This window comes from Malaclemys terrapin, chromosome 7 (genome assembly GCF_027887155.1).
Source record: "Malaclemys terrapin pileata isolate rMalTer1 chromosome 7, rMalTer1.hap1, whole genome shotgun sequence".
NCBI lineage: Eukaryota > Metazoa > Chordata > Testudines > Emydidae > Malaclemys > Malaclemys terrapin.
This window is the reverse complement of record NC_071511.1, coordinates 125,768,337-125,883,817: the sequence shown is the minus strand read 5'-3', so window position 1 is coordinate 125,883,817 and position 115,481 is coordinate 125,768,337. Positions and strand designations below refer to the sequence as shown.

The 115,481-nt window shown below is 48.8% G+C and overlaps 1 protein-coding gene across 1 annotated transcript; it reads left to right on the top strand.

The window, feature by feature from the left end:
* The first annotated feature begins 15,173 nt into the window (after window positions 1–15,173).
* Window positions 15,174–111,969, top strand: FBXW4 (F-box and WD repeat domain containing 4). The gene is made up of 9 exons (XM_054035170.1): window positions 15,174–15,503; window positions 37,496–37,591; window positions 39,155–39,340; window positions 39,879–40,011; window positions 42,555–42,649; window positions 91,143–91,208; window positions 110,675–110,815; window positions 110,998–111,139; window positions 111,759–111,969. Exons 1-9 carry the CDS (start codon window positions 15,256–15,258, stop codon window positions 111,873–111,875), a joined length of 1,224 nt encoding a protein of 407 aa, XP_053891145.1. The 5' UTR covers window positions 15,174–15,255; the 3' UTR covers window positions 111,876–111,969.
* The last annotated feature ends 3,512 nt before the right edge of the window (window positions 111,970–115,481 follow it).

Genomic DNA, 115,481 nt, shown 5'->3' with positions numbered 1-115,481 from the left:
ACATGAATAAGGACTACTTGTGCAAAGCAGGGTTGTAGGATTGGGCAATTGGGTGTTTAACTGTTTACTTAGGGCCTGATTCAAAGACCAATGAAGTCAACTGAGAGGTGCCCAGTGACTCGAATGGCTTTGGCTCAGGCCTATACAGAGCCTACTCATTTAAGAATTTGCATAACAAAATGGGCAGCTAGGAATTAAGGACGTGAAACTCAGGCCATGGTCTGTGCAAAGCAGCAGACGGGTAATTTCCAAACGAACTTTTGAAGGGAAGGTTAAATTTCTCCAAGATAAGGAGAGCTAGAGTGAACTGGAATGCACCCCCCCACACACACCTCCCAAGCTCGTCCCCATGATAACAGCTGTTGTGTTGGAAACCTAATGCTGATGAAAGAGTTAAAGGCTGGCTGATGGGCGATATCGGTGACATACCTCTGAATTGAGCATGCTCCTGGAGTGAGACCGCAGACTGGTGTTACTCAATGAATAGAGGCCACTCCAAGGGAGTTTTTCCTTGAATAGAATGGGGTCAGGGAGCCGCTTTGGGGAACAATGGTTGCCACCGGCTAGCTGAATTTCTTACAATCACACACCATACCCCCTGATCAAATAGCTCCTTTGTCAGCCTGATATAAAAACATGTCATACAATGATGATCTGGAAGAATGACATGAGCTTGCCTTTCAAAGAGATCAGAAGGGCTTCTTGTGCACAAAAAGAGCCCCCATCAGAGTCAAGAAAGGGGAAAATGGAGAATCCAGGGGGTGAATGGAAACAAACAGCAATAACAACAACAACAGAAAAGGCGGCGAGTTGGAAACCCGGGTCTGGTTTGTTTCACAGCAGCACAGCACGATCTCATTGAATCTCTTTCGGTATTAACGGGGATGTCAGATTGTGCTGCCATTGGGCTTCCATTGTCAATCTGCACTGGGACAGAAGAAATTGCTGGATGGGAAAAGGTCACTTGGCCCAACGAACCTACCCCCCTCCCCAAAGTGTCTCAACGCCATCTCCCAGCTTTCCCACTGTATCCCTCTCTCCTCTGTCTTCCTAACAATGTCTAGCTGCTGCCTTTATGTTATGTACATAGTTCTGTGTGCCGGTGTGGCCATTCTTGCCCATCTGCTTGTTATGACTTTGAGAACGAATCCTTCCCGCCTAAATCCCTTTTTATCTTTCATGTTTTATTTCTTAGATTGTGTCTCCTGGTTTCAACCTTCTGTCACCAGCATCTGCGGGCATGATCTAGATGTTTTGCAGGAGAAAGGTCTTCTCCCCTGACAATCTCCCAAGACATACAGGAAAGGAGCTCCTCACAGACCTCGTAAGGCAGAGCATTCCCGTGGTGTTTAGCACAACGGTCCCACACTATGGCATTTACATGCATTATGGACAATATTTTGCAAGCTAGCAGAGCTTTGAAGGCCTGAAGAGAGGGGCTGGAATTTCCAGTTGGGCTCAGCACCCTCAGTCAGGGTCAGACTTTCAGACCAGCTCAGTGCAGTTATGATAGCATGTCAGCTGGGAAAATCTGGCTCCAATTGTAAGTGCTGCACACTTGAAAAATTGGCCCCGGGTCAGTTTAAAACTTGGTCCCGGCTCTCTTTTTATGGTTTTTTCTATTTTCTTTAAAAACAACCTAGGAAATTCCACACAAATGCTGTGTTAAAAGATCATTAAGTATGCTCAGGTAAGCCCTGCAATCAGGAAATGCACTCTGCTCTCTTGTGTGTATGCATTAGGATAGATTTCTATGATCACATGCTATTTCTCCTTCTATACAATATATTCTCATACCGTTTTTCTACAGCCCTGGATAACATCTTGCAGTATTCTGCACTACTCTGTATACACACAGTACAGCCTCATCAACTCATGTATAAGAAAAGTACACAGCAAACTGTTGACAGAATACACTGTATATTAAATACAAACAACAGGAAAAAATAATTGCTGGCATATATAAGCCATCTAAAATTGCTGCTAAATTATCTTCGTAGTTAAAGCCCTTAGCCTTTTCCTTCCACCTGGAAGTCTGCACTGCTGTGCTGTCACAGGACAATTGTCCCATTAAGGGGAGTCAGAACCTCGCCTGCCCATGACAGCTCTCTGAAGACCCACCTGGCAGTAACTGGTTGCCCCAGGTGCTTGTTCTGTAGAAGACAACTGCACCCTATAAAACGGCTGCCTGGGCTCGGTACTGCCAGGAGGAAGGTGCCTCTGAGGAGAAGATGCTTGGAGGGGGACGGCAACCCCAGAAGGAGAGTGTTCCACAGGAAGGAACTGGGAGGGCTCCAGAGAGAGAGAGACTGTTCCCGTGGTGGAGAGAGCAGAAGTTTCCTGAACAGAAGGAACTAGAAGCTGTTTTCCAAGGGAAGGGAGCAGGAGTAGCCTAGAAGCCCTGGCTTCAGATGAGGGTCTTGGGCTGAGTGTCCCGTGGCTAAAGGACCAAGCAGTTAGTTGGACTGACCCTGAGAGACTGCATTTCCCAAGAGGGGCCTGAACAACTGGTTTTGCTTGAGCGTATGTTACTCTTTGTTGTTAATAAATGAGCCCTTCTGAGGGGGATGCTTGTTAATGCCCAGAAGGTCTGTTTTGGACGTGTCTAGCCCGGGGTGAGGGCATGCCTAAGGCAGGGCTTGCCCGCAGCGCCATGCCTGAGTGCTAGAAGGGCCACAGCCGGAGGTGGAGCAGCCAGATGTGCAAAACTAGCTTCATAATTAACCACCTTCACTCCTGAAATGTCTCAGCAAGGCTGTGCTGCTGGTTGGGAACAAACACATAATGTCCAGGACACTGGCAGACTTATTCAAACATGCAAGAGAACTTAGTTAAAATGTGTGAATGGTTAAAGTTTTGACAAGAAAACTGCTGTCCGTAAGAAAGAGTGTGTTTGAAGTGGTATAAAAAACTGGGTTCTGTCTTATTTGTGAAATCCAATGGGACCGTGTAGCCAAAGATTCTATCACAGGGAATAAGCACAAGTGGCCGAGTTACAGTTGCATGTGCAACCTTAAGAGCCTAAAGTTTGAACTGCAATCCAGGCCCAGTTTCCAGAGGTGCTGCGTACTCACTAGCACTCCCCATCTTCAGCTGGGTGTGCCGCGATTTAAAAAATCAGACCATCTCTTTGAATAGAAATGATATTTCAACATTAGACAATGTGCTGTACTTAACATCCACCTGGACACCAAAGCTGGTGCAGCGGGTGGCTAGCCCCTTGTTAAGCAGTGTAGCCCTCTGTGACCACATGACACTAGTTCGTGATTTGCACTTGCGTCTTTTTCAGCTCTAGGTGGGTTTTATGGTGGTGGTTTTTGGCCTAGCAAGCTCTAAAAGGCTTGGGACCTGCTTCCCTGGGAGACACCTCTCTCCCTGAGACGGACTGCCACAGCTGTGGTCGGTGGAGGAGCTCGAGCTCAAGCTACCTGGATTTACAAAAGAGGAAGCTGCTGGCATGACATCATCTGTGAGGGCTCCGTTGCAACTCTGCCCCCACCTTGGTTGGAGCAGCTGCTGCCTTTCATCTTGGGACCAGGGCTTTTTTTTGCGGGGGGGGGGGGGGGGATGAGGGAGATCGGAACTAACTGGAGACGGTGCAACATTTTAAACTTTCAAGCTGTAAGTGTTTTGTGGGTTTAGCTGGTCAATTGATTAGGGGGTTGGAAGGAGTCCCATATGAGGAGAGATTAAAGAGGCTAGGACTTTTCAGCTTGGAAAAGAGGAGACTAAGGGGGGATATGATAGAGGTACATAAAATCAGGAGTGGTGTGGAGAAAGTGAATAAGGAAAAGTTATTTACCTGTTCCCATAATATAAGAACTAGGGGCCACCAAATGAAATTAATAGGCAGCAGGTTTAAAACAAATAAAAGGAAGTTCTTCTTCACACAGCGCACAGTCAACCTGTGGAACTCCTTGCCTGAGGAGGTTGTGAAAGCTAGGACTATAAAAGGGTTTAAAAGAGAACTAGATAAATTCATGGAGGTTAAGTCCATTAATGGCTATTAGCCAGGATGGGTAACGAATGGTGTCTCTAGCCTCTGTCTGTCAGAGGGTGGAGACGGATGGCAGGAGAGAGATCACTTGATCATTACCTGTTAGGTTCACTCCCTCTGGGGCCCCTGGCATTGGCCACTGTTGGCAGACAGGATACTGGGCTGGATGGACCTTTGGTCTGACCGAGTACGGCCATTCTTATGTTCTTCTGTTCATTTTATGTTCTATGGTAAGGCGTGGCTGCTGGATGTATCTTCTTAAAGAAGTGGTAGAGATACTCAAGGCTGGGGATAAACACTTTTAATATTTTTTTCTAAATTAAAAGAAATAATTATATATATAAACCCCCCACTCTCTTCTTGTCATTAGGGCTAGAATAGTAGTTCAGTGCTGCGGGCGTGCGCACACATCTCATCTCTGGCTCAGATCCTCAGCAGGTGTCAAGGGCTTGGGTCTGTCGACTCCATTGGAATTGTGCCAATTTACACCCGCTGAGGATGTCTGTCCGTAAATCTACATTCCATTGGAAAAGAACAAAGAAAATCTACGCTAAGAAAACACAAAGTTTGCCCAGTTGAGCACCCAAAAGAATCAGGAGACAACAAAGTTAAGGTTGCACATGCAACCTTGATGCTGTTCCATTGTGAGGATGCAATAGGATATAACCCTTAATTCTATGATCCCATATAATTATTTCCACAGGACCAGGCCTCATTTAGTGCACCAGGTGGACTGTGCTTAACCATGCTTGTTCAAACGTCCAAAAACCTTATTTTATTCTCTTCTTGTTTCTATATTGCATTCATAACTGTGGTATGGGATCAAGACTGAAAAAATTCATATTGAAAACTTTAGAAAGTTAGAAGGAATTGCAAAAAGGATCTTAGAATGGAAACCCTTGGACTTCAACAATAATAAGCGTATTTCTCAGGATATATAGCTACACAGATCAGACACAGATGTTTGTGTGTACTTCTGTTCAATCTGGTCTCAGTAACAGTAATATAATGGATGGCTGATACAATGTTTTAATATTAGTACAAAAGCACATATTTCTCCGGGTGATGTGACCATTAGAAATATCTAAAATGAATACACAAGAATTGATCAAAGATTCTGCAGATTGTTACCCCTGCTCAATGGGCATTTCAAAGTGAGGAGGAACCTGAATCCCATGAAAAGGACACTGTTTTTACAAAAAACAGAAACTACTGGTCACTTGATTGCTATGGGGCTGTAACTAAACTGGGCTTTCTTAAGGCAGAGGGCACAATCTAAGAGAAACAAAAAAAGACACGAGGGAGGGAGAGCGCGAGAGAGCTGAATTGATTTCAGTCTGTTCAGGTCTAGCTGGAAAACACAATGCAACGAAATGGCCCCTTAGTCAGCAAGCTGCTTTTCCTAGGTTTTTCCCAGGGTTTGAAGTGGAGCGGGAGGGATAATGTTAGAAAAAGCAAGAGAGACAAGGCAGTAGGAATGGCGGGGAGATGAGAAACATAGCTTGGAAGGGTGCAAAATAGCCGGTTTCTTCTGGTGAGGGGCAAACTTTGATGTCAGTGTCTCTGATTTTAAAGGGGGAGTGTCAGGTTAAGGCCCAAAGGCCCTGCTGTTTGAACCCTGGCTCTGCTTGTGCTCATGCAAGTCCGCCTGTGCACACACCTGCATGTACACTTGACATGCGCGAACACCTGTGGGCAAATCCATTAGACCAATGGGTCTCGCACATTAGGGTTCTATGACTTGCATGCCCAGGTATTTGAATAAACATGCGTAGGTGTCAGTACTGGCAAGTCCTGGTTGCAATCACATGTGCACCAGCAGAGGCTGGGTTTTGGCCCTATTGAAAAGTTGGGTTATTTTTGCCTTTTAAAAGAACTTTCATCCCAATGGTACTAAAACAACCTCAAGACTCTCAACCACTCTGTGAAGTGGTAGATCTTGTTATATTCTGTAGATGGGGAAAGTGAGACAGTGAAAGGCAATGTGACTTGCCCATATCATGCAATACTCACACCAATGTCAGGGTTCAGAACAGAATCTGGGAGACTAGACTCCCGTTCTCCTGCAGTAACCATTAGGCAACGTGTGCTCTGGATTATGAGGCATTCTGCACTGGATGTTTGTTCTGAATTTCTAACTGCATTTTTATGTAATTCAAATAATTCAGAGAAACTATCAACAGTGAGTCCATTGCAATCACAGAGCAAAGCTAAAAGCACAGGGCCAAATTTATCGCTGATGTTACCTGACTGATTTCATTAGAGTTGTTCCAGGGGGGAAATTGGCCTAAAGTTTTTTCCTCTCATTCTGCATTCCAAAGAACAGAAAGGCTTTTGCACTCAAGGTGGAGCTCTGAGAGCTCTAGGTCTGCTGGGTGGCACAGCTGATCTCGCTGGAGTTCTCATCCAAATATTGCATCAAGCACTCTAACATGCGGGCAAAAGAGAAAACATATCTAAGGGTTAGGTGGGGCTTAAGATCAACTTAGTAACAGATACAAATGTTACTTGAAAGATTCCTGAGCCATATAACCTTATGTTTTGGCTGAACCACAAGCATACTCACACAGGGTAGTCCACACATCCTGGAGAAAGATAGACAGTGAATCAGTTTGCTTGCAGCTGACAGAACTTATCAGATGGAGAAGTTTTGACTTGAGACTTTGGGATGTTGGCGTTTTCCTTCCCAATTCTTGTTTCTATTTAAATAGATCAATTCAAAGTGAAAGGCCTTTTTTCGTGGCAGGTGGGCTGGAAAAGGGGGTTTAATAGCTCTTTATTCCTGGATTTATAATCCGACACGCTGTACACACATGTTTGTCACAGAACTGTGTGACCTGCCTGCCTCTCATCCATACATTGTCCAGCAGATGTTAAAGCTATCAAGGATGTTTGCAGTGCCAAAGGAAAACATTCTTTATTTTGGGATGTGGGATTTTTTTTACTGATCTAAACAAATAAACCAAAAGTAGTCTTTCCAAAGGAGAGGTGGGACTTGCATGATCCTAAGAATCCCATGTAAGTGAGGCTCTGAGTCCCCTCCTCTGGCCCATAAACTATGTTTGCAATTATTTGTGCCTACAGCTTATTGTTATTACAAATCTGGAGGCTAAGTTAGCGCATTGGCTTTAGATTTTTATCTACATATAGTTATTATAACGATTGAGCACTAGTTAGTATTTATGTGCATTACAGTAACACCGAAGGGCCCTGAACAGAATAGGGGTCCCATTGTACTAGACACTGCAGAGACACATTGAAAGACATTGTCCCTGCTCCAAGACTCTTACAATCTTGCAACTGGATCTGCTAGCATGGACCAAGGCATGCAGGACTGGGGCCTAACAAAACAATTGTCAGGGGGAGGGATACAATTCATTCTGTACTATTTTTATATATGCATTAGAGACATTTTTGTTTACTTAGAAATACAAGACAACACAGTTCTCCCTAGCTGCCTCTCAAATGATCCTTTCAAATGGTTTTCATGGAAGAGGTTGGTCTTTAGGAGAGTTTTGGAGGAGAGGATAGTGTCCTTAGAGATCAGCATGGGATAAATTGAGAATTGCACCAAAATGTTGGTTTCCAGCACTGAATAAGCGCCGATTGCTTTATATAGGTATCGGTGTCACATTCACCCTACAAACCGAATCACTGCTGATTCTAGGTCCGCATAATAAGAAACACCAGAACTAGCCAAAGTAAGTAGCAGCAAAAGACCTGCAGCCTTCTGGTGAAAAAAGTCCAGTCTACAAGACGGGAATGTCTCTGAAGTGCTCCTTTGACTCTGACCATCTTCTACAATGAGGAGTAGCGAGCCTAGAAACTCGAGCAACCCTGGGTCTGTGAATTTCTAATTGCTGAAGACTAAAGCTGTGGAGTGTACCTATGAAATACGTGCAGAGTGGGGTGACGACCCCTCGAAACAACATCTCACTGAACGGGGTCCTGAGCATGCTCCCAAAGAAGCCAATGGGAGTTTTATCATTGGCTCCAACAGGCTCCAAGTGAGAAAGAAAAAACCCTAAAATATGTTTGTAGGTAGCCCCGAGAAGACACAAGACTCAAAAACATTCCTTTTGGAGATCAAGGGTGACCAGCCTTTGAAGCCTGGAGGGTTGGGGAGTTTCTCAATCTGTGTGCGGCAATCATACTGCACCAGTAGAAATCTAGCATTTGGAATTGAAAAGCGTTTTCAATTGAATCATTCAGAATCCCACAGCTGTCTGGTGAGTGACAACCTTATGCGGCTGAGGGGGGTCAGGTGGGGGGAGTGAGTTACTGTTGCGAAAACAGTTAATTTAAACTTTTTTCTAAATAGATTCTTCAGATAATTCTTCGAAAAACAAGGTTAATAAATAAATAAAATCAGTTGATGGACTTCAAGAAAGTAGCAAATTAACAAAACAAACCAATAACAAAATCAGAATCCAAAGTAAAGGAACGCCTGCAGTTTTGGCACTTAATGAATAATAATCATTCAAATAAATTAGTAATAAATGAACTGTCAAGGCCAAATCTGAAAAAAAGGAGATGATGCAGTTTTACTGACTGTAGCTGAAGATATACTTTTATTACACTGCAGCTTTGCCGAGACAGAGCTTTCAGAAGCTTTGCTGTTAGGTTTCATTGACCAAAATATTTGGGTTTTTAAATTTAAAAAAAAACCTATTCAACCAGCTCTGCTGCTGAGGCCAATGTATAAGTATTGTCCAGGTATGGCAAGTGGAAAACGAAATTGACCATCAGCCTAACATCACTATGAGCTGAGTATAGCGCAAAAAGCAACCAAACAACATCCAGGATGACAGAAAAGTTAGATTTGTAAAATTCTTTCTCTTTTGATAATATATTAGTAATAAAGGGCCCCATCCTGGAAATGTGTAATAGCTTGTGAGATGTGATAATTCCCCTCAGCTCCCACTGAGGGCTCTCAGCTTCTTGCAGAAGATGTTGAGTACCTCACAGGATAGGGACCAAAAGATATACACCTCTACCCCAATATAACGCTGTCCTCGGGAGCCAAAAAATCTTACTGCGTTATAGTGAAACCGCGTTATATCGTACTTGCTTTGATCCGCCGGAATGCGCAGCCCCGCCTCCCCGGAGCGCTGCTTTACCGTGTTATATCCGAATTCATGTTATATCGGGGGAGAGATGTATATAGTTTTATATGAGATTTTTGTCCCTTTAATGGCACTTTGTACAAAGCAGCTTGTAATTCTGATTTGTTCTGCCTTATTTTTATGGAGACTAAACCAAATCCATGAAGCATGATTTGGAAAAAAACAGCAGAAGATTTTACCTCATATTCAACATAACCTTCTTTTTATCCTCTTTAATCCCTCAATAATTTTTTGTGCTTCTCCTGCAGAAAAGCAATTTTGCTAATCACCTTTGTGCCAATCCCTGCATTCCTGACAATAGTGTGAACAGCTTCCATCGAAGTCTTTGATGTGGGAAAGACACACACACACATGTAATCTGAAAACAATTCAGTTCCTTGCTGCTCAATGGAGAGCACTCTGCTTTAATAGACTGCAAGTTCGGTGGAGGTTTCTAATCCTTTCTGCCAAAGAAGAGAAGAGACTCAGTCAGGTAGCACACCTTATTCAGAAGTTAAAATAACATGTTACCGCTCTCAAAGAAAATCAAAACAACTCAAGATCAAAAACAGATTCCGCCATCCCTAACGGAGTAGACTCTCTACTCAGATAACGCTTGATCTAAGTGTGTAACAAGTAACCTGCTTTAATCCCTCAAAGCGATGGTGTTACAGATAAGTACTGTAGTAGTATATGCGGTGGCTTAAGTTTCAGAAATATACAAAAGCGTTGGGTGAAAAGAAAAACAAAACCAAACCCTGTCCACTTGACTGTGTCTTTAGCTGGAAAGGTATATTGGAGGGCAGTACAGAGATGAATAAAAGCCCGTGGAAAGGAGATAGCAAGCAAATGATGGGCAGGTATTGACATGGTATTTCTTACATGCTGCAGTTGACTGACTTTTACCATTACCTTAGAAGCTTTCAGATTATAACTGCTCATTTAGGCCCTGCTCCGGTTGTGCCAGCCCAGAGCCCTGCTAACTTCAATGAGGCTCTGTGCAGTCATTGCCCATGACAGGATTGGGGCCTTAGCTTGTTAGCTTTCTGAGGCAGGAAATGTAGTTTGCTATATGTTTATTCAGTGCCTAGCACAATGGGGCCTCAGGTGAGTGCAATATAAACAATAAAACGAAAGTGATAATGATAGATGTATGTTTATTAGTAACAGGCAAGATCCCCAAGTGCTTCCTTATGTCCTGATCCTCCAAACATTTTTACATGCTTGCTTTTTCACACGAGTAGAGTAGTTCCAGTGGGTTCTTAGGGTCTGATGCTGCGAACACTCACTTACCTGTAGTCCCTACTACTGTGAGCAGTCTGTAGGTAATAAGCATTTCGATACTTTGTGGTTGTATGTCATGTGGGTAGATAACATAGACAGTCCCACTGAAGTCACAGTAGTATGAACTATGCCTGGGAATACATGCTTGCAGCACTGGAACCATTCAGTTTGTTTGTTTGTTTCTTTCTTTCTTTCTAAAATAATAGAATGGTGCTATCATCTTTCTGAAAAGATTTAGGCAATGCCTATACTATGGCTTATGTCAGCATAATTTATGTCACTCAGGGGAGTGAATAAATCACCCCCCTGAGCAATGTAAGTTACACTGACATAAGCACTGGCGTGGACAGTGCTATGTTCCGTCGACAGAGCTACCACCTCTCACGGAGGTGGTTTTCTTATGTCAATGGGAGAGCTCTCTCTCATCGGCATAGAGCGTCTTCACCAGACGCTGAAGCACTGTATGTGTAGACAAGCCCTTAGTCTTTGCGATTATGTTGAAGGGTAAAAATCTATACTAGTACACAAAGCTTATTTTTACAGCTGTTGATTAAGTGCAGTTAACACATGCGATTAACTCAGAAAAATGAATCATGATTAAAAAAATTAACCATGATTAATCACAGTTTTAATCGCACTGTTAAACAATAGAATACCAATTGAAATGTATTAAATATTTTGTATGTTTTTCTACATTTTCATATATATTGTATTCTATGTTGTAATTGAAATTAAAGTGTGTATTATTTTTTATTACAAATATTTGCACTGTAAAAATGATAAACAAAAGAAATAGTATTTTTCAATTCACCTCATATAAGTACTGTAGTGCAATCTCTTTGTCCTGAAAGTGCAATTTACAAATGTAGATTTTTTTTGTTACATAACTGCACTCAAAAACAAAACAATGTAAAACTTCAGAGCCTAAAAGTCCACTCAGTCCTACTTCTTGTTCAGTCAATTGCTGAGTTTGTTTACATTTCCAGACGATAATGCTGCCCCCTTCTTATTTACAATGTCACCAGAAAGTGAGAACAGGCATTTGCATGGCACTTTTGAAGCCAGCATTGCAAGGTATTTACATGCCAGATATGCTAAAATTTCGTATGCCCCTTCATGCTTCGGCTACCAATCCAGAGGACATACTTCCATGCTGATGACGCTCATTTTTTAAAAAACAAACAAACCTAAATTTGTGACTGAACTCCTTGGGGGAGAATTGTATGTCCCCTTCTCTGTTTTACCCGCATTCTGCCATATAGTTCATGTTATAGCAGGCTCGGATGATGACCCAGCACATGTTGTTCGTTTTAAGAACACTTTCACTGCAGATTTGACAAAACGCAAATAAGTTACCAATGTGAGATTTCTAAAGATAGCTACAGCACTCGACCCAAGGTTTAAGAATCTGAAGTGCCATCCAAAATCTCAGAGAGACAAGGTGTGGAGCATGCTTTCAGAAGTCTTAAAAGAGCAACATTCCGATGTGGAAATTACAGAACCTGAACCACCAAAAAAGAAAATCAACCTTCTGCTGGTGGCATCTGACTCAGTTCATGAAAATGAACATGCGTCGGTCTGCACTGCTTTGGACTGTTATGGAGCAGAACCTGTCATCAGCATGGACACATGTCCCCTGGAATGGTGGTTTAAAATGAAGGAACATATGAATCTTTAGCACATCTGGCATGTAAATATCTTGCAATGCCAGCTACAACAGTGCCGTGAGAAAACCTGTTCTCACTTTCAGGAGACGTTGTAAACAAGAAGCGGGCAGCATAATCTCCTGAAAATGTAAACAAACTTGTTTGTCTGAGTGATTGGCTGACCAAGAAGTAGGACTGAATGGACTTGCGGGCTCTAAAATTTTACATTGTTTTATTTTTGAATGCAGTTTTTTTTGTACATAATTCTACGTTTGTAAGTTCAACTTTCATGAAAGAGATTGCACTACAGTACTTGTATTAGGTGAATTGAAAAATACTATTTCTTTTGTCTTTTTACAGTGCAATGTGTTGTAATTGAAATCAGTACATTTGAAAATGTAGCAAACATCGAAAATATTTAAATAACGGTTTTCTATTATTGTTTAACAGTGCAATTAATTGTGATTAATTTTTTTAATCACATGATTAGTCGTGATTAATTTTTTTAATCGCTTGATAGCCCTACTTATTTTTAAGGTGCATAACCCCACAATGTTTTATTCATAGTACTGTGCTTGTCCTATATCCGATCCTTTGCATAATTACTGCTTGCAAATAGACCTTTTAGCTGATCCAAATACTTCTTAGTTCTGTACCTCTTTATTGGACTTACATACATGTTTAACTTCATAGATTCCAAAGCCAGAAGGGACCATTGTGATCATCTAGTCTGACCTCCTGCATGCATGGGCCATAGACCTTTCTTGAATTAATTCCTGCTTCATGTCCAATAGCTAGAGCATATCTTTTAGAAAAACATCCAATTTTGATTTAAAACAGTGATGGTGAATCTAGTGCAGCCCTTGGTAAATTGTTCCAATGGCTAATTACTATCATTGTTAAAACATTGTGCCTTATATCTGAATTTGTCTAACTTCAACTTCCAGCCACTTGACCGTGTTAAACCTTTGTCTGCTAAACAGAAGAGCTCTCCGTTAGCAAATTTCTGTTTCCTATGTAGATATTGATAGACTATTTAACCTTCTCTTTGATAAGCTAAATAAATATAGCTCCGTGAGTCTGTCACTATAAGGCAGGTTTTCCAATCCTTTAATCATTCTCAAGGCTCTTCTCTGAATCCTCTCCAATTTATCAACATCCCTCTTGAAGTGTGGATACCAGAACTGGACAAGTGTTCCAGCAGCAGTCACACCAGTGCCTAATACAGAGGTCATATAATCTCTTTACTTCTATTCAATATCCCCCTGTTTATGCATCCAAGGATCGCATTAACCCTTTTAGCTACAGCATTGCACTGTGAGCTCATGTTCAGCTGATTTTCAACTAGGACCCCATAGTCTTTTTCAGAGTTACTGCTTCCCAGGATAGACTCCCATGCTGTAAATATGGCCTCGATTCTTTGTTCCTAGATATATGTCTTTACATTTGGCTGTATTGAAACATATATTGTTTGCTTGTGCCCAGCTTACAGAGAGATCCAGATCGCTCTGTATCAATGACCTGTCCTCTTCGTTACTTACCACTCTACCAATTTTTGTGTCATCTGCAAACTTTATCAGTAATGATTTTATGTTTTGTTGCAGGTCATTGATAAGAATCTTAAACACCACAGGGTCAAGGATCAACCCTTCCGAGCTCCTACTAGAAATACACCTGCTCTATGATGAGTCCTCATTTACACGTATATTTTGAAACATATCAGTTAGCTAGTTTTTAATCCATTTAATATGGCATGTTGATTTTGCATCATTCTAATTTCTTAATCAAAATGTCATGGAGTACCAAGTCAAATTCCTTATGGAAGTCTACGAATATTACATCAGCCTTATTACTTTTATCAATCAAACTTGTCACCTCATTAAAAAATCAAGTTAGTTTGATAAGCTCTATTTTCCATAAATGCATGTTGCTGGGCATTAATTATATTACTTTATTTTAATTCTTTATTAAGTGAGTCTTGTATCAGTCACTCTATTATTTTGCTTGGGATCAAAGGTAGGCTGACAGGCCTATATTAATGGGGCTATCCTGTCTACCCTTTTAAAATTTTGGCACAATATTTGCTTTCTTCCATTCCTCTGGAACTTTCTCAGTGTTTCAAGACCTATTAAGAAGCAACATTCATGCTCCAAAGAGCTCCTCGGCCAGCTCTTTTAAAACTATTGGATGCAAGTTATCCGGACCAGCTAATTTAGTCAAGAAAACTACTTGAGTGCTTAAGGTTAAGCACATACTTCAGTGTTTTTCTGGATCAAGACCTAAGTATTGAATAAAGGCCTTCTCTTATGGTCATTCTATTATATTCTGAGGTGATCATATGACATCAATTAATAATTATTTGCCTTTTTAACTGTGGGGCAGGTTTGGAGTTCTATGATTGGTAAGCAATCCCTGTATACAGCACTCTGAGCAGGTGGAAGGTGCTATGGGCTTGTATGATATTGTTAGCTTATTTGTTTACCCCAGTGGGGAGAGTGGGGCTGCATGTCTGTTTTGGGTTAGGAGCCTTCCCTGTACAAAACGCTCCAGACTGGGTGGAAGCTGCTATGAAAACGTATCATATTAGTAAATTGTTAATAATAAATAATATAATATGTGCCTGCTCCAGTGCGTGCGGGGCTGTGTTTCCGCATTCGTTCAGGAGCGATCCTTGTCCCCATCAGTCCAGGCTCCTGCAGGATGGCACTAATGACTTAGTTATTAATTATGATTCATGATTCTTTTCCTGCCCCAGTGTGCGCGTGCATGCGTTTGTCATGCTGGCGTTGGGGGCCCGGAGGATATTGTTAAATTATTGTTAACGCACACGAGGGGTTCCTTCCCTGCCCCGGCATGTGGGGCCGCGTTTCCTCGGTGGGCGAGAAGCGACCCCTCGCTCCCGGTGCCCTGGCGGCGTTGGCCAGGGAGGCTCGTTATTCCGTTATTAACAAAGATCGGGCTGCCCGGGTCACCGTGCGGTGCGAGGCTGCCCTGCCCGGGGGGTGGGTGCGGTGCCCTCCCCGGGGCACCCAGGATGTTATGAGCCCTGGGCCCAATTACTGAGTTAATTAGCGAGCTGGCCAGGCCCTGTCTGCCTGGGGAGTGACAGGCAGCTGCTCCTGCCCCATGTGACTGGGGAGAGGCTGCCCCCGTCCATGGCTTGGCCTCCCCCAGGCAGCAGCAGCTCCGGCTCCCGGGGAGGAGGGGCAGGGGCTGCTGCTCCATGGGGAGGAAGGGCAGCCCGCGGCCCCCCCAGGCCGAGGAGGGGTGCGGGCCCGCCCGCCCCTCCCTCCTGTGGGCCCTGCCCGAGGAGCTGCTGCTGCTCATCTGCTCCTACCTGGACGCGCAGGCCCTGGGCCGGCTGGGCCAGGTCTGCCGGCGGCTGCGCGCCTTCTCCGGCCGGGACCTGCTCTGGAGGCGCATAGCCCGCGGCTGCCTCAACTCCGGCTTCACGCAGCTCGGCGCCGACCTGTAAGCGCTCCCCGTCCCCGCCTCGCGGGCTCCCCGGGCCGGCCGCGGCGGGTGGGAAAGGCCGGGGAGGCCGCGGCCTAGCTGGTTGCCAGGGGCCGGCGCGGGGGCCGGCGTGGTCGCTAAGGCGCAGCGGGGGCTCCGCGGCCGTAAGGGGGCTATTCCCGAAGCGCGGCTGCGCCGGCCCGAGCCGCAGGGCCCGATCTGGAGGCCAGGGCGAGGGGGCTCCAGGCCCCTCGTCCCCTGCCCTGTGGGAGGGGATGGAGCCACTTACCCCCCCCCCGTGTGCAGCCTGAGCGTGGCCCTATGGGTGTCTGGGCCCCCCCATGGCTAACAGAGGTTAAAAAGCCATGGGGGGGGGGGAAGGAGTCATGTCAGTGCAGCCCCACCCTGTGCTAGGCGCTGTACAGACCAGTATGAAGACCCCATCCCTGCTATGAAATACATGTGTGTGTGTATCTATATACACCCATCCACACAGCCCTCAATTCCCCGTCCTCTCCCCCGAAACATGGTGGGCATGAAAAACAGACCCTTCCTTTGCTGCTCCAGAAGGGGGGGGGAGCCGCACGTAGCCCAGGTAAGTAGGTTATCACGACTGACACACACACTTGCATCCAAAATAGTCACGCTGGTGTCGGCCAGCTATCAGCCTTGCTCCCTGCGTGACGTCTGGTGATGTCCCACGCCGGCAGCGTTCATGGTTTTATAGTCGCCTTTACCTAAAAACAAAGAGGGTTCATTCGACAGTGAAATTGACCATGCAGAATGCTGTCAAGTTAAACTTGCTCCAAACTGTTGTGGAAACAAGCTTTGTCCAAATCAAAGACCGCATTAAAATAATAATGCAGATAGCTCTTGAGTGCAGTTTGTAAGCTCTTTGAGGTATGGCCTGTTTCCCCCTCCCCCCCCATGTCTTTGTACAGTGCCTTGCACAGTGGGGCTTGTGTCTTGGTTGGCGCCCCTAGCGCTACTGTAATACAAATAAATAATAATAAAAACATATTCTAAAGAAATGTTTGAAACCCCAGCATTACAGCACGTCATTATATGTGAACAAAAATTACACTGGCTACATATGAAGCAGAAAATAATTTTTTTGTCCGAACTGAAAGAAAGGTCAGGCTTGACAAAGCCCTGGCTGGGATGATTTAGTTGGGGATTGGTCCTGCTTTGAGCAGGGGGTTGGACTAGATGACCTCCTGAGGTCCCTTGCAACCCTGATATTCTATGATTCTATGAAATGTAGAAAGTAACCAAAGTGCATTAATAGTAAATTGGACTTTTTTGAATTCCCTTGCTTTTAATAACCTAGATATAATTAGTAGCCAGTAAAGGCACTTTTGTTTACAACATACAAATCTTCGTGTCTCGCATGCTGCTCACTTCATCTCCTCTCCTATTGTCTGCCTACAAATTGTCTGTAAGGGCTCAATCTAGCTAACCTTTTACTTGTGCAAATGTTCCTTTGTAGTAAATAGGATTACTCATGTGCGTGAAGTTACTCGGGTTTATTTTTGGCTGGATAAGGCCTGTAAGGATAGGGAAGACAGGATCTACTGAGAAACCCACAAGAGAGATCTGAGTTTTTATTTTTATTATTAACTAGTCACTTGTGGCCATCACAGAAGAAATGGCTCTTTGGGACTCGTGTATTGTAGGACCCATTGGGGTTTATGGGTTATAAACTCTTCAGGGCAGGAACCTCATTTTCTTACTTGGATGTAAAGCTTGTAGCACATTTTAGGATTTGTCAACCGTTTCTGTGTGGAGCCCTATTCAGTGTGGCTTTGCATGGACACAAGTATCTGCCTACATGAAACAGCTTGCAGGATTGGCGCTTGGGTTGCTGAGGATCCAAACGTTGTTTGCTTCTCTTTAAAATCTATTAAGCTCCTTCTACAATGTATGAAACGCTGTCTTAAGCAGCCACATGACATTTACTTTTCTTGTATGCAGTGTTGTTGTAGCCATGTTGGTCCCAGGATATTACAGAAACAAGGTGGAGGAGGCAATATCTTTTATTGACCAACTTCTGTTGGCGAGAGAGAGACAAGCTTTCGAGCTGACACAGACCGGAAGAAGAGCTCTGTATAAGCTCGAAAGCTTGTCTCTCTCTCTCCAACAGAAGTTGGTCAATAAAAGATATTACCTCACTCACCTTGTCCCTCTAATTTACTTTCCTTATTACTTTTGGGACTCCAACAGATAGATAATAAACTTCTTTAAAAAACGTTTCCTACTGATCTGTATAAAAATGTTCCTGAATGAAAATATATCCAAACACCAACGGCTCAAACAAGAGCTTAGATTGTGGGAGGGGGCTAATGGGAGCTGTGGGAAGTTCCCACATATAGATTTTAAGATCAGAAGATAGGGTTGGGTCATCTAGCCTGACCTCCTGTATAACACAGACCATAGAATTAACGTCTCAGCCACGCTGAGTGTGATACAAACCTGTGTAGGAAAACCCAATTGGTGTTCAAGTCTAACACCTAACCCACTCAGCCATCACAGCCCAGGACTGCACTCTTTGCTCAGGCAATGCTCCCTTTGAAGTCAGCGGGAGTAAGAGCTGTGGGGCAGCTGTGCATTGTGGCTTCTGGAGTCTGTCTGCTCCGATATATTATTTTGTCTTCTGAGGAAATGAAGTTCTGTATTTTTTCATTAAGAATAAGGTGGTGCTGTGCCGCTCCGGCTGCAGGGGGGATCAGGTATACAGCAGAGCAGGTGCAACACAGTGGAATGTAGGCCAATAAACAGCTACAAAAAGCTTCAGTAAGTTTGCGGGGGATATGAGTGGAGGATGTTTGTAAGTGGGGGCAAGGGTGCTTGAACCTACATAAACTTCCAGGGTTTTGGTGTTCTCTTAGATGCACTTTGGACAATTTCTTTGATAATACTGGGGCATCCTTTTAAAATGTCTCTTTAAATACCTCTGCATGATTAGTACTATTTCAATGCTGACAGTATGGTCAGTGCTGTATAAATGGACGCACAGTCCTGGTCCCAGGGAATTTACAGTCAGACATGGACAATACACCAGATCAGTGGTTTTCAGCCTGTGGTCCCCGGACTCATGGGGTCTGCAGACTATGTCTAAGATTTCCAAAAGGTCTTCCCCTCCATTTGACATTTTTTAGGGGTCTACAAATGAAAAAAGGTTGGAACCACTGCACCAGATGACACTACAAGCCGCTTATGCAGCAACCTCAAGGAGTATCAGGTGGCTAACCAGCAGGCTTGAAAAACATGGAACCTCAAGGACGGAGACACGGGATGGATCATTTGATGATTCCCTGGTCTGTACGCTCCCTCTGGGGCACTTGGCATTGGGCACTGTCAGAGGACAGGATACTGGGCTAGATGGACCTTTGGTCTGACCTAGTCTGGACGCTCATCTGATCTTTACTCTTTGTTGAGGTAGATAAACTGAGTATCATGGCATGTGCTGTATGCGGATCTGCTGGCTCTGCATGGAGATTAAAGATCTCATAGGACTTCTTGGGTGAGGATTATCCCAGTGTTCTTTGCCAAAAGCTCCACACCTCTGTACCCCAGCTGGTTGCCTCCCTTCTCCCCAGTGATGGTGTGTCAGTGTAGAGCTATCTCGTGAAGAGCTGTGGAGCGAAAGGGGTGATATAAATGTTCCATATAGCACTGCTGCACACAGGTGCCAAACTCGCACCTAGACTTTACTGATATTGGATTAACAGACCTTCCATGGCAGCTTTTTCCTCCCTGTCTATCCTCTGGTCTTTGTGTTTGTCTGGAAGCCGGAGACTTGGGGTGTAGGGATAAGTGTCTATACATAAGGAATGATGGTGGTTTGGTATAGGTGGCTCACTGGTCACAAACTTAACTATTATAGAGTAGGTGCTTAAACTAAACCATTACAGGGTGAATGGAGTGGTGATGGAGACCAAAGATAGTTGGGCTGCCTTGTCTACCCCTCCCACTCTGGCTAATGCAAGATTATTCTCTGGAGATTTGCCAGTTTAGTTTTAAATTATATAAGTAATAGGGCTTTCGTCACTTTCTTTAGAGAAGCAATGGAAACATTGCCTAAAATTAAGGTTTTTGTTTTCAAGAAGTTTGCACAACTATGTTCACTAGGGAAAGAGAGCAAAGAATGCTGGTGCCCTACCAATAAATTTGTTGAACTGCACAGTTCTAGCAGAGATCTCAAACTATTGCCCCCTGAAAGGTTAGCACAAGAAAAATGCTAGTGTGGAAGGTGTAAATTCTGTGCAAATTTTCTTTTTATGGTACAGAAGTCCCATTTGCTGTAGCTTTATGATTTATTACTTCTGCTGTTAAATAACTTGTTATAAGACATCTGATAACACTGTGTGTGGGATAGAGGTAAATTTGGGTCTGAAATATGGGATGTTCTCGGTAATTGATTGGGTTCCCCCCCCCCCCTTCGTTTTCTTAAAGGTACACCAACTTGAAAATGACACGTCTCTCAAAATTTTGTACCTTTATAACTGAAGATTTCTGTAATCTCAGAGAAACAAAGCTATTTTTGTTTTAGTTTGTATGTTTGATTGTGTTGTCAGTTTCACTATTGTCTGAACCTTTCATGGTTCAGCGCAATGGGAAAGAGAGACGCTTCCACCCTCCACCCCCTTTAAAAAAAAAAAAAAAAAAGTGATTGTAAAACCATAACCATTGGCAGCAGGGTGAGGCAGTAACTGAAACTCCTTTGAATTCATTCTTTGAAACTGCCTAGATTTCAGGTTGACTGTGCCCATCATATTTGTATCTGGGCACATATTCAGACTACCCCCCCCTCCAAAAAAAAAAAAAAAACCTGCTAAAGTGGTTCAGGCACATAGATTGGGTCCATTTCTTTTAATCTCAGACTTTAACTGTTTCACACAATCAGCTATTGGTGCTGAGTGGTGGTGTTAAAATGTAAGCAACATTAACAACCCCTCACTCACAACGCCTCAGGTAAACACAGCTAATTAGGAGATGTGTGTTTAAGTGATGTTTCATATTCACTGTGTTGATTCAAGCACACATGTGAGGGAAGAGGAATGGATTTCCCTTGAACAATGTTCTTAATAAAATTATCCCTGGAAAAAATAGGAAAGAACGTCACTAATTCACATCCATTGTGTATTAAGGACTCTGGGGCCTGATTCAGGAAAGCACTTAGGAATGTGCATGAGTGCTTTGTTGGATCAGGCCCTTGGCGAATCAGCCGGCAAACAAACATTTAAAATTTTTTGCATTGCAGTGTACTTTGTTTTTTGACATTCCTGGTCTGGAATGTGACCCTGCCAACTCCGTAGGCGGAATTCCCATTGACCCACTGGGCAGGTTCTTTGTGGAGTGGCTGCAGGATGAGACCCAAAATTTATGATTGTATTTATATTTTATTTATATTACAGAAGTGCCTAGAGACCTCAGGCTCAAGTGGAAATAGTGGCCCCATTGTGGTGGCTGCTGTGCAAACCCAGTAAAAATACAGTCTAAAGAGCTTGCAGCCTAAGTGTCCAGGCTCCATGCACATACCGGGGTCTGCCCTGGCACAGTGCATTGCAGGATCGTGGCCTAGGTTAATGACCAGATGCACTAGCTGGATGCAGGACACTTCCTGGTTAAAAGTGTACGGTAGTGTATCATGTAAAAGTCCTGTCTTGATAACTCTCTTTGCAGCTGAACCTTAACTGAGAAGTGGTATGAAACCATTGTTTTGGGTGAGAATAATTATGATGTATTATGGTAGTGCCTAGAGATCCCAACCTCAGTTGTGTCTGGTGCTGCACTGCACACAGTAAGAGACAGACCCTGCCCTAAAGCGCTTACAGTCTAAATAGATACAGCTTGTTTGCATCTTCTGTTTAGCCTATAAGCTCTTCAGAGTGGTAGGGGCGATGGAGGCTGAGGGAGTTGAAGCAACTTGCCCTCAGGACCACAGCTGGTCAATGTCAGAGCCTGGACTAGAACCTGGGTCTCCACACCCCCATCGCGTGCCTAGCTACTTGACCTTATTTTCTCTCCAACTTATTAGCAAAGAACCAATTCTGAGGACCTTCTCTTATATTTAAAGAAAGGAAGAGAAAAGCAAAGTAACAAGTGGCATAAACTTATTTCCTCCTGGTTATGAAGGCATTTTAAAAGGCAAGTTCAAGATGTGGCCTACACAACTTGGCAGTGTGTGTTTTGTGATGTATAATAACGTTCTGCTGCGTATTTACCTCGTCCCCACTCCTCATTCCTGCCTTACCCATTAGGAGACTTCCCTTGTTCTCCAGTTTAGCATAATACAGGGGTTCTCAAACTGGGGGTCGGGACCCCTCAGGGGGTTGTAAGGTTATTACATGGGGGGGTCGCGAGCTGCCAGCCTCCACCCCAAACCCTGCTTCACCTGCAGCATTTATAATGGTATTAAATATATAAACAAGTGTTTTCAATTTATAAAGGGGGTCGCAATCAGCTAGGGTGACCAGATGTCCCGATTTTATAGGGACAGTCCCGATTTTTGGGTCTTTTTCTTATATAGGCTCCTATAACCCTCCACTCCCGTCCCAATTTTTCACATTTGCTGTCTGGTCACCCTACAATCAGAGGCTTGCTCTGTGAAAGGAGTCACCAGTACAAAAGTTTGAGAACCACTGGCATAATAGATTTTTTTCACGGACATATTTATTGTCTTCAGCCATTTGCAAATATCGTGTTTAATAGTTTCTGTGAGTTAATAAAAAGTAGAGTTCACTTACATGTTTTCAAACAAACACACACCTGCAAGAGCAGGAAATGGCTGATCTGCGCAAGTGTAGAAATGCAAACTGCATTAATGACAGGAGGCATCTTCCTGAGGCATGCAGGAGTGGAGGTGCAAAGCTTCTTTATCTCTCTTCAGACCCTGTAAAGCAGAAGTTTTAGAGTTCTTCTGGCTTTTAAGTCCAGTAAGGAAGCAGGCAGTAAAGTGAGACAGAATCTACAGAAAGGTTTACTGTCCACGGAGAGTACAGCAGATCTCTGCCACTCCTGTGAAGCCCAGAAGCATGGCATGCAGTTAATTGGCCACTGTGTGCTTGAAAACTCACGGTGGGCAGACAATGCTTCTTGTCATCTTCTCCCCCCTCCCTCTCAACACCTTTTAAACTTAGTAATGAACGATACACGGATCTGTCAGGATAGCTTTCAGGTCTGTAAATTAGTCCCACTAGTCTGGGGCACGTACTGAGATTGTTTCTGGTAAGATCTTGAGGCTGAAGTGGAAGAGGAACTTTTGTGTAGATCAGAGCTTAAAAAATGTATCCAGCATCTACTAGCCCAGGGCTAAGCCTACTGATCAGAGTGAAAACACTTGTCTTGCTACACCCCTGCAGCTTAAAGACACTGTTTGTTCACTGTATCCAAGCGTAACCTATTGCAACTCAACTTTTTAAAATACATTTTTAAAAGAATGTACTTTAGTACTAGGGCTGGTTGACTAGCGGAAAATACCTTCACACGTTCACAGTAATTCTGTTAAGGCAGCTTCTCAAGAGGCTTTAAGCTCCTGTCAAAGGCAAAATCCTGCTGCAGCTTTAACTGTGAAGCCACGCTTTATGCCTCCATAATAGGGAACAGTTCTGCACGTGAAGAGAGATGGATCAAAGGACTGGACATGTTTCTCCTTATCCAGATTCAGTGATGCTTATTAAATAGCTGGCAGCTTTGAGCAAGGGTCTGTGTCTAGCACAAGGCCCTGATCCTGATCAAGGCCTCTGGACATGACCCTATTACGCATGTGATAATAAATGATAATAAATGATGGACATGGACATAGACACAGGAACTAGGGCGCTGGGGGGCTGCTGCACCCCCTGGGCGTGAAGTGGTTTCCATTATGTACAGGGTTTAGAGTTTGGTTCAGCACCCCTTCTATAAAAATTGTTCCAGCCCCCCTGGACATGGAGCGTAGCAGTAATAATATGTGGTGTCATCTTGTCAGCATATGCCCTCTGTTCTGTTGCTCTTTGCTTGCCTTTTCTGCCGTGTTTACGTTGTCTCTAGGGCTCTCTTCCGTTTCAGAATTGTCACCTTTCTTAGCTATTTGAACCACGTCAAATAGAAAAAAAGAAAACATCGTCCCAACCATAAGCTAAATGTGGGTCATGCGCTAAAGGGGGCTAGGTGGAATTCCTCTACTGCAGCAGTTCTCAAACTGGGGGTCGGGACCCCAGAGTGGGTCACGACCACATTTTAATGGGGTCGCCAGGACTGGCTTAGACTTGCCAGGGCCTGGGGCCGAAGCCCGAGCCCCACCATCCAGGGCCGGAGCCGAGGCGCGAGGGCTTCAGCCCTAGGCAGCAGGGTGCAGGTTACAGGCCCCCTGCTTGGGGCTGAAGCCCTTGAGCTTTGGCTTTGGCCCCCCACCTGGGGCAGTGGAGCTCGGGTGGGCTCAGGCTTTGGTCCCCTTCCTCCCCACCCCCCCCAGGGTCGTGTAGTAATTTTTGTTCTCAGAAAGGGATCGCAGAGCAATGAAGTTTGAGAATCTCTGCTCTACTGGCAGAGCTGTTTATATAGCAAGTAGATTTGTTGAGGACCAGCAATGGGGCAGCTAGTATGAATAGTTCTCCTCTCTTGGCTGTTTGTTTGTGGTCTGTGAGTTGGTGGGTCTCAGTCCAGTTCCTAGTGGACACGTGTTCAGATCTCACAAACAACAGACACCGTTGGCCCCCTTGTTAGCAGTCTCAGCTGAGAGGCCAAGGACTGAATGAGTCATAAAAAGTGAGCCTCCCTCTCCTTCCTATATGTGGTTCCTCCAAATTAGGTTTGAGGCTGATTGGTGATGGCCAGTGTAGGGAAACCTTCTGTTTATCTTCAGAATAGATACAGCATAGACAGGATTTCCGTCAGTTGTGGCGCCTTTTGTCAACTCTAAAAGAAAGAGAAATGTAGCCAGCCTGCTTCTGCATCTTTGCCTACTGCACAAATGCAGATTGAAGTTGGTGACGAAAAACGGCCAGCACTTTTGGGAGTGTGCATAGTTATTGGGAGGGATAGTCCATGCTACTGGAAAAATAAAGCAAGAGGCCATCACATCTTCTGTAAGACAGTATCTGTTCTTGCAGGCACCATTGTTTCAGCTCATGCTGAAATTACACAAAGCAAGTAGGAATCTCCCAATAAAAGGCTGGAAGATCTTGCAGTTGCAGAAGTATCTTTCATGACTGCAGGAGACTGTGGTTATCGGGGATCACCAAACACTGCTAGAGGGGAAGCATTCGGAGGAAACTTATTCACTCTTGGCTGAGCAATATATATATATATTTTTGAGGGGGCCCAGGGCAGTCACTGCAGAGGGGTGGCCTGGGATCACCTGGGGCAGTGGTACTGAAGGGACTGACCCACTCGCTCACTTCAGCAGCTGGGAAGTATGGCCCATAAGGAATATTGTATTTCTTCTGGTAACTCTGCCAAGAAAGAGAGGAAATCCATAACTTGAGCAGAATATTTAAACTTTTTGTGGGGTGGGGGTGAGGTTGGAAGGGGGAAATGAAAATCTTTTATAGTGGGTTTGTCGAGATTGTTTTATCCTGGAAATGTAGTGGACGATAAGAAATGTTCGTTTTCTTTTTCTTGCAACCCAGCAACAAGCTCTTCTCTTTACACGGGACGTTCAGTTCTGTGCACACCTGATGGAGGACAGATCCTGCTGCAGTGAAATACTGTAGAGCAAGCTTCAGAGTATTGGGAGTGGGTTCGTTAGTCTAGTTAGCTGCTGATAAAGACACCCAGGTGATGTGTGGTGTTTTATAAGTTGTAGTCAGTTCTCGTGGTTAGAAAGCATTGTAACCATCGTACCTTGGGCTGTAATTTCTTTAGAATTTACAAGTTAAAGTCTTGATTCTGCTTGTCTGATTTCACTGGCCCCGTCTTGTGTACCCTTTTTATGCGTGTAGTCCCATTGTGCAGCTGGAAGTACTTGTGCAAGCCGAAGGACATAGGATCGTGCACGTAATTAATCTGACAATACAGTGGAGGTACATGAGACCTGATGAAGGTCCAAAGTCGTCCTAGATCAAATCTTTCTGAAAACATTGCCCTTTGAAGGATTGGTTGATTATTCTTGAAGGGCTTCATAGCAGAAGGATGCTCTTAGAGAGGGTGCTAAATGAGGTGTCTTAATTTTTTTAAATTATGAAGAAATATCGTCCTTCAAACTTGTGTGTTTTTAAAAAGAATTGAGAGCTGTGTTTAGTGAATTGTCCGGGTGCTCGCCTTAAACTATCCTTTGTTTTATAGACTCGTGCCTGCCAGAATTTGAGAGCTATTGCTGTCTAATCTTTGTTTTACAGGTGTTTGCAAAGATGATAGGTACTTAAGAATGGTCAGACTGGGTCAGACCAATGGTCCTTGTAGCCCAGTATCCTGTCTTCCGACAGTGGCCAATGCCAGGTGCCCCAGAGGGAATGAACAGAGCAGAGAATCATTGAGTGATCCATCCCCTGTGGTTCACTTCCAGCTTCTGGCTGTCAAAGGCTTAAGGACACCCAGAGCATAGGGTTGCATCCCTGCCCATCTTGGCTAATAGCCATTACTGGACCTGTCCTCCATGAACTTATCTAGTTCTTTTTTTGAACCCAGTTATAGTCTTGGCCTTCACAACATCCCCTGGCAACAGGATGACTGTGCGTTGTGTGAAGAAATACTTCCTTTTGTTTGTTTTCAACCTGCTCATTTCATTGGGTGACCCCTAGTTCTGGTGCTATGGGAAGGAGTAAATAACCAGGAGTACCTTTGTATCTAAGCGATGGGCTCCACTTCTAATTCTACTCCTGCCTTCGGTCCCCTGTGCTGCCGCTGTGCTTTGTGTAAACAGAAATGTTTCAGAAGTCACATAGATGGTCACTTTCCAGCTCCATTGAAATGCACTGGATTCAGGAGAGCTGTCTGGAGGGACAGTGGGACTAAATGGCAGATATTTTACTATTTAAGAAACAAAGCACGCTGGCCCTTCTACCTAGGGGATGATGCTAGGAGCAGAGGATGGCTTGCTACCAGGAGTCGCTGAAGTAGCTAGCAAGTAGCGTGGGTTGAGTAGAGGCCAGCTGTGGCAGGCACTAATTGCACATGACCCTTTCCTGCACAACCCCCCTTCCCATCCCAAGGTGATCTGGACTGATGTCCCCTGGCTAAGTGGGTGACCAGCCACATAAAACGGAAGATCCTTTTTGAGCCGTAATTGACCTTTTTGGAACCTTGCAAGCTAAATTCGGGCTTACTGCGTGCCAGACAGGGGCACTCTGTGTGCGCGCTGTGTGGGAGGTGTCTGCTGGAGGCAGCACATGGGGGAAGTGTGGGTGTTAAATCATTGGCTGAGCGAGGGACTTGGAATCAGTACACGGGGGCGATTTTACCTGTGGGGAGGGAGGTGTTTCAGAATCGTGAATGAATTGAATGTGGGCACAGAGCCCAAAATCTGTCTGGGAGAGTCTTAAGTGACGATGCGGCTGCTGTGCCGGACCTGACTTCTCAGCCTCTTGGATCAGAATGCAGAGCACTCTCTGGCCCTGCAAACTCTTTTAAAAATGGAATTCCTCCTTGCACAGGCTGGTCTTGTTTTTTTGGCGTTGGGAAAATGAAAGGTGAACTGGGGAAGCTCTAAATTTCTTCTCTGGTCTGGCTTTACTGATCATAAACTTACATGCTGCAGAAGGTTTCCTGGGGTCGAAAAGCTGCGTGTGGGTGGGGGTGTTTAAAATGGGTCACATGCCCAGGAATGCAGTCATTTTAATGGTGGCTAAGTGCCGGAAAGCATAGACAAGGGGAGGAGGAGAGAGGAGAGAAAAATGAGCCCCAGGCTATGGAAAGAAGGCTGGGAAAAAGAGTATCTGGCCAGGCCCCGGGGCCAGGTTAGAGATTCCTACACGCATTAACAGCCACAGGAGATGTTTATTTACAGGGGGCTAATCTTTTCTGGGTGCTCTGTCATTTTAAAAACAATATCAGTTCTTGGGAACAGGACTGGAGGGCACCTTGGAGATAGGTGAGAGGGGTTACAGAAATCTGGGGGCACCTGCTCTTGTCTGTTAAGATTCCTTCCTTCCTCTTGCATCCAGTGTTGCCCGTAACTGTCCGCCACTGAGAAATGCAAATGCCATTTACTTAAAAGGAAAACTCCAGCGTATTCTGATCGCTACCTCAGACTGCAGAGAGACTTTAAAAGTTTGTCTTCATTCTTCCATTTTCTTAATGCTTCCCCCCCACCAGGAGCTCCAGGACACAGGGAAAGTGACTTAGCATTTAAACACAGGAGAGTGATGGGATTTTAAAGTTGGTGTGAAGTCAGATCTGTTGGTAGATCCAAATGTGGATCATGAAATCAAATGGTAGCAAAGTCTCACAAAAGTGACTAGTGTTTTTGTTTGTTTGTTTGTTTGTTTTTGGGATGCCCAATTTGAGACCCACTCAAAGGGGCCAGGTTTTCAGAAAGATCCTAGCACCCCGTCTCTGATAATCCGTCCCTTTTAAGGTGTCTCAGTTTGGGCATACGGGAACGCCGAGGCATCCAAAGTCCCTTGCCACTTGTGAAAATCCTACCATGTTGCTTTGCAGCTCCACTGGCTTTCTCATGCATTTAAATGCGGAGTGCTGTTGTTGTCAGGATGGCGGCTTCTTGGTAACTAGTCTTTAATATGTTTGGCACCTTTTTTCAGTTCTCTGCAAAAAAGAGGGATTGGAATCTTTTCTTTGTTTCTTAAGATTCTCCTAGCGTTTCCTTAGTGGTGTAATTACCAGCAAGATGGGATGCAAGGGGATAGTAAAGAACAAAAGAAGGCCAGAATCTTAAAAGAAGAGTGGCTGTCCCTTGGAATTCTGTAATACCCTGAGTCTAGGCCAGCAATGCGTACAAATGCATCATGGCTGTGCCATCAACCATGGCATTCAGGCTAATATTCCTGCAGTACCGTGTGTTCTGTTACGGTTCGTTATTGTCAGAGAAGTGACTATCTAAAAATGACACCTCTGCTCCCAGTGTCTTCTGAGTTCTCTCTGATGGCTTCCATGGCAAGAGAGGGAGAGGTTAGGTGTGCAAAGTGAGTCTGGCTAAGGTGTTCTTTTCTGCCTTGCACTTAGTCAGGAGGATTTTAGCTAAATTGCAATTGCTGAATCTTTCTCGTTGGTGACATCAGTGGCAGAGTTTGTTTTGAGTTTGTGCTGCTGGTAGAGAGAGGAATCATCTCATAGGCAGACCATTTAGATCTTCTAGACTCATGGAGAGAGAGGAAATTTGGTATTCCAGGAGGTGCTACTTATGCCTTTGCAGAATATTTCGTAACTTTAAAGATGTCAGTGCTTACTTAATAAATCCATCCTTGGGTTCTAACTTGACCTTTTTCCCTTTGGATGGAAACTTTGCGTGGGAGGTAGTTTTGCCTCTCCTTGAGGGACATGTGCCCAATTGCTGTTTGCTTAGTATTAATAACAGTACATTAGTTCTCACTTCAAAGGGGAAATGGACCAAAAGGGCTGTGATTGAGAGTGTTTTTTCCCTCCTATATCTTAGGGACCTTGTTTTTGTAAGGGAAACCTGGGAGTCTGTGAGCCCCTGAAATTGTCTCACCTCAATACTGTGAAGTCTGGAAAGTCCCACCTTAAGGATACTTAAGGTGATAGGGAACAGCCAGCATGGATTTGTGAAGAACAAATCATGTCAAACCAATCTGATAGCTTTCTTTGATAGGATAACGAGCCTTGTGGATAAGGGTGAAGCGGTGGATGTGGTATACCTAGACTTTAGTAAGGCATTTGATACGGTCTCGCATGATATTCTTATCGATAAACTAGGCAAACACAAATTAGATGGGGCTACTATAAGGTGGGTGCATAACTGGCTGGATAACCGTACTCAGAGAGTTGTTATTAATGGTTCCCAATCCTGCTGGAAAGGCGTAACGAGTGGGGTTCCGCAGGGGTCTGTTTTGGGACCGGCTCTGTTCAATATCTTCATCAACGACTTAGATATTGGCATAGAAAGTACGCTTATTAAGTTTGCGGATGATACCAAACTGGGAGGGATTGCAACTACTTTGGAGGACAGGGTCATAATTCAAAATGATCTGGACAAATTGGAGAAATGGGCTGAGGTAAACAGGATGAAGTTTAACAAAGACAAATGCAAAGTGCTCCACTTAAGAAGGAAAAATCAATTTCACACATACAGAATGGGAAAAGACTGTCTAGGAAGGAGTACGGCAGAAAGGGATCTAGGGGTTATAGTGGACCACAAGCTAAATATGAGTCAACAGTGTGATGCTGTTGCAAAAAAAGCAAACATGATTCTGGGATGCATTAACAGGTGTGTTGTGAGCAAGACACGAGAAGTCCTTCTTCCGCTCTACTCTGCTCTGGTTAGGCCTCAGCTGGAGTATTGTGTCCAGTTCTGGGCGCCGCATTTTAAAAAAGATGTGGAGAAATTGGAAAGGGTCCAAAGAAGAGCAACAAGAATGATTAAAGGTCTTGAGAACATGACCTATGAAGGAAGGCTGAAAGAACTGGGTTTGTTTAGTTTGGAAAAGAGAAGACTGAGAGGGGACATGATAGCAGTTTTCAGGTATCTAATAGGGTGTCATAAGGAGGAGGGAGAGAACTTGTTCACCTTAGCCTCTAAGGATAGAACCAGAAACAATGGGTTTAAACTGCAGCAAGGGAGGTCTAGGTTGGACATTAGGAAAAAGTTCCTAACTGTCAGGGTGGTTAAACACTGGAACAAATTGCCTAGGGAGGTTGTGGAATCTCCGTCTCTGGAGATATTTAAGAGTAGGTTAGATAAATGTCTATCAGGGATGGTCTAGACAGTATTTGGTCCTGCCATGCGGGCAGGGGACTGGACTCGATGACCTCTCGAGGTCCCTTCCAGTCCTATAATCTATGAATCTATGAATCCTTAAGTATCAGGGGGTAGCCGTGTTAGTCTGTATCCACAAAAACAACAAGGAGTCCGGTGGCACCTTAAAGACTAACAGATTTAATTGGGCATAAGCTTTCGTGGGTAAAAAACCCACTTCTTCAGATGTAACATCTTTGATAAAGGCGTCCTTGTTGTTTTTAAAATGCACTTCATAGACTCCTAGGTTCTAAGGTCAGAAGGGACTATTGTGATCATCTGGTCTGACCTCCTGTCTAGCACAGGCCAGAGACCTGCCCCACAATAATTCCTATAGCAGAGCTTGTAGAAAAAACATCCAATCTTGTTTTAAAAAAATGTCTGTGATGGAGAATCCACCACAACCCTTGGTAAGTTGTTCCAGTTGTTAATTACCCTCAGTGCTGAAAACATTTGCACCTTACTTCTAGCTTGAATTTATCTAGCTTCAACCTCCAGGCACTAGATCATGTTATATACTTTTCTCTGCTAGACTGAAGAGCCCTCTATCAAATTACTGTTCCCCATGTAGATACTTACAGACCGTGATCATGTCACCCCTCAACCTTCTCTTTGTTAAGCTAAATAGATCCTTGAGCCTCTCACTATAGGGCATGTTTTCCAATCCTTAATCTTACTTGTGGCTTTTCTCTGAGCACTCTCCAATTTTTCAAGATCCTCTTGAAGTGTGGACACAGTATTCCAGTAGCAATCTCCCCACTGCCAATTACAGCAGCAAAAGAACTCTCTTCTACTACTGAAGATTCCCCTGTTTATGTATCCAAGGGCATGTTAGCCCTTTCGACCACAGTGTTGCACTGGGAATTTGTGGGCAGCTGATTATCCATCATAGCCCCCAAGTCTTTTTTCAGAGTCACTGCTTCTCAGGATAGAGTCCTCCATGCTGGAAGTATGACCTGCATTCTTTGTTCCTAGATGTATGACTTTACATTTGGTTATATTAAAATGTGTATTGTTTGCTTGTGCCCAGTTTACCAAGCAATCTAGGTTTCTCTTTATCAGTCACCGGTCCTCTTCATTATTAACCACTCCTCCAATCTTTGTCATCTACAAACTTTACCAGTAATGATTTTGTTTTCTACCAGGTCACTGATAAAAATGTTAAACAGGGTAGGGCCAAGAACCGCTCCCTGCAAGACCCCACTAGAAACACAACTGCTTGATGATGATTTCCTGTTTGCAAAAAGGCAGATGAAATTGAATGTTGATAAATGCAAAGTAATGCACAGTGGAAAACATAATCCCAACTATACATATAAAATGATGGGGTCTAAATTAGCTGTTACCACTCAAGAAAGAGATCTTGGAGTCATTGTGGATAATTCTCTGAAAACATCCACTCAATGTGCAGCGACAGTCAAAAAAGCGACCAGAATGTGGGGAATCATTAAGAAAGGGATAAACAATAAGACTGAAAATATCTTATTGCGTCTATATAAATCCATGATACATGCACATCTTGAATACTGTGTGCAGATCTGGTCACCCCATCTCAAAAATGATATACTGTAATTGGAAAAGGTACAGAGAAGGGCAACAAAAATGATGAGGGGTATGGAACAGCTTCCATAGGAGGAGAGATTAATAAGACTGGGACTTTTCAGCTTGGAAAAGAGACAACTAAGGGGGGGATATGATTGAGGTGTTTAAAATCATGACTGGGTGTGGAGAAAGTAAATCAGAAAGTGTTATTTACTCCTTCTCCTAACACAAGAACTAGGGGCCACCAAATGAAATTAATAGGCAGCAGGTTTAAAACAAAGAAAAGGAAGTATTTTTTCACACAACGCACAGTCAACCTGTGGAACTCTTTGCCAGAGGATGTTGTCGAGGCCAAGTCTATAACAGGGTTCAAAAAAGAACTAGATACATTCATGAAGGATGGGTCCATTAATGGCTATTAGCCAGGATGGCCAGGCTCTGAAGTTTCCCTAGCTTCTGTTGGCCAGAAGCTGGGAATGGCTCACTTGATGATTCCCTGTTCTGATGATTTCCTGTTCTGTTCATTCCCTCTGGGGCACCTGGCATCCTCTTGGAAGACAGGATACTGGGCTAGATGGACCATTGGTCTGACCCAGTCTGGCCGTTCTTATGCAAGTACATTTTGAGACCTATTTGGAGACTTTGTAGCAAGGTTGCTATGGAGCAGGCTGGAGGTGCACCTGCGGAGCTGTTTGGGGAAGCCACAGAGTGCACTAGCAGGGGATATTCTGAATCAGGATAGAGGTGCACTGGCAGAGCTTGGGAATGGGGAGGGTGTTGTGACTTTGGGACTGGAACGACAGGTGGTGCAGCCGGTCACAATGGGGGTGCATCTGTGCCCATTCCGTAGTGTTTGCTGGCGTTGTCTCCGCTCCCCTGCTCACTTTCATGGGAACTAAAAACAAAACAAACAACCCCTCTGAATTCACCTAAATAAATAACTGCCATATACACAGTGCTGTAACCTCTCTCCTGTTTGGAGGGTCCTTGCACACGAATCCAGGACTGGAATGCACAGAGCAAGGGAGAGAGCATTCCTGCACCATTGTTTCTCATGGCCTTGCACATACCTGGTTAAACAGCTCCTTTTTTCTGGGGGACGAAAGCTAGAAGCAGCTATGCAAAGTTTAAGTGCTGCCTGCGCTGGTTTTCCCTGGAGAGGGTGAAGGGCAGGGCTAATTGGATCCCGCCTCTGCTTTCTCTCTAGGAGGCTGCAAAGTTTCTTCTTCTTCTCCTTATCGGTCCAGCAGACACTAAATTTAGATCCAAGGCACTCTGTTGATGATGGTAGTTAAAATAAATCCTCCTTGGTCTGGGCAAACCTCCTTTCCTCCTTTCAGATGGCTTGCAGGTCGCGCTCCATGGGCTGCCCGGGGAAGTGAAACTTCTTGCCATCTTAGCTCTCCTTGGTGGGACGACTGTAAAAGTTGAGAACTAGGCATGTGCTCGTGTCTGTGTGTGGATTAGCCTAGGGAAATCATGCCGGGAGCTGGGAATAAAGCCGTAACTGTGACCGTGTCATAGAAAGTAGAACTAGCAAAGACTGGTCAGGAGATAGTTCTCGAGAGTGTTTTCTAATGCTTTGTGAATGCGGAATCGGACCCTTTCTCTCATCTGTGCGTGCGCTTCTTGGAGTAGAGAGAAGCGGGATAGTTTCCCATCCAGTGTTTGGAGAAGACAGTAGAAATGGTTTCTGTGGCCGTTTGGCTGCTTGCGGATCTATTGCAGGGAGAGCAGTTGGGATGAGTGAGATGGGGACCGCTCAAATGAATCGTTGCAATTAAACTAAATATTAACGAACGTTGCCCTTCTTCAGGCTATGTCTACATGTAAAATGGGACAGTGGCACAGTTGCAGGGCTGCCGCGTTTGTGTCGACGCTCACTACAACGATAGGCGTGATTCTCCCATTGCTGTAGTTAATCCACCTCCCCGAAAGGTGGTGGCTAATTCTTCCGTCAACCTAGCGCTGTCTGCACCGGGGTTTAGGTGGGCATAGCTCGGGCTTTCAGGCAGGTGGATTTTTCACATCTGTGAGAGATGTAGCTATGCTGATGTAAGTTTCCAGTATAGACCAGCCCTCAGTGCCAAGGGGGCCGTTAGGAAGGACATGTAAGTAAGGGAAAGGAGAGCAGAGGTGTAGACAGGGCGTAGTTGTGCAGGATGTGGATGGTGTGGACAAAGAAATCCAACCTTGCTGTGAAACTTAAGGGGAAGTCAGAGAAAAGAGTCAAAAAGGGGAGTGACTGCGTTTGAGCAGAGGGCATGGAAGATGACTCTTTTAGCAGCAGCAGTTTTGGCTAGAGTGGAAGCAGCTGAGATGCCGGGAGGCTGGAGAAGCGTTGACCAAGTCATGGTCAAGGAGGAGATGTTGGCAATGTAAGAGTGGAAGGAGAGACCAGGCTAGAGAGAGTGAGCAGCTGTGACCGGGGGTCCAAAGGAGGTCATCCAGGAACAGCGTTCGAGGGAACCAGGGAATTTGCTAATTATGGAACAGGAACTCACTGGGTTTATCAGAATATTGCTGGGGATAAGCTATGTAGAGGGTTGCCAGTCATGGTCTGGGGCTCTGTTTAGTCACTAGTTGAAATGTTTAGATTACTGGGTTTAATATCCGATCCTATGGGGAGTGTTAGCTGTGTCAGTCTCACCAAATTCCATTTTGAGTAATTCTGTTCCGCCTCCTGTGAAATGCTCACTGTAGTTTCTGTGGAATGCTGAATGCTGCTTGTTCTGAACTGTTGCGTAGCCTTGCTGGGCACTGTTGAATAGCTACTTTATTCCACCCCAGATGCAGCTGCAGTTCAGCAGTGGATGCGGGTGTTTATGTATTCTGGTGGGTGTTATGGATCAGGTTGCGGAATAGTTTTTCTTTTATGAACTGTTTTTCACCTGCTTGTAACCGGATCCCTGTGCATGCTGAAGCCACGGAATCTGCTGCAGAATTTAGGTTGTTTGCCTCAGAATATGTGGGGTCATGATCATAACTTTGATTGCAGTCTGAAAAGTACACTTCTACCCTGATATAACGCTGTCTTCGGGAGCCAAAAAATCTTACCGTGTTATAGGTGAAACGGCGTTGTATCGAACGTGCTTTGATCTGCTGGAGTGCGCAGCCCCGCCCCCCGGAGCGCTGCTTTCCCGCGTTCTAGCCAAATTCGTGTTCTATCGGGGTAGAGGTGTATGTACATGAGAAGAAGAACAGGAGTACTTGTGGCACCTTAGAGACTAACAAATTATTAGTCTCTAAGGTGCCACAAGTACTCCTGTTCTTCTTTTTGCGGATACAGACTAACACGGCTGTTACTCTGAAACTTGTACATGAGAAGAGATATTATGATAGTAGTTGGCTCTTTTTAATCTAGTAGAAAAAGGCATAACGAGATCTAATGATTGTAAACTGAAGCTAGGCAAATGGAGGTGAGAAATAAGGTGCGATTTTTAATAATTAACCATTAGAAGAACTTTTTCCTAGGAATGCAGAGTATTCTCCATCACTGGCGGTCTTTCAATCAAACCTCTCTAAGAAATGCTGTAGCTCACACACAAGTTGTGGGCTTTCTTCAGAGATTGCTGGGTGGGGTTCTCTGGCCCATGCTTTGCAGGAAGTCAGACTAGAGCAGTGGTTCCCAAACTGGGGTTCGTGAAATGTTACAGGGGGTTCTCGGGAAAAAATTCCCTAATGGCGGACAGAGCTGTCCCTAGGGACTCCGGGCAGCCCGGGGCCAGCAGCACGGAACCCCTGAACTTCCAAGAGCTAAGCAGATCAAAGCAAGCATTTTTATCACACCGAGGAGATTTTAAATTTCAAGACTCCTTATAAGAAATGGAAAGGGAGGTGGATATCTTTTGCTGTTTTTAAAATTAAATAGGCAGCTAGTATTGTTGTTTTTTTTAAATTACTATGAAGAACAAGTTTAAGCTTTGTTGTAACGTGCATTGTTTGCCTGGACTATTCAAGACCTGAATGCTTGTGTAGAAGGAACTCTTTGAGTTGGCTTCTTAAATACCTTCATGCTGTTTCACATCTGATGCTCCTTGATGAAACATAGGAGCCTTGTCTTATAACAGGCTTATTCAAAGTGATACAAGCTATGAAAATGAGATCTTGGAAGAGTTTTGCCATTTTCATAATGTAATAAAAATACTGTAATGATAAATAATAATTAATAATAAATAGTGTGTAATAAGCATGTCATAAAAACAAATTTTATATTTCCAAGATCACTGCTTTTATAATTTATACTCAGGTAAAGGAGAAAATCCCTGGAAATATTCATTTTTAGGAGGGGGTTCGCGAGACTTGACATTTTAGTGAAAGGGGTTCACAGGTTGTTAAAGTTTGGGAACCACTGGACTAGGGGATCAGAATGGTCCCTTCTGGCCTTGTAATCCATGAACTTTTCAAAACACTCACTCTTTAGGCTGAACTCTTCCATGCTTGAGATCTGCCTGAAGAGCAAAATCTTCAGCAAGTGGGAGTGGAATCCCTTTGAGCCCCCTTCAGCTGAGGAGTGAGTGGGGGAGAAATAATCTCTTCCCACTGTTAAAATAAAATTCTTGACATTTTTTTAAAGATAAGGCTACAAACTGAAATGGCTTTTAATGGGGAACTGGGTATGAATTTAGCCTTCAGTGAGGAGTAGGACCTTTGCTTAAGTTGGGGTTAAAAACTGGCTTTGATTTACTGAGGACAGGAGCTGTTGTAACTTCCAAATGGTAGAAAATTCCCAGCCTGCAGGTGCGCATTGGACGGTTGCTGCATTGAAGATGCATGCACAGCTAGTGAAGGGCTAGGTCAGGGGTCTGCAATCTTTCAGAAGAGGTGTGCCGAGTCTTCATTTATTCACTCTAATTTAAGGTTTCGCGTGCCAGTAATACATTTTAACGTTTTTAGAAGGTCTCTTTCTATAAGTCTACAATATATAACTAAACTATTGTTGTATGTAAAGTAAATAAGGTTTTTAAAATGTTTAAGAAACTTCATTTAAAATTAAATTAAAATGCAGAGCCCCCGGACCGGTGGCCAGGACCCGGGCAGTGTGAGTGCCACTGAAAATCAGCTCGTGTGCCGCCTTCGGCACGCGTGCCATAGGTTGCCTACCCCTGGGCTAGGTTATGCATTCCACGGGATGAATGCCCCACGATGTGCGGGGAGGATGGCAGAAGCTCCTCCCTGTCTCACTCCATGTCCCCTGCCCAAGAGGAGTGCTGGTAGGGGCACAAGGACTCCTATGTGCGGTGCTGACCAGCCCCAAGGGGTGTTTCTGGGCAGTGGAGGTGTGAGCAGGGCTATGTTGCATCTGCCTTCCCTCCCCCCTGCATCGTGACAGTTGTGGCTGGGACACTGGCTACACCTGAAAAGTAAAGGCAGGCCTGCTCGCACTGCACTCTCCCCTGCGGTGCCTAGCATGGCTCCAGTCAGTACTACCGAGGCCGTGCTCCTCTCTTCCTTGCCCAGCGTGAGTCAGGCCCTGAGTTTCCAGCTAGCCTGGTGCGTGCTGGTTGGTCACTTATGGAGCTGGAGCAAGAACGTGACCCTGGCCGGATCATGTGAGGTCCACATGCTGCATCAGTGCTCGGGGCTCACTGTGTCTGTCTTCCTGTATCTGCAGAGCGGCTGGCATCCCAGTGAAGGAAAGGGTGAAGGTCTCTCAGAACTGGAGGCATGGGCGCTGCCGGAGGGAAACGCTCCTGAAATGGAAACGCAAGCAAGTGGCTCCTTTTTCTTTTACCCTGTTCTGTGGCAGCCAATAGGGGACACTGGGTTTGCCTCTGTACTTTGATTTCAGACTGTTCGAGCCCCCCCCCCCACACACCTTGATCTTTAGGGTCTTACAAGTGACACAGACAAGGCTGCTTTGTCGTTTGACTTACCTGAAGAAACTGCAGTGGGATAACTGGAGGTGCTGCCTAGCCTGCTAGACCCCAAACCCGAGAACCCAGTCTCACCCGTCAACGAGGAGCCTATGTGCTTCTCCCAACAATAGGGGTTGGGGCATATTCCAGCCCTGGTAAATGCATTCTGCTTCCCCAGGCAGTTCTAGTTGGGTACAGTGTTCTTCACTTTGGATCCTAAACTGTTGAGTGATTTGTCTTCAGAGCCTGTCTGCATCTTGTCTCATACCACTGCGCCGCTCCTAATCTGTGCTCTGACAATAGAACGGGCTTCGCTGCTCCCTTGCTGCACCTTAAGCCTGGAATAATCCCTTGAGCTAATACAGTCCATGAGCTTCTCTCCTTCACATCCCTCCTCAAGATTCACTTCTTTTGTTCATTGCCTTCCACTGTTGGGCCCCCACCTGGCCTTTGGTCTGGACGCAGTCCACAAATCTTAAAATATTAACTTAGTTCCTTCCCAGGATAACGAGATGTGTGCATAGCAGTAAGTAGAGGTGAATGTGATTATTAACTCGTGGGCACTGCGTCCAAAGCTGTGCTATGTGCTTTGCAAAACATCTAGGAAGACAAGGTCCCTTGCTTGAAAACCAGGCCTCCTGTAAAGGACAAGTGAGAAGGGCCATACCAAATTCACGGACCATTTTGGTTAATTTCATGGCCAATGGGTTTTAAAACTAGTCAATTTCACGATTTCAGATGTTTACATCTGAAATTTCAGGGTGTTGTAACCACGGGTGTCCCGACCCAAAATGGGATCATGGAGCGGGGGAGGGAAGTGTCACAGAGTTGTTTGGGTGGGGCGGTGTCACAGGATTTCCACCCTCATTTCTGTGCTGCCTTCAGAGCTGGGCTCTGACCGTTCATTAGCTAATTTAATAAAGCCACGATCCAAACTACTTTGTCTTCCCTTTTGTTCTCTTATCCTGAATTAAAACTGGTTGCTTTTTCTTATTGAAAACTTGTAGAAAAATGTAGAGAGTTAATTAAATTGCAGCGGGGAGAGACCCACTGAGATAGGCCAGAGGAGTCTGTGGGGAAGCTGGATGTTCACTTGACTGCATGGATGTGGAGGAAGGAAGAGGAACTCAAAGGCCATCTCAGAACAAAACCTACCCCTGCAAAGAGGCCATGGGAGTCCTAAGTATTTCATATCTAAGCCTCTAGATTCCTTAGCCAGCCCCTCTTCCAAAGACTCCATTCTTGGCCTCTTCCTCAGGTCTGGTCAGAAAGAAGCCACTGACATGCTCTGGCATGTATTGAGAAGTGTACTTGTTTCCTGGCTGTGACGCTATACTCAGACCTGTGCTCCTGGGAATATGTCCCGGGGTGGCCAGCAGCTGTCTGATCTGTTTCCCTTGTCATTGTCTCTGCAGCCTGATGCCCTGGATGCATTTAGATGGCGAGTATCTCTACCTGTCCCAGGCAGAAGACATCCGGGCCTACCGGTTTCGTCCAGACAGTACTGGCCTACAACGCCGTCCTCAAGCCATCTTCTCCGGCCACCAGGAAGATGTGTGTCGATTCGTTCTCGCCAGCTCCCACATAGTCAGTGGAGGAGGGTAAGCTCAGTGCCGTGGGGGGCCAGGGCTCTTCAGCTGCCCCAGTAGAGGAATTAATTTTCTAAGCACTCTGGATAAATCTGTTTCAGAGCAGAACAGTGTGTTTGCCATCCAGTGCTCCATGTTCCACCATATTTAACTTCCTTGCACGGCTCTTTTCCTGCCAGTTTGATTTGCTTCTTCCCGAAAGAGACCTCTCCAGGGGTAGAGCACAGTCTCATGCTAATGACCTGTTCAAGCCTTGATCTCTTTGCAGATGCTGCCGATAAGGGGGCTAAGCAGTGCCGATTTTGCCAGGGATTTTAATATATATTTCTTTCCTTTGCAATAATGGTGACTGTAAGGACAATGCGTCTCGACCGTCGAGGGGCATGATATTCGGAACTGGGCATTCACTAGCTATAGTTGTGCACACAAACAACTTGCATCTACCTGGTCTTTAGCAAATGAAAAGACCTAGTTTATAAGATGCTCATCTTTTGGTACCTGACCGTGGTAGTACTAATGATGACTTCCCGCTCGGGGTTTTATTTCACAGTGATGGAAATATCATCCTCTCTAAAGTCCATGGCTCCTTCAGCATAAAGTTCTCTGCGCACGAGCAGGAGGTGAACTGTGTGGATTGTCAAGGGGGCATCATCGTGAGCGGCTCCAGGGATAGAACAGCAAAGGTGAGCAAGCGTCGTGTCCGGCACTGCACGTGCTGTTGCAGAGAGGTGAGCTGTGAGCTCTGCGTGTGTTTAAAGGCGGGTTGAATGGGACCTTGAACCCTGCACTTGCCTCTCTGGGTTGGGAGCACAATAAACCTTGCTTAGGTTTCTGGAGAGCCGCTTGCAATGTCAGCCCACCAGGAAAGGGGTCCAGCAGGAGTTGGGGGAACTAGCCACTGGCTTGAAAGGTGAGATGGGGGTAGTAACAGAGGGTCAGACCAGATGGACTTACGAGGGAGTTTTGGCTTGGCCTTATAATGCTGTTGTAACATGTATTTCCCTTTCTGTTTGTCGCTCTCCAATTTCATCCCAAGCGTCCGGGACAGTCTCTCTTTTGTGGGCTCTTTATGGCGTTATTCCAAGCTATCAAAAGCTGTTTCCTAGGATATGTTTTTTGTAAAAAGACATGAAGTGTGCAGAGCCAGCCAGGACCCATTTTTTGTCTTTCAGTGACTTTCATATCAAATTGGAGCCATTTAGCTAGTGCGTGCTAGGCCTAGGCTCCTTGAGGCTGGGACTCGTTATTCTCCTAGCACTCTGCCCTGATCGTGCAGTGCTGTGTTGATGGATGGAGCTAGAGAAGAATTCCCCAGAGTGGTGGTCAGTTGAGTTTTAAATGTCCCAAGTGATGGTGCTCGCGGCCCTTCCCCTGGGAAGCTGTTCCACGGGTTGAAAAGCTCTCGCTCTCTAGATGTTTCTCCTGATATGCAGGTGATCATACGAGCAGGACGTGTAAAGATTATTCAATTCCTGTTTTTCATGATTGGGCCTTTGCCCCGCCACTATCTTGTGCATCTGGTCTGGATCTAAGGTACTTATGTGACCTCCATTCCCTTAGTATGGGAGCATCTCCTAACACCGCTGCAGGATAGGGCAGTGCTGTTACCCCATTTCATAGACGAGGAACTGAGGCCGTGAGGGACCAGGTGGCTTTTCCAAGGTCACACGGGAAGCCTGTGTTAGAACAGGAAATTGAACTTGGGTGTCTCGAGCCCCAGGCTAGCGCCCTGACCCTTGGACCATCCTGTCCCGCTTGGCTTGGCTTGGCTGGCCGCTCTGATGTTGCTAACCCATTGTCGCTCTACGTTCCATAGCTATGGTTTTGTCGAACACAATTTCTGGGCAGAGTTTGCCTCGGCTCGAATGAGTTTGAAGCTGGCCGGGCACCAAACTGTGCTCAAGTAGGACCGCGGGGCCTGTGTTTCGGGCAGCATGGTCACACAGCTCCCATGGGCAGGAGCAGCTCAGACCTCTTATGACCTTGAGAAGAAACTCCCGAAGGTCAAAGAGAATTTAACTTTTTGTATTTTGCCCGGTTCTGCAGCCGGAATGAGCTTGCCCGCCTGACCCTCCCATCTGGCCATAATGGACGGAGTCACTTTGATTTTTAGAGGGATTTTTCTCGTGTGCGTTGTAATTTCTGGCGGCTGGACGGGAATCCGCAGCAGTACTTTAAGGGAGCTCTAAGTGCAGTGGATGCTATTGAGGGCTCTCCGAGTGTTGATTAGAGCTAAGCTCCGAGTAGCTGCTAATGTACATTCCTCCCTGATAGGCACCAGATAGCACGCTCTGAGCAATATTTTTAACCTGTAGGAGATAGGGACGCCTGAAAAGAGTTAAGCTTTTCTGCTGCTTTTGCTGACACTAGGTGCTAAATTCCCTGCTGACGGGAATAGCCTGCAATCCTGGGCATTATCAACAAACAAACAAACACGGCACCCCCGCCTTTGAAGTCTCTAAGTAAAACATTGGGCATGGGGAGAAAAAGGGAGCTAAGGGCTAGAGTCCAGAGAGCCATCCAAGCTGAGGAGGGGGAGGGGGCTTGGGGATCAGGGGGCTCTGGCAGAACCCCACACTTTGCTCCAACTGTTCATCTCTAGGGAAGGCCAGGGGTGCGGTGGATGGCAAGGGTGAGTCAGTGTAAGGGGAGCATGTGTTGGGGGAGGGGAGGGGATTCTTCCGGGCTGCTGGGAGGTCAAGGGCCTTGCCCTCTCTGCATGTCTATTGTTTGAAGATACCTAGGGGGTGGGCTTAAAAAGCCGGGCCTACGGAGATGGGTCTATACGGGAGCGCAAATGAGACAAGCCTGCAATTAATTTCCAAGCGAGTACAAATGGAAATACTCAGTTATGACCCCCCCCCCCCCCCGGAGAACAAGGTGGTATTTGAACATACCCTGATCTAGTTGCTCTGGAAGCTGTGCACGGCACGCTCTGTAGTACCAGGTCCCTGCCCTGAGGAGCTTGCAGCGTAATTTTGGCTGTTCCACGGCGTGGAGCTGATGATCAGCTGGGCTGGGGCTGTGAGAGGATCAGAGTCTGGCAGTAAAGTCGCTTGGGGACACAGTTGAGGCCTGTGCTTTTCCTGCTGGTGCAATTGTATGACTGAGAGTTCATTCAGAAGATCAGGGAGGGGGTGGTTCTCTTCAAACACAGGCTTGGATGCCTGTACCCTTCCCTGCCTGCTTCTGGGTGACCTGATTTAGCACCTCTCTGTCTCTCCAGGTTTGGTCCCTGTCCTCTGGCAGAGTTGGGCATTGTTTACACACGGTGCAGACTGAGGACCGGGTCTGGTCCATCGCCATTAGTCCATTATTAAGGTAATCAAGACCTTTATTAGTCATTTTAACAGGTACTGCTTAACTTCCTCCCTGCCCCCCCCCCCCCCCCATCCCCTGGTACTCTGGATTTGCAAATATATCCAAGATAGTGGTGCAGTTGTCTAGGAACTTGATAGGGGTGGGGGCAGATGAGGAGGGAATAGGCCGACTTCGAATCACTGTAGCCCTCCATGGGGGCAGAAGTCTTAGGGGAGTATGCTCAGGTCACCTCCCACCAGAACCATGTGGTCCCAGCCTTGAACGTGACTCTGTAGAAATGGCCCCTTGGTGTTCCATCCCTGTCTGCTCCCTTGTTCACTCGCCGAGTGAGAGCCGCTCAGCTTTACACGCAGAGCTTGTGTTTTCCTCCTCTCAGCCCAGATGGCACTGTGGAGAAACAAGGCAGATCCTATCCTGTGTCCTGCGCTCTGACTCCAGCCTCTTGTCCGCTGACAAGCGAAGCAGAAAGGGGTCCTCTGGGCCTGTGGAGCCAGTGAGCTCAGTTGGCTTGGGAATGGAGCAAATTGGATAGGGAAGGTCGTTAATGGAAAGTAAATGGAATGCGAAGATGCTGTTTTCCAGCTGCTCTTCTGAACTTAACCCTGCTCCTGAGCGTGCAGTTGAGGCCTTAGGATTGTCACTGTTCAGTAGAGGATGTCAAGATGTTGCGTACAGCAGCGAGTGTAGAAGCTGCAGCCTCTTCCAATCTACTGATCAAAGAGTCTGAGCCTCCCATTTCAGAGAAGGTGGAATGATGATAAACTCAGAGAAACTGAACCTGTGTCCAGTAAATCGTCGAACTGGACTGGCAGTGAACTGCCATGTGTAGGTGCTGTTGAGTTGGCCTTGATGTCATCCCTCCTGCAGGAGACATGCCTCCTTTCCTGTCCCCGGGAGCGACCGGATAGAGCTGCTAATAATGCCCGGATGGTGTCTATAGACCTAAATGATCCCAAATTACTCTGCAGACTGTGGACCGTATTGTGCACTGAGCTCTATCCCATGTGTTCCCGTGTCCCCATCGCAACGGACACTGCACCCTGCGATGCTCTGTTGGGCTCTGCCATCCCTGAGTTTCAATGGGATGAATTTTAGGCCAGCCCAGTGCTAGGAATTTCCCGTGAGAACTTGTCCTCATTAGGTTTCCAAGCCAGTTTTGCAGCTCCCCATCCATTTTACGTGGGGTGGGTCTTGGGGGGGTGATGGAGCTGAACCTCCTGCCCAAGTGAGCTTCACCTGTGCCTAGTTCCATGACGCTTTGTGTGTGTGTGTGCAGGCCGCTCTCTGAGCCATCCACAGTCGTATCAGTGGTGACCAAGGCACCCGTGCTGGCCTCCAGTCTCTCGGCAGGGGCCTGGGTGGTTTTCCCTTCAGACGGCATCTGTTGGTCCTTCTGCCGTGGCTGGGCAGAGCTATGCAGCGGGCTGCTGTATTCTCCTAAGTGATGACCTGTGGAGCTGGCCTCTTGTCAGGACACTGTCTCCTCTCGCCGGCGCGCATACACTCGTGCACGCTCTCTGTCACAATATTTACCTAGCGTCTTTCTCCCCCCGCTGGGTGACAAATGGGCGGCTGCAGAGCAGCTACCCCACAAACGAGTGGGCTCGGATCACTCGCTCGTTTCATGAGACCGCGAATCCCGCCAGCCTCCCCTCTCGCTGCCCCTCCATATATTTTTTTTTTTTTTTAAGAATTAGAGCCGATTAGCCACGTCATTAATTCTTCAATTTGACGGCTGATATAGCAGGGCCCGAAACACACTGCTGACCCCGCATAATGGAAACCCCGCTCCTTAACACATTGACGATGGGAGAAGTTAATTAAAATTCCACAGAGTGAAGGTGTCGGCTAACCTATAAACCTGTCGCTTTTAAGAACAAATCGCTGCCATCCTAGAAGAGAGAGGGGATCAGAGCAGGGGCAGGCAGGAGGGTACGGGAGTGGGGGAGCAGAAGCAGGGGAGATGGATTTTCACTAATAAACGTATTGTTCGCTGTTTAATGAGCATGTATCTAAAATCGTCTCTGATCTCTAGCCAGGCCAGCTATTGGGGACTTGTCCCTGCCTGAGCCGTTGGGATCCTGTACTTCCCTGCTTTACATGCCCAGCACACCTGGTCTAAAGAGTCTGCATTGTTGAGCTGAAGAGGGCAGGGAGGACTCAGGATAGAACTTGGGTAGTGCCGTTCGTCAGCCATCCCAGATACTGCACGTTCTTTCCCCGATTCTCCCGTCTCCCACACTGAGTGAAATCAGGAGCTCCTCCATAGAAGTCAGCAGCTACCCCGGTGTGCAACCGATGCAAGATCAGAATCTGGCCCTCTGTGTCGGGCAGCCGGCACTGAAGTGCAACCAGGCCCTTCTATGGTGGAACACAGAAGCTTTTTAACCACGCGAAGCAGGAGTGCACAACAGCTAGGACAGGAAGCAAAGAATGCCACCAAATCAACTTGAAACTGCCAGGGAATTCAGACAGAATCCAATTTCTTAAACTGGAAGTTGGCCAGGCCACAGGAGTTAAAACCCCAACCATTGGGAAAAGCACCACGGATTCTTTAATAACCACCATCAGTCAGCACTTCAGTTTCCCATTTTGCTTTTCTGTAGCCTAGTTCTTTTGGTCTCCTGCCTCTGAAGCATCAGAGATGGTCACAGCTGGAGATGGGCTGCTGGACAGGGTGGCCCTGAGCATTCTTTTGTCCATGTGCTTTCCTGGCTGGTTGTTGCTCACATGGGCAGGGTCTAGCTGACCACCCTGTGTGGGATCAGGAAGGCATTCCCCCCCAACCCCCCCGGTCGGCTTGTCAGTGACCTCAGGGGTTTTTCACCTTCCTCAGCAGCGTGGGGTGCAGGTCAATTGCTGGGATTATCTGGACATATCTCACTTAGTCATTTCCCTGCCATTGCAATTCGTAAATGCACCCACTCTTTTTCTGTAGTTAAAAAATAAAAATCTGACCTTGGGACCCTGTCTGCTCAACAGTGCAGCCCACTCGAAATGAGGAAAGCTAGAGTGACCAGATGGGTGCCACAGTGTATCAATGTGTTTCTTTACGTCTAAGTTCTCCGCAGTCATGAGTTTTCTTTGCTCCCTAGGAGAACTGCACGTGATCTGATAAAGGGCATTCAGAGGTTCTACATCTTCTGCTGGAACTTCCTAGAATCATAACTTCTTTGGGAGTCAAAACAGAGATCCCTCCCTGTACGGTAGCTTCAGTGTGTGCCGTCGGGAGTGGTGCTGTACTGGGGAGGTGGGGTTAGCTGTGTGAGTGGCTACTGACGAGCTCTGTATGTAAAGTGGTGTCCTTAAGTGGAACTGGATCAGGCAGGAAGTTAGTCCCATCTGTGGGGAGCAAGGAAATGTTACAAGTGTCTCAATCCTGCTGGTGCTGCTCACATGAATTGTCCCGGGGAGCTGGAGTAGGCCCTCGATTTGGAATGCGCTAGCACCCTGGAGCTGGGGAAATGGCCTGAAAAGCACCATTCGTAGAGTAAATAGGAAGTGGCAAAGAAAAGCAGATTCTCCAGGCGATGGTGTGAATGGCCCCTGTGTCTCACTACTGCACTTTGCTCCTCATAACTTCTTCCCTGTATCATTGAGCGTGAGGTGAAAAGGCTCCCTTGTTATACTGAACTCCCTTCTAGGACAGCAATTCAAATCCATCCTCAGCAGGTGGCAATTCGAAGTTCTAGCCTTCTGGTGGCAAGCAGGTGGCCTGCCTGAAGAGCGTGTGGGGTGGGCTCCTAAGCAACTTACCAGCGAATGGAGGTCCACACCCCAAACCCCACTATCACAGCTGGCACCTCCTGGCCCTCTTGTTGGCAACTTCAGCAGAGAAGATTAAATGGGCTATGGATGTTTCCTTGCCTTCCTGGGCCTGAAGAGGGTCCTCCCAGAATTGGGGTGAGGCCCGCTCGCTGCACATTGTGGGGTACATTATGCTAGTGCTGCCTGGCCTAGATCTGTTCGGTGGATGAAGAGGACTTTGGTCTTCAGGGATATCAATTAAGCACCTTTTTAAAAAAAAAAAAAAAAAGATTTATTTAGGAAGTCTGAACAAGTTCCCAAATCCTTGCCATGTAAATACCAGAAACAAAACAATCATTGCAGCAATTAGTTTTTGTTTAAAGAGACATTATAGGGAATATAATCCTCCTGTCTTGATCAGGTTGTCCCCGTATTATAGAGTGAGCCTGTACAACACCTATAATATGTCATTTCTAGTGCTGTTTATTAAATCATGCACCTATTAACTGCATTCAGTTTACTGCAACTCCTCCCCACAAAAGTTTTGCACCTGTTCTGTCAGGGGTGGTCCCACACTCAGGCAACAAGTAAAGAATCCACATTTTTAATGCTGGTTTAGTCTTCTATGTGATTATTTTTACAACATCTGCAATTAAATACAGATTTTTCAGTTCTCTGTTTGTGACTGACTATTTGGGTAACCCTCTTTTTTTTTGATGCACATGGAACTATATGTTCAGCTGTGTGACTTCCTCGTTGTCATGCCATACTCGCATTCTAGTGGTAAGACCAGCTTCACAATTGTGGAGCTCCCTAACAAAGTTATATGGGGTAAAGGAATTGCACCCCATCACCTTCGGTCTCCTCTCCCTCACCTTCTCTGCACAATCTCTCCTCTTGCATTCAGTACAGCCAGCATCTCTGCTGGTCAGTGCCCTGAGAGCAGGAGAGAGCACAGTCATGTGGCACCTTTGGGACTTTGGGGGTGTCCCATAAGGTGGGAGCCCCACTGGACTGCAGCTTTGAGGGCTCCCAAAAGCTGGCTCTCCACTACGATAGCTAACACAGCAGTTAAGGTTGCAAAGGTGCTTCCACTCTAAACCCCTCTCCCCAGCCGCTCGTAACTTACTGCGAATTCATTTGCCTTTTGAACTCTGTAATGTGCGTGTTACGTTTTTCATTTAACGCTGCTTACTGTGGTGACTTATTTGTGTTTGGGGACCAGTCCAAGTCTGCATGAAATGGACCGATTCAAATTTGCAAAGTGAATCCAAGCCTCTAGGGTTTCCAGTGGAATAGCTGCACCTTCATGCTTCATGTCTCCCAGAGGTGAGGGAAGCCAGAAAAGAGAAGCGCTCACTGTGCACTGTTTGATTTGGGGCTAAGTTTATGGAGAAAACCGGTGTCAGTGCCTGGCGTTTATGGCTTCAGAAACACAGGGTTTGCAGTGTGTGTTGTGCTGTCTAAATGCACCTTTCTTGAGGAGAGCCTGACTGCAGCTCAGTCCTTTTTTTATGACGGAGAGACTTGTAAAGTGGAAAAAGAGGTAGTGGACTCCGAAAAGAATTCCACTTTTATTCGCAGTGATTCCGAAATCCTTTGGCACTTATTTTCTAAGAAGTACTAGGTTTCAAATCCCCTTTTATCCAAACCAATCCCTTCCTTTCCTTCAGTGTTTGCCTTCTAGATTTTAAACAGTTTGGGCCAGGGAGAACTGTCCTCTGTTGTCCTCTCCAAGCATGCTGGCACTTAACAAGCACACGGATGATTACACTGGTACAGCTGCATTTTCAAAAATGCCTCCAATGCGTCAGGTGCGGTTCTGTGCTTGCAGGCTAAGGCAGGTGCAAAACTGTGGGTGGAGCTGATCACCTTTGTTTAAAATTCTGGCTGCCTGATAGCACCTATCCTCATGCTGCGCGGGGGTAAATGTGCATCCCAAAGAGAAGTCAGGAACATGCGTAAGGCTTCAGCAGTGATTCTGGAGTGTGAAACATTTTCTTTCAGATTTTTTTATTTAAACTTCACATTGTTTGGAATAATTGTGACTGATTTGTAATGGGTGCCTGGCAGAATTTCTGAGGGGTAAAAGAGTCTGATCCTGAACAACCCACTGGAGGTAGGAATTTTGCCCACGTTTGGATATCACAATCAGGGCCATAATGTGTAGCTTATTAATCTTGGAAGGAAAAATCTGGCTGACGAGTTTTTTTTTTTTTTTTTTTATATTAAATGCCATCTCTTTCTCTCCACAAAATATATATGTATGGAATGACAGGAAAAGCATCCCTGAATATAAAGGGAAACTGAAAAGCTTTGCATAAAATTAAAAACCGTTCATATGATTTGTATGGCATCTGATTCTAATTAATCAGTGGGATCAGAGAGCTCTGGAACCATGGCAAGGCCTAGCAAGACATGAACGACTGACTAAATGTAAAGACAAAACAGCTGGATGTTCGTTCTTCTTTTAATTTACCTGCCAAGACCTATGTTCTGGATCCTGTGCCAGGGCTGATGGTCTAAAGCAGGACAGGAAACCAAAAGGAAAAGGGCAGAAGTTTGGGTTGAGCTGATTAAGTGGAGGAGTTGTGTAATGTACATGTATTGGAAGTTTGTAGCCGATGTGCGTGTGTGTGTTTCTTACTGAGGTGAGCTCTGACCTGAGGTAAGGGTAGATGCAGCAGAAGGCCCTTTGTGACTTGAATGATTTGACATCTCTGTCCGATACACTGTTAAGTTTGTGTCAGGGTTGGATGGATACGCACGTGCGCCCCAGAGCCAAACATGTGCAGTGACGCTCTCTCCTGACTTCCCAAAGGCCATTCAACTAGAACCAAGTTCTTCTAAAGTTTACTCCTTGTACTGGCGTATTTCTATGGTGCTTTTCACTGTTTGCATTTGGGCACCTGGCTAAAGGCTCCTTTATTCATTCGTCATTTAATTTTTGCGTGGCTCTATTAATCCTACTTGACTCCACCTCAGCTGGAAGCTTGTCTGAAATGATCTATTCTTTTGGTATCCCAAAGCTTCTCAATTAACCAGGTGTAAATCAATGGAGCTATTCTGACGATTCCCAACAGCTGAGGAACTGCTCTTACGGTGCATTCTCCTGTGACTAGTGACTCTGGCAAAATGGCACCACCTTTCTCAGCAGATTTCTCTCTCCGTGTATCAGAATCCGATCTGCTGACTTCGGTAATATTTTTTGGTCACTGTTTCCTACTGCTCCCTCAGCAGAGCAAAAACGGTGGTGGGAGAGGGAGCTGGAGTTTAGGCCGGCTCATGCACCATCATTAGAATTGCTAGCAGAGTCAGCAATGTAGGAAGCGGTGCTCTTGGTTGCACAGGTGTAACCTGGCAGAACGCAGTGTGGTTGTATCGATGGAACTGTGAGGAGAAGTTAGCCTGCAGGAAGAACCCTGCTTGACTGTCAGATCCCCGGTTGGGTTTGCAGAATTGGCAGTTCGTAAAACATCTAACTAATGGTGCTGATTTGCGCTGGAGTCCATGCGGCAGTGAGCATGGAGCGCCAAGATGCTCTTTTGACAGAGTTGTGATGGAGAAGAACCTTGCCCATTGCTTTTCTTTACCTAAGAATAAAATGCAGGAGGTCTTTCAGCTGGTTTTCTCTCTGCTTCTCCCTTCGGGCTAAAATGGTGCTCTCCAGCCCACATCTGTGTGCTCTGACCCTGCTCACCTTATGTTGGAAGGAATCGCTTAGGTTTTGGTGAGACCGAGTCTTGTTCCATTTTCTTAATTAGTGTGTGAGATTGATTCCCTATTTTGCTTTCTCCACTTGAGTGAACACACATACATATGAGTTCCCTCTCCTCCTTCCTCCAAACACGCACACACCTACAGATGCCCACTTATGCATTTTGCTCCTGCCTTACCTTTTTAATTCATAGCTCCCTCCTGCCATCCTTCCTGTAGCTGCCGAGGTTCTACCATTGCAGCCTTTGGGTGCTACGATAATATTTACTATTACAAGTGTTGCGGAAATTAGTACATCAGGTGTCTGTTTTGGATGGGTTTCACTGTATCAAGCGGGTAGCTGAATTTATCCAATGCCTCCATTTCTAATTCAGTGCAGTTGCGTGTTATATTGAGGGTATTTTTGTTTCTTCCTTGGTGCTTAAGGGGGAAGTCTGTTTCCGGGAGCTGGGGGGGGGGAGTATCTTTGCTGTATAACGTACAAAGTAGTATAAGAAAGGAGAAAATGCGACTGTCTCATTTTCTCGGGTCACATTGATTACAGTCCAGGGGTCTGGCAGTCCTATGTCTTCCAGTTTCTATTTCCAATTTGTGATCTTTGTCTTCTTTGTCCAAACTTCTAGGGGGAGAGAAGGTAATTTTCCTGGACCTTGGCTGCTATTTACTTTTGCTTGGCTGTACAGCGTGCCTTTGTTTTTCCACCTTTGATCAGTGTCCTGCCGACAGATAATTTAGCAATTGCATCCCAGGGTGGAAGTGTGGAGTTAATGTTAAAATTAGTTGTTTTTCCCTCCCCCCCCCAACTTCTCTGGCTGATGAAGCAGAGAAGGAGGTGAGGGGGGCCATAAATTCTAGGACTGGCGATTCTGCTTCTTGCAGAGAAACGGGAGCCTCTGATGTCTCTCCAGCACTTTCATTAACATTTAAATTAAGGGTTTGTTTTTCAGGCGGCTTCAGAGTCACAGCCCTTTCATGGCCTGACACATGCAAGGCTGCTATCTCTCTTGCTTGCAAGCCGAGTGTACAATAGTAATCATGGCTGTATTTTCTGATCTTCCTCTGGGGAGGGCAGCGACCTGACAAGCTGCGCCAGAGGTTCAAAGAGAATCGGAGCCAGACCTGCAAAGGTAGATGAGCAGCAGGATGCAGGTTTCACTCCTACAATTAAAGACTGTGTTGTCTGTTCCCCTCCCCTCTGCTGCTGTGTGAGAACCCCAGGTGCAAATGCCTGTAACCAGGTTCAGCTCCTGGTGCTCTCCTCCCCAGCAAGTCCTGGGGAGCCTCTCGAGGACGTGAGTTCTCACCTCGAGGTGGGAAGTCACGCTGCAATGTCCTTGATTACCATCTTGGTCTCCTTTGTAAAAAATAAAAATCCAGGGGAGCTGGAGGCTGGTGTGTGTTCTGCTGGTGGTGGTAGCCACGCGGGGGGGTTGTGGTGGGGGCAGGCTGTTAAGGGAAGAATTATTGGGGGTCCTCTGGGACTCCACCTTTGTGTTCTGTGCTGTTCCGGAGGGCGTGTGTGTGCCGTGAAGCTGTACAGTGTGGCTGTGGCACACGAGTTGATTGTCACTGAAGCAGGCGCAGGGCTCTGCAGGAGATTTGGCTGCTGTAAAAGCAAGGAGGGCTGCCCAGTCAATGATTTTCCAGCGTAGTAACAGGTCCTCGCTGTGAGTCTAAAATGCTGATCTTTAGGAGCGTCTGGGTGACCTTCAGACCTTCCTCTCCCCTGGGTTGTCCCTGCCACACCAAGTGCCATCTGTAAGCGGGCAGTGTTGGGAAACCCATGTACCGTGAGTTCTCAGCCTGCAGTTCTAGGTGACCTGATCGGATGCCCTTGCATACAACACAGTGGTTTACAGTAAAACCCGAGGTGAAAGCTGCCAGCTTGCTTGGTGCATGTGCTTGGGAGATGGAGTTAATACTCCCCTTGTCTGTGATTCATCTGGGGCAAGGGGCATGCAGAGCTGGAGCATACGGCCAGTAGGGTACCGCTCCGTGAAGACCTGGCTCAGGCGCTGGACTGATCTCTACCGCCAGGGCTCCTCCAACCTCTGTCACAGTGTGGGCCATGACTCGTGGACGCCACCCTGCCCATTCGCTGCCCTGCGTGTGAACGGGCAGCTTCCCTGCAGCAGCTTCAGCTGAGTGATATCAGGGAAGGGTTGCATCCTTTCTGGAAAAAGCAACAGAGGGTCCTGTGGCACCTTTGAGACTAACAGAAGTACTGGGAGCATAAGCTTTCGTGGGTAAGAACCTCACTTCTTCAGATGCAAGATCAGATCCTTTCTGGAAACCGCCAATCACACTGCCTGCTTTTGCGCTTCCTTCCCCCTTCCTTTCCCAGCAGCTCTGGTCTCTCTCCCTGCCCTGCATGTGCTTCCCTGCAGTCTGGTCCTCCTCTCCTTGGCACCCAGCACACGCAGCACGGTGCTCCTCTCTGGCTGGTCGCTCCTGGTGGGTGGGTAGCAGCTGCACTCCCAGTGCTGGTTCCAATCCCCGTTTCCTCTCCTCTCCTCTTTGTGCGCTGGTGGCCACTTAATGAGAGGCAGCGAGGCTGACTTCTGCTCAGTCCCTGCTCCGAGGAGACTTGTTGAAGCAGCTGGGAATGGGGACAGCGTTGTGCAGCCTGCCAGCTCTCCGTAGATCACAGCTTCAGAACTATAAGGCTTAGAATTTGATAGTAATTACTTGTAATAGGGTAGAACCAAAGATGTGCAAGGTGGTGTACAAATGCATAAGAAGGTACAGTCGGTGCCCTAAGATCTTATATTGCCACCCCTTCTTCCCCTTCTCTTCTTTCCCCCCGCCCCCTTAGCTGGCAGCAGTAGTAGACTATCCTCCTTTGTGGACTGCCCACCGAAGACTAGTTCAGTCTAAAAGCAGACACAGGGTGGGGGAAAGTGACCCAGCATACAAGTAAAAAGTGTTCAGGGCGGTGGGAGGCTCATGGCTTTATTGGTATGAATGTTTGAAAATAGATATTTGACTGATTTCTTGTAGCTGTTGTGACAGAAGAGGGTCTCGAGGTGGGACCTGAATGGGGGAGAGCGATGGCGTGGGATAGCGTTCCATGCATGGGGAGGCAGAGGGAGAGAAGGGTTGGGTGGCACCAAGGAACAAAATGCAATGTGAAAGCAAGATCTTCAGGGGTGGAGAGTCTCACTTGCTAGCACAGTGGGGTTCATTCAACACTGTGACTTGCAGCACAAAACCCGTTTGAGGGACGTTGTCAAGATACAAAATCATTTACTCAAAGAAGCTTTCCCCTGAAGCCAGGAAACGCTATAATTGTCCATTCTGGGTTAGTTTTTTAACCCGTGTCTTAGCCCTGCTCTGATCCGGGCTGGCAATTCCTGTGAACATTTCAAGCACTCGGAGTGGACTGGATTGAAGTTACCTGTATGACTAGCAGTGGCGCACAGCCTAGTGTTCAGAGCATGTGCTATGTTGCCAAGTACTGTGTGAGTAACACAGCTCTTAAGTGTAGATGATTTTATTATCATCGATACTAAGAACTGTAGAGCTGAGGGCTGGAACGGACCTGTTAGCCTGTGCATCCAGGCCTGGAATTCACAGTTCGTGATTGTTTCTTACTGCATATTCAGGTGCTTCATTCAGTCTAATAGATGACTCCAGTGACGGGGCTTCCGCCGCATCCCTTGGGCGACAGTTCTACCAAATTGGTAGCTCTCATCATTCAGAAAGGTTTCCTGATATTTATCCTAAGCAGAACTTCATCCCATTGCTGCATGCACCACCATAACCCCGTCCTCTCCTTCCTGGAGGCCTCCAGCCTCGTAGGCTGAGAGAGAGTTGTTGTTCAGCCAGTTATACCTCTCCAGGGCTCCATCTCACATGGTGCTGCGCCCCCCTGCAAAGTGCTAGGTCAGTGAAAGGTAATCAAGTCCTTGGGCATGGGGGATGCCCAGCGCCTTGCAGGATTTGGGCCTTCTGTGCTCGGAATCTAGACTCCTGCGTCCGTCCTTACGCTGGTCCGTTGGCAGCCTGGTTTAAGCCTTGTGGGACCTGACTCTGTTCTTGTTGATGCCAGAGTAAGCCTTTTGACTTCAGCAGTCACACCAGCGCAAGTGCAGTTGGGGTGGAACTCCTGCTAGAATATATATATTATATTCTATATATATTAAAGATCCACTGTAGTTACGGGAGCAGAGGGGAGAAAATGCCTGCCCCTGTTCCCTGCCCCCCAATGCTTCCACCTCCCTCCACATTGTTTCGAAAGGCTTGGTGCATCTTTGATTAGGTGTAGGTCAAAAGAATTTCCACATCGTGACCTTAATAACTGGGGTTGATTGGCAGGCGGTCTGTGGAGAGGGAGCAGCCAGCCCCTTTCATCTCCCTTAATGCCGCTCGGGGACAATGGGCCAGCATATTTTCCTTGTTGTTCCTCATTTGAAAGGGTCTGGTATCTCTACTAGGTACCTGTGACATGGGGGTCTTGATTGGGGTCTCATAAAGGACCCTGTCAGTGTGTCCAAAGGCCAAGAATACAAAGGCAATCAGTGGGTGGGGGTCTCAGCTGACCACTGAAGAAGGGAGGGGAGGATCCTGGAGGCAGTGGAGGGAGAAGCAACCCCCGATGGGAGACCTTAAAGGAGGGCGGGGGGGAGGAGGCGGCCCATTTTTGTCCCGAACTCATCAAGCACATCTGCAGAATTGTCCCAGCTCCTGCCTCCCAGTTTCAAAAGAAGATGATCGTTTGATAAACCGTCCTGATTCACCACTTTCTCACAAGGGAGGGAGACCCACCTTTGACCTCTATGATTTCACATTGGGCCCAGCTTTTCTTCCCCCCACTCCAATTGCTGGAGAAACTTTGAAATGCATCCCTTTCTTTCTCTCTCTCTCTCTCTCCCCCTCTTTCCCTTTAGGTTTTTCCCCTTTCCCCTCCCCCCTTCCCCGCTCTCTCGCTTTGTAAAAAGCAGGCGCGCTGCTTTGGAGTTTCGGCGAGTAATTAGTAAAATCTTTCGGCAGCACAATAAAACGGCAGCGCTTGGCCTGCATATTCCCACCATTTACATACTAGCGGGCATGCGAGAAAACAGGTGGCCTTCCCAGTGCATCGGCGCCTGTGAAAATCATTTGGAAGGCAGGGAGGGAACCCACTCGCTCCGACTAGTTATCGGAATGTGCATGAATATATTAAAATATTTTCACACAATGCTTGTATTTTCCAACGGGAAGAGGCATCTTCTCGATGAAAGGCGGCTGGCCCAGACGGCAGGCCCCTTCAGAAGGGTCTTTCCCACTCGGGGCTTGTTCGCATGGACCAGATAGGAAGGGCGGGTGGGAGGGGGAATGGGCTGCGTCTCCAAAGAGCAAAGCGTTGCGTCTCTTGCCCATTCCTCGTTTTCCAGTGAGCGACTGCAGAGCCGAGTTGTGGGGATTCATGTCACCAGCGGAAAAGTCTGTGGAGGCACAGCGGGTATAAAGAGGAAACCGTTTGTAATGTAGCATATAGCTGATACGTGAAATTCCCTTGCTGTGTCAGGAAATGGCTGAGATGGCTCTGTCCGTCATGGGCAGCATTCGCAAAGTGCCCATCCATAACAGTGAACGTTTTTACAGCGCTTGTTGGCTGCCGTTCTCCTCACTCTACAGAGGTTATTAAGCCACTTGCCCAAAGCAGGTAAGTGGCAGCATTGGCATTAGAACCCAGGAGTTGCTGCCTTCCAGTCCTGGATTCATTAGACCACGTCACCTCTCTGGCAGCGTAACAGGAATTTTGTTAGTGGGTGTTTTGGGTTTAGCTGCGCAGTTCATAGAATCATAGAATATCAGGGTTGGAAGGGACCTCAGGAGGTCATCTAGTCCAACCCCCTACTCAAAGCAGGCCCAATCCCCAGACAGATTTTTGCCCCAGGTCCCTAAATAGCCCCCTCAAGGATTGAACTCTCAACCCTGGGTTTAGCAGGCCAATGCTCAAACCACTGAGCTCCCCCCCCCACATGAACCTACCGATGGAGCGGCTGGGTCTGGTGGAACTCCCTTTCTCGGTCGGCAGGATGAACGTCCTCATGTGGCTTCCATATGTAGCAGGGCGCGAGTTGAAATCCCTTGGCTAGTCTAATTCTGCAAAGGAACAACCTTACTGGATGGCTGTGCTGCCCGCGTAAGCCCCAGTCAGTTGGAGGGAATTCGGGGAAGAACACTAGTAAAAGGGCAAGGGTTGATAGGGACTGAACACTTAAAGAACCAGTGGTAGATCTCTTGGCCAAAGGCAGAGTCTCTGTATGTCTCGAACACTGAGTCTGGCTCTAGGGATTCTGTTACCCTGGTCAGAGATAAAATTGCCCCAACGTAGGCCAGTTGTAGGAGTACCATGGCAGCCTAGTTCAGAGCTCTCCGAGGACGAGGATAGTCTGGGGTGGCTCGAAGGCTGTAACTGGGAGGAATGGGATGAACTTAAGGCGACGTCCGTTGGTTGCAAAGGGCCATGAGCGCCTCTGAAGGAAGGTGCTAGAGAAGGGAAGTGTGGTGGGTACCGTGGAGTCACTGTGTGGGGATGTATCGTAATCCTGTCCCAGTGTCCCGAGTGCCCGTCTCACGAGTGTGTACAGAGACAGCCATCTTGAGGCTCACCTGAGAATGGACGTGCATCCATCCTGCGCTAGTTCTGGTCTGGGGACTTAGACAGCTGCCGATAAGCATAGTGTCTAGGTGCTGCCTACACTCCAGTGCAACCACAATTCATAGATCTCAGAAAGAGCCTCCCTTGCCCCGGACAAATCCACCCCAACGTCCCTCCAAAAAACCTGGGAAACGAGGAGTCTGGCAGAGGACCCAGAAGGTCCTTAAATTGTCTCTGGCCGATGAAATGGGAGCAGCAAGCAAGCTCTGAATCAGAGGCCTCCTCGCGTTGGCTCTGCTCCCGAGCACCTTCCCTTTTTAGAGTAGGGGCTGGTGCTGGAGGGCCTGAATCGACCCCCACTCAGAGAGCCAGCACCCAAGCCATTCCGTGCGGTGAAACCCTCTGCAGGGGGGCTCATCACATTGCCAGCCTCGCTGTAATACATCGAGCAGTCTAAGGTAGAAAAGACCTATGGGAATAGGGCCCTTCCCAGCCAGTTCAGCATCGTCCCTTGTGGTAGATTTCACAGTGCAGAGATCTTAACCCTGCCAGAAAAATTACCAGCATCCAAAGTGGCAGGAGGTTTTACTTTTAAATGATTTTATTCAGACGTTCCCCCTTCCCGCAAACCCTCCCCCTGCTCCCCCCCGCCTTTCTCGGCACTTCTTAAAGAGACAGTGGAAAAAAGAGCTTTGGTTTTTGTTCAGGACGGGGGTTAGAAAGGTTGCAGGGGGCATGTAGCCCTCTCATAGGGGTGTCTTGTCAGGGCGCGGCATGAAGGGCACAAACAGATCATAACCTTTAAATGAAAATGCGGTGGAGGGGAGAGATGAAAGCATTGAAACAAATTAGATACATCTATAGGGGGTGCTCAACTGGAGAAAATTAGCATTTCTTCCTAATTGGAGTGCAGGGCATTCCATTACAGGGTTTCATTACAAGGAAGGAGAGGGCCCGGGGCCTCTTAAGGGAATTTCATTCCCCTTGTTTGTTCTTCTAAAAGTAAAAATATATTTGGGAGAGAATCAGGGAGTGGGGGCAGGAGTGAGTTTGTCTGAGTTAGGGCTTTAAAAGTACATCAGGGGGTGGTAAGTGTTAGATCCCGGTGCATGGGGAGCAGCGTGCAGAAGAGAAATGGAGACAGATCTTAAAGGCCCTGCCTCTTATGGGCAAAACTTGAAAAATAACCTGTTAGAGACTTAGGCTGGTAAAAAAAAAAAAAAAAAAAAAAAAGAGAGCGAGAGAAAAAAAAGCTCTTCACACCAAATAGTTAGTCTCTGCCCCAAAGAGTTTACAGCTAAAGGCCTTGTCTGTCTTCAAAGTGCACTGGTTTGACTAAAGGTGTGATTTTTTTTTTTTTTTTTTTTTTTTTTTTTTTTAAACAGAGTTCATTTTAAATTAACAAAAGCCTGGCTTAAATCGAACTCCGTTCCCCCGCTGCTTTTCACTTGTTCAGGTAACGGTTTAAGTCATCCCTTTTGTTAAACCACTGCAAATTTGTCTAGAGATGGGGCCTTTCTGTTGGATGTGACATGACCAGGAGTGGCAGGTGAAGGGTTACAACATGGAGATCACATAGGTGGCACAGTTTGGTGGTTCAGATAAGCCATGTACATGTAAAAAAAGAAAAGGGTGTGGGGGAGAATTAAAGCCATACGTGACTATTCATGACTACAGGCATCACAGAAGAAGGGATGTAAGTGAGGAGCGGGCAGTGGCTTGGCCTCCCAAGCTAGGGAGTGTGTTCTGTGCATGGGGGCAGTAGGAATTGGACTATTTAGTGATTCGCACAGTTATTGTCACTGGCCCTTTTCTAAACGTGGTGTTTGTTTTGGATAAGCACTATTTAAACTGTCTTTTTAAAAAGGAACACAGACTAATATAAAAGAGAAGACGTGCGTGTGTAGGTAGCACACACCGCCTAGCTAGTGCTGTAATCCATAAACTCTCAAGTCCCAGGTTCAGGAGGTTAAATGCCTATACATTGGAAGATCATGGGATTGCAGGAAGCTAGTGATGGAAACACTTTGCTCGTCAAGTATGGCCTCGAGGAGAAAGCATGAGATGTTTAAACTGCTACTACACTTGATCTTGACTAAAAAGCCCAGTCTTTGAGCACACAGAGCTGGCGTTTCAGCCTGGCACAAAGTTACAAAAGTAACAGATTTTAGTCTGACATCATCTTGGTCATTTTATTCTTACATCTCTCTCAAACTGGGAACTAAAGCAACACAGGCTCTACTCATATAAACAAAGGTTTGTAGGGTTGGACCATTAGAGCTTGAGGAAGTTTTATATAAAGCCCTGTCCATTGTATGGCACGGGTTATACAAACGTGCAACTTTATTTCATCGGAGTACTTCTGTTGACGTCAGTGTGCTGCTTGCTAAGTGATTGTAGGATTGGAAGCTACCCTAGAGAGGTGGAAGTTAAACCATGTTCAGTAGAACCTGTATTCCAGACTAACCTTCCTCCCTCTCCCGTTACATGTCACAGCAGAGTACAGATGGGGGGTCAGTAGCAGGGATGTGGATGCAAACCACAATAAGCATTTTGGAACATGTTTATCTGCAGAGTGGATTGACTTATATCAGAGTGACTTAAATCACTGATTTTCATCATGATTTAAATCAGCAAGCTGGGAATTTGGATTTAAATCATCGCTTTGAATTTTGTTTTTCATTTGTATCTTTTAGTTATTTTCCAAAAGAAAAGTTTATTCTCATTAGTTGGTATAATTTGGTACTTCTTTTTGCTAATCAGAAGAATACACTATATCTGTACATATTAATTTAGGCAGTTATATAGCTTAATATACACTTATTGAGATGGTTAACGTTTAAACATTTTTTTATGTTAGGAAGTGGTGAAGGGTGCACGTCTTCTTTTCTCGATTTCTAATTTTTTACTCATGACTTGTGTCAAACTACGTTTGAATGGAAATTGGAATACAATTAAAAATGCACAAAACCAGCATTTTAAAATTGTTTTTATTAGTTAAATAAAACAACCTTAAATATGCTGGATACATGAGAGCGGAAAAATGTAAGTTTCCCAAATCATGTTTTGCATTTAAAACAGACTGATTTATTAAACAAAGGAAGTATTATCTGTAGTTAGTGAATTGAATAGATTGATTTTTGGTCACTCTGTCCTTCAAGATTTTAGAAGTAGTAGATCTCATCCTCTCACACTGAGTATTTATTTATCATTTGGAAGAAGAAAACAAGTTTCCCTCCTTTTTCAACTCCCAGTTGGTTTCTCAACTTTGAATTAGTCACTGAACTGAACTAGTTGAATAAACTGAAATGAAGAAAATATTCTCTTTGTGCCTGCAGAAGAGGCTACAGCTGTCAAAAGCTGGTTTAGGCCTTCAGCAAACCTGGTGCTTAGCCAGTGATTTCCACCATTGTGCAGTGCAGAAAGCACTGTTGCCCCCACAGGCCCTTCAAAGCATGGTTCAGACACAGCTTCCTCTCTTGCGCCCGCCAGCCAGTTTAGAACTTGGACCAAGTGTGGCTCGTGAAAAAGCTGTGAATGTGCTTTGATCCTGGACACATCTGGTTTCGAACCGAATCTGGTCTCTGCTTAGAAAACTGTGCTTTGAAATCCTGGTGTAAATGGGGGCAGGGAGTGGAGAGACCGAAGGAGGGGGGAATGGCTGAGGGGCTGGGCCTGGAGGGAGACCCAAACAGAGTGAGAGCAGTGGGACAGTAAGTTTGGTGGAGCAAGAGGTGTCAAAAGGAACCTGTTTCTCTAAAGTTAGAGCTTTTCATAAAGTCGTCTTTCCACATGCTATTAAATGCCTAGTGCAGGTTGGCGTTAAAATGTGGCATCACCCAACCCCCAACTCCTGCCACATATCCCTGTCTGGGCACAGGGCCAAACATTAACATCCCCAAGCTAATTGACAACTATCGTTCAGAGGTCTCTTGATACCTGGAATGCCCAAACAACACAACTTCATCGGTACCCTTTTTTGCATTCGTGTCTCTCTCAAAACTTTGCGTGACCCATGCCCACCGAATAGGGGTTGAGAAGCAAGATATCTGAGTGTCCTGCAACTAAACAAGACAAAACAAGCTCTGTCTGGCATGCCTGGGGGTGGGAGGTAAGCTAGAGAAGACAGACCATTACAATATTTGTATTGCAAAGAGATGCTGGGTCTTAAAGATGCTACCCTGATGAGCTCTGTGCACTGTCACACATGGGGTGTGTCCACCTACCCTTTTAAGCATGTTGGCCCTTTTTCAAATGATTTTGATTAATATTTTGGAGCCAGGTATTAATTCTTTCTAACCTTCGCTGTTTGTTGCCCTGGCTAATTAGTAGATCCTTGCTCTCTCTCCTCCTACCGCCCTCTCTTGAGATGGCGCTCCATGCTCCCCTAAGCCTCCCCGTCCATCAGAGGGGTTTGAAATGCGTTTGTGCTATGGTTGGTAGACACAGGCTGCTAATGAAGAGAGAGAGCCCATTTCCTCTGAGGAGAGAGCTCTGTGCCAAGGTGACTGATGGTCCTGGAGATTTATTAGTGCAGGGGTGAGATGGGGGCTTAAAAACCAGAGCCAACAGCTTGTTTCCATCAAAAAATGAAACCAAAGGAAAAATCCAGTGACTGTCTTCGTGTCCTCCCCCTCTCCTGCCCAAAAATGAGAGGCAAAAGAAAGAAATGGGATGATCAGAGGAAGCAATTAGCAGATCATGAAACCTAGCAGAGCTGTGGCCCCTATCGCTGCTTTGCTGGGACTCTCCCTCCCGATTTCAAAGTGAGGTGCATCTGTTTGGTAGCTCACACCTGTGCTTTGTACTGCAGCCTGTCTCTCCCATCCTAGCATGTTTGAGGGCTGGGCACATGGCAGGATAGACCAACACAATCTGTTTCCTTTGGTTTTTGTTTCCTTTCATGTTTGTTCTCTGTATTGATCAGCAGGAGTGTACGCCCCAAACACTCCCTTAACGGCCTGCCTCTCTAGCCTCTCCACTGGGGTTCCTGCTCCAGGGATGCATTGGGTTAGAACGATGAAAAACTAGGATGTCCTCATCCAAAATTAGGAAGGTCTCAAAGCACTTTGAAAATGCTAGTTAATGTGAGTGGCGTCTTATAGTTTGAACTCAGGATTTGGAGCCAGGAACTCCTAGTTTATGGTCCCAGCTCTGACACTGATTTCCTCTGTGATGTTGGGCAAGTCATTTTGTCTGACTCATTTTCCCCAACTGTAAAAGTGGAATAATATTTACGTCATGGGGTTTGAGCGGATTTGTTGAATACTGGGTCAAATTGTGCTATGGCATGTATTTGAAGCAGTAGGAACATGAAAACTTCCATATAAGTGCTAGGTAGTATTAGTATTTTTCAGATGGTGAAACTAAGGCCCAGAATGTTTAAGCTAGTTTGCCCAAGTATCTGGTCATACGACGCAGAAGTCCTGACTCTGGTCCATTTCTAACCTTTCTATATCACTACCTCTCAATAAGTAGAGAACCTGAGCAGAACGACAGGACTTAAGATGGATGATATCCCTTTGGAATAATTTACTGGGAAAGGTGATAGAGGTACGGAGAGTACTCTCCAGGTATTTCTCAGCCTAATCAGTTTAAGGAGAAAGGAGAGACTAAGGATATATCTTCACTACCTGCCGGATCGGCGGTAGTAATCGATCTATCGGGGATCGATTTATCGCGTCTCGTCTAGACATGATAAATTGATCCTGGAACGCGCTCCCCGTCGACTCTGGTACTCCACCAGAGCGAGAGGCGGAAGCGAAGTCAACTTCGAGCTGCGGCCGTTGATCCTGCGCCGTGAGGATGCAAGGTAAATCGATCTAAGATATGTCGACTTCAGCTACGCTATTCTCGTAGCTGAAGTTGCGTATCTTAGATCGATCCCCCTCCCCTCACCTCCCCCCCCAGTGTAGACCAGCCATAAGAGATCTGGTGTATAAGCAGAAAGGTTGACTTCAGGGTCAACCAGGAATGGGCCAGTGCAACGGGCCAGATGGAGGTACAGCAGAGGGACACTTCCCATTTCAGAATTTCAATAAAAATTGTTCTGTAGCCAATGACTTTCTCCACCCTCTTCCTGCATGTGGAGTCTGGCATCAGGAACCCTTTTACCAGTTACTAATTCAGGGAGATATTTGGCTGTCTGCAGTGGGTGTCTTGCTGTTTATTCTCCAGGGCATTCCCACATTTGACAGCACTGATGGCCTCTTGCCAAGTGGCCGGCAACAGACTAGTTCAGAATGCTCTGCAGTTGGCCAGTTGTGTTTTGAAGTGAATTGGTCACAGCAGGGGATACATACCGGCGGCACACAAAGATTGGAGATTGTATTCGTGTTCTTCCAACATTGTCCTGAGACTGCAAGATCCACAGGGAAAAACCCTAGCCTTAGTTTCATGGGACCGTCCTTGGACCTGTCTACATTAAAAGAACATTGTTAAGGTTACAAAGTCAAGCTCTCAGATTGGGAAATGTCAGAATTAAGGCAGCCTGTTTAACCTTAATTGTGCATGTGCATTAGGATAGTCTACTATTACGTGATCACATACTAGTTTTTTCCACAGGACTCTTTCCTCATTCAGTGCACAGGATGGATGGTGTTCACTTAATGAGCACCTATTCAATATTTTGTTTTCATTTAGTGTTTGGTTCCTTACCTTATGCTTTATTACACATGAGTCAAACCTTGCTCCGAAGACAGGATTACTAATTTCCTCATGGGCTTGTCCATGGTGCTCATCACTAAAGGATCTCCGTGTATCACACATAGTAATGAATTTATTTTCACAACTCTCCTGTGAGGTGGGGGGTGGGTGGGGGGGATATCCCATTTTGGTGATGGGAAATGGAGGCATTGAAAGATTAAGGTCAAAAGTATCCACTAATTTTGGGTGCCCAACTTGAGAAGCATAGGACCTGATTTTTCAGTGTATTTAGCATTACGTAGCACTGTATATGTTCAAAGCACAGCTTGTATTGACTTCAGTTGCAGCTGTGAGTGCTCAGCAGTTCTGCAAATCAGACCCCAGGGTCTCAGATCAGGGACCCAGAAAATAGGGTACACACAATTGGTGACCATCTGTGAGAAGTCTGGTTTAAGTGACTTGCCTGGCATCACACAGGAATTCTGTGGCAGAGGTAGGGACAGAATCCATTTTTCCAGGGCAGCATTCGACTGCCTGAACCATGAGAATCTCCTTTTTCTTCCTGTAATTCCCTGCCTCATTCACTGCAAACCTTCCAGCTTCTGCAACAAATGAACGGGGACTCCTACAAACAGCCTCCTTTACTACCCAGCCGGAATTCATCCCCAGAGCAGGTCCAGCCTGTGCACTGAATGAGGCAGGCGTCCTGTGGAAAAAGTATGTGATCATGAAATGAAAGACTGTGTGATAAGATATACACACTAGGAGGCCCAATTAAAGTTACGCAGGCAACCTTAATTCGGCATATCCTAACGTTTGAATGTTGGACTTTGAAACCCTAATATTCTTGTAGAATAGTTTTTTGTGTGTTTATTTCCCAGGTACTTAAAGCAAACTGAAAAAACAGATCCCATCACGTAGCATCATATTAACACCTACACGGTTCATTAGCAAGGTTGGAATCTTTCAATCCGCCCTATAACTTCTGCCACTTGAGCTAACAGAGTAACTGAGAGCAGTAGTAGGTTGTCATCCTCTGTGTGGGCCAGCACTAGAGGGAAATGCTCTGTTAGGTGCCTGGACTTGGCATGGCCTGCAGCAGAGCTCCAATTGCAGAGAAAGTCCTGCTCAGCCCCAGGGTGGTGGTTTTTTTTTTTTTTTTTTCAAAGGCTTGGCCAAAATTGGTTGAATTTTCTCCGAGATGGCAAAAGGCACATCACTGACACACAGGCCACCCCTTGACAAAGTTCTAGTCCCAACTCCAAAGTATGGGGGCTTTTGGGCTTTTCAAAGAAAAGATTGCCAGAATTTTTTTTCCCCCTTTTCTCATTCGTGGACCCGGCTGACCTGTTTTGGCTTAAATTTTCCAGAAATACTGACTCTGAGGCAGATACCCAACATGGACAGCTTCAGCCCAAATGATTAACATTTGCCAGACTTCAAGCAACTTGAAAACAGGGTCTTACAATGGGAAGAGTCAGGCGACCTTAAGTGGTGCTGCCAGCCCTGCCTATAACATTCCCAGATTTTTTTTTTTTTTGTCTTGGGCAAATTGCTTATCTGCTTCACAAGGCATCATCATCGTGGGGTGACAATGGAGTGACCCTCTCAGGGTATCTGTGCTACTCCAAGGTGGCAGACTTTAGATTCAGGGAAATTTTTTTCTAGATTTTAACACCTCTTCTGTGCTTCTCCTCCCCACCCAAAATGTGCCACCGTTATGTATTGATTTGACCAGTAACTGACCTCTTGCTGGGGTGTAGAAGCCACTGCCTCCTGAGCATCCGTCCCAGACCGTTTCTCGTGGAAGTCATGCCTTTATCAGCGGGATGTGCAAGCTAACTAGCCACTTATATTTTATAAGGACTTACTCCACGGCACTGAGCACTACAGAAATAATCACCTAGTTTGCTTTGCGTTGGGACCCACTTATGCCAGCCAGACTTGATTTCAGTGGGACTGCGTGTAGTGAAGGCACTGCTCAGCATAAAGGCGGCAGAATTGAGCCTCTGGTTATAACCCTGCCATTGTTTGTTTTTGTCCCTGAAAGCATGGGGTGGGGCATGCTCTTTAGAACGAAGTCAGTTCCGCCTTGAAGTTCACCGGCAGTAGAGTTGAAGGGCTTTGTAGCCGGTGGGAGTAGAGAGAAGATCACCTCATTCAGGATTGAAGGCTGGCTGCAGCATGTGGGGTTATGGTTCTCAAAGCTGCTGGCCCCTTGAGGTCCCCGACTTTGATTTGAGATTTGGTAGCAATACTGGAGCTATTGGAAATTCCCCATTTTAATACATTGAAATCAGTTAAAATCGCTCAGTGACACTAGAGCACGTGATTGCAGATGCAGCTATTGGGGCATTTTGAACAGGGCCCATGCTGCTGATCTGCATTAGTTCACAGGCCGCACAACTTGTCTCACTGATGGTTGTTAGAGGCAAAGGGCTTGATCCTAGCTTCACTGACGCCCGCTGCAAAACTTTCATTGACTTCAGCAGGAGCAGTGTGAGACCCAAACATTTTGTATTAGCCAGTAGCTGGCTGTTCCAGGCAGAGTTGTTTAATACGTATGCTGGTGCCTCGATTGGTTGTTAGCTCAGTGGCCCATCTTTGGATGTGGCGCATGGTTCTTCTCTGCAACCTGTGCTGCAGGTCTCCCTTGCATATTCTGCGCTCTTCTTATATGCAGAACTTGCACTGATGTCAGGAGGAATTGCACAGGTGGAGTGAGCACGGAGAACAAGCAATGGAGCCTGCGAGGCACTTGGAGAAGAGGATTCTGCCTCCAGCTTAGCAACTGGGGAAAAGGGAAAAAGTTCACAAACTATAAACGTCGTTAGACATTCCCTTCCAGAAGCTGGGGAGCTGGTGGGAGGAGGCTCTCCTGAATGTGTCCAAGTTAAGCTCTATAGCACTGATGGAAGAGGGAAGCCAGGGCCGCTCTGGTTGGAGCAGGAAGGCTTTAGCAGTCATTTCATGGCTGAGTTGAACACAGATGAGGCTTTGCTCACCTCCGCCACAGGATCACCTGTGTCTCCGTGCCTCATTGTCCTGGGACTCGTGTGTGTGTATAATATATATATATATACATACCCTTATTACCTTTCTGGTCATTTTGCTTCTTAAGACCTTCTCTGAGCCCAATACACTTATCCAGCAGGGGGGAAATTCTTTTAATCTTCCTCTGGGAATAATGTGAGTATCATGGAATGGAGGGAGAAATTTGGAATCAATGATCGAATATTTCTGTGTAGACCTGGAGCTAGTACAGTCTCCTGCCTCTGTCCCCATTATGTATAGTAACAATGACTACCCAATGGTTCTGTTTGCTGGCTGACTGATGATGATTGCTTGAGCTGGTTGGAAAATTATTGACTCCCATGAAAAATTTCATCAAACTAATTTTTTTGGGTCAAAACTTCAGTAAGAAGTGGTTTTTGCAACTGAAAAACAATTTTTTAAGTTTTTAAAATGAACATTTTGGGGTTATTAGGTGTTCCTATAAACATGAAAACAAGAACTTTCCAGGTTTTTTTGTTTAATTGAAAAGCCATTTTCTGTCAAACATGTTTTAATGGAAAACTTTTGACCAGTTCTCATAGCATAGTTAAAATAAAACAAAAAAATCCCGAACAAACTTGTTACTAGTAACACTGGACCAACTTCTGTTGGTGAGTGAGACAAACTTTGTAACTCGAAAGCTTCTCTCTCTCACTAACAGAAGTTGGTCCAGTAAAAGATATTATCTCACGCACCTTTATCTCTCTTATAGCCTGGGACCGACATGGCTATACCAACACTGCATACTCGTAACACTGTTAATTACTAAACCTAAGAGAATATTAAACAATCAGCATCACTCTCCCCAAGCATTCAAAAATCATGCCAGTCTTCACAAAATCATGAGATTTTTTTAAAAATGATACACTCTGGGAGTTTGCTTTGTGTTATGGTTTCTGACTCCTTCAGTTAGGCTTAAAAACATGACACACATGTTTCTCCACAACCATAAGGGATAGAAACTTAAATTTTATTTAATTAAAGCTTAGAGTTTAATTTAATCCCTTGACTCCAAGCATTTAAGGAAATGTGTGGGGCTTTAAGGAAAACACCAGATATTGCAAGTTTTGTGATAAGATCACGAGAGTAGGCAAGGCGGCATAATTCACTGTACCCTGTTGATGGCGGGTTTGCTTTTGGCTCTTCGCTTGGCCTGGATAGTGAAACAAAGCTGGTCAGTTTCACTCTCTGCTTATAGAAACTTTCAGTTCCTGAGTCTCTGTCAGGAGCACAAGACTGTGGGTGTTTAGTCATTTAACGTCATGGCAGATTATTATTTTTTAAAACCCTGCTTTCATTGACATTTTTGAAGAACAACAATCCTGGGAATGTAGTTTTCAGGGGGCCCACAGAACCTAGCAGAATCCACCCGGCCAGTATTAGGTTCTGTAACAAAAGAGTTTTACAAAACTTTTATGTTTGATGCTTTGTGTGCCCTGGAGCAAATGGTTGGTTTGCTGGTGGGATTACCCTGCTAATCGTCGTGTTTGTGTGCAGGGCATAGTATGGGGAGCTGCTGGGGACAGACCAACCAAAACACAGTGCCTAAGATGTTCAATCTCCCTGCCTGCCTGGCTACGAAGTGTTTTGGTTTCTGGGGACCTCCTCTGAAGATTTCGCTCCTTCCCCCTACGTGCCCAGCTCACCCCCTGGAAGACGAGTCCTAGCTATCTGGAGCTCCCTTCTGGAGGTCACTCTTCACCACTCCTGGATAAGCCACTGAGCATTGCAATGGAACATGAGGGCCCCTGTTTCACCTAGAGGCTGAGTATGTGGTCCTCATTGCATGGCAGGGAGTGAGCATTCAAATGGGGACATCTTTTGCTTGCTAGTGGAAGACATGAACCACAAGGGCTGCTAGATTAGAGCCTTAGAACTTCATAATATAACAAGATTGTGCTGCTTAGAAAAGGCAGCGAAATCACAGAGAAACAGACAGGTTTTGCGAATCAGTGAGGATCACCAGTTCTGAGGTGGTTTGTTTTTGTTTTGTTTTGTTTTTTTACTTGCCTATAACTACATGTCTACAAAATGCTGAATGAGGAGCTTAGGTAACCACAGTGATGCCTAAATACCATGGTGATGGGTACATTTTAAACGTAGAGAAGCAATCTAAGATTTGACATATTGCGGCCCAGAAGTGGGAAGGAATGCATCTGAAAGCCGTGTGATTTGTCTTGTCTACTTTTGTTTTGCAGCATGTTGGTTTCAAATAGTTTTTAATGAGTTATAATTCTAGGAATATCTAGATGCCACAGGACAGGAAGCCAACAGTGGAACAAAAGTGAGATAAGTGAGGTGCCACTCTGACAAGTGACTCAGTAAAAAAGCCCCACCACAGACCCTGATGACATACTAACATGTGGAGAACTGGAAGAATTGTTCCACTGACTCTGCCTCAAATAATTCTGTCCTAACAATGACCACCCACAATAGCCAATTGCCAGCAATAGTCATGGGAAGAAGGAATCATCTGATTGGATACCCCACCATGGACAAAACCACATTCTTTATCATATCGATTGCTTTAGGAAGAAAACTGACTGCGAAATCCTTAACAAACATCACATCCACCTTCACCCTCTCCATGGTCGAGAGGACAGCTAGACAGTCCCTGAAATCCAATCAGCAGATGGTGATCAAACCAGCAGACGAAAGGGGCACCATCATAGTGACATCTACATTAATGAGGCCAAACGAGAGCTCTCCGACACCACCTATTATGAAGAACGCAAAGAAGACCCCATGCCACAGTTTATGCAGGAATTTAAGATATCATCAAATCCTTCCCCAAACAACTCTGAAAGAAACTCTACAATCTCATCCCCCATGAACCCACCACGGGAACCTTCTACGTGCTTCCCAAGATACACAAACAAGGGAACCCAGCAGACTCATCGTATCTGGCCACAGTACTCTGATTGAGGGAATACCAGGATTCATAGAAACCAGCCTCAAACCACTCACCACACAAAGGGCCAGCTTCCTCCAGGACAGCTGATTTCCTCCAGAAACTCTGCACCATTAACAACTGCCCTCAGAACACCATCCTTGCCACCGTGGGTGTCACCTCTCTATACTCCAACATCCCTCACACTGACGGCCTCGCTTCCTGTCTCTAATATCTATAAGACCATGGACAACCTTCAGCTTTCCACCCCAAACACATCCCCAAACTCATCCATTTCATCCTTACCCAGGATAATTTTACATTCAACAATCCAACCCTTTGTCCAAACGATGGGAACAGCCCCGGTTACTAGGACGGCTCCCCAATGTGCCAACCTCTTCGTGGGCCACCTTGAGGAAGAATTTTGGGACAGATGCACCATGAAACCAATGAAACACCTGAGAAACATCGATGGTATTTTCATCCTGTGGACAGACAAGCTAAACTGCGTGACTGACACACACACGCGCGCACACACACACACACACAGCATCAATTTCCTGGATATGCCTATCACAACCTGTGTTGTACCTCATCCAGTGCACTAAATGCAACAATAGCAACTATGCAGATGAAACCAGACAATCCCTACGCTCTCAAATGAACTCCCACAGAAAAATGATAAGACAAAACCACCCTGTCACCTGTGAGCGAACACTTTTCACACAGCGATCACTCTGTCGCTGACCTCTCAGTCCTCCTCCTCTGAGGAAACCTGCACAACATCTTCACAAGACGAGCCTGGGAGCTTACATGCATCACTTTGCTAGACACTAAAGGTATGGCTACGCAGCAAAGAAAGACCTGTGGCTGGCCTCTGCCAGTTGACTTGGGCTGTGGGGCTCTTTCGTTGCTGGGTAGACTTCCAGGCTAGTGCTGAAGCCCAAGCTCTGGGATCCTACAAGGGTGGAAGGTCTCGAGAGCCCGAATGTCTACGCAGCAATTTGTAGCCCCACAGCCTGAGCCGGGTGAGCCTGAGACACCTGACCTGGGCCAGCCGCAGTTGTGCCGCCGGGCTTTTATTCCTAGTAGACGAACCCTAAGAGTGCGTTTTCCAGCCCCGAAGAAGAGCTCTTTGGAGGTTGAAAGCTTGTCTGTCTCTCACCACCAGAAGCTGGTCCAGAAAAAGACATGACCTCACCGCCTTGTCTCAGTAAAAACACGGCAGTAGGGTTCCATGTTTAGTATCTCCTGGAGTTCCATCTCCATACCAAGCAAAAAGCTGATTGGAAATGGGAACCAGGGATCCTTGGTACTCTTTGGTTGAGAGTTGTCACTAATTCCCAGACTATGTATTGTCACTGTCTTATATGGGACCCATGTTCTCCTCCATCCCTCATAGGCCTGACACCTCTGCAGTACAGTCAGCTACTGAAACGCTGCCCCTTGGAAGTGAGGGGACACACGACCGGGCTCCCCCCATGCATTCCCAGTGGGCTCTTCTCAGGAATTCTTCCTTTGTCCCTGTGGTGGGGGTCTCTGCTGCTGCTCATGCTAAAGGCCAGGGAAGGGGTACATGTGTGTGGGGGGGTTCAGTATGGCCTTGGCTGAGTAAACTCGATGGTTTGAGGGGTCACTGCTCTGCCAGCCTGCCCACCCGCTCCCACCCCCTCCTCCAGCGTGGACCAGACTGGATCCCCGAAACGCTTTTGTCTGCCTATTGAGCACAGCCCCCAGCCCGCCATTCCCACAGGGCGCACCCTCTCCGGCGGACCCTGCCATTCAGCAGCCGTGGCTGAAAGGACCGTGGCTAATTACGCCGGGCTGGAAATTACCACTTTGCTTCGTTCTCCCGCTGCTGGGCCATTTGTGTGGGGACTGCAGTTAGATGGAACAAAACCCTCCCTGCCGAGCGAGTCCGGGGCTAAGTGTGAAGCTACAGGTACGAGTGCGAAGTGAAGGGAATAATTACCAGCTTCTCCAGGTGAAAGCCCTGTTAAACTTCAATAAACCAATTAGGGGTGGAGGGAGAAACCCCCCCGCCCCCACCCAAATAAGTCATTCCCACCAGGCAATTAATGGAAATCATTTCATGGGAGGGGATGGGGGTGTTAGAAACGGCTTCTTAGAATTTGTCCTCCCCCCTCCTTCCCCCCCCCTTTTCTCATGAGGAGGAACTCGTCTGCAAGGAATGGTTCTGTCTCTCAATGCATACCCCAACCTCTCAGCTCATTGTGTGGCCTGAACGGGCCTGGGGGGGCGGGCAGAGGGGGAGGGAAAATGACAAGTAAATAAAGAAAAAGGAATCACTGGAGCTTTACACCTGGGCAGGCTTGGGAAACTCAAACGATGTAATTCAGAGCCTCTTTGTACGCCTGTGTGTGTGTGGGCACCGGGCGCTGAGCCCTGGGGTCCACCAGAAGGGCGGGAAGGGGGGCTCGGTGCTGTCGGAGATGCAGTGTGTGAGGAGAGGGCAACAGTGGTTAGCCAGTGGGAAGCCACTGAAGACTGTGGGTGCGTGATGGGTGTCAAGGGTTGAGCCCTGGGGGAGGGGAGCGGGTGGGTGTGGTGGGTATCGGGGGCTGAGCCCTGGGGAGGGGAGAAAGAAGGTGGGTGTTGGGGGGACTGAGCCCGGGGGGGGGAGGAAGGGAGACGGGGGCGTCGGGGGTTGAGCCCTGGAGAAGGGGGGAACGGGTGGGTGTGGTGAGCATCAGGAGTTGAGCCCCTGGGGGGGGGGGAGTGTGGGGAGAGGAGGTTGTCAGGGGTTGAGTCCCGGAGGGGGGAGGGGAGCGGGTGGGTGGGGTGGGCGTCGGGGGCTGAGCCCCAAGGTGGGGTAGGGGAGCGGTTGGGCATGGTGGGCGTCAGGGGCTGAGCCCCGAGGGGAGGGAGGGGAATGGGTGGGCATCGGGGGCTGAGCCCCGAGGGGGAGAGCGGGTGGCTGTGGTGGGTGTCGGGGGCTGAGCCCTGAGGGGGGGGGGGAGGAGGGGAGCGGGTGGCTGTGGTGGGCGTCGGGGAATTTCTGCGCCCCTTGGCTAGGGTGCCGCGTTCTGCTGCTGTTCAGCACTTAGTGTCGCATGATGGAATTTGGTTACTATGAGTTTTATCTTTTAAAAATACCTCCCTTAGGAAATTCGATAGAACTGCACTGAAATAATGTAATTGAGGTCGCCTGTTCACTGGGGGCTGAGGTTTCTGCCTGGATGTGGGTACGCTAACCCTGCCTTTACCCATGTCCGTGTATTTGGTGACACATGGCACCATACTGACGACGAGAGTGGCCTTCGCTGTGGGATTTACCTCCTGGGAGGTTAGTCAAGTGACTCTGTGGACAGAGCACTCGGGTGGATGCAGGGAAGCTGTTAGGGAGGAATAAGGCTGCCTCTGTTGATTTGTTTTTCCGCAACAGTGCTACAGAGCAGAATTAAGGTTGTTTGCGTGCCATCCTTGGCCCTTCATTTCCCTACTTCCACATGTTTAGGTTTCTTTTCAGGTTAACATTAACACTAGAAACCCAAGAAATTCAGTCTTGCAGGTTATTGGAGAACTACAGCAGTCTTGTAAGGTGGTTTTAACACGTCAGCCGTAACTCCAATGACCTGGCATTTGTGTGGAGCTCTATTAAGTGTTGGCAAAATCTTGAAAATGGACTGACCTTTTGTATTAATACAGAGGGAATATATGGACCGACGGTGTTAACATAACCAAGTCACCGTCCAACATTAAACAGCTGTAAAGCAGGTTCAGGCTTTGGTACCCAGACCCCTCAGTCTGCGTAGGACCATGGCAAACACAGCATTAAAATCCCTTGTAAATCTTTTGTTAAAGATACACAAAAGAAGGGGGGGGAGTTAAAGCATTTGAAATGTGAAGTCTTAATTAAGGCTTTTATTTTAACACCCCTCGTTCCCTTCCCCTTTGGCTGGAGAGAATTTTTAGAAACGCCCTTGTTTGACAGTCTCACAGGTGGTATCAAAGATGGGAATAGCTGTCCTTTTTGGGGAGAAGAGCAGAAGTTAGCTGAGTTCAGCTGGAGCGGTTGTAGCTATTGTTTAACAATAGCTACAACCGCTCCAGCTGAACTCAGCTAACTTCTGCTCTTCTCCCCAAAAAGGACAGCTATTCCCATCTTTTTCCAGTTTCCTAGAAGACAGAAAAAGACCCACACACAAGAGGACAGAGAAGAGAACAGCAAAGGTGGAAAGTGCCGCTTCTGGCTCTAGTGTTGAGCCTTAGTTACAACTTCACTGCTGGAGAAACACGGGCCCAGCCCGTGGTCTGATCGGCCACTCGGAGACCTGGCAAACTTGTGCCAGCGTTCAGCTGTTTAGGGCATTGGTTGTAGTTGCCTTTCTGATCACAGGCTCACAGCAGTGTCGCAAAATAAGTGGTCTTGGTTGGCGAAGCCAGACACTTACGACACAGACGGCAAAAGGAGAGGGGTGGGAAAGAGAAGAAATAAGGTAGGGAAGGAAAAGGACTCTCGGCAGGGGGAAGGTGCTGGGTGGTGGTGGGAAGAGACACAAAGTCTCACATCCCCCATTATGTTTGGGATTCAGCTGGAGCCAGTAGAGGTGGTGATGTCATCTGGGTCCCTCTCCCTGGCCTGCTCTGGTTAGAACATCTCTCAGGATCAGGATGATGCAGGTCTGGGGTGCCAGGGGACAGTGGGGGTGGCAGTCATGATGGTGGAGCTTCCTTCAGCAGCCCATTGTTCTCCAAGGCTCTTTCTTTAAGGCCCCCGAAAGGGAGTGATGGATGGCATGGCCCATCCCATCATTATTTTCTCCACCAGTTAGACCTAATTTCCCACACACCAATTTTGGTTCATTGATTTTCAGTTCCCAGGCATGATCTTAACACAGTCCTGGAGTTCTAGCAGGAGGCCTTTTTTTTTTTTTTTTTTTTTTTTTTGGACGATCTATCTTTTTGTCTCGCTTTTGCATCTTTTCCCATCAACATTTGTTCTTCTTCGAGTGCTTGCTCATATCCATTCCATTAGGTGTGTGCGCGCCGCGTGCACGATCGTCGGAAGATTTTCTACCCTAGCAACACCGGCGGGTCGGCTGTGGAGCCCCCTAGAGTGGCGCCTTCATGGCGCTGAATATATACCCCAGCCGACCCGGCGCCCCCTCAGTTCCTTCTTACCGCCCCTGACGGTCGTTGGAACTGTGGAGCGCTGCTTAGCTGTTCTCCACTCTCCCTAGCTTAGTTTGTTGTATCATAGTTATAGTTATAGTTCTAGTGTTTATAGTTAAATAGTTAAATAGTTTAAAAGTTGTTCTGGTTGTTCTAAGTAGTTCAGGGGATTAAGGGGGTCGTCTCCCCCTTTCTCCCCCGGCCGCGGGGCCGGGCTCATGCCCAACGCTCCCGGCTTCAAGCAGTGCGCCTCCTGCGCTAAGCCTATGCCCACGAGCGACCCGCACGACTCCTGTCTGAAGTGCCTGGGAGAGTCCCATCAAACAGACAAGTGCAAGATCTGTAAGGCCTTCAGACCAAGGACCAAGAAGGAGCGGGACTTTCGGCTCCGGCAACTCCTGATGGAGGCGGCACTTAGTCCGGACGCTCCATCTACAAGTCAGGCCCCGGCACCTAGCACCTCGGTGCGCAGTGCCCCGGCGGCACCGGCTATGACGACCACGCGAGTGGCGTCAGACAAGCCTCCCCGGCACCGGACCTCGTCGGCACCGCAAGCAGTGCCTCGGCGCCGGTCATTATCCCCGGGGCATAAAAAAGCCCATAAGACGGGGACATCCGTGCCGAAGACGCCGGCTCCCCCAGTGCCGGGGGTAGAGCCGCGTCCGCCGGTGGAGCACCGGAAACAGGTGCCTCCAGCACCGTCGACTCCGGCGCCGAGGCCGTTGAGTCCGGTGCAGATAGCGTCTCCACCGAGACCGGCGGTGATACAGTGCCTCCCGTCGACTCCAGAGACCTTCGCGGCGGCGAGAGACTTAATAGCTCTCACGGAGCCGGCACCGCCTCAACCACCGGCACCGACTGCACCGTTGACTCGCCCAGTCCAGTCGAGGGGGAAACCTGCCTTGATGCGCCCTCCATCGCAAGGGCTGGAACCTCGGCACCGATCCAGGTCCCGAAGCAGGTCCCCATGCCGCTCGCAGTCCCGGCACCGAATATCGCCTCGGCACCGGTCGTACTCGCGGCCAAGATCTTCTTCGCGGCACCGCTCTACGTCTCGGCACCGCTATGATCGTCGGCACCGATCAACATCGAGACGTAGTTCTCGGCACCGCTACGGTCGACGCTCGACGTCGAGAGGCCGCTCCCGGCACCGGGCATACTCCAGGTCCTCGTCGAGGTCCAGATCCGACTCCCGGCACCGACGAGGTCATCGGCACCGGTCGCGGTCCCGGCACCGATCGCCGGCACCGCGTAGAGATAGATCATCTCCGGACCGGCACCGTGCGGCACCGCAGCCAATGGGAATCGTCTCGACGCTCTCGGCACCGCCGTGGCCATCGAGATCGGTGTCCCACTCCTCGGAGGACCTCTCGAGATCGGCATACCCCCCTCAGGGGCAAGCCAAGGAACAGGACTTGGGCCATTGGCAGGAGATGGCAGAGGACCATTCTCATGGCCCATCTCACTGGTCGTTTTGGACCCCGTGGGCGTACCATCAGGCGCAAGGGGCTCCAATTGCTTCGACCTCTCGCTCCGGTCTCTCCATCAGAGGGGCCCCGGAGTCCACCATTTCTCGGCCTCCGCCAGGGGGCATGGAGGCTTCTGGGTCCGGACCACCTGACGCCCTGGACCCAGGCACTGGTGATGCTCCAGCCCAGGAACAGGGAGACCAGGACCAGCCCTTGGATCCTGTTCCACCGGAGGCATCTTCCTCTTCTTCTCCGGATGAGGCAGTGGCGGGCACATCGTGCACAGGCCCACCTCCAATAGATCTTCGGGCTCACCAGGATCTTCTGCGCAGGATGGCCCGTAACATGGACCTGCAGGCGGAGGAGATAGTGGAGGTGCACGACCCGATCGTGAATATCCTTGGAGCGGATGCCCCATCGAGGGTGGCGTTACCCCTGATCCGCACGATTCAAACGAATGCGGATACGATATGGCAAACTCCTGCCTCTATCCCACCCACAGCGAGAGGGGTGGAAAGGAAATACTTTGTCCCGTCTAAGGACTACGGGTACTTGTATACCCACCCCCAACCGTGTTCACTGGTGGTGGAATCAGTGAACGCACGAGAGCGCCACGGCCAGCAGGCTGCAGCGCCTAAATCAAAAGAGGCTAAGCGGCTCGATTTGTTTGGCCGTAAGGTTTACTCAGCTGGAGGGCTGCAACTTAGAGCGGCGAACCAACAGGCGCTACTGAGCCGCTACAATTTTAACTCCTGGAACTCTATGGGGAAGTTTAAGGAGTTGATTCCCCAGGAGTCCAGGGAAGAGTTTGGAGCCATGGTAGAGGAGGGCAAGAAGGTGGCTCGGACCTCCTTGCAGGCCTCCTTGGACATAGCAGACTCAGCTGCGAGGACCCTGGCTTCGGGTATCGCTATGCGCAGGATCTCCTGGCTTCAGGTTTCGGGTTTGCCTCCGGAGCTGCAGCAAACCCTACAGGATCTGCCCTTTGAGGGACATGGATTGTTCTCAGACAAGACGGACTCTCGCCTGCAGAGCCTCAAGGACTCGAGAACAATCATGCGCTCCCTGGGGATGCATGTTGTGGGCCCTCAGCGCAGACCATTTAGGCCGCAGCCTCAGCGCTTCTACCCCCCCCCCCGCCTCGTCAGAGACAAGACTCGGCCCGGAGGCGAGGGCGAGGTGGTAGGAGAAGATGGGCTGGCCCTCAACCCGGTCAGAACCAGGGGCCACCAAGACCACCTTCAGGTCCTAGACAGAACTTTTGAAGGTGCGGTCGAGGACGGCGCCCCAGTCATCCCCCAGGATCCAGCCCCCTCCTTTCAGGATCGTCTCTCCCACTTCCACCGCGCTTGGTCCCTTATAACTTCGGACTGTTGGGTCCTCCGCACGGTGGAGAGGGGATACGCTATCCAGTTTTCTTCTATCCCCCCCTCCCACCCCCCTTCCCCGTCCCTCTTCAGGGACCCTTCTCACGAGCAACTTCTTATACAGGAGGTTTCTACGCTCCTGGCCATGGGGGCCATAGAGGAGGTTCCGATAGAGTTAAGGGGCAGGGGATTTTATTCCCGTTACTTCCTGATCCCCAAGTCCAAAGGAGGTCTGCGGCCCATCTTGGACTTGCGCGGACTCAACAAATTCGTAGTAAAGTTGAAGTTCCGCATGGTCTCTTTGGGGGCCATTATCCCTTCCCTCGATCCTGGAGACTGGTTCGCCGCCCTCGACATGAAAGACGCATACTTTCACATCTCAATTTACCCACCTCACAGACGCTTCCTGCGATTCGTGGTAAACGCGGTGCACTACCAATTTGCAGTCCTTCCCTTCGGCCTATCCTCGGCCCCAAGAGTGTTCACGAAATGTATGGCTGTCGTGGCAGCGTACCTTCGTCGGCAAGGGATACAGGTGTTCCCGTACCTAGACGACTGGCTGGTACGCGGTCGCACCAAGGAGCAAGTTCAAGCTCACGTCCACATAATAGTGCACACATTCAACGAGTTGGGCATCCTACTCAACAAGGACAAATCCACTCTAGAACCTACCCAGAGAATAGAATTCATAGGCGCAGTTCTAGACTCCAGACGTGCACAAGCCATCCTGCCAGACAACCGATTTGGCACCATCACGAGCCTCATTCAAGGGCTCCAGGCGTTCCCAACTACCACGGTGAGGTCGTGCCTTACCCTGCTGGGTCACATGGCTTCCTGCACGTACGTAACCAGGCATGCCAGACTTCGGCTTCGCCCACTCCAGACCTGGGTGTCGTCAATATATCGACCACATCGGGACACCCTGAACATGGTGGTCACGGTCCCGATCTCGGTCCTGACCTCCCTCACCTGGTGGCTAGATCACAATGTGGTCTGCGAGGGGATGCCATTTCACGCCCCACAACCCTCTCTGCACCTGGTCACAGACGCTTCATCTCTGGGTTGGGGCGCCCATCTCAACGAACACCATACCCAGGGCCTGTGGACTGCACCCCAGCTAGCCCTGCACATCAATGTTCGGGAACTGATGGCGGTGCGCCTGGCGTGCCAGGCATTTCTCAACCTCCTACGTGGCCGATGTGTGTTAGTTCTCATCGACAACACCACGGCCATGTTTTACATCAACAAGCAAGGAGGAGCACGTTCGTCAATTCTATGCCAAGAGGCCATTCGCCTGTGGGACTTCTGCATCGCCCACTCAATCCATCTCATGGCATCGTTCCTCCCTGGAGTCCAGAACACTCTAGCGGACCGACTCAGCAGGTCCTTCCAGACGCACGAGTGGTCTATCCGTCCGGACATCATACATTCCATCTTCCAAAAGTGGGGGTTTCCCCAGATAGACCTGTTTGCATCTCGAGACAACAGGAAGTGCCACGTGTTCTGCTCCCTACAAGGTCGAGCTCCGGGCTCCCTCTCGGATGCGTTTCTCCTTCCCTGGAAAGACCACCTGTTTTATGCCTTCCCTCCGTTTCCTCTGGTCCACAAGGTACTGCTCAAATTGCGCAGAGACCAGGCACAGGTAATTCTGGTCGCTCCAGCGTGGCCGAGACAACATTGGTACACCACACTGTTGGAACTCTCGGTTCAGACACCGATCCCGCTTCCGTTGTGTCCGGATCTCATCTCTCAGGACCACGGCCGGCTGCGTCACCCCGACCTGCAATCACTCCACCTCACGGCGTGGCTGCTCCATGGTTCACCCAGGCAGAGCAGCAATGCTCGCACTCTGTCCAACAGATTCTGCTGAGCAGTAGGAAGCCCTCAACACGCACCACGTACCTGGCCAAGTGGAAGCGGTTCTCCTGTTGGTGCGAACAACGAGCCATGTCCCCGTTGCAGGCACCCATTCCTCTCATTTTGGAATATCTCCTCTCCCTAAAACAGCAGGGGTTGGCGATATCTTCAATTAGAGTTCACCTGGCCGCTATATCGGCCTTTCACCCAGGGGAACTCGCGTCCTCGGTATTCTCTAACCCGATGGTCGTTAGATTCCTCAAGGGCTTAGACCGGATGTACCCACAACAACGTCAGCCCGTTCAGACATGGGACCTCAACCTGGTTCTCTCCAAGCTCACAGGTCCTCCATTCGAGCCACTGGCCACCTGTTCACTTTTGTACCTATCCTGGAAGACAGCCTTCCTTGTAGCCATCACCTCAGCAAGGCGCGTTTCTGAACTCAGGGCGCTTACATCCGAGCCCCCTTATACAGTTTTCCATAAGGATAAAGTGCAGCTTCGTCCACATCCTGCCTTTCTCCCTAAGGTGGTTTCTCCTTTTCATATCAACCAGGACATCTTTCTCCCGGTCTTTCATCCCAAACCACATGCCACTCGCCAGGATCAACGTTTGCATTCCCTGGACGTACGAAGGGCCCTGGCCTTCTATATTGACCGCACAAAGCACTTTAGAAAGACGACGCAACTCTTCGTCGCAGTGGCCGACCGAATGAAAGGCTCACCGGTCTCCTCACAACGCCTATCCTCCTGGATTACGTCTTGCATCCGGACTTGCTATGACCTGGCAGGTGTCTCAGCACCGCACCTCACCGCTCACTCCACGAGGGCCCAGGCTTCCTCGACGGCTTTCCTGGCACAAGTTCCGATCCAGGACATTTGTAGAGCAGCGGTTTGGTCATCAGTCCACACATTTACAGCTCACTATGCACTAGTGCAGCAGTCCAGAGACGATGCTGCTTTCGGATCAGCGGTTTTGCACACAGCAATGTCTCACTCCGACCCCACCACCTAAGTTGGGCTTGGGAGTCACCTAATGGAATGGATATGAGCAAGCACTCGAAGAAGAAAAGACGGTTACTCACCGTTGTAACTGTTGTTCTTCGAGATGTGTTGCTCATATCCATTCCAAACCCGCCCCCCGTCCCCACTGTCGGAGTAGCCGGCAAGAAGGAACTGAGGGGGCGCCGGGTCGGCTGGGGTATATATTCAGCGCCATGAAGGCGCCACTCTAGGGGGCTCCACAGCCGACCCGCCGGTGTTGCTAGGGTAGAAAATCTTCCGACGATCGTGCACGCGGCGCGCACACACCTAATGGAATGGATATGAGCAACACATCTCGAAGAACAACAGTTACAACGGTGAGTAACCGTCTTTTACAGGTTATTGTGAGGTTTTATGAACTTCCACGCCCTTTTCACAGGTGAGCTGACAAGTTGGGTCGATTTGTAGGCCCCAGTATCACCACAGACCATGAGGTCAATAAGCAAACTAGTGGGGTTGGGAAATAAGGAGATTGTGAGGAGAGGGCAGGTAAACTCTAATGGCCTTTCCTGATTTCCTGAAATCGGATTTTAGATATGTAGGTATAATTTGAGACAAATATTGTGTAGTTTACTGTAACTTATTCATATTTGCTTTGATGGATTTGAGTGTGGCTTCCCAGCTAAGAGGTGTGACTTCCTTATGTGTAATTTGCAAGCCATAACTTCCATGGACATGTCCAAGGTGAAAGCCAGGGTTACTTAAAGGAGTTGATGGTGGAGATGGGGAAAGGAATATCTGTATGGACTATTTTTGTGCAGGTTTTTCTGTAGTGTTTCTGTACTTGGCACTCAAACCAGCACCAGGATGAAATACTCAAGTCTGTCTCACTTTTGGTTAAGAACTTGTCTCCTTTTGTAAATGCAGTAAAATCTTAGTTTTGATGGGGGAAATAGTGAAAGATGGGAGAGTGGAATACCTGTTTTTTGGGGGTAAGGGGAGAAGGGTTAGGAAGTGGGTGGGTTAGTGGAGGTGAGGCATGGAAGAGGCCAAGAAGATGGAGAGGAAGGAGGTGGATGTGGGATGAAGTGGAATTGAATATCCTGCCTAATGGATATTTGCCACTTCTTAAAGCTGTGAGAGAAAGGGCTTAAATTAGGACTGGAGAAGACTTTGTGGGATTGTGGCTGAGGGTGGGATGTTGGAGATGCCATAGAAGTAAATATATTCTGTACAAAACAGCTACGAGGCTGTGCAAGATCTTCAAGCCATATATGAAAAGTAGTTATGTCAGACTTTGTATACATGTATGATACACTTTCCCTTTAAAATAGTTTTGATGTATGAATTTAAGTAACTGTTGCTGGCTAGAATCAGGATTAGTGTGGGCAGATCCTACTAATGACTTTCTTTTAGACATTCTAAAGCGTGGAGGTAGCAGGGTGGAGAGCACTGTCTAGATATTGGTGTGAAAGAGCTCCCAGGTCAGGTCCCCGTTATCTGGGTGCTGTCCAGACGTGGTCCTCCCCTGAACTTCACTGTCTAAAAAGACACAAGCCATCCGGGAGTGTGAGGGGGAAAGGAATACAATAAATGCAAACAACTGAAGTTTGCTCTTGCGAAAAATAAAATCAAGTGCCACCTGTCGTTGGACTCCCAGTTTAGTCCTCCTACATGGACTGGTCCCTTACTGGCATTGCAGGAGAGGAGATTGCTGGGGAGAGACCTCCAGGCAGTGAGGGTAGTGGCTTTATGGCTCAGTAGCCACATGTAAAGGGCTTCCATATTGTGGCAAGAGAGCTTGAGTAGCAGACTACAGGACCAAATGTCTGTTGTCTCCCTGTGAATAGTGTTCCCAAATACAGCGAGCCATGCAGGAACAGGCTTAGCATGGTGGGTGGTGAATTAAAGAGCAGTGGCCTGAAGCCAGAAGTTGGGAGCATTCAGGCACAGACGGAAGGAAAATGGAGCAGTAGGAGAATGATGCAGTGCAGGGATGAACTATCGCTGGAGACGGTTGAGGCCCTGAGGCTGGAGGTATTTGGGGTTCTGTTAATTGGCACCTAGGAATAACATTAGGATCCTGTCCTTGGCAGTGCTGGGAGCCAGAGCGAATGGGCGGTGTGGAGATTCTTCTGGCCCTCCTGTCCATGACTCTCTGAAAATGTGTTGAGCAATGGAGATCCGGAGAGGGACAAAGTGATGGGAGCTAGAAACCAAGAGAGCGACTCAGACAGCGAAAGAGAAGAAAAGGAGGCATGGGAAGGTCAAGACGACAACTCCGTCTGCATTAAACAATGAAGCAAGGGTTTCACTTCTTCAATGGACTGGAGTCCAGCCTTGAATGTGGGGCTTCTCTGTTCCAGCTCAGACCTCCAGGTTATGGCTTTTCCAGCATCTCCACAATGTACTTCTCAGTATGAAATGCAAATGCCCGCGTCCTGGGGACCAGCTTTCCAGCCAGCGCATGGGGCAGAACGCAGCATGAGAGTGACTTATTAGCCTGTCTCTCCAGGCCCGTGTCTTCAGTGCTCTCTGCCGAAGCGCAGCGTTTCCTCTTGTGGGGAGAAGAGGTTGTAAATTTTGAGAGCTCACTCAGTCTCCTCGTACATGCTTTGGTTCCTCTTTATGCTGAGAGTCCTGGACGGGATGCCGATAGCGATTGGGCAGAGCTCTTCTGTAGCTTCTCTGTGTGCAATTTACGATGCATGTCGGGGAGCGCGATTCAACCTCGAGCTGGCTGGCTGTGGAAATACTGTGACGTTTGCGTAGGGCCTAAGGGAGCAACTTCTAACAAGCCCAACGTCCACCGTTCCATTCATGGGACCAGTCGTGCCGTTCGCCTCCAGCTGCCACCACCCTTTGGTGATAAATAACGTAGAAGTACGTGGCCAAGCAAATTAAAACGAAAGAAGAGCCTTGGGCTGTCCTGGAGGCCCAGCACTGGAATACCAAGGGGGGCCACAGGCTGAGTTTGAGGTGTGTGGGCAGAGCTGTGAGTAGGGCCCGAGCACGGAATGAGTGGATCCGGATTGAGGTGTGCTGGCAGAGCATTGTGGGGAACCCAACACTGTGAAGCAGGGGCTGCTGTTGTTGAAACCGGAGGTGCGTTGGCAGAGCAGTGAGGGAAGTTGTGCAGGCAGGCAGGTGCTATCCTGTTCCAAGTTCTGGCCAGTTCTGTCATGTGTCGTCAACGCATCCAGCATTTTCATTCCTATTTTTCTTGTCCTAAACAGGCTTCTGTTCCGTTTCCTTCCATAGGGGGGTAACTGGGCCCACTAACTGCTGCCAAGCTTTCAGTACAGCTGCCCTTCCCATTGATGGTCCTTCGTGAGAGTTCCCAATGCTAATGATTTTCTGGTCCACTAAGACCACCTGGGCTAGTGATGCCGCACAAAGGGGCCTTAACCTGGCCAGGGATGGCTGGTGGAGACTCTCTCCTGTGCAGGGGAAACTCGCTCTGTCTGAGCATAGCACAGGGGGTGTGGAGAATCAAGGCCAAAGGACTAACCCGTTCTTTTCATTTGCTGCTCTACCTTTCCACGCTTCTCGGGAGGACGGCTCAGGGACTGGTCACCTGCCGTCCTACTGCTGTATTTAATTGGGGGTGGAAATCTCATTGACTTGAGCAGGTACCAGAGGAGAGCCTGAATGATCCATTTCCTTTCATAGTGAATGATAAGGGCAATAGCCTCTTGTCTCAGTGCCATCACCTTTGGCTTAGTATCTTGGCCATTCTCTATGCTAGAGGGTTTCATTAAATTTTGTCTTTATTTCTCTGTTGAATACATTTCAGTTAGTTCCTTACTGATTAAGGGGACTTTGTAGACTTCGAGACCCAGAGCGTAAGGTGATGGGCATGTTAGCAGTGCTATAGAGAGAGATTAATGGGCTTGGTGGCTGTCAGAAGGGCTCAGGATTGACCTTCATTTAGTGTTTTAATTTATTTTCCTGCAAACTGTGTTTTTCTCCCCAAAGCACATGCTTCAGTCTCTTTTCTCTGAACAGTTTGTATCTAGTATGTATTCTCTATTGTCATTTTGGGCACCTTCTATATTGGTTACACTGTCAATAGCAAAGCCTCTAGTGCAGTGTTTTTCAAACCTTTTGTGTTGGTGACCCCATTTGGATTAAAAAAACAATTGTGACCCTCTCCCCCTCCCCTCCCCCCCAGAAAAAATTGTGACGCTCTACCTTCAGCCCTGCTGGGCTCGGGGCTTGGGCCTTCAGCCGGGCTGGGACTTTCTGCCATGGTGACCTCATCAAAATGGAGTCTTGACCCACCGTTTGAGAACCGCTGCTCTATCTTTTAGGAGACTCTGCCGTTTTTAGACAGCTCTGGTTGGAGTAGGTTGGTCTTTGGAGAAGTTGGGGAGTGTCGGTTGTGAATGTTGCTCTGGTCACGGAGGAAAAGCTTTGTCGAAGTGGAAGGCTTTGCAGTGGTTGGGCTCTGGACTTGTGCAGCGTCCTCTGGAAGCTCTCCATAGCTGGATGCTTGGCTTGGCTTGTCCTCCATTCTTACACCCTTCATTCGGAGTTTTATGATCTGCGTTGTCCCAGAGGACCACAAGTGTTCTAAGAGCTGCAGCTCATCGCAGTGGCTTGGAAGGTTAGACCAAGGCCTTAAACTGGAAGGGGACTGGGAGCCACTGGAGGGACTAGAGCATGTGCTTGATTATGCAAAGTGTGCCCTAAACCGTGGAGGAGATGGGAAGCGGTGTTCTGCAAGAGCCACAGAGTCATAGTGTTTAAGACAAGAAGGGACCACCAGATCATGTAGTCTGACCTCCTATATATATCACTGCAGCTTAAATAAATTGGTGTCAGGCGACCAGCAACTCTACAGTAATGCACCATGTGCAGCCCAGCTCTCCTGAGTAGTCCTACCACATCACACTAGTGTGCAGAACCCTGCCTTCAAAATCAACCCTGTCATAGCACACGTGATGCACCAGTGTTATTGTAGGGTGGATCACGAGTGCTAAGGTGCAACGAGATCTGCATCGAGAACGCACGAGTGCTTAGGACGTAGCACTTTCAGCTTCGCATTCGTGACCCACCCTACAGTAACACACCAGTGGTGCACGGCGCATGGGGATGACCTTTTAATAACAGTCCAGTTTGCAATGCAAATGTGCTGATTGAATTCAGCAGTAGATTTCTAAATGGGTGCTGCTGCCTACAACCAGTCCAATGCTGCCTGTTGTGTGAGAAATTGAGAGAGCCCGCCACGGTGTCCCTGTTGGACTACGGCTGCACGCCCTTCCACGTGGAGCGGGAAAGCCAGAGTTAATCAATAAAATTAAAGGCTGCTGTGTTGGTGGGTGACATCAAGAGAAAGCAACCTCCTCTCTCCCGGGCCGTTCTGCATCTCTCCCTTTTGTGTGCGTCCGTCCTGTTGGAAAAGCCTCATGCTCCAAGTGCTGGAATCTCCTACGCAGATTTTTTCCCCCCTCTTCTTTCCTCCCCTCCCATCTTTTACAATGTTACTGTTGCAGCTGCTTCTCCCAACCCCTCTCCTTCTCCCCCCCCCCAGCTCTTCAGCAGGGGCTGCACCGAGTTTGTGTGACCTTAGCACTATATTCATGCTTTAGGAGTTACCTTCCATAATGATGTCAACTGATTAGGTTAGTCGGCTAGTGGCAGCAGCGGCGATCAGACGTGACATGTTCTAATGATTCGCTAAGGCTTAGCAGGCTGCGTGTAGGGGGGAGCGTCGAGTGGTTTGGGGGAAGGGGGTGGGAAGGCGGGGGCCCCACAGGTGCCGACAAAGACTTTGACCTTTGCTGCTATAATATCAGTGTTTCACAGGCAGGGCGGTTCGGTAACCCACTTTCAGCCCATCAAAAATTGATTTAATTGCAATTTTTTCCCCCAATTAGGAGCACTGGAGCATGACTAATTGGAGTAATAGAGAGTAATAAGGCTCCGATAAAAAGCCTTCCTCTGCCTCCTTTGTATCTTGTGTCATTGCCTGTCAGAGGTCAGAGAGCTTGCATATTCTATTAGGCAGAGTTGCCTTCATTTGTACAAATTAGTTTACCCAACAGTAATTAAAATGCCAGTGCGGGTCGGGCAGAGCTGAATACAATTGATGGGCACGTTGGTGAAGGATTTGACAGCTCTGGTGGCCTCCCTTCCCAAAGCGTGTCAGTGCTGAACCAAAGGCTACACAACCCACAGACCTGTGCGGTTAGCATTGCAGCACCAAGAGCCTCTCCCGCGTTCTCTGCTCGTCTCTCTGGACTGTCTTCCTCCCCATACGCCTCTTATTCCCCTTTCGTTTGTCCCATCCCCGCCCCCGGTCTCTGCCTACAGCGCCCTGCCTCGCCCTCCCCGTTCCCAGCTGCCGGGCTCTGGGGAGTAATAACTCCTTTGTTTCCCGGTTCGATGGTTCTCCGTATACAATCATCCCCAAAATGGAACAACGACGTCCAATTCCAGAGGGAGGGGGAGACGGAAAGAAAAGGCGCTTGCACGTGTCAGCTGGATTCTGGAATCCGGATTCCTCAAGAGCAGAATGGGGCTGGGGAAGCAATCTGTTTACAGTACAGGGGAAGGGCATAAGCCTGGGACACGATGGAGTGTTAGAAAAGAAGGATTGATATGGTGTCAGGGTTGGATGCTAAAAAGGGGGTTTTCCCTTTGGGCTGTTGAAGTCTTCGTGTAGCCTGCGTGTCCAGCTCAACGGAGTTGATCCTGCAAGCGTTTAGTTTGCCAGGGCGGAAGGTCTGGATCAGCAAAGGGGTCTTCCGCCTTTGTAGCCATGACTGATCCCAAGAGCTTTGCAAACTGTCTATGCTGGAATCGTTTCCCCTACCTCTGAAATGCAGCCACCGTTAGCCAGTCATTTTAACAGCTCACAGCAACGCTCCATAGCAGGTTCGGAGAGGAAGTAAAAGAGATACCGTGATTAGTTGAAACTGCAGGGCGAATTTAAAGAGGTAAAATGGAATCGCCGCAGCTGGAATTTAGCCAGGATACTCCCAACTATTGCCAAAAATGCCATTGTATCTTTAATGACCGCAAATCAGTGAGATGTTTTGTATCTCCTCCAGAGGTAGCATCAGAATACTCGAGGGGGTGATCTCCCGTGAAATGCCAGCTCTGTGGTAAGTAGGGTTTGTAGCTGGAGATGGACTGGGCTTTTGGGGGGACCTGAATTTTCTTCCCATCCAAAGTGTTGTGTGTTAAGTATAAAAATCTTCAAAAGACTAAAGAAACTCCTTGCTTTAGCGCTAACATTGGAAAGCAGGTGGGGTGAAGCCTGTGAAATAATGGGAACAAATGCCAAGTGAAGTCCCCAACCCTCCTGTGCAGAAATGGACATGTAGTCACTGCTGGCCCGTGGGCCCACCCAGGTGGTCACAACATGAACACGAGTGCCTGACAGCATCACTCATCTCGCAGTTCTGGAGGGAGCACTTCGGATGGGACTGAAGAGTCTTCCCCGCTGGCGCTTCCACTGTCCCGTGAAGGAGGAACATCCTGAGAGGCACCATCTCTGTTAGAAAGCCCGTCTGAATGGCTGGGTTTGTGTTAAAGTAGACCGTAGGAATTGTCTGACTGGATCAGATCCCAGGTTCATCTAGTCCAGTGTCCCGCCTTCGATAGGGGCCAGAACTAGGTGCTCCAGGAGAAGATCTAAGCCCCCTGCATCAGCCGATGTGGGGTAATCTGTCCCCATGTTAAGTCTCAACTCTTCTGTGTAGGTAGAGATGGGCTTAAGCCCTGAAACATGAAGGATTTATCTCCCTTGCAAAATTCTTATAAATATAACAACGCTGGATATTCTTGATTATTCACATAAATGTCCAATCCCTACTGAATCTTGTTCAATTTTTGTCCTCAACAGCTCCCAGGGGCAGTGAATGCCACAGTCTAATTACGTGTTGTGTAGAAAAAGATATTTCCTTCGATCAGTTTAGAATTTCCCCTCTGTTTAATTTCATTGAATGCCCCCTTGGCCTTGTTCTTGTGTTCTCCCTGTCACACAACACAAGTTCCCCATGTATCTTCTCTAGACACTGCATTTCTAGAGAGGCTATCATGTCTCCTCTTACTGTCTCCTCTCTAAAGGTAACAATCCCGATCTTTTCACTCTCTTCAGAGGAGACTTTTTCCAGCCTTGGTCATTCTCATCTCTCTTCAGTGACCCTAAGGTTCCTTTCCTGAGCTGATAGTTAATTTAGAACCCTGTAAAATATCTGAATAGCTTAAACTTTTCCTCCCAATATCCATTGCTTTGTATTTATCAACATTGACTTTCATTGGCTGCAGTGTTGCCATTTCACCTGGAGTGCAGTTAGTTTTGGTGAAGGGAGCCGGACTAACAAGCCTGAAGGCCTCTCTCTATCTATAGACCAGGTTCAGCGGGGCAAGGGGAATGGTTTGCCCTACATCACCGAAGAGCTGCATGAGCTCCATTCACTCTTTGGCCTCTAGCAGTCATGAAAAGGGTCTGCTTCCTCCACTGGTCCCAGTGACACCATATCGATCCTTCTCTTTAATCTCTGCGATGAAAGTGCCCCAACCACAGTGTCTCCCATGGGGGGAATCTCATCCCACTGCTATTTGCAGTTGAGACTTTTCTGCAACTGTTGTTAATCTGGGTTGTGTTCTTCTAGGCTGGCGGGTATTGAAGTGTCTGAACATTGGAAGCCCCTGCAAGAGTAGGGGAGCCTCTGGCTGCAATCCCGTGTGAGAGCACTACAGTGGAACGGCCCAGGGGAGTGGGAAAGCTGCAGGTTTCGGGCAGGGGAGCAGCAGTGTGCAGCTCTCTTTAGATGATGCTTTAGAGAGTTGGGACGACTGGGAGTAAGGAGAAGAGGACCCTAATCCCTACCACAGGCTGGTTGGCGGTCAGAATGGCAGGGATTAGAGCTTGCGGTTCCTCCCACCTCTCCCTTCCTATTGATTTACCTCCATGTTAATTTAGACCTGTGGCCGCGGTCAAAGGGGCTTGTTGCATACCTTCTGTGTCTGCAAAGCAAGGAGCTTCTCTTGTGGTTTTTTTTTTTTTTTTTTAAAGGAAAAAATCTTAAGAACCCAATTGCCCGCTTGACTGGTTCCCGAGCTGCTATTATGTTTCTAACCACAGTAATTGGCTTTACTAGTTATTAATGGATTACGTTAAAGGGGAAAAAAGAGACAAAACCCAACACCTAGCTTTGTAGTTCTGGGCTTCGTTGACCAAAATGCTGCCTACGAAATTGGCGGTCAATTGCAGAGTTGTGGAAGTGACTCTGTTTTGTGCCGCTCTGTACTTAACAGCCTGTCAGCATTTCCATTCGAACACCCCTCCTGGCTATGCTGTAAGGAGCTGGTGGTGAGGGTTGGCATGGGGCAGAGAATCTGGGTCTTCAACGTATCGGTCCAAGAGCATGTGATGTTGGGTCACGACTGAAAAACAAATGCTGTGCTGATTTTTCTACGTTAAAGTGACATGGTGGCCACCATCAGTTACTTTAAGGAGGCTTTCCCCCACCTCCTGTAACGGCTGGAGAGTGGGTGGTGCCAGGTGCCACCCCTTCCCGGTAATATATTTGGTGGGTGCTAGAGTTTATGGCCAGGGGAGGGCTGATCTTTCAGCTGAAACAGAGAGCGAAAAGACCGAGAATCCTGGGTTACAATCCAGTTCTACCCCAGACTTACTTGGTGCCTCCATTTCCCTTTCTCTAACATGGGGATAATAACTCTTGCCTACTTCACAGAAGGCTGAAGATGAATTAATTTGTTCGTTAAAGCAGTCCGAGACCCTCCCCCTGGTGGAAACTGTGATAAATCCAAGGGATTTCTTAAAAAATTATTCTGGCTATTTTAACAGCTTGGCTGTTCACAGACACCTGGGTCCTTATTCCGGTTTGTCCTTTCAGCTGCCAAGCATCCTGTGCCACTCCAGAGTACGTTACAGCTCAGCTTGATACCAGTCTGGATTTAAAGCTGTGACTCCATTTCCTGCATTTGAGCTATGCCCATCACTGATTTTGGGGGTATCTTCTTGGTAGTTTGTAATAAATGAGACCTTCTGAAAGATAACTGGTAGCAAAACTTGTCGTAAGTTGATGATTTTCTGGTTCGGGATGGAGGCTGGCACAAAATGAGCAATGTGGAGAATTGCCACACATGACTGGATTTCTGCCATTCGAGGTCTGGGGTTGGGTCCTGCCTTATCGATTTGGTTCAAGACCAGGGCTTGTAGAGTGACTTCTGGAGCCCAGACGTACATCAGTGGGTCTGTATTCATCACATGGGATTTTTGAACTGACCTTGTAGGAATGTGGAAATGAAGCCAAGTTATACGGCAAGAGAGCCCAATCCGTGATAGTGGTGGGTGTTTCTAACAGGCGTCTGGCCTGTCGCTGCTGTGAAAGTGCTGCACATTTTTTGCTGGCTGATTCCAGGCATGACCAGTGGGATTTATGCAGGGTTTATACACAGTTACGTGGAGTATTGTGCTAGTGTCATTGTTGAGGAGGCACTTTCCCACGTATGTTTATAACTTACAGCGCTCCAGCGCTTCCAGTCCGGGGTCCCCACGCGGCTCTGCCAACGTTCCTAAGTCCTGACCTGCAGCATTCTCTGCTGTTCCAGTCCTGGGTTCCTCCGCAGTGTTGTGTGGCTTGGCCAACTCGTGGGGATCCGGGGTAGACATCCTCAGCACCACCCATTCGCCTCCTTCAGATCCTTCCTCCCAACCCTCCTTGGCCACCATGTTGCTAAAAAACGTGACCGTGGTTAGGCTGAGACCACTGCCTGTCACGCTGACCAACGTTTTCTCATTGGTTCCTTGTATTCCCCTGTCGGTCTCTCTGTGTCCATCTGTTCTCTCTTGTCTGACGCTTAGATTGCGAGCTCCTGTGTTTGTACCTGCACCTAGCACATGGCTGGCGCTCCTAGGCACTGTGGCAATACAAACAATAACAACGTTCTTGGTGGCTCTGCTGTTCTTTGCCCTGAATCAGGAATGTTTTCCACGTAGCACAGCTCTTCTTCACGCTCCAAGGGGAGATGGCTGATGCTCTTTTGTTTTTTGACAGTTCCTTCGTGACTGGGACAGCTTGCTGTGGACACACGTCTCCTCTGAGAACCTGGGACTTAGAGAGGTAAGCATGCGGCCAGACCTTACTGTGCATGTTTCATTTGGGGGACGGGGGGGAAGAAATGCACAGCTGAGGCTGCCTGTAACCTGACTGCCGTCTGCAGTTTGCCAGCTTAGTCATTTGTCAGCCATGGGGCAAAGGAAGGGGTAGAGGTGAGATCTCAAGAAAAGTCACTTTCAGTTCCTCAGAATAAGGGGTGAGGGTGAGAGTTTCAGGGTAGACATGAGGCAACTCAGCTTGAAAGAAGGACCCCGAGCCGAGAGGGAGCGTGCGGAGAAGAGTTCAAGATGGGGAGTGTGGTAATAATTGGGGTGAGGGAGGGGATTGATGTCAGAGACAGGGAGTTGGGGAATGACACAAACTTAAGATGGACATCTAAAAAACTTCCCCATGGAAAGTATTCCACACCCTGAGATCTCAGTCGGGAACTGCGACATGGGACTCTTAAAATGACTGGACAAAGCACTAGAAAACCGGTAATTGTGGATAATTCTGTATCAGCAAAGATGGGTTGGGTGATCTAAAAGGGCTTCTTCCATCTTTGTCCCCTGTGAGCTTCAAACCTTATGTCTACTTAACCACGTCCAATAACCTTTTCCCTAGCCATATCCTAGAGGGCAGTGTGTTTAGTGAATTGAACATTTCAGAAGCCTCTTGCTCTCATACAACTCCTGTATATTCTTCCAGCTTCTGAAGATAAAGAGAAAGACATGGCTATCGTACAGAGAGTAAGAAATACCCTCAGATTTTGTTCCACAGAACACAGTTCAGCAGAGATGGTGTGAAACTCTTTTTCTGTACTTGAGTTCAGATGTTAATATGCAACTTCTTTGGCCCTGGAAGTCCTCTTCTTCCCCGGTGCCAGGGATTCAGCACGTATGTGCTCCAACATGCCAGTGAAAGGGATTGCCTATCCTGTCTTGCTTTAGTACAAAGAACAGACTGGCTGCAATTCTCTCCTTGAGCAGATAAAGGAGAACCAGTTGATGTAGTTTATTTAGCTCGTTCAAGAACAAGAGGGGATATTCAGTGAAATTAAAAGGTGGGAAATTCAAAACCCATAAAAGGAAACACTTTGTAGGCATGCAATTAGCCTGTGGAACTCATTGCTACAGGAAATAATTGAGGCCAAGAATGTAACAAGATTCAAGAAAGGATTGGACATTCATATGAATATCAAGACTATCCAGTTATAATTAATTATAACACATTTAGGAAGGAGTATTAAAGCCTATTTTAAGGGCTTAAGTCAATCTCTAACTGTTAGAGAGGAGGATGAGACTTGGGGGGCAGATTATTCCACATCTGCTACTGTGGGTTTCTTGCACCTTCCCCAGGAACATCTGGTGGTGGCCACTGTCAGAGACTGGATACTGGCCTGGGCGGACCTGGGGTCTGATCCAGTTTTTCGATTCCCACATTTGGAATAGCCCATAGTTGACAGAGATGGAAATGGTCACCCTGGTCAGCACCCCTGCCATGCTCAGAGTTTCCTGCTGCCTGTTCTCCAGCACTTTGCCTAGTCCCATGTAAACACCCCCAAGAAATGGGGCGTCTCTGGGAGATTCTCCCCGCCAAATAGATCTCACTGGTGGGAACTGTTCCTTGATATCCAGCCGACATCTTCCTTTGCTCAGTTTCATCCCAGCAGTCCTTGTTGTACCAGCTTGTGCCACAGGAACTAGTTCCTCCTCAGTGATGTCTATACTGTGTCTTGAAAGTACTTGTACATCTCACATCACCCCTCCTCTTTTGGTCAAGATACGTGTTCTCTACTGTCTCTCTCCAGTACATCGCCCTTTCAAGCAGTTGAGTTATTTTAGTTACATTTATCTGAATTCCTTCCAATTTGCCAACATTTCTCTGCTGTTGAGATGCCAGGGGCTGAGCACAGGGAAATCTGGGGGTCTAGTTCTGTTTAGCAGTTTCTCCTTGTAGTTCACCGTGGTGAAGGGTTGAATAGTGATTTGGTAATTTCATGTGATCACCTAAATGTGTCTTTTCCTTCAGTCTTAATACGTGGCGGAGGCTAATGGCCTGGGTCCCTGCATGGAGGCTGCTGGGGTGTAGTGCAGTCTGGGAAAGCACTGGCCTTAGAACTCCGCACAGGCTGGGTCCCAGTCCTGCAACTGAGGGAAGTGTGAGGTTGACAGCCTGGGCGTCTCGGTGTACTGAGGACAAGGTCACAATAGCACAGCCCAGCCGTACGTGATGGGTGTGCTCCGCTTAGGCCTGGAATAGCAGGGAGGGAGGCCTTGCACATCAGGATTGAGGGGTGCTGGGGGTGGGGACAGTAGTCCAGGACTGAAAGGTCAGTGGGGCTGTGGATTAGGATTGAGGGGCTGGAGGAATGGGTGGGGTGTGTGTCAGGACTGAGGTGCACTGGCAGAGCTAGGGGGTCAGGTTTGAGGGCCGAGAGAGAAGCAGTTCTGTCTGTCACAGCTGGCTGTCTACGCTGCTATTCTATAGTTGTAGTTGATGATTTAAGTTTTCAGTTTTATTATATCTTTAAAGAAAAACCAAAGTCCTGTCATAACTGATGCTGTCCAGAATTAACCCTGGCACATGCTCTTTGGTGAACGGGGTGGTGAGCTGTTCGGTTCCAGACTGGTGCTTAGATGTTGAGGTGACGGGGGCCCTTTGCGATACCGAAGGTGCATAGACAGGCTCCGAGACCCTGGCTGGTGCTGGGGCCTCTGGTGCTCTTGAACTTTTCCTGGCTCCTCTCGAATGGAAGCATCTGCCGGGAGCGGAGGGACAGGCTCCAGGGTTAAGGGTCTAGTCAATCCAACAGCCTGTCCCAGAGAAGCCCGAACAGATAATAAAGCTGTGCAGAAAATAGGATTAAGGTAACAAACAGGCTTGAAGGAGTTTGATCTTTCAATAAGGCCAAAGCCTGATTGACAGGCAGATCAAAAAGCTGGGACAGCCAAGCCAATGGGCCTCGCTCATCGGGCCGATTCTTCCCTCTTCACCTGTCCCAGCTGGAGTGCAACTGTGGGCCCTGTCCGCAGAGCTGTGGGAGATCCCCATGGTGGCCCGGGGTCCTGTGAGGATGCACTTCTGGATGGAGAGCTCACTTCAGTGGAAGAGCAAGGGGCTGCTGGTGAAATGTGTGGCTCGGGTGGAAAGCAAAGCAGCTCCGTGGGGGGCGGGGCGGGACAGGATGGAAGACCTCAATCCCAGCAGTTCTCAACCTCTCCATATAATGTCCCTCTCCCCAGCCAAGGACCACTGCTTGGGACACCTTTTCCAAGCCCGTTGGTGTCGCTCCTATGCTGGCCAGCAGCAGTGTCCATGGGAAAGCACTATGGGCTGCTCCTACCAGGTCTGTGCCCGCGGTTTCCGCAGCACTGCCAGCCCTGACTGGCTCAGGAAGCCAGAGACCAGTCCCTGGAGCTCTAGAAATAGCAGAGCCTTTCGAGCTGGCATGGCCTTTGCTCAGAGCTATCGGTGAGGGTTGAAAGGCAGCACCCGTGCAGAGTGTTTCTGCTACCATCAGTCAGGCGGGGTGGGAAGACTGTCATCACTGACTGCCTCTCTGCGAGCGCCCCGGGCTGTTCTCTGACCTGGGACGGCCATGCTGCTGCTCCTGACAGGTTGGTGGGAGCTGCATGTGTGTATCTGAGAGCAGGTCTTCACCTGCCTCTGCCGCTCACAGTGAAACCCCCCAGGAACTCGGAGCGTGGGTCAGCCCCCAGTTGTCATGTCAGTGCTCCTGTTGTCCAACACCCGACACTAAGCTGTGGTGGTCTCCTGAGAATTCCTGTTCCCTTGGGATGGGTGGTCTCTTGAATTCTCCACAGCTGAGAGTTGGAACTTGCTACAAAAGATTTAAAGCTAAATAACCGGAGATCTTCTTGGTTCCAGACTGGATAAATCCTTGGCTGATATTTGTAGTTGCTGTTCTTGGTATGAAGATGTTAGGTCCTTTTCTGTTCTCTGGGGTGTCCTGTTGTGTCGCACTGAGGGATGGGGACGAGGACAGTGTCTTCACCTGGAAACTCCTTCTGAGCCTGGCACAGGGTTGGCTGGAGTTTGGGGTGAAGATATTTGTTGGGAGAGGAGAGGCCCCTCCTTCCCCACTAACCATCTTTAGTTCTGAACATGTTCAGCTGATGGCATCGAACCAGAGCAGCACAGGCAATTTGCAAAGCGGAGTCGAAGACAGTAGAATGACCCTGTAATTCCCAGTCATTGACTGCTGGCTGACATTCCAGCTGCAGGCACACAGCTGGTCCTCTCACCGGGTGTGAATAAGACCTGTTGCTTCCAAATGAGTATTTTGAGGCGATCCCTTAGACTCTGTCCTCCGGGACATATCGTGCTGTAGTGACTGGAAGCTTGACACTATTCTACTTGGGTCCCAAAGGTGTTTGGGAGGCTCTGAGTGCCCTGCAAGCTCACCCTCACAGATGGGGGTGATCGGAATTACCCCGTGACGTTCTTGGATGGAAATCCTGGTGGGTCGTTCCACTCTGCCAGGTCTGAGCGCACGGGGATGCTACAGCGCCGTCCATACGAGAAATGCTGTTACGGTGCATCTCGTGGTGTGGCCAAAAGTGAGGGCAAAGAATCTGCGGTAGGGAACACGCCTGCCTCCACCAGGACTACATGCTCCAGGCCTTCCCATCCTTAGCATGGGTAATTCTGAAGTTCTGCCTCGGAAGGCAGGCTAGGGCTGGCATCCAGGTCGTCCTGACTTCTAACCCCCGCTGCCCCGCTGAGTCCCTCGGACTTCCCTTTGGCAAGGCACTTTACCTTTCTCTGCCCATTATGGGGTCTGACCCTTCTCGCCTGTTTCCATGTTGTGCCGTGCGCCTGGCGCTCCCTCTCTATCCCAGCATGCCAGCTGCCCATGCCCGCTTCGTGTTAAACCCTTCCCAAAAATTGTTTTTTCGACAGGCGCTAACAGGGCTCAGTAAAAATACTGTCCCCAGCCCATTTGAAGGGCAAGGTGGTGTGGGATGGAACCTTCCTCGGCGTCTCCCAGCGCACTTGGTGTAGATTCTGAACTCCTTGGGACGTGGCCAGGGACTGCTTGTCTGTCTGGAACCGCATTGAGTTCAGTATCACTGCTCAGCAAGTAAGGAGTCCTCAGGTCATGACTGGCCCAATTACACCTACTCCCTCTGGGATTGTGAGGCATGATCTGTTCTGCCGCTTTTTAGAACAGAAACCCTGCCTGCCTCCAGGCATAGCCATCAGCTAACCCCTGGGGCAGGTTATCCCAGGTCTGTCCGTTCTGGGGTTCTCTGCACCGGCCTGGGGAGCAGCTGGTTCCGGAGGGACCATTGTTCTGATCCAGTATAGCTGTCCCTGTGTCCCGAACACTTGGAATATGCAAAGCACCACGCTGTTCTTTCGTAAACCTGCAGCGTGCTACTCCCCCAGAGGCACATGGACCCTGAGACGCAGGAGAAGGCATGTTAACTGTGCTAAGGTTAAACAGTCCCTGCTTCTCTCTTCCTTTTCAATATCCCAACTCTTTCCTTTGAAAGCGTTTGTGGCAGCTTGTTTTCTTTTCTTTTCTCTTTTAAAGAACCCTCTAATTTCTCTTTTGGGTCCCTCCGTCCCCCGAGCCCTTTGAAATCGGCTTTACGCCGTCTCTGACACCAAACTGACACTTTGCGTTTCCCCACTTCTTATCCCTTTATGGCAACAGATGTTGAAATTTTGTATCCCTTTTATCTGTCCCTCTTCGCCCTCTTCCTGTAATTAGGTTTCCCTTGTTAGCAGTACAAAGTGGGCTGGTGCTGCCCGGCCTTTTGAGCCATTGTGTAGGAGCACATGTGTGGGTTTTTTTTCGGAAAGGTCCCTTCCCCCTTAAGTGGTAGGGGTGGTGTGGACGAAGGCTGCAGCTTTTTTGTTCTCCATTTATCTCTGCCACCTTTTCAAAGGGATGAAAAAGAGCGAGGGAGAGGGCGCACCGAGGGGAAGACGCAGAGTTGCATTTCTTGACTCAGGCAGGCCTCCTGCCTCCTCTTCAGGTGTTCCAGGCAGGGCCCCTTTGATGTCAGCGGGAAGCTAGCGCCGGCACAAAGCCAGGTGAAAGATGTGGGGCTTCACAAAGTCTGCTGGGAATAGGGAGAGGGGAGTTCCAGGTGTGTGCACCGGGCAGGGTGCCGAGAGGGCGGGGGAAGGTTCCTGCAGGTCAGGCAGCGGCTGTAATATACCTCTGGGTGTCCGGGATCAGGCCGCAGAGCTATGAAAACAAAGCCGGAGCGGCCACGCAGGACGTGCCACCCGAAGGCGCTGCACCCGCAGCTTGCTGAATTTGCTGCTGCTTGGCACGGTGACTGATCCACTTCAGTGTCTGTTCGGGTAACGTGAGCCGGGTCCCCCTCAGCTCTTGCAAGGGAGTGGAGTGGATGCACTAACAGGTCTCTTCTGTCTCAAACCATATTAATCCTATCTACATTTGTAGCTTTTAACATAAAGACCAAAGCCACCACAGCAGCTGTCAGCAGGGCTGGTGCGTCTTTACGTTTGTGTCTTCACCTTTCTGGATATTCTGATTGAGGACAGACGCTTTAGTTATTTTAGGAATAGGGAGAGAAATTGACCATTACTGATGGTTCCCAATTTGAAATCCAGTCTTTCTAAGCCTTGTGCCCAATCCTGCAAGACTGTACTCTGCGTAGCCCCACTAATTCACTGGGACCAGCTGGGTGTGTAGGGGTACTCGGGAGAATAAGGGTTTGCAGGATCAGATCCGAGTTATAAGCTGTATTTCTAACTCTTCATAGAGAGAGTTTTGTCGAGGGATAGGTTTTGGTATACCATGGAAGTTTTAGATCTGTGTCTTCTGTTAAATTCCACCAAAGTCCTGCAGAAAGTGAAACCTTACAGCTTGGAGAGTTTAAACAAACCCTAGGGGATCCTCCAGGATTTTAGGATGGGGGGAGGAGGAAGGGGAGCAAACCAGTTAAGTAATTTTGATGTAGTACATCCCAAATGGGGGGAGAGAGGTCGCTGGTAGAAACTCCCACCAGAGTAAGCCACTTAAGTCGGCTTCCTCTTGATAGTCAAAAATGGATAGAGGTTGCCAAGAGGCGGGAATGATATTGTATGATGGCAAATATCTGGCATGGATGCCACCTTTTAGGGCTCCAGAGACAGGGACTGAGAAATGGCTGTAGACCCAGAATTCACCCAACCTCCTACAGTACCTTAGTTTTGCTGATTAGTTATTGCCTGGGCTTATGCCATGCTGGCGTGGAGCGAGTTTGTTTTTCTATATAGCTGCTTACTTCGATAAAGTCCCAGATTCTAATGCCGCGTTGTGTGTCCTTTGGATTATTTGGGGAACGGAAGTCCCGTATTGTCCCCAGAACTCTAAATGAAAGGGGGTAGTGGGGTGAGAGGTAATATGGTCTAGTGGAGTGGGGGTTCCTCTCCCAGCTGACCCCCAGACCTGCTCTGTGACCTTGTGTAGGTCATGTCACCTCTGTTCCCTTCCCTTCCCTGTGTCTTGTCTGTTCAGACTGTAAGCCCTCGGCAGCAGGGCCTCTGTCTGGGTGCTTTGTACAACGCTCAGTGTGGCAGGGCCCTCGTCTTGGTTCGGACCTTCCAACGTTACTGCAATACAATGAGTCCTAATGAAAAGGACCCATTACGCAGCTGAATGGAGAGATCGCAGCCAGGTTTTAGTTCTAGTTAAAAGAAAAATAGACGGATGCTTTTAGGAATGAAGATGGATCCTCTGCCTTCAGGCACAAACGGATTGCCTGAGAGATGAGGAAGGAATGTCAGGAAGGAAGGAAGGAACCCCTCCAGTTCCCCAGGTAACCCAAAGGCATTACCTGAGGTTTTCTTGCCTTGCTCTGAGGAATCCATTGGTCATAGTCAGAGGCAGGATGCTGGGTTTGATGGGCCAGCTATCCGATCCCAGGTCTTTGGACGGCAGCTTCTTGTGCAGCCCGTCTTGCGATCTCTCCGTTAGCTGTATCCAAAGGTCTGAGGCTTGTCTGAACACGTGATCTGTTTTCCTGGGGTCTATAGAAAATCTCCAAAACCAGGTCTGGGCTCTTTTGTCCTCTATTGGTGATTTTAACATCACCTCTCTGGGCCCTGGCTGCAGTCTTGTAGGCTCCTCTCTTACCAGTGTTGACCTGTGGCTCTCCATGCATCTTCCCCACTAGCGCAATTTAAAGTTTTTTTAGTCCGAGGTTCTCACTGCAGCTTCAGGCACTTCTTATTCCAAACAAACAGGGGGCCAACTTCTGCCCTTGGATTTGCGTGTCCTAGAGCACAAACCGTCCCTTTCACTCCCACTCAGACGTATTTATGACAACTTGACAACACCTGAAACAAGCAAAAAGTGTGTGTGTGGGGGTGAAAGTGCCTCGTGCATTGATCAGTTTCATCCCCAGGAGCCCGAGCAATCTTTATTTTTCCCTGGGTTGAGAGAGAATCAACAGAAGCCGGGGAGAAGAATGGAAACGAGTGAATGAGGAACCCCTCTGCCGCTGGTTAGCACTCACTCATTTAAACAGATGGCTTTGTTTTGATTGGGATTCTCCATTTTTTTTGTCTGCCCACTAAAGAAGACCTCCAGAGCTCTGTCCAGAAAGGAGCCATACAGTTGCTTATTCCCACACAAGTGGTGCAAGAGGCTCTGAGAATTCCCTCTCTCTTTTCCTCCCCTGGCTTTTTTTTTTCTTTGCCCAGAAATCACAGTTTGAGAGAATTCCCCCCCACTCCTCCCGTTGGAAAGAAAGACAGAGAGACATTCTTGACATTCTTTGCAGAGAAAAGGGGTTAAATGTCTGAATTTGGGGGTCACCGTGTTATACAAATTGCAATCTAATCGTTTTTACAAGAACACACGTGTGCTAAGAAAAGGAGCCAGGGACAAGAAAGACAAGGGGACAGACAGCTTTTTTTGTCCTTTTCCCCCCAAGGTTTCAGGCTATTGTCATGTCCCCGTCTCTCTCCCCTCCTCACCCCCGAGAGGGAGAACATTGGTTTTATAGTTAAATTGGTCCGTAAAGCAGAAGGGCTTGGTGCCACTTCTGTTTGTTTTCCCAAATAAAAGCCCCAGCGGGGTCCCTTTTGCACCATCGTGGCTTTATTTGAAGAAACTGGCTTTTTCCCATAGCCCAGCGTGTCAGTTTATCCTCTGAACTTAACCTTACGGGAACCCGGACAACAAAAACTCACAGGGTCCCAGAGCAGGCAAGGTAAAGAAATTGTATCTTTTTATTGGACCATTTAAAGTGTGTGTGGGCCAATTCAGAGAAAGCAGAAGAAAAGAGGGCAAAACTCTTTCCCCATCCCCTCCACCTCTGGTGTCACCGCCCCCTACTGCCCCCTGTATCCAAAAGCTTGCCTCCCTCCAGCTGGCTCTGGGAACTTTGCTAACAGGTCACCGTGGGGATCAAAACAGTCTCTGCAAACTCAGTGTGATCCTTCCCTTTGTTAGTCTCCGCACCTTGGAACACTTCTCCTTACTGTGGCCCATTTAAGATTGAGACGCTTCCATAGACTCCTAATCCTGTGCGATTCCCTGCTGGGCCTACAGGCCTCAGGTACATGAAAAAAGTAACATTGGGATAACGCTGCAAAGATGCAGTGAAAATAATCTGGGTGCAGGATGGTTGTGGCTCCTTGGTGTATATCCATTCATTGTATGGCTAGGCCTTGCCTCTCCTTGGTATTGATTCAGCTTGTATTTCCCCTAGTTGTCTGCAGCCCCTATTGCGCTCCTCTGCAGGTCACTTGGGAGTTTTGGTGCTCTCTCCAAGTGTGCTAACTAGAATTGGGCAAACGCTACATTGTGCGTAATTTTATTAGGTGAATTTTGCTTCCTTCCCCTGTTGGCCGTTACTGGAGGGCAGGCTTATGACTTTCTTGAATTGATGTGCTCAAACGTCCAGATCACTTGCACTGAAATAATTTGTTTATTCTGTAGATCATTCACAATTGGTTGGTTGCAAGTGTTTTGCTATTTGAAATCCACATTCCAGCTGCCTTGGTTAGTTGATTGGACACAGGTTACATGGAATCACTTTTCATCCTTGGTTGGTGGATGAGCATAATTCATAGAAACTGATTTCCAGAGTGAATATTTGTTCTATACATTCAAATATTTGGTTTTCGGACACTCTCTGTTTTGCATATTAACTGATTCCCTGAACACGCCTACCAACAAATTTGGTATGCTGAATATTTGTAGAAAGTGAACATATGGGGGCTGTAGATGCCGACGAATCAAACTAATCTAAAAATCGGAACCAGTGAGTGGAATGTTGCTTGTGGCATTAAGACCAAGAGCTGGGCTAAATTTGTCCCAAAGAAACACCTGGCAAAGACCTAAAGCAGCTGAACAGAGTGCAGAGAGGTAAGGGTTTGCTTGTTTTCGGCTATAGTGGGTTAGAAGATCTTCTGAAAATCCCAGAAGTTACTGAAAATAATTATCACTCCTTGGAAGAGCGAAGGCAGCTTTCGCTTCATGATGGATTAACTCTGCCTTTGGGCCCAATCTAACTCCCCTGGATTTGCACAAGGCTGGACTGTATCCTTAGATATGTCCAATCTTCCACTTTCAATTCTCTAACTTACTTTTCGTCCTTGCTCCTGTTTGCTTTTCTGTATTTCACCCAACTGGGCGGGGGAAACTCACCTGGCCACTTTCAGTTGCTGGTTCTTATGACCTAGGAATGCTGTTGTGTTCAGTGTTCCAACACAAGGGAAGAGTTCAAAAACCAAACAAAATCCCACTGGGATATTTTAAAACTAACGTCATAAAAACGTTTGTTTGTCCAAAGGATTCTAAACTAATGGAAATGCATCAAGGGTTTTCTAACTTCAATGTCTGAACAAAATGCCTGTGGTTGTTGGTCCTGTCTGGACTTAATAATTCTTAGATGCATTCCCCAGAGCACTAGCGCCGTGTTCCCATTCGATGTCTCAAAGTCCCATTCCAGGAGCAGAGGAGTCAGAATATTCTTATGCGACAACATCCACTAAACCAGGAAAAGAGTGAGCTGATTGGACCTCACCTAGTCCGTTTCCCCTAGGGCCAGCTCAGGGTTGTTCCTGAAAGTATCTTGTCCAGGCCAAAGACTTTAAATTGCCCCAGTGCTAGGGTTTCCAGCACTTCCCTTGGGAGACCGTTCTGCAGGGTGGTGTAGTCAACTGGGCTGAGGTTCACAGCACCCCTGCCGCCTTCAGCACTTGGGCCAGATTTGTAAAGGTGGTCAGGGCCCAAAGACGCAAATAGCTGCGTATGGGGATTGTTCACAAGTCTTTACCTGCATCTTTGGGCTCTGAATACCTTTGAAAATCTGTCCTTTAGAAAGTACAGTGATGGGCACTATAGAGAGCTGCAAGCTAGATAAACTGCGGCAGTTGTGTAGTCAGAGACGGGTGCACAGGAAGGGATGGCCTGGGACCTAGGAGAGATGGGTTCAGGTCCTGTCTCTCTGCTCTAGGCTGCCTGTTGGCCCTTAAGTTACATAGTGTGCGTCTGCCTCAGTTCTACACCTACAAAATAAGGATAGGGCTTCCTGACCTCCCAGGAGTATTGCCTTATTGTCTGGGATGTGCTCAGATGCTACGGTGGCCTATAACAAAAGGAAAAGGATCCTTGTGTAGTGCTAGGTTTGGGTGATGTGCAGGATGAGATCACTCCCTGAACATCACACTGGCTGTGGCCTCGTTCGCTGAGCAATGCCCATCCAGTGCCCTGAACAAAGCAAGAGCCCTTAAGGGGAAACCGTGGGTGGTGATGTCATTACTGACTGTATCATACTGCACATGCACCAGGGGGCAGCGTTAAGGCACCACGGCCAGCTTTAACTCTGCCATTTCCTCAATTTTGAGTGCTTGGCTTCACAACCTTAACTTTCTCTTTCATTTAGGTTTTTTTTTTTTTTTTTTTAATTGAATTGACTCTCTGTAGAACAGTTTGTCCGCAAGCTTTACAGAGCAGGTGTATTGCAGAATGGCTCTGGTAGACTGGTCGAACGGTTGCAGCAATCTGTTTATCTGATGAATGTGGCACATGCGTCTTGTTTGTGAATTTTTCGTTAACTGTGTTGGATTTTCTTGAATTTGTTCCTGCTGCTCAAACATGTCGGCAGATGAGCTGTTGGCAAACCGTGGCCACCATATGAACTTGCTGCTATTCATTTCTACTGCCGCGTGATCGGCCATCTTGGCCAATGGGTATGGCTTCTGCTCCCTGATTGAGTGTAAGGGAAGAGGAGAATGGCTTGTGAAAGTCACCGGCCCCTTCAGTGTAGCCATTCCCCAAAGCGATGGGAGGGCTTCTCCCGTCACTGTCGGTAATCCAGCTCCCCCACAGGCACTGGGTTGACTATCGCTGTCTCCGTCAGGGGTTAGGTCGGCCTAGCCATCTTCTCGGGTGTGGTAGCTGTGCCGATGTGAACTGCCTGTGTAGAGCAGCCCGGGGAGAGGCAGGAGCAGTTTGTGCAAGAGCCAAAGCAGGGGGATTACAAATTAGGGGGCATTTTAACCTTTTACAGCTTGAGTCAGGCCAGGAGACGGGCACGTCTGCTAGATGAATGAGAGGCTTGTGATTTTGTAGGCTGGGCTCAGAGTGCGCATTACCTTTCCTTTCTCGCATTCGCACAGCACAATCAGGTGTGCATTCGTGCGTGCTCTCATCCGCAGAGACCTTGTCTGTCTTACTGAATTGCCCCAGGCCAAGCGCTTCCTGAAACATCTTCACTCTGCTGAACAGGGCGGGTGAAATGTTACACTGGATTAGGTACAGGCTTTGCTGTAGCCTGGCTTCAGGGAGGGAACTGTTTCCTTTGAGATCTGGTGCACCATGGAACTGGTACATTTACTATTGCATGAACAGGCTAGGTGCCAGTTCTGGATAGGGAAGTTTGGTTTCTGAATTTAAATCGCACTTCTTAGAATGTAGGAAACGATATTGTCGATTCCTCCTTCCTGGGCACATGGGCCCTGGACCTCTTGCTCATTAACCTGCAGAACTAAACACCTCAAAACTCATCGCTGTGACTTTGCGTTTCCTCAACACACGGACCAGGGGTCACCCAATTAAATTAATAGGCAGCAGGTTTAAAACTAACGTAAAGAAGTATTTCTTCACACAATGCAAAGCCAACCTGTCCTTGCCAGGGGATTTTGTGAAGGACAAACGTATAACGGGGCTCAAAAAAGAATTAGATCAGTTCCTGGAGGACAGGTCCATCAATGGCTCTTAGCCAAGATGGCCCTGTGCTGGGTGTCCCTAAACCTCCAACTGCTGGAAGCTGGGAATGGGCGACGGGATGGGTCACTCGATAATCGCCTGTTCTGTTCATTCGCTGTGAAACACCTGGAACTGACAGCTGTCAGAGACCGGATCCTGGGCTAGACGGACCATTGGTCTGAACCAGTCCAGACGTTCTTAGTGACTTCTACACACTTGCGTTCCTTTCCCACCTGCCCCCCAAAGCTGTAATTAACAGAGGGATTTCCCACTGGGCGGGGAAGGAAGAGAAAGGGGAACTTCCTAGCTCTGCTTTTGGGTACTGCAGTGATGGGGCGATGTAGAAATACCCACCTCGGAGGCAGCCTCCCTCTCGAAGCTGCTACAGAGACCGTCCAAAAGCAGGCGAGCAGCCTGGCTGGTCTCTGATGCCCGGGAGTTGAGGATTAGAGCAAGGCTCGGGATGACAGTGGCATCACCACTTCAGCCCAGTGCCCCGAGCTAGGGGCTGACTCGGGGCTGGGGGCCAGGGAGAGGAAGGCCGCTCGCTGATCCCTTTGCCCGACGGAGCAGTCTGGCTAGACCAGGCCGGGGTTCACTGGGGGTGGGATGCAGTTCCCCAGTACCAGGAGCTGAGGCCCAGCTTGTGCAGTGACATGGCTGCAGGGACCATGTTCTTGTGATGGCCAGTGGGCTCCCAATACGCACCCGAAGGAGCGAGCGCTGGCTAGGGGAAGCAGCAGGATCTCGAGTCGGGTCCGGGGTCTGTCCCTGGCAGTGCAACAGGCCGGCTGGTGACCTTCCCCCCGGAGTAAATCCCAAGTGGAGTGGGTCTCCGGCCCCCTCCCGCTCTGCTGCTGCTTCTCCTATCAGTGCAGCTCCTCCCCCCCCCCCAGCCTTTCATCTCCTATTTTTAACAAACAAACATAAATGAAACCTATACAGAGGAGCCCAGACAAGTGCCCCCGAGAGCACGCCCGGCCGCCCGCACATTAAAGGCTCATTAGCGGGGGGGAAAACAACAAACAGCGGGGGAAATAAAAAGCAAACAAGCGGCCCCAAACATGCGCGGGCCGGGGAGCACGGCGGCAGCAGATGTTCACCTAATGAATGCGGCTGTACAAGAACAAATGTGTGCAGGCCGGGGGAATGACTCGAAAGTGGGCTGAGTGCTAGCAGAGGCACCAGGGCCCTGCTTTGCACAATCCCGTCCACAAACGACCATTTGTCGCGTGGACAAGGGAGCTGTGAGGGCCGAGGAGCGATCGGATCGGGGGGCGCGCGGTGTGGGAAAGATGCTGACGGGGGTAAACGTCTCCAAGCGTTGCTCTGGGGATGGCAGCTCGGGGGGAGAGGACTGAGCAGCGAGGCTGATCAGAACATTGATTCCCCCTCCCCCCCAGATCCAGAGCGAGACGGCGGGGTTATGCTCCGCACTCAGCATGTTTTGCCAGGGCCCCCCACTCTGGTGAGCGCCAGTAAAGGACTGGGTGGAGGAAGGGGAGCTAGAGGGATAGCTGAGGAGAGAGGAGAGACGGGCAGATCCCATCCCTGAGATATGACGGTCAGATAAAACGCTCCCCGTCCTGAAAGGGTTCCAGGGATTGGCCTTCGGGGTGGCATTGGTGGGTGCTGCCCCCCAGTTCCCCCATACGCTCCGCAAAGCAGAGGACTGTGCTGTGGGGAGAGTGGTTTGAGCTATGGTAGCTGGAGGCAGGCAGGGAGCACTCCAGGTGTGTGTGTGCGCGCGTGCGTGCGAGCGTGTGTGTGTGTGCGCGCGTGCGTGCGAGCGCACTCTCCTTGGTCCAGCAGACACAGCTTGCAATTGTCTCTTCCTGTTTGTGCAGGGTCAGTCTGTCCGGGGGGAAGGTCTCCCCAACAGCTGGTTGGGGGACAGCAGACACGCAAGCAGCCATGCCGAGCAGTCCAAGAGCCAGCTGGGGGTGCTCAGAGCCTCAGGGCTCGGGGCTGCTGCCCAGAGATAGCAGCCCCGACGAGCGGTCTGTGTGCTCCCCTTTTCCCAGCCAGCTGCCTGCTTCCTCACCGCCCAGGAAGAAGCCTGGGCATCTGGCGCTGGAGCGTGGGGCTCCCCGCCTGTCCCCGGAGGTGTCGCTGAGACCTCAAGTGATAGTCGCCTTCGCACCTCGGAGTGGGGAGGGCTCAGGTTCAAGTCTGAGCGGAGAAGCCTGAGTGGGCTCCATCTGCCAACACCTTCTCCCCCTTCCCTTCCCCTCCCCGGCCCGGGCTGGCGGAGCAGCGAGGTGCTGACGGAGGGGACAGACAGTTCCAGAGCAGCGGGTGCTGAAGAGCTGGTGGCAGGAGTAGGCCGAGGATGGCCCTCCCTCACTGCACACCACCACTGCTCAGAGCTGCGCGGGTTCCCACCTGCCAGAGTGGCATGGCTGCGGGCTCCCGAGGGCTGGCACCAAGGGGCACTCGCGGCTGCTTATTCGGGCTTCCTGTGGCTGTAAACGCTCTGGGGCAGGGACTCCGCTGCCTCGTTGGCTCCTCCATCCCAGGAAATGCCCACCCCCTCCCCCCCGGGCTGTGCAGGTCAGACGGGAAGATGCAAGGCTGCCTCCTGGCCTTGGGATCGATGTCTCCATCTGCCCCCAGCATGTATGTGCGGGGAGATCACCCCCCTGCATTGCAAACCGGTGCCCTGCCCAGCCAGGCGCCAGCTCCTGCTCGGGCTTCCCCCGACCTTCCTTCAGGCTCCTCCAGAGCAGGGCCGGGCTGCTTGCCTTCGCCCGACCCTCTTGCACCTGCTAGAGCATTCATTCGCCTGGGAGGGAGAGAGCAGCATGTGGACGGTGCCACCGGCCATGTCTCCTTCGTAACACACCAAGCACCAGGAGCGGGAAAGAACAGAGCAGAGCTCTGCCCTATCGGGCTGTGATCCCAAAATACCCCAGGGACCCATCAGAGGGGGACACGTAGTGCTCAATGCTTTTCTCCCGCGGTATCCAAGTTAATTGCTGCCCTGCTGAAGGTGTGAAGTGTAATATCCGGGCCAAGTATCAGAACTAGAGATGCTGTCTGCTCTGCTAGGCCTGCCGCGTCCCAGGGACTCTCGCTGCAGGACGGGGCTGGCTGCGTGGTTGAAGATGCGCAGTGCAGACGAGGTCGCTGCACGTTTCGCTCGGCTGTGTCCTCTGAGCCAGGCCGAGGGGATGAAAAGCTAGCCTTGGCTAGCAGACTGAACGGTGTCCCTAGACAGTGTAGGAACAGGCTGGCAAGTTCTGAGCTAATCAGAACCTCTTGGCTCCCAGTTCCAGACTCTTGGGAAGCTCTGAAATGTTGACTTCCTTCCCTCCCTCCCCTCGGTATATTGCACAGGGGAGATGTGTTCCTGCCGGTTCTCCGGGTCCATGGGGGCTGCGAGGTCTAGTGGACAAGGCATGTTATTCGGAGATGGGGCTCTTGCTGGGTGGCCTTGGACACCTCCCTTGTGTGCCGAGGAGGAGGACTGTTTGGAAGCAGGGAAGGCCTGCGATGTCAGGATAGAGCATCTCCTCGGGAGCTGTCGGCCCTCTTCCCCGCACGCGAGTGGCTGGGCTGGAGCTAATCGGAGCAGATACGCCCACATCGCAGTCCCATGTTTACACAGTTGCTTTTGTAACCCATGTCTGTCACCTCCAGTGCGACAGCTGGAGACCAAGGTCCAGGATTGCGTCTTTCCTCTAACCTCCCTCAGCCCCGGCCTCTCTGAGCTGGTGTCACTGCTTCCGGAAATAGCTGGGTCCAGGGTGCTGCCCAGGGCAGCTGGACAGGCAGGAAAGGGATCTCCGTCTGTCTTTCCTCTCTGCGGCCCCTGCACCGCAGTGTCTGAGCACCTGCCAGGTGCTTCGCAGACACTCTTGGGAGGCAGGGAAGTATCACCCCCATTTTACAGATGGCAAAACCAAGGCATAGATTACATAATTTGTCCAAGGCCTTTCAGGAGTCTGTGGCAAAGCCAGGATTGGAGCCCAGATCTCCCCCGAGTGCCTTAAGGAAAGGCCAAGCAGCCTCGCTCTCTCTCCTGTGCCCGTTGAGCTAACGCACCGCGGTCTGGGATCATGTGGGGGCCAGCGCTGCGGCCGGGAGGTGGATCCAGACGCTGCTGCCCTTGGGAAGGGAGCAGAAGGCCAAAGCTCTGTGGTGTCAGTGCCACACAGCCAGGCCAGAGCACAGCCCCTGCGTCTCCCCCGCCCGGAGTCTGCAAACACTTCAACCTCCCGACCTGCCCACAGGTGCAGGGCTGCCGAGGGGCAGATAGAAACCCCTCTTGGAAAGGGTTAATTTATTGCGAGAGGCTGTGAGGACTGAAGGCTGGATTCCCCAGATCCCTCGCCTGGAGAAACACAAAGTCCAATAACCCAGCACCCCTGGATTCATGTCGGGGGGATTAATTCATGCACTTGATGTTAAAGCTTGTCCGAGAGGTTTGCATGGGGGGGCCATCACTAGGGCTGGCTGGCCTCTTTAAATGGTTGCTAGGGGCCTGGCATCAAGGGCCGGTGTAGTTGCCCACAGTCACGGTCACGGAGGGAATTACGCAGCCACAAAGAAATGGTTATTCTCCATAATCTGCTCTTTGGGGAGCGACTGGGGGAAACAGGCCGGCCCCAGCATGCAGCCAGCGCTGTGATCATAGAAGCGTGCTGGCTGCAAAGATCGGGGCAGGGCTCGCCTTCTGATCTGGAGGACACCACTGCTCCAGCCGCTAATCTGCTTTAGCAGCTAGTTCTCTCCCGGGACACAAAGGTGTTTGCTTGTTTTAACATCTCCTGGGACTCTCTTTCTCCTTTTGTGTGGTCTTTATCCCCAACCAGGCTTTAGCCCAGATTACAGACGGAATTAAGGCATTTGGCTAGGATGCCTCAGAACTGTGTGACACTGGATCAAGGAGCAGAAAGTAACAAAATAACTGGGGGGGCTGCCGGTGACCCCACCGGCGGGCCCATTCTCTCAGCTTTCAAGAGCCCTCCATTGTCCTGGGAACCAAGAGGCTGGTTCAGACGGTGGCCGTGCGGCGGGCTTTCAAAAGCAGGTGCTCGAAGGTTCATTGTGTCCAGTTTGGATTAGGCCACTAGAAAGAAGAAAAGGAGGGTTTGGCCCCTCCGAGCAGCTGGTCAGGGTCTCCCTAGCGCGGCCGAGAAGCTGCGGTTGGCTGGTGTCTTTGGCCTGTGGGGCGGCGGAGGAAGGCTGGAGGGTCGAGCTTGAGAGGAGCTAGCCCTCGTCTGGGATGTGCCAGGAGCCACAGGTGGTCGCTGCCCTTAGGAGAGGGATTCCCAAGCCACCTTCTCAGCAGCCCCGGGAGGCTCCCTGTTCACAGCCGCTCTCGGTGGCTCTGCAGAGCCAGTATGGATCGGGGGTCATGTCCGAGAGAGAGCACAAGCCAGCTGGATTTGAGGGTGGGAAAGGCATCGTGGGGTTCCTGGTTTGCTCCAGTCGGGCCGGTGCAGTTTTGGGTTGCAGAGGGGTGTGGTGTGACTATTCCCCGCTGGATGGAGTTGGGGTGACCCCCAGTGCTGAGCGCGGGGCGCAAGGCGGATGCGGAGGGAGTGCAGAGAAGAGCAACAAGGACGATCTGGGGGCTTGTCCACGTGCTGCGTGAGGCGGGGGCTGCGGGGGAAGTGTGAGGATCACGCCTGGCCAGGGGGTGCTAGGGCTGGCAGGATGGAAGGAAGACAGACAATGCGGGTCAGTGTCCTAGGAACAGCTTCTTGAGGCAGAGCGCCCAAGGCAGGGCAAGTTTCCCAGCAGAGGGGGTTGGAACTAAACTGGCCCCGTTCCTAGCCCTGCTGTAGGGACCGATCCGGCCTGGCTGGGAGCCAGGCTGCACAGTCCCCCTCTGCAAGGCCTGAGTCTTCTCCACCAGGGACCAATGGCGACACCTCAGCCCCCAATGTAGCCCCCAGTGGCTCCCCTCCTGGCTGGTGTCTGGGGAGGCGATGCAGGGGCTTAGAGGGCTTGTGCACGCTGTTAAAAGCTAGACCTCGGTGCTGGGACAGCCCTGCTGGGACCCATCGCCCCTCTGCCCCACCAGTGCTGAGGAGGGCGAGGGTGACTAGCTCCAGGGAAAGCAGGGCGGAGCCCGTGCCACTCTCCCTCCACAGAGGGGCCTGGCATCGAGTCCAGGAGACCTGGAGCCCCTGGGACTTCAGGGGCTCTTGCTAGTCCCATGGCAGTAGCAGCTGTGCACTGGGGAGAGGCGCCCGAAGGCCGCGTTATACCACGCAGAGTCCTGGTGCTGTGCAGTGAGCAGTCCCCCTCCTGGTTCTCTTTCCAGTGGGCAGCTGGTGACCTGCTTAGGGACCGATTTCCACCGAGGAGCCGGAGTCCTGGACATCGTCTACGAAACACCGTTCACCCTCCTGTCCTGCGGCTACGATACCTACATCCGGTCCTGGGACCTGCGCGTGAGCACGAGGTAAACGCGCCCTGTGGTTGGACAGCCGGGCTGTGCATCCCGCTGGGACAAATCCTCCGCGGGAATTGGAATCCAGCCCCAGTCCGGGTTCCCGACTTCCTCTGGCAGAGGCTGGGGAGCCGGCGCTCAGCCCGGTTTCCTGCTGCCAGGTAGCTACCTCGGCTTTTCTTTCCCACCCACAGGAAGTGTGTCATGGAGTGGGAGGAGCCCCACGACAGTGCCCTGTACTGCGTGAGGAGTGATGGGAATCACATGATTGCAAGCGGCTCCGCATATTACGGCGTGGTGCGGCTCTGGGACAAACGGCAGAGCAGGTGTTTGCAGGTGAGGCGTGATGGAAGGTGACGTCGGGCCCAGGAGCCTCCCTTCTGTGCCCGTTCGGTATCTAACTCTGCCTGCGCGGGGCCAGGCTGCTGGCTTTTGTCTGCCTCGAGAGCAGCGCGATGACCGGACAGCCCAGAGTACGGAGGTTGGACTTGGTGTCTTCCCCCCCAGAGACCACAGGTGGGTGGGGACTGGAAGTCGTTCCCGTCCGATGGCCATGCACTGCCTGCGTGCAATGAGCTGTGGTTCTCAGTGCAGTTCCCCAAATTGCAGAAACTGCCCCCCCCGTTGGCCCCGAGACCAGGCCCCCTTTCGCCCTAGTGTCTGCAGAACAAGGCGGAGGGGCACAGGCGGAAAGCCTGTGCTGCCATGGCCCGGCTGTGCCTCCTCTCCCAGCAGAGGATGTCGGGGCTGCTGAGAGGTGTCAGTTTGATAGCCCTAAATTTGAGTTTCTCTGAGCAGGACCCCCCATGGGAACACTCCCCTCTGCAGAGTCCTGTCTCCATCGCGCCAATTCCCTTTGCTAGGCACGATGGCAGCCCGTGACTCAGGTACCTGACTCGGAAGAGGCTGCTCCGGTTGCTGGTCGGAGAAGTGATTTTTGTCTCATTCTTTGCAGAGCTTCTCGCTGTCCTCCCCCACCAGCAGCCCCGTGTACTGCCTCTGCTTCAGCACCACCCACCTTTATGCTGCCCTGGCGTCTGCCCTGCACGCCCTGGACTTCACCGCCCCCTGATGCCCGGGCCAAGGTCCTTCCCGCACCACAGCTGCCTCTGGCCGCTCCCAGGTTGGCAGGTCTGATGCTCCGCTCAGGGATTGCAGGGCGGGAGAGAGGCAAACGGCCACGGAGACTTCTCAAGGGATTCCTTAGCAGCCAGAAAGCATCTCCCTTGAGCGCTGGAAGAGCCAGATTGTCTCCGACTCACCTGCCTTTTAGTTTAAATAAAGGCAAATTGTCCTTTACTCCTTTTTATTTTGTACATTTCAGGTTGGTTTGGTTTTGTGTGTGTGACGGTAGCGGGTCAGCTGGGAGAGCCGCGCAGACGTTCCCGTCAGCTGGGCAGCGCTGCTCCCGGGCATTGAGCAGTGCAGAGCCAATCTAGGACTGTGTGCGCAGTGCATTTCGCTTGGGAGGCAGGGGCAGAGCCCTGAACAGCCAGGCACAGCCATCTTTGAACCTGCCCCGGCTGTCCTGACTGCTTTTTGTTACAGCCTCCTAAACCGCGAACGGGAGTGGATCCGGGAGCTGAAACCTCGGCAGGCTCTGGCTGAATCCTACCAAAGCTCGGCTCTGCCGGCCGGCTATCGGGGACTGGAGCACGTGGTCAGTTGGGTTGGGGCAGTCTCAGTTTGCTAAATAAAATGTCAAAGGGAAATGGAAGAGACTCAATTCTGTGAACCTGCATAAGGCTCCCGAATTGGTAACAGACACTGGGGGCCGATGTTCCCAATGCCGCTGCCTGAGCCGTGCATCGCGAGAGGCTCACGTGCAAAACGGCCCAAGTGTCTGCAGCCTGGGCACCTGTCTGAGTTTCACTTCTTGTGTGGAGATGGCAAATGTCCAGCGGGCTGCAGGTCTGGAACCCACAGCCTCCTCCTCTGCCACGAACCCGCTGATCTCAGGGCAGGAAAGGGGCTCAGGGAATCCTGCCCTTGGGCCTTCGCAGGGAGATGATGTTTTGTCAAGCCCGTAATCTGCCCCTAACCTCTACATCGATCGGCCTGATCCTGCGCCCCGGAGTGGGGCAAGCAATGCCATTGGAATCACCAGCTCTGCTCTCTTGCACAGGGCGTGCAGAACCGCCAGGCTGGGACCTCTTTGCCATTCACCTTCAAAGCAGGTCCCTGTCTGGAGCTGGATGGGGTACAGGAGAGACTTACCCTGTTCCCTGCCTTGCCTTGAAGCTGTTCAGCCTCCCTGGCCTTGCGGGTACGACAGCAGCAAATCCGAGTTCTCCAAAGGTAGGGCCTCCTGGGCAGCCTAAGTGGCATCAGATGGAGCAGCTCGCAGATGCCCTAACTGGGACTACCGCTGCATCTTACAAAGACTACAGATCCCAGCATGCATTGCTCTGTCTTTAAGTAGCTGGAGCACTGCATGCTGGGACCTGTCTCTGTGAGCTGCACCTCTGCATTCAGGCTACACTGGTCTGTACTTTTGGGGTATCCCTGACGTCAAGGAGGAGAAGCCTGCTAAGCTTCGTGCTGTGATCAGCCGAGCCAAGCTCCTCTGCGAGGCACCTCTCGTGGGCTCGCTGGTTTGTGACACTGTAGGTGCGTAAAACTCCTCCCCTGCGGCTGCTGGTTTTCCTCATTTCTTTGATAGAAGTAACAGAGTCCCTGGGTAAGCTTTGGTGATTGGCTCCCAGGTGGCGAGGGCTCCAGTGAGCGAGCTGAAACGAGACAACCCTGCCTGCATTTCCCGCCATGCAGGCTGGCCTTGCTTCCAGGCCAATGAGGCACCAATCATAACAGCAATCAGTGACCGTTCTTTTCCTTATTCACCTCGCAACATCCTCTCGGGGGGCGACCTGTTCTTTTTTCCGAGCGTAAAGATGAGGCTCTGTCAGACGGTGAGGTCTTCTCTGCAAACCAATTCTATTAACCTAGGACTGGGTGGGATGGAGCCCCCGGGTCTAAAGGCACTTCAGGGTAAAGTGGATGAGCTGCTAACACTTAGGAAATCTTATTAAAAAACAGCTCCTGGACCCAAAGGTTGGAGGCTACTCAATGGAGTTTTTCTTTTCATAATGGCCCAGAAGGTGCTACTATGAATTAAACTGGGGAGCCTGACTTCGGCAAACTGGGAGTAACAGAAGTATACAACTTCTGTGTGACCATGATTGGGACAAAGTAGCATCTCTAAGCAGTTAGAATTTAATGAAATAGTGGAGAAAGAACTGGGGCATCTAATTCATTTGGCCTTTCAAAAAGCCTTGCCCAAGTCCCTTGTCAGAGGCTACTAAGGAAACCATAAGTAGCCAGGGGGTGAGGGGTAAAGTTTTGTCCTGGATCAGAAACCAGCCAAGCTGAGTAGGAATAAAGGGTCACATTTCAACATGGTGGAATGTTAACAATCGGGTGCCCGCAAGGAGGCGGTGTTTCTTCTCCGCACCATCACTACCTATTTCTCATTGTCTTAGAATCTGTGTTGCCTGCCCTTGAGTGCACATCCCCTGCTGACTTGTCAGCCTAGCGACACAGGATTTTCCTGCATCGTGGCTGTGTGCCAGGGCAAAGAACTCAAACTGCCCTGTGCCACTAGCCAGGTGTAGGGCTGTAACCACAGCTGCCCATCCACAAAGTGCTTTGCAAAGTGGGCCCCCCTCCTACCCCAGGGGACAGACAGGTGCAGACTTGTCACGGCTCTCACTGCTGCTCTGGGGGACCGTAGGTGACTTTTGAACGTCGACATTGTACCTAGGAAGTTCAACTGACCTCAAGCTGTGTTTGTCAGTTCCCAAGGGCTAACAGCCAGGGGCGTGGACAGTGTCCGGATGGGGACATGGCCAAGGAAACCAGGCAGGAGCGGTTATAACGAATAAGGCCATCCCTGCTCTGTGTAGCTTATAACTGAAGAGACAACAATCAGCCATCCCCTGCTGGGAGAACCAGAGAGTGGTACCTTTAAGGGGGGAAGGGTCTGCCAGTAATGTGGGAGTGGGCAAAGTGCTGTATGGAGGAGTTGGCAGGTGTAGGTCTCGCAGGGCTGGACTCTGCAGGGGTGGGCCCTGGGACTTGTGGGAGAGGGAGGTTGTTTTCATAGACTCAAGAGGTCATCAGCTCCAGCCCCCTGTTCTGATGTAGGACCAAGTAAACCTAGATCTCCCCTGAGCAGTGCAGGGCTGACCTGGCTGGAGGAAGGAACTAGAAGGGTGGCCGTGGTGAGCCTGCTGTCATCTGGAGGGCACCAGGGATGAGGTGAGGTGTGAGAAGAAGTGAGTAGAGCTGTAGGTGGCGCTCTTCCCCAGGGGCCCAGCATGACTTCGGAGGAGTCGGGAAACTGCCTGTGAGCACTTATGGGCCCCTGGTGCTATGGGAAAGAGCAGGTTTATTGGCCCCACTGTGCCGGCCAAATTGCACCTTGACTAACTACAGTCACTTCTCCCGGCAATGCCCCATATGCCACGTCCTGGCCTGCCCTGCTTACCCCACTTGCTGCTCCCTGGCTGCATTGCTCTGTGTTCGGAGGGACTTGCTGGGTGGTTCCTGGCACTGTCTGCAAAGGTGGTTAAAGCCCAAGATCATCTTCCGAAGTGCACAGCTCGAGGGAGCAGACACCAGCCCCTCACAGCCAGGGCAATGGGGAGACAGCCAAAGATTCCCCGGAATGACGGGAGCT

Excerpts from the sequence above, each read along its gene's own strand:
- FBXW4 (XM_054035170.1), top strand. The coding sequence starts at position 15,256 with ATGGGGAGGAAGGGCAGCCCGCGGCCCCCCCAGGCCGAGGAGGGGTGC. Across the intron at positions 37,592-39,154 it reads CTCCTGAAATGGAAACGCAA|CCTGATGCCCTGGATGCATT; the intron begins GCAAGTGGCTCC and ends TTGTCTCTGCAG. Across the intron at positions 110,816-110,997 it reads GACCTGCGCGTGAGCACGAG|GAAGTGTGTCATGGAGTGGG; the intron begins GTAAACGCGCCC and ends TCCCACCCACAG.